At 58.4% G+C, this 122,905-nt stretch overlaps 5 protein-coding genes and 6 long non-coding RNA genes across 24 annotated transcripts in view; 3 read left to right on the forward strand and 8 right to left on the reverse strand.

The window, feature by feature from the left end:
- LOC308640425 overlaps positions 1–15,836 on the reverse strand; it is a 27,229-nt gene extending 11,393 nt beyond the window's left edge. For 2 of the 4 annotated variants that reach the window (XR_014020264.1, XR_014020266.1), the window contains exons 1-4: positions 15,707–15,836; positions 12,061–12,183; positions 2,102–2,203; positions 1,514–1,637 (exon numbers count right to left, since the gene is read on the reverse strand). This is a non-coding gene — a long non-coding RNA (uncharacterized lncRNA). Of the gene's footprint in view, positions 1–651; positions 785–1,513; positions 1,638–2,101; positions 2,204–3,539; positions 3,657–5,733; positions 5,821–6,014; positions 6,195–12,060; positions 12,184–15,706 lie in introns of those variants that run through there. The other 2 variants (XR_014020265.1, XR_014020267.1) reach the window with 2 other exon arrangements.
- Positions 15,837–33,059: 17,223 nt separating this feature from the next.
- On the reverse strand, positions 33,060–35,518 carry LOC308640424. The gene is made up of 3 exons (XR_014020263.1): positions 33,841–35,518; positions 33,605–33,672; positions 33,060–33,364 (listed from the first exon to the last, which is right to left on the reverse strand). It is a non-coding gene; the product is annotated as an uncharacterized lncRNA (long non-coding RNA).
- A 19,324-nt stretch (positions 35,519–54,842) lies between these two features.
- LOC308640420 (regucalcin-like) lies at positions 54,843–62,277 on the forward strand. The gene is made up of 5 exons (XM_081312347.1): positions 54,843–57,467; positions 59,263–59,445; positions 59,941–60,156; positions 60,628–60,759; positions 61,580–62,277. The coding sequence occupies exons 1-5, from the start codon at positions 57,158–57,160 to the stop codon at positions 61,795–61,797; spliced, it is 1,059 nt and encodes a 352-aa protein (XP_081168473.1). The 5' UTR covers positions 54,843–57,157; the 3' UTR covers positions 61,798–62,277.
- On the reverse strand, positions 57,437–58,289 carry LOC308640421. The gene is made up of 3 exons (XR_014020259.1): positions 57,861–58,289; positions 57,630–57,794; positions 57,437–57,559 (listed from the first exon to the last, which is right to left on the reverse strand). It is a non-coding gene; the product is annotated as an uncharacterized lncRNA (long non-coding RNA).
- Positions 58,510–61,700, reverse strand: LOC308640423. Of its 2 annotated transcripts, none has more exons than XR_014020261.1 (3): positions 61,563–61,700; positions 61,326–61,415; positions 58,510–59,285 (listed from the first exon to the last, which is right to left on the reverse strand). It is a non-coding gene; the product is annotated as an uncharacterized lncRNA (long non-coding RNA). The 2 variants fall into 2 exon arrangements; XR_014020262.1 differs by having other exon boundaries at positions 58,511–59,285; positions 61,333–61,415.
- Positions 62,278–62,289: 12 nt separating the features above from the next.
- Positions 62,290–63,259, reverse strand: LOC308640422. Its single transcript, XR_014020260.1, has 3 exons — positions 62,879–63,259; positions 62,583–62,713; positions 62,290–62,417 (listed from the first exon to the last, which is right to left on the reverse strand). It is a non-coding gene; the product is annotated as an uncharacterized lncRNA (long non-coding RNA).
- Positions 63,260–74,437: 11,178 nt separating this feature from the next.
- LOC308640419 (uncharacterized protein) lies at positions 74,438–85,196 on the reverse strand (the record flags this gene model as incomplete). Of its 5 annotated transcripts, none has more annotated exons than XM_081312344.1 (4): positions 85,008–85,196; positions 80,785–81,798; positions 78,296–78,460; positions 74,438–75,702 (listed from the first exon to the last, which is right to left on the reverse strand). In XM_081312344.1, the coding sequence occupies exon 4, from the start codon at positions 75,644–75,646 to the stop codon at positions 74,438–74,440; it is 1,209 nt and encodes a 402-aa protein (XP_081168470.1). In that variant the 5' UTR covers positions 75,647–75,702; positions 78,296–78,460; positions 80,785–81,798; positions 85,008–85,196. The 5 variants fall into 5 exon arrangements, with proteins under 5 accessions (XP_081168470.1, XP_081168468.1, XP_081168471.1 ...); XM_081312342.1 differs by having other exon boundaries at positions 84,819–85,196; XM_081312345.1 differs by lacking the exon at positions 80,785–81,798.
- Positions 85,197–85,897: 701 nt separating this feature from the next.
- Positions 85,898–98,021, forward strand: PLCXD1 (phosphatidylinositol specific phospholipase C X domain containing 1). 5 transcript variants are annotated; one of them, XM_081312340.1, is made up of 9 exons: positions 85,898–85,964; positions 86,658–86,724; positions 89,214–89,319; positions 91,048–91,193; positions 93,245–93,381; positions 94,977–95,105; positions 96,015–96,170; positions 96,885–97,068; positions 97,186–98,021. In XM_081312340.1, the coding sequence occupies exons 4-9, from the start codon at positions 91,067–91,069 to the stop codon at positions 97,422–97,424; spliced, it is 972 nt and encodes a 323-aa protein (XP_081168466.1). In that variant the 5' UTR covers positions 85,898–85,964; positions 86,658–86,724; positions 89,214–89,319; positions 91,048–91,066; the 3' UTR covers positions 97,425–98,021. The 5 variants fall into 5 exon arrangements, 4 of the variants coding, with proteins under 4 accessions (XP_081168466.1, XP_081168465.1, XP_081168464.1 ...); XM_081312339.1 differs by lacking the exon at positions 85,898–85,964 and having other exon boundaries at positions 86,540–86,724; positions 89,214–89,350; positions 91,047–91,193; XM_081312338.1 differs by lacking the exon at positions 85,898–85,964 and having other exon boundaries at positions 86,540–86,724.
- Positions 98,022–100,975: 2,954 nt separating this feature from the next.
- On the forward strand, positions 100,976–102,140 carry LOC308640428. The gene is made up of 2 exons (XR_014020268.1): positions 100,976–101,099; positions 101,331–102,140. It is a non-coding gene; the product is annotated as an uncharacterized lncRNA (long non-coding RNA).
- A 2,457-nt stretch (positions 102,141–104,597) lies between these two features.
- GTPBP6 (GTP binding protein 6 (putative)) lies at positions 104,598–115,376 on the reverse strand. 2 transcript variants are annotated; one of them, XM_081312348.1, is made up of 10 exons: positions 115,002–115,376; positions 111,443–111,580; positions 110,738–110,808; positions 110,468–110,598; positions 110,037–110,107; positions 108,526–108,684; positions 106,772–106,980; positions 105,641–105,789; positions 105,213–105,365; positions 104,598–104,909 (listed from the first exon to the last, which is right to left on the reverse strand). In XM_081312348.1, the coding sequence occupies exons 1-10, from the start codon at positions 115,351–115,353 to the stop codon at positions 104,786–104,788; spliced, it is 1,557 nt and encodes a 518-aa protein (XP_081168474.1). In that variant the 5' UTR covers positions 115,354–115,376; the 3' UTR covers positions 104,598–104,785. The 2 variants fall into 2 exon arrangements, with proteins under 2 accessions (XP_081168474.1, XP_081168475.1); XM_081312349.1 differs by lacking the exon at positions 105,213–105,365.
- Positions 115,377–118,508: 3,132 nt separating this feature from the next.
- LOC308640429 (serine/threonine-protein phosphatase 2A regulatory subunit B'' subunit beta-like) lies at positions 118,509–121,124 on the reverse strand (the record flags this gene model as incomplete). Its single annotated transcript, XM_081312350.1, has 3 exons — positions 118,509–119,034; positions 120,694–120,800; positions 120,891–121,124. Coding segments are annotated over 3 exons (492 nt in total), but the record flags the coding sequence as incomplete, so codon positions are not given.
- Between the last annotated feature and the right edge of the window lie 1,781 nt (positions 121,125–122,905).

Below are 122,905 nucleotides of genomic sequence, written 5' to 3' on the forward strand. Positions count from 1 at the left end.
AATAACATATGTAAATTTATTATATTTTATGCTGTCACTAGGTTCTAGGTATTCCTTCTTAAAACGTGATCACTACAGGGGAAAAAAAATGACATTTTAGAGATTTTATTTCAACTCATGGTTTAACTTTCCCGGAAGAGTGACTTTATTAAAAAAAAAAAGTTCTAATGGCAAACTGACTCACTGTGACTGAATCACTTATCCCAAAGAGTCCTTGTGTCTATTTTATTTCTATGCATACCTTTTAGCAGCAATATAATCAAATATTTGTCACTGGGACAAATAGTCAAAGAACGTCCATCTCCTCCAAAACCTCTGCAGGAAGTGGTGAGCCAAGAGAAGAAGAGGTGTCAACTCAGTCCAGGAGTGATATTAGATGCTGCTGTGTTGTGGGAAAACACTCTACCTTTTAGAAATCACAAGGAGCTATGGATGTCCAAACTCTTGCATGAGTCTAAATCTAGTTGAAATTCTAAGTAATTTTATTGTCAATAGCTCATCATGAAGCTCATGACAACTAAAGGATCAATGGGGCAGGGGATGTAGCTCAGTGATAGAAAGATTTCCTAGCATGCAGGAAGCCCTAGGACCAACCCCCAAAACCACAAAAGGAAAAAAAAAAAGAATTTGTGTCTTATTTGTATAATCAAATAGAAAATGAATAATCACTCCTCTTAGGGGCTGGGGATGTGGCTCAAGCGGTAGCACGCTCGCCTGGCATGCGTGCGGCCCGGGTTCGATCCTCAGCACCACATACAAACAAAGATGTTGTGTCCGCAGAAAACTAAAAAATAAATATTAAAAAAAATAATAATCATCCCTCTTAAGGAAACACGTTGGATCTAAAACACTTGAGACTCTCAGAATCAAAATACTCTCCTTATAGTGTATTGCATACCTAGACCATCATGAACAGTGGTGTCACGTCATAAATCATGTTCACATTAAGCATACCATCAAAATGACAAAAAAAATTATTGACTGTTGATAAGAACAATGAACATAATCTAGCTTAGGAAATTATTAACATAACATTACGATAACATTATGATAAAATGTAATCATGGCATTTCTCACATTAAATAACTCTAAATAAAGCTTATTTTCAGTAAATGTATCTGAATTACAAAAAAGCAGCTACTGACTTGTCTCTTACATTTTGAAATGATTTGCATCTCAGGAAATTTCATCTATGGTAGTTTTAAATATCATGAAATATCAATAGTTGACATTAAAAATATCGTCATCCCTCTTTTAAAACTTTTTTGAAATTTTCTTAGAATAATTTCATATGAATTCGGAAGAGGCACTGTGGTATATGTATGTATGTAGAAATACATGACCTTTTTTAAAAATCTTTATTTTTAGTTGTAGTTGGACACAATACCTTTGTTTTATTTACTTATTTTTATGCGGTGCTGAGGATTGAACCCAGGTCCTCGCATGTGCTAGGTGAGTGCTCTACTACTGAGCCACAACCCCAGCCCCAATATATGATCTTTTGAAACCATACCTCTCATGCTTGAGTCCTGTCAAAGACATCTTCTGTGTGTGTGGTGCTGGGAGGGACTCCATGGCCTCTCACATGCCAGGCAAGTGCTCCGCCACTGAGCTGCACACCCAGTCTCCAAAGATACCTTAATAAGTGGAAATTAATTAAAATCATTTGATTATGAGCATTTCCAAACAATACAATTCTCTCAAACCTATTCTCTCAATCAAAAACAAAGTAAGCTAAAAGTAATTTTTTAAATATTCCTTATAAAAAATAGAAGTCCACAGAATTAAAAATTCTATAAAGGGCTAGATTTGTGGTGCAAAGGCAGAGTGTTTGCCTGGCATGTGTCAGGCCCTGGGTTCAATCCTCAGCATCACATATAAATAAACAAAATAAATAAATAAAATAAAAAGATTCACTGACAACTAAAAAAAATTATAAAAATTCTGTAGACAACTGAAAGAATATTAATCAAAAATTGAATTGGAAAAACCTACTGCACAGAACTGGAGACCTGAAGGCCATGGGGAATTACATAGCAAAATAACTCTAAAATAAGAAAAATTAATGAATCAATTAGCATACAAAACCTTGGACTGCTACTTAGAGTCCTCCCACTGGATGGGATCCTGGGATCATCAGGGCTCAAGGCTGGCTGTCATCTGCCCTTTAACAAATTCTGATTTTGTTTCAAATGTTCATGATCTATAGAGAAAATAAAAAGAGAGAAAGGTGACTTTTCTAAAGTTATTTTATGGTATATCGAATTCTGATATAGTCAAGATAATTCATCCAATGCAGGATGTCAGTGTTTATACAACGGTCGTTATTTGTGCACCATTACAAATATACTGCCAATTAGCACAGCAGCCAGGGAGCTACTCATCCTAGACTAGCAGGGGCAGAGTCTGGAGGAGTGGGATGGAAGGTCAGGAGGAGGAGGGGGCCTGGAAGATGGGTGGGGTCTGGAGAAGAGGCAGGGTCTTAAAGAGGAGGAGGATTGGGCTGGAGTTATGGCTCCGTGGTAGAGTGCTTGCCTAGCATGTGTGAGGCACTGGGTTCAAACCTTAGCACCACATAAAAATAAATAAACAAAATAAAGGCATTCTGTCCATGTGCAAAACAAAAATTTTTTAAAAAAGAGAGAGAGGAAGGTGAGGTCTGCAGGAGGACTAGGACAGGAAGAAGGGAAAGGTCTGGAGGAGAGTCAGCGTCTGAAGGAGGGGGAGAATGAGTCACAAGGGGGCAGGGCTTGGCAGATGGGTGGGACCTGAGGGAGTGACAGGCCCTAGAACATGAGTAAGACATAGAGGAGAGGCAGGGTAGGAAGGAGGGGGAAGGTGGTTCAGGAAGACAGGCAGGGCCAAAGAATATGGGTGGGGTCTGGAGAAGAGGCAGGGTCTGGAGGGGGAAGCCTTAGCAAGAGGGTCCTGGAGGGGTGGCTTCTTGCTAATTAAACTCTCCACCAAAACAAAAATGTGTGGCAGTGGTAGCTCAGTGGTAGAGTGCTTGCCTAGCATGTGTGAGGCACTGGGTTTGATCCTCAGCACCACATAAAAATAAATAAACTAAATGTATTGTGCCCTTCTATAAGTAAAAAAAATTTTAAAACAAAACTAAGCAAAGATTAAAGAATAAAAATGTGGTTCATTATTAAAAATACAGGGGATGTATTTTTAATAAATTCTGGCTTTGTTAGAAGTAATATATTTAAACCTAAGCGGCTCAGTAGGCTGAGGTAGAAGGATCTTGAGTTCAAAACCAGCCTCAACAAAAGCAAGGCATGAAGCAACTCAGTGAAACCCTGTCTCTATAATACAAAATAGCGCTGCCCCACACCAGGCATCTCCCTCAGGCTGCTCTGAAGAGAAGGGAACCCCGGGCATCCCCAGAGACATGACCCAAGAGAGTCCCCACACTGGTGTCTCCTCCAGACGCTCTGAGGAGAAGGGAACCCCGGGCCTACTTAGAGACATGACCTGTGAGGGTCACCCAACCCTGGCATCTCCCTCAGGAAACCCTGGAAACCCTAGAAACATACCACATGAGGGTCCCCAAGACAGGCGTCCCCCTCAGGCTGATCTGAAGACAAAGGAACCCCAGGCATTCCTAGAGCCATGACTCACGAAGTCTGTAGGCCAAAAGTCCGCTGAGGCTGCTCTAAGGAGAAGGGAGCTCCGGGAGTCCCTGGAGGCATGACCCACAAGGGTCCCCAACCTGGGTCTCTCTCACAATCTGCTCTGAGAAGGGAGCTCTGCCCCTCTCTGTGGAGTGACCCAACACTCCAGTGAGCTGCGGTTGGTCCTAAGGGGGAAGCCAGCTTCTCACTCTCAGGGAGACAGCATTAAAAATGGCGGCGAGGCCCTGCCCCTTCTTGACCATGCCCCTTTGGCCACGTGCACGTGCATCAGCTGCTCCCGGCTCAGAGGCGGGGCCTCTCCCAGCTCCCTGGTGAATGTCAGCACCTTCTTCCACCCTCAGCAGTTACTGAATAAAATCTGTCCCCACTGCTGTAACTAGGTCTTGCTGTGGCACCATGAGGAGTGGAATCTCAGGAGAGGAGAAATGGAGTCCAGGAGACCCCCTCCCTGCACTCCACTAGGCCAAGGACTGCAGCAGCCTGAAGCAGGTGGGCAGAGGCACAGAGGGAGGCTTCCACAGGGAGTCTAGACCCTCACTCAGGCACCCAAGGGCAGAGACCACCACAAAGGCTTCTGGGACATGTAGTCTTTGAGACAGAATGACTTATCCAGGGTCATTTTAGAATCAGGAATTTTAAGAAAATCTGTTAATTCCCAGCCCAGGATGACCACTGAAGGAGGCTAGAAGAACCTGAACTCAGACCAAATTTCCAGTAGCCTCTGAGAGCATTCTAGGTCATTCAGTCTGTCCTGCCTGTCCAGCTCTCACCATAGATGCCTCTGGGAGCTTCAGGCTACACAGATTCAGGGTTCTCAGGGATTCTAGACAAGTGTAGTCTGGTGCTCTGCTCACACAGTCTTTGCCCTTCAGGACCATGGAAGTTGCATGTCATGTGCTGGCCCAGGCATCCTGGAGGACCCTGGCAGTGGACTCTGGTGTTCTACCCATGCAGCCCTCACCCCAGAAGCCTAGGGGCTGCAAGATGCACATTTACCCTCATACCCCCAGGATTCTGAGTAGTGCAGTCTTGAATTCTACAATACAGCCAAGCTGCAGAGGTCTCTGTGAGCTGCAGCTACTCAGGAACCCCTAGTGATTCTGAACAGTGTAGTATGGGATTCTGACCATTCAGCCCTCACTCCAGAAGCCTATGGAGGCTTCAAGTAGCACTTTAACCCTCATACACCCACCCAGGATTCTGGGCAGTGTAATCTAGTCTTCTACAATGCAGCCCCCACCCCCAGCAGGTCTCTAGAAATTGCAGGCTACACAGTCACTCAGGCATCCCTAGGGATTCTGGACAGAGTAGTCTGGTGTTCTGCCCATGCAGCCATCACTACAGTGGATTCTGGGAGCTGCAAGACCCCAAGGATCATGAGTATTATAGCCTGGTGCTATGTTCAACTGTACAGTGACTACTTAAAACTCAGAACCCTCAGGAATTCTGAGTATTGTAGTCAGTTCTACTCAGTCAGCCCTGACCGCAGAGGTCTCTGAGAGCTGTGGGCCATTGATTATTCTGGGTAGTGCAGTCCATCCTACCTAAGTGGACTTCACCATCAAAAGTCTGGGATCTGTGTAGCACAAGCCTGCCTAGACACCCCTGAGGAGTCTGTGTAGGGCAATACAAAGCTTGCCCCTGCGGTACTCAAAAGGTAGGTGTCTGGGAGCTGCAGGCCCCCAGGGATTTTGGGTAGTTTAGTCTTGCCTTCTGCCTCCATAGCCCTCACTGTGGAAGCCTCTGAGAGTTCCAGGCCACATGGACACGGGCACCTCCAAGAATTCTAGGTAGTATGGTTTAGCTCCCTACCCTGAAGCCCTCACTACTGCAGATCCTGGGAACTGTGATCCCCCCTGAAGATTCTGGATAAGGTAGTCCAGTGTTTTGCCTACATGCCCCTACTGCAAGGGCCATGAGAACTGAAGGCCACATGCTTGCCTTGGTACTGAAGACCTCACTGTGGAAGCCTCCTGGAATTGCAGGCAGCACATTTACCAGTGTGTCCCCAGGAATTGTAGGTAGTGTAGTCTGACCTGCATAATGCACAGCTCTCACTTGGGAGGCCTCTGCGGATTGCAGGCTGCATACTCACCTGGGAAACACACCTCACCAAGGATTCTGGATACTGCAGATAAGTTCTCAGTCCAACAGTCCTCACAACAGAGGATCCTGAGAGCTGCTGACACCGAGATTTGTGGGTAATATAGTCCTGGTTTTCCTACTCACTGCAGAAAATTCTGAAGCTCAAATTTCCCCTTACGATTGTGAGAAATGCAGTTCAATAGTTTGCCCACTCACCACAAAGAAATACTGTTGTAAAATAAGTTCTGCTAAAATATTACCTGAAAAAGTAAAGAACATGGCAGAACTTACTTTTCAGCACACCAGGCAGTGCACAGGAAGCTTCTTCCTCATGTTTTCCTCACATGGACCTCAGTCATCCTGAATCCACAGTGGAGCCTCCATGGGTAGGTGCCAAGGAGAAGGAAGCTCTGGTCCTCACCATAGATATATCCACCAGGCATCCCCAGGCCATGGTATCTTTTTAGGTGTGTCCCCAGGTTAAAAAAAAAAAAACAAACACTGGTCTACACCTTAGATAGAGCCCCTAGGAGTCACTAGATGTGGCATCTCTCAGGTGGGTCCCCAGGAGAAGGAAGTTTGATGAGAGCACAGAACACAGCCCCCAAAAGCAATTGATCAGAGAAAGTGGCCCCCTGCTGGCCACTGTGGGCAGTGCAGGATGCTGGGTGTTCACTGTTCAGAGCTGCACCCCCTTGTGCTAGGCACAGTGAAGCTCTAAAATTCATACTTCTGACTATTCCAGGTCATGATTTTGGAAATCAGAAAGAAAAAGAGCCTACCATCCTATGTCTCGATCAGAATGAATGGAGATAGCAAGCAGCAAAGTACATGTCCCATAGGCAAAATTTCATTGATTTCAGCAATCATGTAGAGGAAACAGTGAAATTTATAAACTGGAATAAGAAAAATTTTAAAACATTAATATTTCAAATAGAGACCCCCAAATTTGAAGTACTTTCATGTAAGTCTTAAAGTACAATCATTCTTTCAGAAAATCTTGAAATGTTTAGAAAGAAATCAAATGAAATAAAAATAAATGCAGATATACTTTGTTCAGGTCTCAATATAATTAAGATGAAATTATCTCAAACCTGACCTGAAGATTCAGTGCATTCCAGAAATTCCCAACAAACTGTTTTTAAACATAGATTAGACAGCACTGACTGCAAAAGGATACACTTCAAGAAGCCACACATATGGATGTCAGAACCTACCAAAATACTCTCTTGACTTGCATTTAAAATGGGAAACTGTAAAACTCTAGAAGATGTGCATGACTACATGTTTCATGAGGTTCTAAATACAGCACACCCCAAAAAATCCATGAAAGCTGGGGATGTGGCTCAGTGGTTAAGCACCCCTGGGTTCAATCCCTGGGACCAAACAAACAAACAATAACAACAACAAATCCTTGAAAGAAAAACCTGATAATGCGGACTGTATTAAACTGCTCTGTAAAAAAAAAAAATCATATTAAGGAAATAAAAAGACAAGTCAAAGACTGGGGGAAACATTGGAAAGTATATGTCTAAAATAAACTTGTGTAAAAAATATAGTAAGACACTCAACAATAACACAACATAATGGGTAAAGATCTGAACACACAATGCACAAGAAAGATACAAGATGGCAAAGAACCATAGAAATGACTCTTAGTATCACCTGTCATGAGGAAAGCACAAACTAAGACCCCAAGGTGCACTGCACAACTACTAAGCTGCTAAGGTCTTTACTAAGTGCAGTATCAATCATGAGGATGATGAGCAGCCACAGGAACTCTTATGCATTACTGGTACAGCACACAACAGCTCATCACTATCAAAAAAAACTGGCCATTTTCCACAAAGTTAGACATGGTGTCACCATATGGTCCTAAAAATATAGAAAACTGCCTCAAAAATGTATATCTAGAAACCAGCAGGCAATTACATATAGTAGTTCTGTTCACAATGCCCCAATACCTTAAGCAATCAGGATGTGCTTCAATGGGTGAACAAATAGCATAACTAGCATAACTGCTATGAATCCATGCCATGGAGGCCCTGGTGTCTCTGAGCTCCCCCAGGTCTCTACTCTAGTCTGGACCCTGAACTGCCTTTACCTTTGCACACCTCAGAGGGAAAAGTGAATTCTGAATAGAAACACCTGTAAATGCAGCTGATAAACTCAGGCTCAGTATGCAGTTGCTCCTATGGAAAGAGATTAAAAAGTTCTGGATGTGGGTGGTAAACTCAGAAAAATGCAAGCACAACAACCCAGGCTTGCATCTTTGTTGATAGGAGCTTCCTGGGGAACAACAGACAAACATGGAGGCAACTCCAGGATCCCCCACAGAACCACATCTAAGGGAGAACCTGGAGGTGGCTGCCATTAGGACCCCTGTGACCCACCTCTGATTAGCTTAGAGGACATTATACTACAGCTTCATACCACCATCCCAATTTTAATTTCCTCTCTTTCCTCAGGTTGCAAATGCATCCTGAGCTTGGATTCTATTGATTGATTAGCTTGTTTAGTGTTGCAGAGAGCTGTGCTACTACCTAGTCCTGATGCACAACCTCATAAATTCACTGTTCTGGTTATTCAACATACGTTTGCATATTTTAGCTAAAATAGAGCCCATCATCCCATGTTTTGGTCCATCAGAATCTTTATCTTTATACCCTAATCTTTATCTTTATATCCTACAGTTACCACCCAGTTAATCCCTATCAGTGGATAATTAGGTTAATGCTTTCATTAGGTTGGTGCACTGATGCAGGGTAATGCTCTCAGGATCCAGTCATTACACATCTAAATTTTCTCTCATTGACTCACATATGAGATTTTTTAAAGGACAACTCATATCTAAACCACAATAGCTATGGATACCATAAGAACATGAAAGGACACAGGGCAGCTATTATATTAGCCTTAGGTGCTACACTATGGATATCATATTAGTATTAAAGATCATAGGGATATACTATTTTGTTTTAGATGTTATAGTATATATATTATATATGGATTAGAGACCATAGGGCAGCTATTATATTAGTTTTTGATGTCATGTTGTGAATATTATTTTAGTATTAGAGGCCATGATGTGGACATTATATTAACATGGAAGCTGTTGTATTAGTGTTCAAGTCCACTCTACAAATACTATATTTGTATCAGAGGCCACATGTGGACACAATAGCATCAAAGGCTACTATGGATAATACATTAGCATTAGAGGCTGCACATGGACAACATGTTAGCATTATCACTCCACCATAACAGTATTATGACACTGCCATATCCAGGAAGGTGGCACATACCCTCTGGTGGTCATTAGGACCCAGCACAGAATGCTTCAATTAAGTGGTGTATGGGCACCCCCTGACATTCCTGAGAAATGGATGAAATTCAGTACTGTATCTAGATTACTCAAGGCCATGATTTTGGAAATTCAAACTAAAATGAAATCCAGTATTCTTGTTTTTTAAGAAATGATGATTGAACAAGTTATTCAAACCATATTGAGTGAAATGAATGTAGACAAAAACAGAAGCTCCTACAAAAATTAACTCATAATAGTCCATAACTAAAATGTGGTAAAACTAAAAGAAATTGGAAAAAAAAAATAAGAAAATCTATGTGATCTTAGATTTAGTGATGGTAGTGTATATTTGTTTCTGGTATGAGGGGTTGAATGCAGGGCCTCACACATGCTATACAAACTTTCTAATACTGAGCTACTTCTCCAGTCCTTGATGATGAGTTTTAACTCACAATACCAAATACCAACTGACTGAAAAAAAATACCAATAACATGGACTTTATAAAGTTTAATTTTTATGAAGTGCACTGTTGCAGGCCAACAATCCCAATTACTCAAAAGGCTGGGGCAGGAAGATTGCAAACTTGAGCCCAGCCTAGGAAATTTTTTAAAGGATGGGATATAGCTCAGTGGTAGAGCACTTGCCTAGTTTATGTGAGGCCTGGGGTTCAATCCCCAGCACTACACACACACACACACACACACACACACACACACACACACAATTTTTTTCCTACTCTGTAAAACATGGCAAATAGTTATACAAAATTATGTTCAGCATCCCATATCATCAGGGAATCATAAATTAAAATGATATGAGGTAGTATGGCACAGCTATTAGAACTGCTGAGCTCTAAGAAACAGCAGTGCACCAACAGCTGCAGGATGTGAGATACCAGCAGTCTCAGGCATTACTAGGAGAACATGTGGCATGGCCACTTTGTAAGATGATGTGCCAGTTCTTCCCAAAGCAAAAAAGTCCAATCTATGACCCAACAGTGTCCCTCTAAATTACCTTCATTTAGAGAAATTCTTTGAAAAAGTATGTCAAAACAAAACTAGCATGTAATTATGCATAGCAGCTCTATGATGCTGATCAGATCATAAATAAGAACATCTTCCCATAGCTGAATACATAACCAACACAGAATATAAAGGAATGAACTACCACCCTACACAGAGACATAGGTAAATCCTACCTGGTACACTGATAAGTAAAATAAGCCAGATTGAAGAGGCTACATGCTGTATGGTTTACCTTTTATGAAATTCTAGAAAAGACCAAATTACAGAGGAAAAGTTGTGCAGGATGAGGCCCAGGAGCCTCACAGCACAGGAGTCTCCATCTACAAGGAGTTGGGGTACACCACCCTTCCTGTGGTTTTTCTCATGACCATCCTCCATCCTGAAGCTGCCTAGAGCCCACCAAAAGTCCTTATTAAAGCACAAGGCCCTCATAGGCCCCCAGGAGGTTCTACAGGATTTAGGAGCTCTGTGCAAATAACCAAGGTAAAAGAATCAATATGAGAACAAAAGATGCTCCTAACACCTCTGTCACTCAGAAAATATAAAGATTTTAGGAGTGCTGCACCAGGAACTGGGTGCAGAGGCTGAATGTGTATTTCTTTTCTTTTTTTTTTCTTTTTTTTTTTTTTTTAGTTTTCGGCGGACACAACATCTTTGTTTGTATGTGGTGGTGAGGATCAAACCCAGGCTGCACGCATGCCAGGAGAGCAGGCTACCGCTTGAGCCACATCCCCAGCCCTGAATGTGTATTTCTTATTATGTCAAAGCCCATAATCTGGAGCAATAATAAATTCATTGCTCATAATGAAACAATGAATTAATTATATGGCAGAAACTGGGAGCTAGATGGGGTGAGAAATTATGATAAACGAGGGGTGAAGGCAGAGGGATCTAAGTCATAACGGGTCAGAATCCACTGACTGCAGATCAGTATAAATTCACATTTTGCTTAAAACATTCACAGATGGTTCCACATAAACATAGTTATAACTAGGGGATATGAAAAGATTAGAATACACATAAACTTCTTTGCATTGTCAGTTGTGTGGATCAAGATGCAAGATGAAATATGTTTTATACACTTTTTTAAAGACCTTTATTTTATTTTTTTATTTTTATGTGGTGCTGAGGATCAAACCAGGTGCCTCACACATGCCAGATGAGTGCACTACCACTGAGCCACAGCCCCTGCCAGATGAAAGATTTTAATATCACTCTCTAAGTAAAGGAGCCGGGACTCTTTGAAGAAATGGCTGATACTAAGAGTAAGACAGTAAATATATAAGTCAGGGTAATTTAAATATAAAAAAGAAAAAACTTTGGGACAAAACCAGAAAATATGTTAAAGGACAACAGGAGATAATGGAAAGATCTCCAATGGAAAGAATTCCCAATGGTTAAAGTAGGGATGAATTGAGCAGCAAAGTATTATTTAAAAGGGGGGGAGGAGAACAAAAAACAGCTTAAGGAAACTATCCAGATGACTGATATATATAAATGACTGAATACACAAACAAATGAGGTTGGGTAGAAACCTCTTGTGCAGAAGAATTCCATATAATTGAGAGAGACACAGTCATCAAGGAGGTAGAGCTAACTCTCTGATCCCTAAGCGTGGGCTCTGCATTACAACTTCCTCCAGAAGAACAGACAATGTGGACATGCAAAAAAAGTAACTTCACTGTAAGAAACCTGAAAGTCCCTTCCTCAAGCAGGTGAGCACAATCAATACTACCATTTCACCTTGAAGGCATGAGATGATAGAGCTGCTTTTCATCTCAGTGACCAGCTTCCCCCAGTCCAATAGCCCCAGGCTAAATATGAGAAACACAAGGAAACCTGAAAGGCACTGCCTCAGCCAGGTGAGCACAGTCAATACTAATATGACAATAAGGACAAGAGATGACAGAGCAGCTCTCCATCTCTGTGACCTGCCTCCCCCAGACCCACAGCCCCAGTTTAAATATGAAAAAAAGGAAAATTCAAAAAAAATATAAAAAATACCTGACAAGTCATCCTCAATGCTCTCAAGGTCATCAGAACAAGGAAGTTCATAGAAACTGTCACCCCAAGAGAAGTCTATGGAGACATGATGACTGGATGTCATGTTGGCTCCTAGATGGGATCCTAGAACAGGAAGACACAGAACTGAGAATCCAAAGGATATGTGACTTCAGTTAATGGTAACATTCCAGTATTTTTTCTTCATGACAAATGGTCTAAGATGTTAACACTTTAGAGACAGCTCACCTAACTCATAACAAGGTAAGAAACCAGGTTGAGGCTACCTGGGAAATCTCTGCACTTTCTTTTCAATTTCTGTATAAGGATAAAACTAAGCCTGGCATGGTGGCACATGCCTGTAATCTCAGCATCTTGGGAGGCTGAGGCAGGAGGATTTCGAGTTCAAAGCCAGCCTCAGCAACTTAGTGAGGCCTTAAGTAACTCTGTGAGACCCTGCCTCTAAATAAAATATAAAAAAGGGCTGGGGATGTGGCTCAATGATTAAGCACCCCTGGATTCAATCCCCAGTACCCCCACAACAACAACAACAACAAAAGAAAACATTAAACTACTCTAAAGTAAAACCTTAGGACATGGCTATATTTTCTCAAACACTTACTTGTTTAATTATTCATACAGTTAATTACTGGTAACTGACACTCTTAGCTAGTTATGTATTTTATTATGAACATTCATAACACAAAAATCAAATAGTTCGGGGCTGGGGATGTGGCTCAAACGGTAGCGCGCTCGCCTGGCATGCGTGCGGCCCGGGTTCGATCCTCAGCACCACATACAAAGATGTTGTGTCCGCTGAGAACTAAAAAATAAATATTAAAAAAATTCTCTCTCTCTCAAAAAAAAAATCAAATAGTTCAAACTAATATAAAATTCAAAGTATGTGTTTCTTTTACATATTTCATGTTGAAGTAATAACATAAGTAAACTCCTTATATTTTTATGCTGTCACTTGGTTCTAGGTTTGCCTTCTTAAAACTTGATCACTAGAGGAGAAAAAAATGACATTTTAGAGATTCTATTTCAACTCCTGGTTTAACTTTCCTGAAAGAGTGACTTTATATTTTAAAAAGTCCTAATGCAAATTGACTCACTGTGACTGAATCATTTATCCCAAAGAATCCTTGTCTCTATTTTATTTCTATGCATACCTTTTTAGCAATATAATCAAATATTTGTGACTGGGACAAATAGTCAAAGAAATAGTCACCTCCTCCAAGAACTCTGCAGGAAGTGGTGAGCCAAGAGAAGCAGAGGTGTCAGCTTGGTCCAGAAATTCTATTAGATGCTGCTGTGTTGTGAGAAAACACTCTACCTTTTAGAAATCACAAGGAGCTATGGATGCCACACTCTTGTATGAGTCTAAATCTAGTTGAACTTCTAAGTAATTTTATTGTCACTAGCTCATCATGAAGCTAATGACAACTAAAGGATCTATGGGGCTGGGGATGTAGAAAGATTTCCTAGCATGCAGGAAGCCCTAGGACCAACCCCCAGAACCACAAAAAAAAAAAAAAAAAAAAAAAAGAATTTGTGTCTTCTTTTTATAATCAAATAGAAAATGAATAATCAGTCCTCTTAAGGAAACATGTTGGACCTAAAACACTTGAGACTCTCAGAATCAAAATACTCTCCTTACAGTGAATTGCATAGCTAGATCACCATAAACAGTGGTATCACATCATAAACCATATTCACATTAAGCATACCATCAAAAAACAACAAAAAGGCTTTATTGACTGTTGATAAGAAAAATGAACATAATCTAGCTTAGGAAATTATTAATACATTGGAAACATATGATACTGATATCAAAATACTCCAGGACAAGCCAGGCACTTTGACTCATGCCTGTCATCTTGGCTATTTGGGAGGGTAAAGCAGAAGGATCACAAATTTGAGGCTGACATTAGCAATTCAGCTAGACCCTGTCTCAAAATGAAATTGTAACAAAGACTGGGGACATATGTACTTCAGGGCTTGCATAGCACAAGCAAGGACCTGGGTTTAATCCCCAGTGCCAAAAAAAAAAAAAAATTCTCCAGGTGAGACATCTGACAACTATGGCAGGTAAAGAACAAGGCAGAAGCCATTATGTCAGCCTCCTCAAAATGATGAAAGTAAACCTGCACTTTGTTCAGCTCACAATACTAACATGTCTGATTTCTGCTTCTAATAATTCAAATGCAACCATTTAAATATGATCAAAAGTGCATGTACTTTTCTATTGAATCCAACAAATATGAGAGAGATACTAAACTGCATTCTGAAAGCCACCTTATAAGCACATAGGGGCACCAACATTAGGATAAAATGTAATCATGGCATTTCCTACATGAATAACCCTAAATACTAATAAATACATAATTTCAAAAGAAAGACAAATTTCTGAAATCAAAAGCAAATTGATACATTTTAAATGATACTTTGAACAGAGGCAAAACACTTAAAGAGTTCTCCCACAAGAATTCCTGACAACATAAAGTATCATGCTCATTAGAAGGCCCATCCCTTTGTATGCAAGGAATAAGAGAACTTTCTGATGAATATAGAACTTTAATAGGACATATGAAAATGCTTTCTAAATTTGAAAAGAAGAAGATGTTTTTTAAAAGCTTATTTTGAGTAAATGTATCTGAATTACAAAAAAGCAGCTACTGACTTGTCTCTTACATTTTGTAATGATTTGCATCTCAGGAGATTTCATCTATAGTGGTTTTAAATATCATGAAATATCAATGGTTAACATTAAAAATATCATCATCCCTCTTCTCTTTTAAAACTGATTTGAAATTTTCTTAGAATAATTTCATATGAATTGGGAAGAGGCACTTTGGTATATGTGTATATGTATAAATACATGATCTTTTTTAAAATTTTTTCTTTACTTTTAGTTGTAGTTCAACACAATACCTTTGTTTTATTTACTTATTTTTATGTGGTGCCAAGGATCAAACCCATGGCCTCGCACATGCTAGTCAAGTGCCCTACTGCTGAGTCACAACCCCAGCCCCCCCAATACATGATCTTTTGAAACTATACCTCTCATGCTTGAGTCCTGTCAAAGACATCTTCTGAGTGTGTGGTGCTGGGATGGACTCCATGGCCTCTCACATGCCAGGCAAGTGCTCTGCCACTGAGCTGCACACCCAGTCTCAAACATGTCTTAATAAATGGAAATTAATTAAAATCATTTGATTATGAGCATTTCCAAACAAGACAATTCTCTCAAACAAAACAATTGTCTCAATCAAAAACAAAGTAAACTAAATTTTTAAAATATTCCTTATTGGTGTAATCAAATAGAAAATGAATAAAAAAATAGAAGTTCACAGAATTAAAAATCCTATACAGGACTAGAGTTGCGGCACAAAGGCAGAGCATTTGCCTGGAATGTGTTAGCCCTGGGTTCAATCCTCAGCACCACATATAAATAAACAAAATAAATAAATAAAATAAAAAGATCCACTAACAACTAAAAAAATATTTTAAAAATTCTGTAGAAAATTGAAAGAATATTAATTAAAAATTGAATAGGAAAAACCTATTACACAGAACTGAAGGCCATGGGGAATTACATAGCAAAATAACTCTAAAATAAGAAAAATTAATGAATCAATTAGCATACAAAAGCTTGGACTGATACTTAGAGTTCTCCCACTGGATGGGATCCTGGGATCATCAGGGCTCAAGGCTGGCTGTCATCTGCCCTTTAACAAATTCTGATTTTATTTCAAATGTTCATGATCTATAGAGAATAAAAGAGAGACAAAGGTGAGTTTTCTAAATTTATTTTATGGTATGTCAAATTTTGATAATAGTCAAGATAATTCATCCAATGCAGGATGTCAGTGTTTATACAACAGATGTTATTTGTGCACCATTATGAATATATTGCCAATTAGCACAGCAGCCAGGGAGCTGCTCATCCTAGACTAACAGGGGCAGAGTCTGGAGGAGGGGGATGGAAGGTCAGGAGTGGGGGCTGGAAGATAAGTGGGGTCTGGAGAAGAGGCAGGGTCTTAAAGAGGAGGGTTGGGCTGGGGTTATGGCTCAGTGGTAGAGCACTTGCCTAGCATGTGTGAGGCACTGGGTTCAAACCTAAGCACCACATACAAATAAATAAACAAAATAAAGGCATTGTGTCCATGTGCAACAAAAAAAAAAATTTAAAAGAGGAGGGGTGAGGTCTGGAGGAGGGGCAGGACAGGAAGAAGGGAAAGATCTGGAGGAGAGACAGGGTCTGAAGGAGGGGGAGAATGAGTCACAAGGGGGCAGGGCTTCACAGAGGGGTGGGACCTGAGGAAGGGACAGGCCCTGGAACAAGAGTAGGACCTAGAGGAGAGGCAGGGTAGGAAGGAGGGGGAAGGGTGGATCAGGAGGACAAGCAGGGCCATAGAATATAGGTGGGGTCTAGAGGAGAGGCAGGGTCTGGAGGGGAAGGCCTTAGCAAGAGGGTCCTGGAGGGGTGGCTTCTTGGAGAGTTTAATTAAACTCTCCACCAAAAGAAAAACGTGTGGCTGTGGTAGCTCAGTGGTAGAGCGCTTGCCTAGGTGTGTGAGGCACTGGTTTTGATCCTCACCACCACATAAAAAGAAATAAATAAAATAAATATATTGTGCCCTTCTACAACTAAAAAAAATTGAAAAAAAAAACTAAGCAGAGATTAAAGAAAAAGAAAAATGTGGTTCATGAGTTAGATTCCACAAAAAACCTGAGATGTATTTTTAATAAATTCTGGCTTGGTTAGAAGTAATATATTTAAGCTTAAGCAGCTCAAAAGCCTGAGGCAGAAGGATCTCGACTTCAAAACCAGCCTCAGCAAAAGCAAGGCATGAAGCACCTCAGTAAAACCCTGTCTCTATAATACAAAATAGGGCTGGAGATATGGCTCAGTGGTCACATGCAACAACAACAACAACAAAAAAAAAGATAAGTACTAAGTTCAATCCTCAGTACTCAAAAATAAAAATTAAATTTTTTAAAAAAATAACATAGTGGGTTGTTAACATATGTACTTTTCAATATTTTTTTCTACTATTTTAACACTGCAAGAAAAAGCAAATCATTTAAACACTAAGGAAAACAAGGAAGTGGACTGGGGTCCCCTTCCCTTAAGCTGTACATTCCTCCTTCCTCCCTGCCAGGTTCCCTAGAAACCACCCTGGGTCACTATGTTAAGATGATGAGGGTCACAGCCTAAGGAAGGGTCACTGCTGCACAGGGAGCCAGGATGAAATTGTGAAGGACAGAGTGGGGCTGACAGCCAAGGCTGCCCTCAGCTCTCAGGTCCAGGACAGGGTTTGCTCCTCATGCTTCCCACCATCTCCTCACCGGCTGCCAGAGCTGCCAGAAGCTTCTGAGCCATCTCTCTGAGGCTGCTCTGAGGAAAAGGGAATCACATGACCCATGAGGGTCCCCATGCTATACATCTCCTCAGGCTGCTCTGAGCAGAAAACGCCAGGCTTCTCTAAAAATATAACCCATGAGGGTCCCCAAGCCAGGCATCTCCCCCAGGCTACTCAGAGGAGAAGGGAACCCCAGGCATCCAAAGAGACATAAACCAGAGGGTCCACACAACAGGCATCTCCCTCAGGCCACTCTGAGAAGAAAACCCAGGGCCTACATAGAGTTGCGACCCACAAGGCTCCCCACATTTGGCATCTCCCTCAGGCCAATGTGAGGAGAAGGAAGCCCCAGGCATCCCTAAGACATGACTCACAAAAGTCCCTAAGCCAAGAGTCCGCGCTGAGGCTGCTCTGAGGAGAAGGGAGCTCCGTGAGCCCCTGGTGGCATGACCCACGAGAGTCCCCAACCTGGGTCTCTCTCAATTTGCTCTGAGAAGGGAGCTCTGTCCGTCCATGTGGAGTGACCCAACACTCCCAGGAATGGGGCTCTCCCGGGTTGGTCCTGAGGGGGAAGCAGTCTCCTCACTTTCAAAAAGGCGGCATTAAAGATGGCGGCGAGGCCCCTCCCCTGATTGACTACGCCTCCTTTGGCCAAGCACAGCAACCCTGGCAACCGCCCCAGGCAGCTCTGAGGAGACGAGAACCAAGGGCTACTTAGAGACTTGACCCACGAGGCTCCCCAGGCCTGGCATATCCCTCAGGCTGCAGTAAGGATGAGGTTGTCCCGCAGTGTCCCTAGAATGTGACCCACGAGGGTCCCCAAAACAGGCGTCTCCTTCAAGCTGCTCTGAGGAGAATGGAACCCCAGGCATCCCTAGAGACACGACTCACAAAAGTACCTAAGCCAAGAGTCCACTGAGGCTGCTCTGAAGAGAAGGGAGTTCCGTGAGTCCCTGGAGGCATGACCCATGAGAGTCCCCAACCTGGGGATTCAATCTGCTCTGAGAACGGAGCTCTGGCCCTCCCTGTGGAGTGAGCCAACACTCCAAGGACTGGGGCTCTCCTGGATTGGTCCTGAGGGGGAAGCCAGCCCCTCACTCTCAAGGAGGCGGCCTTAAAGATGGCGCTGAGGCCCCGCCCCAGGTTGGCCACGCCCCCTTCCGCTGCACACAGCAACCCTGGCGTCTGCCCCAGGCCGCTCTGAGGAGAAGGGAACCCCCAGCCTAATTAGAGACATGACCCACGAGGCTCCCCAGGCCTGGCATCTCCCTCAGGCTGCTGTAAGGATGAGGGAGCCCCCCAGTGTCCCTAGAATGTGACCCAAAATGGTCCCCACACCAGGCACCTACCTCAGGCTGCTCTGAGGAAAACAGAACCCTGGGCGTCCCTAGAGACATGACCCAAGAGGGTGCCCGTACCAGGCGTCTCGTCAGGCCACTGAGTTAAAGGGAGCCCCAGGCACCCCTAGAGACATGGCCCACGAGGGTCCCCACACCAAGTGTCTCTCTCAGGCTGCTGAGGAGAAGGGAACCCCAGGCATCCCTAGAGACACGACTCACGAAAGTCCCTAAGCCAAGAATCAACACTGAGGCTGCTCTGAGGAGAAGGGAGCTCCGTGAGCCCCTGGAGGCATGACCCACGAGAGTCCGCAACCTGGGTGTCTCTCTCAATCTGCTCTGAGAAGGGAGCTCTGCCACTCCCTGTGGAGTGACCCAACACTCTGAGGACTGGTGCTCTCCCAGGTTGGTCCTGAGGGGGAAGTCAGCTCCTCACTCTCAAGGAGGCAGCATTAAAGATGGCGGCAAGGCCCTGCCCCTTATTGACCACACCCCTTTGGCCATGCGCTGTGCAGGAGCTCCTCCCAGCTCAGAGGCGGGGCCTCTCCTGGCTCCCTGGTGAATGTCAGCACCTTCTTCCACCCTCAGCAGTTAATGAATAAAACATGTTCCCACTGCTCTAACAAGGTCTGGCTGTGGCACCTGAGGAGTGGAATCTCAGAAGAGGAGAAATGGAGTCCAGGAGACCCCCTCCCTGCACTCCACCAGGCCAAGTGCTGCAGCAGCCTGAGACAGGCAGGCAGAGGCACAAAGGGAGGCAGCTACAGGGAGTCTAGACCCTCAGCCCAAGGGCAGAGGCCAGAAACAGACCACCTCAGAGGCTTCTGGGACGTGTAGTCTTTGAGACAGAGTGACTTAGGCAGGGACTGCTCCAATTCAGAATCAGGGGTTTTAAGAAAATCTCTTAATTCCCAGCCCAGGATGACCACTGTAGGAGGGTAGAAGAACCTGAGCTCAGACCAAATTCCCAGTAGCCTATGAGAGCATTCTAGATCATTCAGTCTGTCTTGCCTGCCCAGCTCTCACCATGGATGCCTCTGGGAGCTTCAAGCTACACAGATTCAGGGTTCTCAGGGTTTCTGTACAGTGTAGTCTGGTGCTCTGCTCACACAGTCTTTGCCCTTCGGGACCATGGAAGCTGTGTGCCATGTGCTGGCCCAGACACCCTGGAGAACCCTGGCAGTGGACTCTGGTGTTCTACCCGTGCAGCCCTCACCCCAGAAGCCTAGGGGTTGCAAGTAGCACATTCACCCTCATACCATCAGGATTCTGAGTAGTGCAGTCTTGTATTCCACATTGCAGGCCAGCTGCAGAGGCCAGCTGCAGAGGCCAGCTGCAGGCTACTCAGGCACCCCTAGTGATTCTGAACAGTGTAGCCTGGCATTCTGCCCATTCAGCCCTCACTTCAGAGGTCTATGGGGGCTTCAAGTAGCACATTCAACCTCATACCCCCACCCAGGATTCTGGGTAGTGTAATCCAGTCTTCTACAATGCAGCCCCCATTGCAGAGGTCTCTAGAAATTGCAGGCTACACAGTCACTCAGGCATCCCTAGGGATTCTTGACAGTGTAGTCTGGTGTTCTCTTTCCTCTCTCACTCTCTCTTTAAAAAAAAAAAATAAGCAATAAGGAACACAAGTAATGGAGTCTCTCCTGGGCTTAGGACCCTCATTCATCATTCCTCCTTCATCCCATCCAGGTTCTCCAGGAAAAACCTGGGGTAACTGTAGGAAGATGATGAGGGGCTGGGGCTGAGGCTCCGTGGTAGAGCACTCGCCGAGCACGTGCAAGGCACTGGGTTCCATCCTCAGCACCACATAAAAATAAATAAATTAAATAAAGGCATTAGGTCCAACTACATCTAAATTTTATTTCAAATTATGGCAATATATACATATGTAAATTATTTTTAAACAGATGATGAGGGTCACAACCTAAGGCCTGCTGCAGAGCCAGCCTGAATGAAATAGTGAAGGAGCAGGGCGCTCAGCCAGGCTATCCCAGCTCTCAGTCCCAAGGTGGGGCTCTCTCCTCACCAATACCACATTTCCCACACCTGCTGCGGGTCATTCCAGAAGCTTCTAGTGGCAACCTCCCTGTGGCAACTCAGAACAAGAGAGCTCCAGGCATCCCTAGAGACATGACGCACAGTGTCCCCAAGCCAGGTGGCTCCCTGAGGTAGCTCTGAGGAGAAGGAACTCCAGGCCTCCTCAGAGTCATAACCCACAGTGTCCCCGAGCTGGTGTCACACTTGGGCTCCTCTGAGAAGGGAGCTCTGGGCCTCCCTAGAGACATGACCCACAGTGTCCCCAAGCCAGGCATCACCCTCAGGCAGTTCTGAAAATAAGGGAGCTCCAGTGGTCCCTAGAGACATGACAATAGACCCAGCCTGATTCCCTCTTTAAATTGGGAACCATCTTGCCACAAAGCCAGGAAAAGCTAATTTTGGCTTCTCTGTAAATTACTGCAAATTCTGAACCTGCTTGGAATGCCTGCCCGTGCCTAGGACTCCCCCCTGCCTGGCTCTCTGACCAGACAGCAGCCCTCTCTGAAACTGTAGTGATGCCTCATCAATCTTGGCCTTCCTTGGCCAGACAACGCCCCTCTCTGAGGCTCTAATGACCTTCATAAATTCTGATGTCAGGCCAGCAAAATGTGAACTAGCCTTTGTGCTCTGCTGTCCCAGTGTTGTTATCTGCAACCCCCTTTGTGTAACTTTCTGGGCTATGGAGCTGTGCTGCGAGGGAGCTGGGGCTGTCTTTTCCCGCAGTTTTGGGTGGGAGAGGCAGCCCGGATGGTGGAAATAATCAGCTTGCATTAATTTGATTTTAATTGGAGTCACTGGTCTTTTCTTGTGTCCTGGTCTAACAGTGACCCACTGTGACCCCAAGCCATGTGGCTCCCTGAGGTAGCTCTGAGGAGAAGGGAGCTATGGGCGACCCTAGGACCAACAGTGCCCCCAAACCAGGCGCCCACCTGAGGCAGCTCTGAGGAGAAGGGAGCTCCAGGCATTCCTAGGGACATGACCCATAGTGTCCCCAAACCAGGCGCCCACCTGAGGTAGCTGTGAGGAAAAGGGGGCTCGGCCCCTCCCTGAGGGGCGACCCACAGTTTCCAGGAGCCAGGCTCTGCCGTGTGGGCCCTGAGGAGAAAGCTCACCTCTCAACCTGAAGGAGGACTGGCATCAAAGATGGCGACGAGGCCCCACCCCTGATGACCACGCCCCCCGATGGCCAAGTGCCCGGATAGCCACGTGCCCAATGGCCATGCCCCTAATGGCCACGCTTGATGGCCAGCCCTGCAGGACCCTGCTCATGCTCAGAGGTGGTGCCTACCCCTAGTTCCTGGTAAATCTCAGTCCTTTCTCCACTCTCAGCTGTTGCTGGATAAAACCTGTCGCCACTGCTGTCACAAGGTCTGGCACAGTTGGCTGTGTCATGGTGGAGTGGAATCTCAGGAGAGGAGAAAAGGGAGTCCAGAAGCCCACCTCCCCGTTCACCAGAAAGCAGGGAGCTGAAACTCCAAACCCCAGCTCTTGTGCTACAGCGAAAGAAAATTTAAAGTCAGACACCAAAAGTCATGCAGGAGAGGTTTCTGAGAAGTGACAGTGAGGTGAAAATAAACTAAAAGAAAAGTGAGGCTTAAGCAAAAGCACTCTCAAGAGGGAGAGTGGGCCATCTCCAGGCAGAGAATAAAAGGACACAAGGCTGTCCCCAAACTTCATTACTGTTGATGTTTGCCAGGAGAACTGGGGACCACCTCTGTACTCTGCCCATCAGGTGGTCAACTCCTCCTTCACGTTGGGCAGTGGAGTTGTTGACCTTAGCTGGTCCTCTCCAGAACTGTCACGGTGGCCATCCTATTTAGGGGGCTTCATCCACAAGTCAATCCCATGTTGATGTGGGCACTGGGGTCAACTGCTGGTCAGAAGTTACCTTAGTGTGACTGTGCTACTACAGGGATCTTCTGTAGTGGCACCCCCTCCTCCACAGAAAATCTTAACTAAGTTTCCCCAGAAATCTTCACCATAATTGATTTGAGGACTATCAGCAAAAGAGACTCTGTCTACAAGAGAGATCAATGTTGGTAAACTTCCTATTTTCCTGTTTCTCTATTTTACTTGGCCACTGGCCTGGAAGAAATCATCACTCCAGGTGCTGAATGCCCCATTACTAGTTTACCACAAACATTTATCCAGTTTAGTAGTTTGTAGAAGTGTGGGGAGCCACTCTGAATGACCCACACCTTCCAGTCCTGAAGCAAGAGGCTCTGAATGATCATTTCAATTATTTCATGGTGACTTGGGCATTGTCCCAGCTCAGAAAGTCAAAGGCATGTCTTCAGATGTAGGTGTCACCCCTGAGGTTGAGCTACACTCACCTGTTCCTCTGTAATCCTCCCCCTTTGCCCTGTTTGGGATAGAATGGTCCATGGAAACTCCCTTTGTGTGTCCCCTGCTCTTGCTCTACCTTTGGGTGTGGCCTTCCTAGATGTCAGTCAACCTGCTGACACATACATCAGGCAGCTAGACTCAACCCCCTGAAACCTGAACCCTTGCCTCATTTGAATGGCTTTGTCTCAATAAAAGTGTTCAACACAAGTGTGTGTGTGTGTGTGTGTGTGTGTGTGTGTGTGTGTTCTCTCTCTCTCTCTCTCTCTCTCTCTCTCTCTCTCTCTCTCTCTCTCCAGACCCTTAAGGGTAGAGGAGCCATCACTATAGGACCCAAAGAAAAAGGTATTTTTCTGTCTCTTGTGTGATTATTTAACACAGCCCAGTTCACCTGGAGTGACCCTGAGTGTTTTAGTCATGAAAAAGGTGACAATTTGTGGCCGATATGGAACTCTAGGATGAAGTTTAGAAATTTAGTGGGCTTGAAATTTCTCTCCAGAAGTTAAGCACGCTTAGAATTTCAGAGTATTGTGGGCTGAATTGTAGAAAGTAAGTAAAGTAGAAGAAAAATCTGTGACATTCAACTTTTTAATATTTGGGTGTAGTTTGTGTTTAGAAAGAAAAAAATTATTTTTATAATTCTAGAGACTCTAAATGTAAAGAATTATTCAGATGATTAATGGGATATGTTGTTAAGTCTTCTCCGATGGGGAAAGTGCTTTTGTGGACTTTTTTGGATTGTTTTTGTAAATTTTTATATTTTGAAATATTAGGTAAAGATGGGGGGATTATATATGAGAAGTCTGTGCTTGGAGAGTGAGAAAAAGGGAAGGAAGATTTTATGATAAGACTTGATACAAGGATTCTTTACCTGTAGAGGAGTGAATGTTATTTTTGTGAATACTCAGAAGGTTTATACTGAACCTCTTTGCTACATTCTTGTCCTACTGAATCAGAATGGCTGGAACTCAGCCACTGTGGACAAAAGACTTTAGCTGCTGTTCCCTGTGGTGTCTGTAACTAGACTCACAGCCAGCACTGCTTTTAACCCTTAAGCAACCTGGCCTGGGTGCCAAATGAAGACTGCCCTAAAATCTGAGAGAAACACTGGTGTCTGCAGTTAAACCTCACTTTTTTTTAGAGAGAGAGAGAATTTTTTAATATTTATTTTTTAGATTTTGGTGGACACAATATCTTTATTTCATTTTTATGTGGTGCTGAGGATGGAACCCAGCGCCCTGAGCTTGCCAGGAGAGCTCACATCCCCAGCTTGAGCCACATCCCCAGCCCCTAAAACTCACCTTTAAAGTCCTCTGTACTACAAGGAAAAGTACAAAACATAGGAAAATACAAGCTGCTACCCATCCCTAGGATCCTGCCTAGGTGGGAGATAGAGACAAATCTAACAGAATCCCACCAGCTAGGGGAGCTCAGGGAACCTTTGCCTGACTGTGGGCAGCAGGCTCCATGCTGTTTCCATCACCATGGTAACTGCTGGAAGCCTAGCAGAGCTTTTTTGAATTAAATAACCTGACTTTTCTCTGTGGTTATGTTACTAAATAAAGCTATTGATGGGAGGTTTCCAACTATGCTTTTTTATATTTTGCTTTTAATTTTGAAGGTTATGGGGGTGCACTTGCTTGTCGCAGAAACAAAAGCCCGCAATGTTCCTGTGATGAGCATAAAACCCTTACTCTCATTTCTGACTAAGTAATTGTAAAAAATAAAATATACATAAGGGTCTTATTTCAGCTACATCATGTGACATCACACATTTATTTATGCACTCCTAGTTAAAAATAAATTGAAATGGATCCAAATATCTTAAGAACCACGTGGTTACATAAAGTTAACACAATTATAAGTTATGCCCTTATTATTAATATATTTTTTCTAGGTATTTTGATAATCTATAGTTATTAATTCATAAATAATTAGCATATATGTCTAACTGTTTAGTTAATATATATTTATCTAATTGCTTTTCTTCAACAGAAACACATAATTTACATACTTCTTATACATGCATTTATCTGATGTTCTGCCTTACCTTCTCTGCTTCTGTTTATAGATATTTTAGATACAGACATTTTAGATGAATATATTTTACTATAAATTTGCTTTCAAGAGAGACTACAACCTTCAAGTAATCTCTAGTTCTCAAAGTTATCTTACAAATTTTCTTTAAATTTTTTATTTTAGTTGTCGTTGGACACAATACTTCCATTTTTAAATGGTTTTAGGTAGTGCTGAGGATTGAACCCAGCGCACTGCACGTGCTAGGCGAGTGCTCTACCACTGAGCCACAACCCCAGCTCCTGTATAAACTTTTATAAGATGATAAACAAATATAATTCTATCTTCAGAAATATTCAAGGGCTTTAACTATTTTTTCAATAATATTTCTTCTTATCAAAGTACAAAAATTTGTTTAGATTCTAAGGTTTTCAAAAATTACTCCAAAGTATAAGCAGGAAAAAATCTAAAAGGAAAAGATGCTTCAACCGAGAGGAAGCACACATTGGAGGTCCTAAGAAGAATCCAAAAAAATCATCTTTGGGTGAAACAAGGTCTTTACATTCTAGGTTTTTTTTTTTAATTTTTTTTTAATATTTATTTTTTTAGTTCTCGGCGGACACAACATCTTTGTTTGTATGTGGTGCTGAGGATTGAACCTGGGCCGCACGCATGCCAGGCGAGTGTGCTACCGCTTGAGCCACATCCCCAGCCCTACATTCTAGGTTTTAATGATAAAAGTATTTTCCTAAACCAGAAAATCTTTATATCATTATCTAGACAGATGATATAAAAAGTTAAAACAATTAAAAAGAGATTTATATGTACTGTACTGACTATCAAAATTTTAACTGATTAATATTTCAGGCTATTTCCCTAATTTTACTATGCTAATGTGATCTAAGGTTTGTCCATATTTTGACATGATAAAACCTATTAAAATGTTTTTATTTCCTTTAAGGAAGGTATTTATTGCCTAATGATTCGTACTGTTTAATGATATAAAATAAAATAAAAAAAGACAAATCCTGTAACAAGGCCTCTGGCCCTCAGCTGGAGCCTCACTGAGATGGCTACATCTCTGAGAGAAGTTACTAATCAGGCTCCATGGTAAGAGCTGGCAGGGGGAGGAAGGGAGGGGAGAAGCAGCTCCCCCCTTCTCAGTCACTGTCCTTGAAAGGTTAACTTGCCCAGAACAATAAAAGAAAAAGCTGCTTTGGTGTGAACTTCTGCAGACTGGGAGCTTCTGAGCCCCTCCCCTTACATGCTGGGTATAGAGTTCTGAAACTACTGAACTCAAAGTTCAGAGGGATTGATTGATTACATCAAAAGCTGTGCCCTCTGAACCTGGCTATAGCCAAATAAAATCTGCTTCCTGTTTGGTGTCTTGCTTGGTCTGTGCCCTGTAGCACTTCCTTTCCAGACAAATGGAGCCACCTTTAGCCATAATTTGTAGCTTCCCACCAACCTCAGTGGACAGAGTTAGTCCCATTACTCCTTTTTCTTGACATGTCTTCCCATTAGCTCCTCTGCTTCAGTTTATTTCTACAAATTAACTACCACCTTTGCTTTCTCATCTACTTTGGGAGTAGTTTAAAGAACTCTTGGGACCTTGCCTGCATTTCACTGCTCATTGCTAGCTACTACCTAACACCTGCACCCCAGCCCTGCACTCCACCAGGCCAAGGGCTGCTGCAGCCAGGGGCCAGGTGGGCAGGGGTGCAGACATGTGCAGCTGCAGGAGCTGGGAAATTCACTCATGAGCCCAACAGAAGCCCAGAAACAGCCCACTGCAGAGGCCTCTGGGAAGTGTGGTGTTTGAGACAGAGTGACTTAGCCAGAGGCTGCCCCATTTTTAGATCATGGTTTTTTAGTAAAGAAGTTAAGGCTGGATGCAGTAGCACACACCTGAAATCCCAGGGGCTCTGGGAGTGAGGCAGGAGGATCACAAGTTCAAGGTTAGTCTCAGCAATTTAGTTAGACCCTAAGCAACTTGGCAAGACCTTGCCTCAAAATAGAAACTGAACAGGGCTGGGTTGTGGCTCAGTTGTTAAGCACCTCTGAGTTCAACACCTGGTGGAAAAAAAAAAAAAGTTTAATCTCAGCCCATGGTGACCACTGTCAAGGGGAGGAGAACTTACTTCAGATCAAACCCTCTGGTGATTCTGGGAACACAGGCTTCAGCCCCCTGCCTTGGGGCATTCTAACTAATTCTAAATAATTCATTCTAGATGATTCAGCTCTAGTCATGGATGCCCCTGGGAGCTGCAGGCTACACTTTCTTTCAGAATTCCCAGGGAACCTTCACTGTGAAATCTGGTGTTCTGCCCCCACACTGTAACCACAGAGGATCTGAGAGCTGTGTGACACATGCTGTCCAGGCACCTGGAGGGCCCTGGCAGTGTCACCTAGTGTTCTGCCCACACACCCTAGCCACAGAGCTGTGTGCCACATGCTGTCCAGGTACCTGTGTCACCTGGTGTTCTGCCCACACAGACCTTGCCATAGAAGACCTGAGAGCTGTGTGACACGTGATGTTCAGGCACCTGGAGGGCCCTGGCAGGGTCACCTGGTGTTCTGCCCACACAGACCTTGCCACAGAGGACCATGGGGCTGTGTGCCACATGCTGGTCCAGGTGCCCTGGAGGACCCTGGCAGTGTCACCTGGTGTTCTGCCCACACACCCTAGCCACAGAGGACCTGAGAGCTGTGTGCCACATGCTGGAACCTGGAGGACCCTGGCAGTGTAGTCAGGTGTTTTGGCCATGCAGGCCTCACCACAGAAGCCTACAGAGGCTGCAAGTACCACATTCTCCAGGATTCTGGCCAGTGCAGTCCAGTATTCTACAATGTGGCCCTCATTGCAGAAGTTTCTGTGAGGTGCTACATGGGGGCCCCTAGGGATTCTGGGAGTGGCCATCTGTGTTTCTCCTGTGTCCTTGGATTTCTCCCCAAAATACACTCAAGCCACACAAAACACACTGAAGTGTCATAATGATGAGCAGCCAAAGCCTCAGTGAGGAAAACTGTTGTAAAAGAAGTTCTGCTGAAATATTACCTGGGAAAGCAAAGAACATGGCAGAACTTCCTTCTCAGCACACTAGGCAGTGCACAGGAAGCTTCTTCCTCATGTTTTCCTCACCTGGACCTCGGTCATCCTGAATCCACAGTGGAGTCTCCATGGGTAGGTGCCAAGGAGAAGGAAGCCCTGGTCCTCACCATAGATATATCCACCAGGCATCCCCAGGCCATGGTGTCTCTCCACATGGGTCCCCAGGGTAAGGAAGCCCTGGTCCCCATCTTAGACAGAGCCTCCAGGCATCCCCAGGCCATGATGTCTCCCCAAGAGGGTCCCCAGGATAAGGAAGTTCTTGTCCTCTCCACAGACAGAGCCTCCAGGCATCCCCAGGCCATGATGTCTCCCCAAGAGGGTCCCCAGGATAAGGAAGTTCTTGTCCTCTCCACAGACAGAGTCCCCAGGCATCCCCAGGTCATGATGTGTCCCCAAGAGGGTCTCCAGGGTAAGGAAGTTCTTGTCCTCACAACAGACAGAGTCCCCAGGCATCCCCAGGTCATGATGTCTCCCCAAGAGGGTCCCCAGGGTAAGGAAGTTCTTGTCCTCTCCACAGACAGAGTCCCCAGGCATCCCCAGGTCATGATGTGTCCCCAAGAGGGTCTCCAGGGTAAGGAAGTTCTTGTCCTCACAACAGACAGAGTCCCCAGGCATCCCCAGGTCATGATGTCTCCCCAAGAGGGTCCCCAGGGTAAGGAAGTTCTTGTCGTCTCCATAGGCAGAGTCCCCAGGCATCCCCAGGTCATGATGTCTCCCCAAGAGGGTCCCCAGGGTAATGAACTTCTGCTCCCCACCTTAGGGCCCCCAGGCATCCCCAGATGTGGCATTTCCCACGTGGGTCCCCAGGAGAAGGAAACTTGCAGAGGACACAGAACACCACCCCCCAAAAGCAGGTGGTCAGAGACAGTTGTTATGCGCGCCCCCTGCTGGCCACCATGGGCAGCGCAGGGCGCCGGAGGTTCAGCCTTCAGAGCTGCCTCTGCACACCCTAATGCCAGTCAACAGTGAAGATCTGAAATTCATAGTTCTGATGATTTCTGGTCATAATTTCATAAATAAAAAAGAAAGAGGGATGGGGAAGTGTCAATGGCAAAGCTCTGGCCTAGCACATGTGAGGCACGGGGTTTGATCCTCAGCACTGCATTATATAAATAAGATAAATAAATAAAGACATGCTGTCCATCTACAACTATAAAAAAAATTAAAAATAGAGCCCATCCTATGTCTTGGTCACAATGGATGGAGATAGAAAGCTGCAAAGTACATGGCCCGTAGGCAAAATTCCACTGATTTCCTATACAGTAGCAATCATGTAGAGGAAAGAGTGGAATGTGTAAACTGGAATAACAGAATTTTAAATGTGTTAACATGTAAAATAGCAACCCCCAAAATTGAAGTACCTGCTTTCAGAAAATCTTGAAACAGTAGAAAGAAATCAAATGCAATATAAATAAATGCAGAGATATTCCTTGTTCAGGTCTCAATGTCATTAAGATGAACCTCCTCTGCAGATTCAGTGATTCCAAGTGAAATTCCCAACAAGCTGTTTCTGAACCTAGGATCCAGACGCACCTCAAAAAGGCACACATCTGGAGCCCAGAATCTGTCAAAATACTCCATAGACTTGCGTTTACAATGGGAAACTGCAAAACTCTAGAAGACATGCATAACCATACGTTTCATGGTGAGGCTTTAAATAAAGCCCCCAAAACAAATCCATGAAAGACAAAACTGATAATGTGAATTGCATTAAATCACTCTGCAAAAGCCCATATTAAGGAAATGAAAAGACAAGTAAAAGACTGGGTGAAACATCTGGAAAGCATGTGTCTAAAATAAACTTGTGTCCAGAACATAGTAAGACACTCAGCAATAAGATAATCCATTGGGTAAAATCTAAAGAGACAACTCATAAGAAAGTATGATGTTGCAGTAATTCACTTGCAGGTCAGCATGGGAAAAGAAAGAAGAAGCAGAGCAAGTGAAGCAGCAGCAGAAAAAAAGTCCTTTATTGTGTACAAGCAATCTTTTTATAGTATTGTGAACAAAGAAGGCAGCCTTCCAACATCAATAAATCAGGTCTTTCAGCTAATTAAACATAGCATACAGAAGTTTTACTTTCTAATCAGAAGTGACCCGCTTCTCATGGCTAATCTATTCTTGGCCCAGAGTATGCTGAGCTCTGCTCTTTGTTAAGAACAGATAATAAAATTTTTCTCAGCACCCTCCTAGCCCCCTTGGCAGAACATCCCATTTGCAGGCAAGTCCTCCCAAGGACAGCAGACACCTCGTTTTCAAGCATGTCCCGCTGTTACCTGTCTATACCTTGACAGAATATCCCGTTTGCAGGCAGACTCCACCAAGGACAGTAATAGTAACGCAGTCACATCTGATTCTCTACATCTCCCTCCTTTTGTTTTTGTAAAAGAGCCATAGCAGAAGCGAAAAGAGAGGTTTCATGTTTCAGTTGCCTTCGCTTTTTCCAGCATTGGATGACTATATACAAAACAAAACACAAAACAAAAATTATTACAGTGTTACCTAAAGAAGTTGACAACAAGGTAGAGAAATGACTTAAAGGATTTAAATTAGCAATACTTGAAGACAATTTTTGTAAAATGTCAGATCCTGTTAGTTCAGGTAATGTCTTACTAAAGGTATCCATAATAGTTTTTTCCAAATTCATAATTTCTAAAGTTAAATTTTGATGTCCATGTAACTGTCTTTTAACAGTTTCCCAGAAATCACTGGTATTATATGGCACAGGAGTCACACAAATATGAGAAGAATTCCAGTCACACTTCAGAACACTTCTGGTAGCCAAGATAGTCACTTGATCGCCAAGCCAGGAAACAGTATGTTGTAAATTGATCACATCTGTAGCCAATTGAGAGTTTAAGTCCTTTTGTTGTTGCCATATTAAATGAGCATCTTGATGCCATGTTCTCATGAAATTCGCAGTTTGAATGTCTTCATGCAAAGCAACACTAGCTATCGCAGCAGTGGCAGTTACAGAAGCAACTGCAAGGAATGAAGCTATAACTATTCCTATTAATTGTAGAGAGCGATGTAACAAAACTTGAACAGCATTGTACAAATGAGTAACAGACAATGAATCAGACCAAGGATGAGTCAAATTAACAGGCACCCACAATTCTGTGCGAGCTTTAACAATAACTAAAGAATAATTATTAATTTCTATTAATTTCCAATTAGTTCTATTTACACATTGAGTATACATGATATTGTTCCCCAAGTTACATTCCATTCCCAGTTTCCAATCATAATAAGGGAATTTAACACATGCAGAAGCAAAATAAGTCAGATTATTATGTAGATGTACTTCAAAAGGAGAGGAATGGGATACATCTAACGTGAAATTTCCAGTCCATACAGTGAGTTTCCCAGATACTGCCCATAATTTCTATATATCCCCTTGAATATTGGAAAACCTTATATGCTGTAACATTGGAGGGACCAAAGCATAATGTTGCATTTTATTTTATTTTTTTTAAGAGAGAGTGAGAGAGGAGAGAGAGAGAGAGAGAATTTTTAATATTTATTTTTTAGTTCTGGGGGACACAACATCTTTGTTGGTATGTGGTGCTGAGTATCGAACCCGGGCCACACGCATGCCAGGCGAGCGCACTACCGCTTGAGCCACATCCCCAGCCCCTAATGTTGCATTTTAATTGTCTCATTACCCCAAGCATTTATTGTCCCATAATGTCGATGCCATCTTAAAGTACGATTTGACCAACTTTTTGAATCTTCCTCATTGCCCAGATCTGATTTAGGAAAGTCATCTATAGTATCACAAATATCTTCTTTGGGCTCCGTTTTGTTAACCTTATTATTAGATTCTGATGTATTAACTTGTCTTTCACAAAGAGAGCCCTTTTAATTATTGCTTTCTAATAATTGTAATGCTACACAATGTCCAAATCTTCAAAGAAATAACATTCCCAGCCTGATGCTGCTTACGGAGCTCTTTTTGAACCAATTTCTATTCCCCTAAATTCAACTGGACCTTAGTTTGATACTGGAACCAGTGACAATGACATTCTATAATTTTAAATAACTCCTTGAGTCTCTTATGAGATGTTTTCACTCCTATGGAATATAATAATCCCTGTAGTAACTCCACATATTGTTCCTTTAAGGACTGGGAGTTTCCCATGTTAGTTCTGAAAGTCCCCCTAAAGTCTCTTTCAACCTGGGGCAATACCTTTCGATATTTTTTTTTAATATTTTTTTTTTAAGTGAGAGAGAGAGGGGAGAGAGAGAGAGAGAGAGAGAGAGAGAGAGAGAGAGAGAGAATTTTAATGTTTATTTTTAGATTTTGGCGGACACAACATCTTTGTTGGTATGTGGTGCTGAGGATCGAACCCAGGCCGCACGCATGCCAGGTGAGCGCTCTACTGCTTGAGCCACATCGCCAGCCCCCTTTCGATATTTTGTTAGTTCTGAAAGTCCCCCTAAAGTTTCTTTCAACCTGGGACAATACCTTTCGATATTTTGTTAATCCCGAAAGTCCCCCTTTCGTTTTCTTAACCCAGGATGCTTACCCTTTCGGTGCTGGATCCTGCTGACTATGCCAAATGTTGCAGTAATTCACTTGCAGGTCAGCATGGGAAAAGAAAGAAGAAGCAGAGCAAGCGAAGCAGCAGCAGAAAAAAAAATCCTTTATTGTGTACAAGTAATCTTTTTATAGTATTGTGAACAAAGAAGGCAGCCTTCCAACATCAATAAATCAGGTCTTTCAGCTAATTAAACACAGCATACGGAAGTTTTACTTTCTAATCAGAAGTGGCCCGCTTCTCATGGTTAATCTATTCTCGGCCCAGAGTATGCTGAGCTCTGCTCTTTGTTAAGAACAGATAATAAATTTTTTCTCAGCACCCTCCTAGCCCCCTTGGCAGAACATCCCATTTGCAGGCAAGTCCTCCCAAGGACAGCAGACACCTCGTTTTCAAGCATGTCCCGCTGTTACCTATCTATACCTTGACAGAATATCCCGTTTGCAGGCAGACTCCACCAAGGACAGTAATAGGAACACAGTTACATCTGATTCTCTACAGTATGAGATGGCAAAGAAGCATAGAAAGGATTCTTAGCATCACCTGTCATGAAGAAAGCACAGACAGACTCTTGAGATGTACTGCACACCTACTAAGCTGCTAAGGTCTTTCCTCAAGTGCAGTAGCCACCTTGAAGATGGTGAGCAGCCACAGGCACTCTCGGGCATTGCTGGTGGAGCACTCAACAGCTCACTACTATCAAAAAGCTGGCCATTTTCCCCAAAGTTAGACATGGTGTCACCTCATGATCCAAGAACACAGATGACTGCCTCGAAAACACACCTAGGTAACAGCATGGAGTTATGTACAGCAGTCCTGTTCACAGTGGTCAGATACCTCAGATGACGTCCCTGCCCATAGTGGGGGAGGGGGTGTTCAGAGAATGTCCCTGCCCAGAGGGTGGAGGGAGCTGGGAGTTTCAGAGGACATCCCTGCCCACAGGGCGGAAGGGGTTGGGGGACTTCAGAGGACATCCCTGCCCAGAGGGTGGAGGGGGTTGGGGGCCTCAGAGGACATACCTGAACCCACACATCACACTCTGCAGAGAGGAGACCACACCAATGCTCCAGTGGCACCACAGCCACCAGGCGGGGAAAGGGGATGGCTCCTGAAGGGCTCGGGGGAGCTCACTAGCTCTGTGTCTTACACTGATCCCTTGACAGTGTGTTTGGTTGTTGGCCTTCTGTTTTGTCTGCCAATAAATCAAAAGCCCAAGGCATGGACCCTTTCCCCCCTTGTCACTGAAGGCAGAACAGTGAGGACCCAGGAAACTCACATATCAGCTCAGGTCCCCACAGGAATCAACCCCTGGAGAAGCCCAAGCCTGGAACATCCATTCCTGGATCCAGAGAGAACTCTAGGGTTTGAGGCAGAGTTGGGTCAGGAAGGGGATGCCCTGGTCTCCTGGGAAGTCATGCTCCCTCTGTCTGTGGCCAGGCTCCTCCTTGGCGTCTCCTGGCTCCTCTCCTGGTTTCCTCCAATCTACAGCCTCAGAGGTGCAAGCCAGACAGAGATGGGGGTGTGTGCACATATGGAAAGGCACGCAGAGGTGCATGGGATGGCTAGGGACTCTGCGTGTTTCCTGCGGGGGCTGAGGACAGGCACTCCCCATAGCAGCCAAAGGCAGAGCAGTCACTGCCTCTGCCCTCTAGAGGTGTGGGGGGGTGCTTCCTGGTCGGGGATGCATGAGCCCAGACCTCCTGAGGCAGGTAGGAAGATGGTGTTCCCCCAAGTCCACACACCCTGCTGGAAGCAAATCCCCTGAGCTCAGGGACTCAGCATAGTTTGTGCCTCATGTGCAACACCCCCACCTCCACCTTGTCCCTCAAAACAACTGCCTGAGGAAAGCTCAAGGCTTCCAAGCAAACTTACTATGTCCTGGCCAACACCTGACGACAGGCCCCAACCTCCCTTTCTCCAGTCATTTAATAGAAAGGACTTGCAATTGACAACATGCATCTCTTGCAACTCAGAGGGGCTCAGAGCCTGAGAGCCATTACCTTGAAATACAATCATCCAGCAGGACAGGTTCTCTCTCCAGTCTCTGGGGGAGGACAGAATTCTTAGACCACTGCCACCAACACAGCTGGCCTAACTGCATTCACAACGACTGACTCTACTTCTTACTTCACAGAGTCCCAAGCTGAACTCTTCCCTTTCCCCTTTACTATGCCCAAATTACCTCTGCGCAGACCATAATGTAACTCGGCTCTTTCCTCTACCTTCAGTAGCTACCTAGTGAGATCTGACCCACTGCTACATCTGATGTCCAGTTGTGCCCATCGGTGACATCACAGACGTGGTCATCATCTGATGTCCAGTTGTACCCATCGGTGACATCACTGCAGTGGACGTTCAGGAGAAAGTATCAAGGAGACCACCTTCCTAAGTGCCATCCTCTGCACTCGGCCCCTCCAAGCACAGCTGCAGCCCGTGGAGCTGGCAGAGGAATGAACACGCCGGTCCCAGTCAGCCCTTGGTGGCCACTTGCAGCTGGCCAACACTCCACACAACACACCCGACTCTCCACCTCTGTGCCCAACTGTGGGAGGCCGGAAACCCAAGCGGCCGGCCGCAGAGGCCTCAGGGGAAGCGGGCCCCAGGCATTCTGGGTATTGCAGTCCAGCATCCTGCCCAGGAAGCCCTCACCATGATGGCCCCTGGGCACTGTAGTCCAGCGTTCTCCCAAGGCACCCTCACCATGATGGTCCCCGAGCATTCTGGGTATTGCAGTCCAGCATCCTGCCCACGCAACCCTCACCATGGTGGCCCCTGGGCACTGTAGTCCAGCGTTCTCCCAAGGCACCCTCACCATGATGGTCCCCGAGCATTCTGGGTATTGCAGTCCAGCATCCTGCCCACGCAACCCATACCGTGATGCCCCCAATCCTGGAAGCCAGGGCCCCGAGCATTCTGGGTAGTGTAATCCAGAGGTCTGCCCACGCAACCCTCACCATGATGGCCCCTGGAGCATTCTGGGTATTGCAGTCCAGCATCCTGCCCACGCAACCCTCACCATGATGGCCCCTGGGCACTGTAGTCCAGCGTTCTCCCAAGGCACCCTCACCATGATGGTCCCCGAGCATTCTGGGTATTGCAGTCCAGCATCCTGCCCACGCAACCCATACCGTGATGCCCCCAATCATGGAAGCCGAGGGCCGCTAGTTCTGGGTAGTGAGGTCCAGAGGTCTGCCCATGCAACCCTCATCGTGATGCCCCCCACAAGCCAAAGGCGAGCATTCTGGGTAGTGTAGTCCAGAGGTCTGCCCACGCAACCCTCACCATGATGGCCCCCGAGCATTCTGGGCATTGCAGTCCAGCATCCTGCCCACGCAACCCTCACTGTGATGCACCCACTCCTGGAAGCCGAGGGCCCCGAGCATTCTGGGTAGTGTAGTCCAGAGGTCTGCCCACGCAACCCTCGCGGTAATGCCCCCCCCCTCCTGGAAGCCGAGGGTCATTAGCATTCTGGCTACTGTAGTCTAGAGGTCGGTCCATGCAACCCCCATCGTGAGGCCCCTCCCTGGAAGCCGCAGCCCGATCATTCTGGGTAGTGTAGTCCAGCATCCTGCCCACACAACCCTCACCGTGATGGCCCCACGTCCTGGAAGCCGAGGACCCTGAGCATTCTGGGTAGTGTAGTCCAGAGGTCGGTTCGTGCAACCATTAGGGTGTTGGCCCTCCCCGGAAGCCGAGGGCCATTCGGATTCTGGGTAGTGTAGTCCAGAGGTCTGTCCACGCAGCTCTCACCAAGATGGGCCCCCTCCCCCGCCAAGCAGCAGGCCCCCAGGGATTCTGGGTAGTGTGCTTTGGCGCTCTGTGGAGTCACTACAGATACCCTGGGCAGCTGCAGGCCGTGAGGATTCTGGATACTGTAGTCAAGTGTTCTCCTATTCAGCCGCACTACAGAGGATCTGTCGACCCCTCAGCTGATCCATAACAATCCTCCCGGTCCCTCCTGGCGTACACTAAGGGGAGGTGCACCCCACTAATGGGACACCAGGAGGGACCTACTTGGAGTTCCGTAAAAATTGGTCACACAGGTGGGCCCTCAGGTGCTGGGCAGGGGGCAGGAGTCATGCTGTCTCAAGGGGCTTGTGATGAGGGGGGATGACCCCTGGCCTCGCCATCCTAGCCCAAGGTCATTATGCATTCCAGGATGGCTGCTACGAGGCAGGACAGAAGCTGCAGGCCAAGAATGTCGACATCCCGGTGACACCTGTGTTCCCTGGAGATAAGGGGGACAGGCCTGGACCCTCAGGGCTCCTGCCCCCTCGTCTGCCTGGGAGCTAAGCTCTGAGGGGACCAACAACCCAGGCATATAGAGGGGAACCTGGGGTCTGGGAGACCAAGGCCACTGGCCTGAGCTCAGAGGGACTGGGGAGGGGAGAGCGGGGGTCCCCAGTGGAGGCAATGGAGGGACAGTGGTCCCTGTGGTTTAGGTACTTGTCAGCTCATTGCTCTGCCTCAGCAATCCCACCCAGCCTGCACCCAGCCTGCCTCCTGGGCAGTGGGCGGTATTTTCTCATCACAGCTGGTTGGACACAGGGCTGGCTCCTGTGTGCACAGGCCCTCAGGGTCGCCACCACTGCTCCTCTCATGTCCCCTGGGAGAGTGGGTGGTGGGACATGGGATCAGATATTGAGGTGAGCAGATGCCACCTGGGGACGGGGAAGGGTGAGGAAGCTGGTCAATAACGGGGTGATGGGACATTATCGGGGAACGGGTGGTCAGATATAGGGTGGGGGACATCACCGAGTGTGTACGGAGAGACAAGGCGAAGAGTCCAGGGAGATGGAAGTGCCGAGACTTGAGGAAGAGAGCCCAGTGTGTACGGAGACACCCGAGAGACAAGACGAAGAGCCGAGGGCGGCTGAAGGGCGGAGACTTCACGAAGACAGCCGAGTGGCCTCGGAAGGGCCGAGTGTGTACGGAGACACCCGAGAGACAAGGCGAAGAGCCGAGGGCGGCTGAAGGGCGGAGACTTCACGAAGAGAGCCGAGTGGCCTCGGAAGGGCCGAGAGTGTACGGAGACACCCGAGAGACAAGGCGAAGAGCCGAGGGCGGCTGAAGGGCGGAGACTTCACGAAGAGAGCCGAGTGGCCTCGGAAGGGCCGAGTGTGTACGGAGACACCCGAGAGACAACGCGAAGAGCCGAGGGCGGCTGAAGGGCGGAGACTTCACGAAGACAGCCGAGTGGAAGAGAGCCCAGTGTGTACGGAGAAACCCGAGTGTGTACGGAAAGGGCCGAGGGTCGAGGACAGAGTGGAAAAGGGGGACCCAAAGAGCCCATGTTGGCAGGGAGTAGTGGAGGGCCAAAGAACCGGTTCAGGGGCGGCGCAGAGTGTCCAGGTCCTGAGTGGACCGCGGGGGCCACGCAGAGGGCACCGGGAGGGCCAGAGGCGGTGGACGGGCCGGGGGCAGTCGGCAGGCGGGGAGGGGAGCGGGGAGTGGGGGCGGCGCAGTAGGGCGTGGTGGAGGCCCGGGGCGTGGTGGAGGCCCGGGCCTGGGTCCAGCCTTCAGCGGGGACCTCTGAGGGTCGGCCCAGGTCAGGTGTAGCCCAGAACAGCCAGAGGAATACCACTTTCACTTCTGTGGTCAGAGTGGGAAGAGGACACGTGGGAACCTGTGTCCCTCAGGAAGCCTCCCTGCAGAGGTACCCAGCCCGACACCCCTCAGAGATCTGATGGAGTCCAGGGCACAGAGCCTGAAGAGTCCTGGCAGGGGCGGGGTCGTGAATGTGCCCAGGACACTGCGTCCTCCCCCAGTCGGCACTCGGGACAGTGTCCTCCTCCAGTCTACACTGCGGACACAGTGTCCTCCTCCAGTCTACACTCGGGACACCGTGTCCTCCTCCTGTCTACACTCGGGACACAACATCCTCCTCCAGTCTACACTGCGGACACAGTGTCCTCCTCCCGTCTACACTGCGGACACAGTGTCCTTCTCCAGTCTACACTGCGGACACCATGTCCTCCTCTAGTCTACACTGCGGACACGGTGTCCTCCTCCTGTTTACACTCGGGACACAGTGTCCTCCTCCAGTCTACACTCCGGACACGGTGTCCTCCTCCTGTTTACACTCGGGACACAGTGTCCTCCTCCCGTCTACACTGCGGACACAGTGTCCTTCTCCAGTCTACACTGCGGACACCATGTCCTCCTCTAGTCTACACTGCGGACACGGTGTCCTCCTCCTGTTTACACTCGGGACACAGTGTCCTTCTCCAGTCTACACTGCGGACACCATGTCCTCCTCCTGTCTACACTGCGGACACAGTGTCCTCCTCCAGTCTACACTGTGGACACAGTGTCCTCCTCCTGTCTACACTCGGGACACCGTGTCCTCCTCCTGTCTACACTCGGGACACAACATCCTCCTCCAGTCTACACTGCGGACACAGTGTCCTCCTCCAGTCTACACTCGGGACACCGTGTCCTCCTCCTGTCTACACTCGGGACACAACATCCTCCTCCAGTCTACACTGCGGACACAGTGTCCTCCTCCCGTCTACACTGGGGACACAGTGTCCTCCTCCAGCCTACACTGCGGACACCATGTCCTCCTCCCGTCTACACTGCGGACACAGTGTCCTTCTCCAGTCTACACTGCGGACACCATGTCCTCCTCTAGTCTACACTGCGGACACGGTGTCCTCCTCCTGTTTACACTCGGGACACGGTGTCCTCCTCCAGTCTACACTCCGGACACGGTGTCCTCCTCCTGTTTACACTCGGGACACGGTGTCCTTCTCCAGTCTACACTGCGGACACGGTGTCCTCCTCCTGTCTACACTCGGGACACAGTGTCCTTCTCCAGTCTACACTGTGGACACGGTGTCCTCCTCCAGTCTACACTGCGGACACAGTGTCCTCCTCCAGTCTACACTGCGGACACAGTGTCCTCCTCCTGTCTACACTGCGGACACAGTGTCCTCCTCCAGTCTACACTGCGGACACAGTGTCCTCCTCCTGTCTACACTCGGGACACAGTGTCCTCCTCCTGTCTACACTCGGGACACAGTGTCCTCCTCCTGTCTACACTCGGGACACAGTGTCCTCCTCCAGTCTACACTGCGGACACCGTGTCCTCCTCCAGTCTACACTGCGGACACGGTGTCCTCCTCCTGTCTACACTCGGGACACGGTGTCCTTCTCCAGTCTACACTGCGGACACGGTGTCCTCCTCCAGTCTACACTGCGGACACGGTGTCCTCCTCCAGTCTACACTGAGGACACGGTGTCCTCCTCCTGTCTACACTCGGGACACGGTGTCCTTCTCCAGTCTACACTGCGGACACGGTGTCCTCCTCCAGTCTACACTGCGGACACGGTGTCCTCCTCCAGTCTACACTGAGGACACCGTGTCCTCCTCCTGTCTACACTGCGGACACAGTGTCCTCCTCCAGTCTACACTGCGGACACAGTGTCCTCCTCCAGTCTACACTCGGGACACCGTGTCCTCCTCCTGTCTACACTCGGGACACAACATCCTCCTCCAGTCTACACTGCGGACACAGTGTCCTCCTCCCGTCTACACTGGGGACACAGTGTCCTCCTCCCGTCTACACTGGGGACACAGTGTCCTCCTCCCGTCTACACTGGGGACACAGTGTCCTTCTTTAACCTACACTGGGGACACAGTGTCCTTCTCTAACCTACACTGGGGACACAGTGTCCTTCTCTAACCTACACTGGGGACACAGTGTCCTTCTCTAACCTACACTGGGGACACAGTGTTCTCCTTCAGCCTTCACTCGGGACGCAGTGTCCTCCTGCAGTATACACACTGGACACCGTATCCTCCTCGCTGACCTTGGCTTCCCATGAGAGTGACCATGAGGAGCGCGTGTGTGCACACCCCAGACAGTAGACGAGGCACTTCCCTTGGAGGGCACCTGTCTTCAAGGCTGCCCAGTGGAGGAGGCTCCTGGCCTCCAGCCCTGTCTGTGGACTCTCCATTCAGAACTTAGACTTGCCCTAGCAACAAAGGTACCTGGCCCACAAACCCAGCTAAGACCGAATTCCCGTTTTCCCAGCCCACGCGGGAAGGACTCAGCCCTACTCAGCTCCTCAAGCCCTGGGAAGGGCCCTGTCGGCTCCCCAGGGCGCCTGCCCCCTGTGCAGGTGTAAGAGGTGAAGGATCTGGGGATGAGCTCCTCCTGGACACGGGGCCTCATGCCATGGCCGTGTCCTCCCAAGAGAGAAAGAGGGGACACAGACACAGAGGAGGAGCCACATGGAGATGCAGGAAGAGACTGGAGTGAGGGGCCAGCAGCCAAGGCCACCTGGAGCCCCAGGAGCTGGAGAGGCAGGAGGAGCCCCCTGGAGCCTGTGGAGGGGGCTGGACACCATGGTAAGAGGCGGGTCCTGTCCACATCTTGACCCCAGAACCTGTGAGTGGGACCTGGTGTGGACACAGGGTCTCTGCAGAGGTCGTTAGTGAAGGGTACTGAGATGGGCTCCTCCTGGGTCAGGGGGCCCTCATGCCATGGCCGTGTCCTTAAAACAGAAGAGGGGACAGCCTCAGAGGAGGAGCCACGTGGAAGATGCATTTCCACTTAAGGCCCCAGGTTGGTGGTCACTGGCTCCAGCAGGCCCTCTGCTGTGTGGGTCTCATGAAGCAGATGGACCCTGCCGCAGCGGTCACCAGGAGCTGTGTGACACAGTCTGGACAAAAGACCGTGGAAGAGCTGGTGTCTTTGGGGTCCTGCCCGTTGCCACACGTGGGCATCCCACCTCGGGTGCTGCACAAGCCCCGCTGAGCAGAGGGCCATGGGGACCCTCCCCTCACTGCTGAGGGGGCCTCACTGCTTCCGAATCTCAGTTTTGATGTGAAGTCAGGGCTGATGTCCGGGGTCACTACCCACTAGAACAAAAGGCCCTGAACACCCAGTGCCCACCCTGGGGGCTGCCCGCTACCTGATGATCTTGTGCTGCTTAGCCCCAGGCCCCTTGGCCAGACTGACTCAGGTGGCTCAGAGTTCAGCTCTGCAGCAGGTGGGGACCCTCAGTAGTGTAGCAGGACTGAGCAGGGACAGGGAGGGAGGGGTACCCGGGGTGTGAGCAGGGAGAGGGAGGGAGGGGTACAGGGGGTGTGAGCAGGGAGAGGGAGAGAGGGGTACAGGGGAGTGTGAGCAGGGAGGGGGAGGGAGGGGAACAGGGGAGTGTGAGCAGGGAGAGGGAGAGAGGGGTACAGGGGAGTGTGAGCAGGGAGAGGGAGGGAGGGGTACAGGGGGTGTGAGCAGGGAGAGGGAGGGAGGGGAACAGGGGAGTGTGAGCAGGGAGAGGGAGAGAGGGGTACAGGGGAGTGTGAGCAGGGAGGGGGAGGGAGGGGTACAGGGGGGTGTGAGCAGGGACAGGGAGGGAGGGGTACAGGGGGTGTGAGCAGGGAGAGGGAGGGAGGGGTACAGGGGAGTGTGAGCAGGGAGGGGGAGGGAGGGGTACAGGGGGGTGTGAGCAGGGAGAGGGAGGGAGGGGTACAGGGGGGTGTGAGCAGGGAGAGGGAGGGAGGGGAACAGGGGCCTGTGAGCAGGGAGAGGGAGGGAGGGGTACAGGGGCTGTGAGCAGGGAGAGAGAGGGAGGGGTACAGGGGGGTGTGAGCAGGGAGAGGGAGGGAGGGGTACAGGGGGGTGTGAGCAGGGAGAGGGAGGGAGGGGTACAGGGGGTGTGAGCAGGGAGAGAGAGGGAGGGATACAGGGGGGTGTGAGCAGGGAGAGGGAGGGAGGGGTACAGGGGGGTGTGAGCAGGGAGAGAGAGGGAGGGGTACAGGGGGGTGTGAGCAGGGAGAGGGAGGGAGGGGTACAGGGGCCTGTGAGCAGGGAGAGGGAGGGAGGGGTACAGGGGGGTGTGAGCAGGGAGAGGGAGGGAGGGGTACAGGGGGGTGTGAGCAGGGAGAGGGAGGGAGGGGTACAGGGGCTGTGAGCAGGGAGAGGGAGAGAGGGGTACAGGGGAGTGTGAGCAGGGAGGGGGAGGGAGGGGTACAGGGGGGTGTGAGCAGGGAGAGGGAGGGAGGGGTACAGGGGGGTGTGAGCAGGGAGAGGGAGGGAGGGGTACAGGGGCCTGTGAGCAGGGAGAGGGAGGGAGGGGTACAGGGGCTGTGAGCAGGGAGAGAGAGGGAGGGGTACAGGGGGGTGTGAGCAGGGAGAGGGAGGGAGGGGTACAGGGGGGTGTGAGCAGGGAGAGGGAGGGAGGGGTACAGGGGGTGTGAGCAGGGAGAGGGAGGGAGGGATACAGGGGCCTGTGAGCAGGGAGAGGGAGGGAGGGGTACAGGGGGGTGTGAGCAGGGAGAGGGAGGGAGGGGTACAGGGGGGTGTGAGCAGGGAGAGGGAGGGAGGGGTACAGGGGGGTGTGAACAGGGAGAGGGAGGGAGGGGTACAGGTGGGTGTGAGCAGGGAGAGGGAGGGAGGGGTACAGGGGGGTGTGAGCAGGGAGAGGGAGGGAGGGGTACAGGGGTGAACAGGGAGAGGGAGGGAGGGGTACAGGGGCTGTGAGCAGGGAGAGGGAGGGAGGGGAACAGGGGCCTGTGAGCAGGGAGAGGGAGGGAGGGGTACAGGGGGGTGTGAGCAGGGAGAGGGAGGGAGGGGTACAGGGGCTGTGAGCAGGGAGAGGGAGGGAGGGATACAGGGGTGAACAGGGAGAGGGAGGGAGGGGTACAGGGGGCTGTGAGCAGGGAGAGGGAGGGAGGGGTACAGGGGTGAACAGGGAGAGGGAGGGAGGGGTACAGGGGGTGTGAGCAGGGAGAGGGAGGGAGGGGTACAGGGGGCTGTGAGCAGGGAGAGGGAGGGAGGGATACAGGGGGGTGTGAGCAGGGAGAGGGAGGAAGGGGAACAGGGGCCTGTGAGCAGGGAGAGGGAGGGAGGGATACAGGGGTGAACAGGGAGAGGGAGGGAGGGGTACAGGGGGCTGTGAGCAGGGAGAGGGAGGGAGGGGTACAGGGGTGAACAGGGAGAGGGAGGGAGGGGTACAGGGGGCTGTGAGCAGGGAGAGGGAGGGAGGGGTACAGGGGTGAACAGGGAGAGGGAGGGAGGGGTACAGGGGGTGTGAGAAGGGAGAGGGAGGGAGGGGTACAGGGGGCTGTGAGCAGGGAGAGGGAGGGAGGGGTACAGGGGCTGTGAGCAGGGAGAGGGAGGGAGGGGTACAGGGGGGTATGACCAGGGAGAGGGAGGGAGGGGTACAGGGGGGTGTGAGCAGGGAGAGGGAGGGGTACAGGGGGTGTGAGCAGGGAGAGGGAGGGGTACAGGGGCTGTGAGCAGGGAGAGGGAGGGAGGGGTACAGGGGCCTGTGAGCTGGGGGAGGGAGGGAGGGATACAGGGGTGAACAGGGAGAGGGAGGGAGGGGTACAGGGGGTGTGAGCAGGGAGAGGGAGGGAGGGGAACAGGGGCCTGTGAGCAGGGAGAGGGAGAGAGGGGAACAGGGGGGTGTGAGCAGGGAGAGGGAGGGAGGGGTACAGGGGGTGTGAGCAGGGAGAGGGAGGGAGGGGAACTGGGGCCTGTGAGCAGGGAGAGGGAGGGAGGGGAACTGGGGCCTGTGAGCAGGGAGAGGGAGGGAGGGGAACAGGGGGGTGTGAGCAGGGAGAGGGAGGGAGGGGAACAGGGGGTGTGAGCAGGGAGAGGGAGGGAGGGGAACAGGGGGGTGTGAGCAGGGAGAGGGAGGGAGGGGTACAGGGGGTGTGAGCAGGGAGAGGGAGGGAGGGGAACAGGGGGGTGTGAGCAGGGAGAGGGAGGGAGGGGAACAGGGGGTGTGAGCAGGGAGAGGGAGGGAGGGGTACAGGGGGGTGTGAGCAGGGAGAGGGAGGGAGGGGAACAGGGGCCTGTGAGCAGGGAGAGGGAGGGAGGGGTACAGGGGCTGTGAGCAGGGAGAGGGAGGGAGGGGAACAGGGGCCTGTGAGCAGGGAGAGGGAGGGAGGGGTACAGGGGCTGTGAGCAGGGAGAGGGAGGGAGGGGTACAGGGGGGTGTGAGCAGGGAGAGGGAGGGAGGGGTACAGGGGGTGTGAGCAGGGAGAGGGAGGGAGGGGAACAGGGGGGTGTGAGCAGGGAGAGGGAGGGAGGGGTACAGGGGGTGTGAGCAGGGAGAGGGAGGGAGGGGAACAGGGGCCTGTGAGCAGGGAGAGGGAGGGAGGGGTACAGGGGCTGTGAGCAGGGAGAGAGAGGGAGGGGTACAGGGGCCTGTGAGCAGGGAGAGGGAGGGAGGGGTACAGGGGGGTGTGAGCAGGGAGAGGGAGGGAGGGGTACAGGGGGGTGTGAGCAGGGAGAGGGAGGGAGGGGTACAGGGGCTGTGAGCAGGGAGAGAGAGGGAGGGGTACAGGGGCTGTGAGCAGGGAGAGGGAGGGAGGGGAACAGGGGCCTGTGAGCAGGGAGAGGGAGGGAGGGGTACAGGGGCTGTGAGCAGGGAGAGAGAGGGAGGGGAACAGGGGCCTGTGAGCAGGGAGAGGGAGGGAGGGGTACAGGGGCTGTGAGCAGGGAGAGAGAGGGAGGGGTACAGGGGCTGTGAGCAGGGAGAGGGGGGGAGGGGTACAGGGGCTGTGAGCAGGGAGAGGGAGGGAGGGGAACAGGGGCCTGTGAGCAGGGAGAGGGAGGGAGGGGTACAGGGGCTGTGAGCAGGGAGAGAGAGGGAGGGGTACAGGGGCTGTGAGCAGGGAGAGGGAGGGAGGGGTACAGGGGCTGTGAGCAGGGAGAGGGAGGGAGGGGAACAGGGGCCTGTGAGCAGGGAGAGGGAGGGAGGGGTACAGGGGCTGTGAGCAGGGAGAGAGAGGGAGGGGTACAGGGGCTGTGAGCAGGGAGAGGGAGGGAGGGGAACAGGGGCTGTGAGCAGGGAGAGGGAGGGAGGGGAACAGGGGCCTGTGAGCAGGGAGAGGGAGGGAGGGGTACAGGGGCTGTGAGCAGGGAGAGAGAGGGAGGGGTACAGGGGCTGTGAGCAGGGAGAGGGAGGGAGGGGTACAGGGGCTGTGAGCAGGGAGAGGGAGGGAGGGGTACAGGGGCCTGTGAGCAGGGAGAGGGAGGGAGGGGTACAGGGGCTGTGAGCAGGGAGAGAGAGGGAGGGGTACAGGGGCTGTGAGCAGGGAGAGGGAGGGAGGGGTACAGGGGCTGTGAGCAGGGAGAGGGAGGGAGGGGAACAGGGGCCTGTGAGCAGGGAGAGGGAGGGAGGGGTACAGGGGCTGTGAGCAGGGAGAGAGAGGGAGGGGTACAGGGGCTGTGAGCAGGGAGAGGGAGGGAGGGGTACAGGGGCTGTGAGCAGGGAGAGGGAGGGAGGGGTACAGGGGGGTGTGAGCAGGGAGAAGGAGGGAGGGGTACAGGGGCTGTGAGCAGGGAGAGAGAGGGAGGGGTACAGGGGCTGTGAGCAGGGAGAGGGAGGGAGGGGTACAGGGGCCTGTGAGCAGGGAGAGGGAGGGAGGGGTACAGGGGGGTGTGAGCAGGGAGAGGGAGGGAGGGGAACAGGGGCCTGTGAGCAGGGAGAGGGAGGGAGGGGTACAGGGGCTGTGAGCAGGGAGAGAGAGGGAGGGGTACAGGGGCTGTGAGCAGGGAGAGGGAGGGAGGGGTACAGGGGCTGTGAGCAGGGAGAGGGAGGGAGGGGTACAGGGGCTGTGAGCAGGGAGAGGGAGGGAGGGGAACAGGGGCCTGTGAGCAGGGAGAGGGAGGGAGGGGTACAGGGGCTGTGAGCAGGGAGAGAGAGGGAGGGGTACAGGGGCTGTGAGCAGGGAGAGGGAGGGAGGGGTACAGGGGCTGTGAGCAGGGAGAGGGAGGGAGGGGAACAGGGGCCTGTGAGCAGGGAGAGGGAGGGAGGGGTACAGGGGCTGTGAGCAGGGAGAGAGAGGGAGGGGTACAGGGGCTGTGAGCAGGGAGAGGGAGGGAGGGGTACAGGGGCTGTGAGCAGGGAGAGGGAGGGAGGGGTACAGGGGGGTGTGAGCAGGGAGAAGGAGGGAGGGGTACAGGGGCTGTGAGCAGGGAGAGAGAGGGAGGGGTACAGGGGCTGTGAGCAGGGAGAGGGAGGGAGGGGTACAGGGGCCTGTGAGCAGGGAGAGGGAGGGAGGGGTACAGGGGGGTGTGAGCAGGGAGAGAGAGGGAGGTGTACAGGGGGGTGTGAGCAGGGAGAGGGAGGGAGGGGTACAGGGGGTGTGAGCAGGGAGAGGGGGGAGGGGTACAGGGGGGTGTGAGCAGGGAGAGGGAGGGGTACAGGGGGTGTGAGCAGGGACAGGGAGGGAGGGGTACAGGGGGCTGTGAGCAGGGAGAGGGAGGGAGGGGTACAGGGGGGTGTGAGCAGGGAGAGGGAGGGAGGGGTACAGGGGGGTGTGAGCAGGGAGAGGGAGGGAGGGGAACAGGGGAGTGTGAGCAGGGAGAGAGAGGGAGGGGTACAGGGGGGTGTGAGCAGGGACAGGGAGGGAGGGGTACAGGGGCTGTGAGCAGGGAGAGGGAGGGAGGGGTACAGGGGGGTGTGAGCAGGGAGAGGGAGGGAGGGGTACAGGGGGGTGTGAGCAGGGAGAGGGAGGGAGGGGAACAGGGGCCTGTGAGCAGGGAGAGGGAGGGAGGGGAACAGGGGCCTGTGAGCAGGGAGAGGGAGGGAGGGGAACAGGGGCTGTGAGCAGGGAGAGGGAGGGAGGGGAACAGGGGCTGTGAGCAGGGAGAGGGAGGGAGGGGTACAGGGGGGTGTGAGCAGGGAGAGGGAGGGAGGGGTACAGGGGGGTGTGAGCAGGGAGAGGGAGGGAGGGGAACAGGGGCCTGTGAGCAGGGAGAGGGAGGGAGGGGAACAGGGGCCTGTGAGCAGGGAGAGGGAGGGAGGGGTACAGGGGCCTGTGAGCAGGGAGAGGGAGGGAGGGGTACAGGGGGGTGTGATCAGGGAGAGGGAGGGAGGGGTACAGGGCCTGTGAGCAGGGAGAGGGAGGGAGGGGTACAGGGGGGTGTGAGCAGGGAGAGGGAGGGAGGGGTACAGGGGCCTGTGAGCTGGGGGAGGGAGGGAGGGGTACAGGGGCTGTGAGCAGGGAGAGGGAGGGAGGGGTACAGGGGGGTGTGAGCAGGGAGAGGGAGAGAGGGGTACAGGGGAGTGTGAGCAGGGAGAGGGAGAGAGGGGTACAGGGGAGTGTGAGCAGGGAGAGGGAGGGAGGGGAACAGGGGCCTGTGAGCAGGGAGAGGGAGGGAGGGGAACAGGGTCCTGTGAGCAGGGAGAGGGAGGGAGGGGTACAGGGGGGTGTGATCAGGGAGAGGGAGGGAGGGGTACAGGGGGGTGTGAGCAGGGAGAGGGAGGGAGGGGAACAGGGGCTGTGAGCAGGGAGAGGGAGGGAGGGGAACAGGGGCCTGTGAGCAGGGAGAGGGAGGGAGGGAGGGGAACAGGGGCTTGTGAGCAGGGAGAGGGAGGGAGGGGTACAGGGGCTGTGAGCAGGGAGAGGGAGGGAGGGGAACAGGGGGTGTGAGCAGGGAAAGGGAGGAAGGGGTACAGGGGGGTGTGAGCAGGGAGAGGGAGGGAGGGGAACAGGGGGGTGTGAGCAGTGAGAGGGAGGGAGGGAGGGGAACAGGGGCTTGTGAGCAGGGAGAGGGAGGGAGGGGTACAGGGGCTGTGAGCAGGGAGAGGGAGGGAGGGGAACAGGGGGGTGTGAGCAGGGAGAGGGAGGGAGGGGAACAGGGGGGTGTGAGCAGGGAGAGGGAGGGAGGGGTACAGGGGGGTGTGAGCAGGGAGAGGGAGGGAGGGGAACAGGGGGGTGTGAGCAGGGAGAGGGAGGGAGGGGTACAGGGGTGAACAGGGAGAGGGAGGGAGGGGTACAGGGGCTGTGAGCAGGGAGAGGGAGGGAGGGGTACAGGGGTGAACAGGGTGAGGGAGGGAGGGTTACAGGGGCTGTGAGCAGGGAGAGGGAGGGAGGGGTACAGGGGGGTATGACCAGGGAGAGGGAGGGAGGGGTACAGGGGGGTGTGAGCAGGGAGAGGGAGGGGTACAGGGGGGTTTGAGCAGGGAGAGGGAGGGGTACAGGGGGTGTGAGCAGGGAGAGGGAGGGGTACAGGGGCTGTGAGCAGGGAGAGGGAGGGAGGGGTACAGGGACCTGTGAGCTGGGGGAGGGAGGGAGGGATACAGGGGTGAACAGGGAGAGGGAGAGAGGGGTACAGGGGGTGTGAGCAGGGAGAGGGAGAGAGGGGTACAGGGGAGTGTGAGCAGGGAGAGGGAGGGAGGGGTACAGGGGAGTGTGAGCAGGGAGAGGGAGCGAGGGGAACAGGGGCCTGTGAGCAGGGAGAGGGAGGGAGGGGAACAGGGGGTGTGAGCAGGGAGAGGGAGGGGTACAGGGGCTGTGAGCAGGGAGAGGGAGGGAGGGGTATAGGGACCTGTGAGCTGGGGGAGGGAGGGAGGGATACAGGGGTGAACAGGGAGAGGGAGAGAGGGGTACAGGGGGTGTGAGCAGGGAGAGGGAGAGAGGGGTACAGGGGAGTGTGAGCAGGGAGAGGGAGGGAGGGGTACAGGGGAATGTGAGCAGGGAGAGGGAGCGAGGGGAACAGGGGCCTGTGAGCAGGGAGAGGGAGGGAGGGGTACAGGGACCTGTGAGCTGGGGGAGGGAGGGAGGGATACAGGGGTGAACAGGGAGAGGGAGAGAGGGGTACAGGGGGGTGTGAGCAGGGAGAGGGAGAGAGGGGTACAGGGGAGTGTGAGCAGGGAGAGGGAGCGAGGGGAACAGGGGCCTGTGAGCAGGGAGAGGGAGGGAGGGGAACAGGGGCCTGTGAGCAGGGAGAGGGAGGGAGGGGTACAGGGGGGTGTTAGCAGGGAGAGGGAGGGAGGGGAACAGGGGCCTGTGAGCAGGGAGAGGGAGGGAGGGGAACAGGGGGGTGTGAGCAGGGAGAGGGAGGGAGGGGTACACGGGGTGTGAGCAGGGAGAGGGAGGGAGGGGAACAGGGGGGTGTGAGCAGGGAGAGGGAGGGAGGGGAACAGGGGCCTGTGAGCAGGGAGAGGGAGGGAGGGGAACAGGGGCCTGTGAGCAGGGAGAGGGAGGGAGGGGTACAGGGGGGTGTGAGCAGGGAGAGGGAGGGAGGGGTACAGGGGGCGTGAGCAGGGAGGGGGTGGGAGGGGTACAGGGGCATGTGAGCAGGGATGCGTGGGTGGGTTCCCCATTCCCTCTCCAAGCAGATGACCTTCCACTGGGCACCCCCACCCCACAGCTGCTATGGTCAGGCCAGGTTTTCAGGATATAGGGTTCCCATTCTCTCCATATGGGACCCCCCTTTCCCCCAGAAGCTCTCCTGGGACTGTGGGGGTCATGCCTTTGGGGCAGGGTCTCCCAGAGTCTCTCTTCTGGTTCGGGAGGTCCTTGCTGCCCACGGCATGAGTTCTGTGGCCCGCTACTATCAGTGTCCACTCCACTGCCGGCCCTGGGAATGCCAAAGGCCCTCTGCCACCTGACGAGGTAGGGATGCGGAGAGGGAGATGACCTGGAGGGTCTTGGGGCCCAAGGACTCAGCAGGGTGCTGAGAAGAGGGGCAGATGGAGAAGGGACAGAGGGGACAGGGAGACAAACTGGAGTGATGAGGACCGAAGGCTAGGGACTGGGGTCCTGGCGGGGGGAGATGCAGGAAGGAGCTTCCCAGGACCCTGCAGAGGACCCCAACCCCAGAGATGTGGACCAGAGGCAGGATGTGCTTTGAGCCCCGAGGGTGTAGGGCTGACGGCGGCCAGCAGGGGGCGCAGGCAGTCTTCTGAGCATCAGCGCCGCTGTCTGCCTTGAGGAAGGGACTGGGTCCATCCCATGCTGACACACAGGGCAGGTGAGCAGGGCTGTCCCGGTCCTGCCGGCGCTGGACACACAGGGCAGGTGAGCAGGGCTGTCCCGGTCCTGCCGGCGCTGGACACACAGGGCAGGTGAGCAGTGCAGGGTGTAGGGCTGACGGCGGCCAGCAGGGGGCGCAGGGAGTCTTCTGAGCATCAGCGCCGCTGTCTGCCTGGAGGAAGGGACTGGGTCCATCCCATGGTGACACACAGGGCAGGTGGGCGGGGCTGTCCTGGTCCTGCCGGCGCTGGACACACAGGGCAGGTGAGCAGTGCAGGGTGTAGGGCTGACGGCGGCCAGCAGGAGGCGCAGGCAGTCTTCTGAGCATCATCGCTGCTGTCTGCCTTGAGGAAGGGACTGGGTCCATCCCATGATCACACACAGGGCAGGTGGGCGGGGCTGTCCCGGTCCTGCCGGCGCTGGACACACAGGGGCAGGTGAGCAGGGCTGTCCTGGTCCTGCCCGAGCTGGACACACAGGGCAGGTGAGCAGTGCAGGGTGTAGGGCTGACAGCAGCCAGCAGGGGGCGCAGGCAGTCTTCTGAGCATCATCGCTGCTGTCTGCCTTGAGGAAGGGACTGGGTCCATCCCATGCTGACACACAGGGCAGGTGAGCAGGGCTGTCCCGGTCCTGCCGGCGCTGGACACACAGGGCAGGTGAGCAGGGCTGTCCCGGTCCTGCCGGCGCTGGACACACAGGGCAGGTGGGCGGGGCTGTCCTGGTCCTGCCGGCGCTGGACACACAGGGCAGGTGAGCAGTGCAGGGTGTAGGGCTGACAGCAGCCAGCAGGGGGCGCAGGGAGTCTTCTGAGCATCAGCGCCGCTGTCTGCCTGGAGGAAGGGACTGGGTCCATCCCACGGTGACACACAGGGCAGGTGGGCGGGGCTGTCCTGGTCCTGCCGGTGCTGTACACACAGGGGCAGGTGGGCGGGGCTTTCCTGGTCCTTCCTGCGCTGGACACATAGGTCAGGTGAGCAGGGCTGTCCTGGTCCTGCCGGCGCTGGACACACAGGGCAGGTGAGCCGGGCAGTCTGATAAAAAGGTGCTCATGGAAGGTGACCTTGACACAGACTCAGGGCTGTGACGGGGGCAGCGGCAGGACCCAGAGTCACTCAGGAGAGGCTCAGGTGGAGGCTGAGGCCGCAGCCTGGGGAAGAGGTCAGCCTGTCACTCCTGGGACAGGAAAGTGCTCCTGCGGGACCCTGAGGCCAACCACATGCTCATGAGGGACATGGAGTGCTGGGCGCAGGAGGAGGGAGGTTCTGGCCCTGGGCTGCGGGATTTGGTGATGGAGGAGCGCTGAGCCTCTGTCTCAGGGAGACGTCTGTCCCCAGGCAGACCCACAGCCTGAGCCCCACCTTGCCCCTGTGCCTCTCCCAGGAAGCAGCCTAAGGCGAGGTGACCCGTGTGTCTGCCAGACCCAGGGTGCTTTCCTGTCACATAGCCCCTGGGCGACAACCCCCATCAGGAAGGAGTTGGGACAGGGGGTGCTCAGCTGACCCCCAAAGAGGCCACTCCTAGACAGGAGACATGATGGAGCAGTGCCACCACTCACAGACCCAAAGAGAGGAGGGCAGGGTCTCATGCTCAAGGACAGAGGAAGCCAGCTGGCCCACCAGGGGGCAGGGGGCATGACCCCGGGGCCTAGGCCTGTGTCGGGGTCCAGCGAGTCACTCCTGAAAGGAAAGTGACCACAACACTCGGAGCAACCAAAAGATCTTTATTGCAGCAGTGCAACAAAGAGAAAGGAAAGAAGGGGAGAGAGAGAGAGAAGGGAAGAGGAGAGATGAAGAGGGAGAGAGCAAGAGCAAGAGAGAGATAGAGAGCACATGCAAGAGAGACAAAGAGAGCAAGAGAGAGAGAGGGAGAGAGAGAGAGCAACAGAGAGGGGGGCCCAGCAGGAGGGAGTTTTTATAGCCCAAATCTAATGGGGCCTGTGGGTCTGCAAGCTGCCTTGTTGGCCCAAGGGGAGGTTAAGTGTTCAGCCTTGAGCGGTTGAATGTTCAGACTTGAGGCAAACAGATGATAAAGGACCAGATGGAGGGGGGTTTGAGTGCGCGGACCATCCTGCAGCCAACATCTGTTCAGCCTGCCCTGCAGACAACACAGTTCAGCCTGCCCTGCACCCAACAACTCCCGCAGGTCTCCCAGAGGGAGTACCGCCTGGTGGGCTCACCACAAGCACACAGGCCATTGCGGCTCCCAAGGTGCCTCAGGGCCACCACGGCTTCTCTGGATAGCCAAGTGGGTCGTGGGGCCAGCAGGCCGGGTCCAGCAAACTATCTCCAGGAAGGAAGGAGTGTCACCAGGAGGGTGAGAACTGAGAACTGGACACTGTCCATGTGACTGAGCCCTGCTCTGGTGGGGGAGCCCACCCCATGCCAGCAGGGTGGCAGCAGGACATCAGAGGAGTCACTGCAGGGGACACAGGCTCACACTGACTTGGCACAAGGCTCCTGCTCTGAGGGAGCAGACGGGAGAGGGTGGTGCCAGGGAGACCTGATTGAAGAGGCTCCCAAACCCAGGGGTCCAAAGAGCTGAGCAGAGGGGAGGGGGAGGAGCCCCTGGGCCCAGGGAACTGCAGAGCTGAGCAGGGGGAGGGAGAAAGGAGCCCCTGGGCCCAGGGAGCTGCAGAGCTGAGCAGAGGGGAGGGGGAGGAGCCCCTGGGCCCAGGGAGCTGCAGAGCTGAACAGAGGGGAGGGGGAGGAGCCCCAGGGCCCAGGGAGCTACAGAGCTGAGCAGGGGGGAGGGAGCCCCAGGGCCCAGGGAGCTGCAGAGCTGAGCAGAGGGAGGGAGGGAGGAGCCTGGTGGACAGGACATCTGGAAGGCAGGGATGAGGGGCCAACTTTGGATGCAATTTCATGGCCCTATTAGTGTCCTGCGCTTGGCACTAAAGTGTCACAGGGGCTGAAACCATTTCCCCAGTCCGGTGGGATCTTCTCCCCCAGCCTTGGAGGGCAGAAGGCTGAGACCAGGGGTCACAGGGCTTAGCTCCCTCCACAGGCTCCAGGGTAGGCTCCAGGCATGACTTGTCCAGCTACAGAGGGAACTTTACAGATGGTGGGAGTGCCAAGGTGGCCCTTCAGCACTTGGCCAGTGCAGGGGAACACTGGGGCTGATGTAGGAAATGACCACAAACCAGCAGTTGAAAACCACAGGAAACTGTCCTCTGCCAGCCCTGGAGGGCAGAGGCCAAGACCAGGGGCCCCAGGCTGAGATCCCTGCACAGACTCCAGGTGGCCCTGGGCGGGTGGCCCCTCACTGCAGTCTCTGCCTCCATCTCCACAGGGCTCCTCCTCTGTGTCTGTGTCCCCTCCTCTGTCTGTAGTGAGGACACTGCCATGGCATGAGGGCCACCTGACCCAGGATGGTATCATCTTGAGATCATTACCTAATTACATCTGCAGAGACCCTACATGCAAAAGAAGCCCTATCCCATGGTCCCAGGTGCACTTGGGGTGCTATTCAGCCCACTGGGGTTGGACATGGGGAGGCATCCCAGGTGGGGAGGAGGAAGGCAGGTGATTGACAGGGAGGAGGAAGGCAGGGGAGCAGGGGCGTGTGGGCAAGCCCATGTGGGATGCCTGATAGACTTCCAAGCAGGGTGCTGGGCACGGAGTCCCGTCTGGGAGCCCGTGTGTGCTCATCTACAAACGGGGGAGTCATGGGCAGGTCAGAGGGTGTAAGTCATGAGACAGATGAGATCATCCGCCCCAGGCGCAGAAGGAAGCTGCCCCAGGACTCCAGGCAGGGCCTGGGAACGGGCCAGCGTTTGGCAGGTGGAGGACGAGCACTCTGGAGGTAGGACGGCTGGACCACCAGGAAGCGGGGAAGGGTGGTTGCCTGGTGTCCTGTTTTGGGGTCACGGGGGCATGACAACTGGTTTGGTGCCAGGGCCCCTGGAATGTGGGAACAAAGGGCGTGTGGGGCTCTGTGCCCTCACAGTGTGTCTCAGGGAGAGCTAGGTCCTGTTGCATGGAGGCCACCACCCTGCCTGCCCAGCCAAGGGACTGCCTGCCACCTTTGGTTTCTGTCTCCAGCCCACTGTACCTTCCCACCAAGCCAAGGCAGCATTGTATCCTGATGCTCAAGATGTCGTGAGGTCTGACGCTGTCCAGCCGCTGTCTTTCCTTGGCTTGAGCATAGAGAGGAGAGCCATTGGGATGGATCAGGGGCCACCTCAGCCATCTTGACCTCAGGGTCCCACAAGGCTCCCTAAATATGTCCCCTTAGCTTTGAAGAGTTGCACGTCACTGGTGGTCCTGGGAGGTGTCTGCTCCTACAAGAGCCCCACAGAGCAGGTGTGTGTCCTGCCCACTGTGCCCAGAGAGTGAGTGGACACACCCATGCTGGGGTCAGCTCCAGGGGCCAATGCAGGCTGCCCAGCAGGGGGGCCTGATCTGTCTTCAAACCCTGAGGGCCAATCAGAAGGACCAGAGGGCCCCTCCCAATCTGGTGAGAGCCAGGCTACACTCTGACCTCCCCTTGAGCAGGAGCCTTTGGGATGAGGGGGCGCCCCCTGGCTGCAGCCAATGCTCCCAAGAGCCCCAGCACCTTTCACGGAGTGGAGGAGCTCCAGGTCCAAGCTCTCCATCCATTTTCCTTTAGACCCCCTCCACCCAGGCGGTGGCCTCTCCTGGGCTGTGGGAGCAGGAACCAGCCCCCAGCTCCCACCTTGGTGGTCTCCCAGACAGGCGCCTGCAGTCCAGGGCCCTAAGGAGCTCTGGGACCAGGGTTGGGGTGAGGATGCTGCCGAGCGCTGGCTTGGAACCCAGGAAGAGGAGGTTCCCAAGGGAGTCCTTCACCCACAAGGCGGGTTCTAGCCCATGGGGAGGGGACCATGGAGCCTGGGGTCCTTGGGTTCTGGGGCTGGAGCCTGGGGTGTGGAGGAGTTGGGCTCACTTAGCGGCATGGAGACGTGGGTGCGGGGACTCCACCTCCAACCAGCCAGCACCTCTCCTCTCCTTTCGGGGACAGGGGGTGGAGGGGGGACAACTTGCCTGTGCCAAGCCTTCCTCTACAGCGGGAGGAACCCTTGGCGTGGGCCTGCAAGAGAGCAGCACCTCCCGCGAAAATCCTCTCCTGGCGGAGTGCCCCGGCAATCCTGCTGGCAGAAAGTGGTGGTGACAGGAGAGACGCAGGGTCCCTGGCCCCACTGCAGTCATTCGAGTGGCACGTGGGCAGAGGCCGCTGGAGGAGCCTAGGGGAGGCTGGGGGAGTGACGCCCAGACCATCTCAGAGGGCGGAGGAAGACACGGGGAGGGGGCGCTGGTGCCTGTGAAGTTTGGGTGCCACGGCCAGGTGTGCGAGGCCGGGTCGGGACAGCAGGTGAAGCTCGGAGGTCACAGTGGGTTCTTCACAGGACGCCTGTGAGTAGAGCCCAGCGCCCCGCGTGCGTGTCCAGGGCTCCCGGTGCCTCCCCTGCGTCCCTTTGCGCCTGCCCAGCGCCCCGTGCGCCTGCCCAGGGCTCCCGGTGCCTCCCCTGCACCCCCTCTGCGCCTGCCCAGGGCTCCCCGTGCCTCCTCAGCGCCCCCTCTGCGCCTGCCCAGCGCCCCGTGTGCCTGCCCAGGGCTCCCCGTGCCTCCCCTGAGCCCCCTCTGTGCTCCCTGTGAGCCTGCCTGGGTGAGCCCCGTGGACCCCCAGTTGCCAGCGGGCGGGCTTCTGCAGTAGGAGAGGAGCACAGTGTCCCGCTGCCCAGGGCAGCGCCTGTGCGAGGGGAGAACCCAGGAGGGCTGGGGAGCCACACGGTGGGCCCTAAGGGGAAGTCTCAGGGATGCCTGGCGGGGCGCTGGCCGCGACCTGGGGGGGGGGGTCTCTACGGAAGCGAGGTCCCTGGGGCTGCTGCTTCTCCCACTCTAATGCAGGGCTCACGGGCGACTCCTGCAACTGCTGCCTCGGCTCTGCAGGACAGAGCAGGTGACATGCCACCGCCTCGGGCTCTGTTGATTTGGCGAAGCGCAGAGGGAGGGACGGGGGGGGGGGGGGAGGGCGGAAGGGAGTTGCCGCCCCCACCTGGTGGAGCCTTCAGCTGGCTGAGGCCAGAGTGCGGTGGAGTCCCAAGGAGCTGAGCGAGCAGGACAGGACCAGGGCTGAGGAGCACGTGAGCCGCCCCAGTGTGGGAGCCCTGGGCTCCTGGGCCTCCTGGTGCCATCCAGGAAGGGCCCTGTGAACTGAGTCCCACCGAGCGCAGGGGTCTCACAGCAACCCAATTAACAGGAGCATTAGAAGTGAGCCCTTCTGGAGGAGAGGTCTCCTGGGCGGACAGGGCAGGGTGTGTGCTCCGGAGCCAGCCACCTGCAGATCGCACCCCACCCCAGCCTCTGAGCCGGGCCCACCTGGACAGTGGCTCAGCTTAGCAGCCCCTGCTTCCCAGGCTGTAGCTGGGGGGCCTGGAAGGTGGGGGAGGTGGGCACACTGTGCCACCAGAGGGAAAGGGGGACTCCTGGAACCTTGCCAGGGGGTGCCTCTTCAAGTGACGGGGCACCTGCACCGTTCTGTCGACCTCTCGGGTCATGCAGAGTGCCAGGCGGCACAGAGGAGCCAGCAGGGGTGCGGGCTTGGCTGGGTCCCTCTCTGCATCCCCATGTCTGCCTGGGTGAGGCTTCATGAGCAGAAGAGGGCTGTCCTTGAGACCACAGGATGTGTCACACACCCGGGAGCGCCCAGCCCACACAGTCCAGCAGGCCTCACCCGATGGCCAGGAGAATGGGACAGGGAACAGGGCACTCACAGCCCTGTCCTCCTCCCAGGCCATGGCGTCCCCCAGGATCGAGGCTGTCATCCGGGAGAGGCACAGGATGGGGGAGTGTCCCGTGTGGGAAGAGGAGACCGGGCAGCTGGTGTATGTGGACATCACCGCCAGGACTGTGTGCCGGTGGAACCCAGTGTCTGGGGAGGTGCAGACCGTGGGCCTGAGTAAGTGGACCTGGGGGCTGCAGAGGGTGGGACAAAGGAAGTGGGCCTGGGGGCTGCAGAGGGTGAGCCTGAGGTAGCTGGGGCTTGCACACCTGTGTGGCTGATGACACCGGTGGGCTCACACACCTGGGAGGTACCTGTGTGTCTGTGGGGCTTGCACACCTGTGTGGCTGGCGGGCCCACACACCTGGGAGGTACCTGTGTGTCTGTGGATCTTGCACACCTGTGTGGCTGACAACCCCGACGGGATCACACACCTGGGAGATACCTGTGTGTCTCTGGGGCTTGCACACCTGTGTGGCTGATGACCCCTGCGGGTTCACACACCTGTGTGGCTGACCCTGTGAGCCCACACACCTGGGAGGTACCTGTGTGTCTGTGGATCTTGCACACCTGTGTGGCTGACCCTGTGAGCCCACATACCTGGGAGGTACCTGTGTGTCTGTGGATCTTGCACACCTGTGTGGCTGACAACCCCGATGGGATCACACACCTGGGAGGTACCTGTGTGTCTGTGGATCTTACACACCTGTGTGGACTCTGACCCCTGTGGATTCACACACCTGGGAGGTACCTGTGTGTCTGTGGATCTTGCACACCTGTGTGGACTCTGACCCCTGTGGGCCCACACACCTGGGAGGTACCTGTGAGTCTGTGGATCTTGCACACCTGTGTGGATGACGACCCCTGTGGATTCACACACCTGGGAGGTACCTGTGTGTCTGTGGGGCTTGCACACCTGTGTAGATTGCTGACCCCTGTGGATTCACACACCTGGGAGGTACCTGTGTGTCTGTGGGGCTTGCACACCTGTGTGGACTCTGACCCCTGTGGATTCACACACCTGGGAGGTACCTGTGTGTTTGTGGGGCTTGCACACCTGTGTGGACTCTGACCCCTGTGGATTCACACACCTGGGAGGTACCTGTGTGTCTGTGGGGCTTGCACACCTGTGTGGACTCTGACCCCTGTGGATTCACACACCTGGGAGGTACCTGTGTGTCTGTGGGGCTTGCACACCTGTGTGGACTCTGACCCCTGTGGATTCACACACCTGGGAGGTACCTGTGTGTTTGTGGGGCTTGCACACCTGTGTGGACTCTGACCCCTGTGGATTCACACACCTGGGAGGTACCTGTGTGTCTGTGGGGCTTGCACACCTGTGTGGACTCTGACCCCTGTGGATTCACACACCTGGGAGGTACCTGTGTGTCTGTGGGGCTTGCACACCTGTGTAGATTGCTGACCCCTGTGGATTTACACATCTGGGAGGTACCTGTGTGTCTGTGGGGCTTGCACACCTGTGTGGATGACGACCCCCTGAGGAGCAGAAGCAGCACTCTGGGAGTGTCCCCCACTCACCCTCACCCTCCCCAAGGGCAGGTGCCACTGTCCCCCTTGCAGATCAGGGCTGGCCCCAAGTCTGTGTCTGGCCTCAGGCACCCTCCTGTGGAGGCCTGCCCCAGGCCCAGCGGTCCTACCCGAGGACTCAGGGGCACCTGCGGCTCTCACACTGGCACTGACGTGAGGAGAGACCAGCGCTCTCCGCTCCTGCAGTCCTGGTGGCCCTGCAGGCAAGCTCGGCAGCCTCCAGTCCCATCTGGAGGCCCTATGGTGGCCGTCGTGGGGAGGGGGTTGCAGAGAGGTGGTCCACGCAGGCCCAGCAGGACTGGTCCGGTGCTGAGACGTGCTCTGTGCCCTGACGGTGCCTCCTGGCGGGAGACCCATGGGTGGGGTGGCACCGTCTCCTGGAGAAGCAGCAGCCAGGCCACTCTGCTGTCCTCTGTCCTCCCAGGAGATCCTGTTGGCTGTGTGGCTCTGCGCAGAGAGGGCAGCTACGTGGTGGCCTCTGGCACCTGCCTTGGCCTCCTGGACTGGGCGACGGGGCAGGTGGAGTGGGCGGCCTGGCTGGACCGGGACAAGCCCCACAACAGGTTCAACGACGGGAAGGTGGACCCCGCCGGGAGGTTTGTGGCAGGTGAGCTGCTGAAAGGACTGGCCCAGGCCACCTGGAGAACCTCCCGTCATGGTGGGTGCTGGCTGGGTGGGGACCTCCGGAGCTCTCCCCAGGCTGCTGGCAAGCAGCCCCCGGGGGGCCATGCAGGTGCTGGGCAGCCCACAGGTTCCCTCCTGCTCCAAAGCCCATGGCTTCTAGGTCATTCTTCCTGGGTCCCTGCCCAGAGAGGACCCTGGGAGGGTCGAAGCCGCCAGGGTGGAGCAGCGGCCAGGGCCGCTGGCCAGAGGCTATTCACGTGCAGCTGAGGGCCCTGCACCTCTGCCTGAGCAGGCCTCTTCCCAATGGAGCATCTCTGGGGTCCCCCCTTCGCCCAGCACAGAGGCTCACTCACAGATGCTGCCTGAGGGCCATCCTGCCTGCTGTCCCCGACTGAGGGTGACCACAGCTCTCAGCACAGAGGGTCTGTGTGGTGTGGACAGGGCAGGGTGCTGCCCACTGACCTTCCACTCTCTCCAGGCACCATGCCAGAGGCTTCCGCCCCAGGAGTGTGGGAGCCGGGGCAGGGCTCCCTGTACACACTCTACGCTGACCGCTCCGTGGTCAGACAGCTGGACCAGCTGGGCATCCCTAATGGGCTGGACTGGTCCCTGGACCATCGCACTCTCTACCACGTGGACAGCCTGGACTACTCTGTGCGGGCCTATGACTACGACGTGCAGACAGGAGGCCTGGGTAGGGGCCGCCTTGCTAGCCCCCCACGCCCTCCCCAGGGGAAGGTCTCCGTGGCCAGGCCCCCACACCTTCCCTGGGCAGGGCCACCGTGACCAGCCCCCCACACCCTCTCTCGGGTAGGAGCCTCCGTGATCAGCCCCCACACCCTCTCTGGGTGGGGGCCTCCGTGGCCAGCCCCCTATGCCCTCCCTGGGCGGGGCCTCCGTGGCCAGCCCCGCCCAAGCCCTCCCTGGGCGGGGCCTCCGTGGCCAGCCCCCACGTCCTCCCAGGATAGGGGCCTCTGTGGCCAGCCCCCCCATACCCTCCCTGGGCGAGAGCCTCCGTGGCCCCCCCCCACACCCTCGCAAGTCCCCTCCTGGGGTCCCAGATGCGCCACGGGGTCTGTAATTCCCTCCCGTTGTTGAGGCCACGCTATGTGACCTCCTGGTCTGGGCAGTGAGGGGCCACGCGCCTCTGTCTGTCCTGCCGCAGCAAACCCACGGATGGTGTGCCAGCTGGAGCCAGATCAAGGCATGCCAGATGGGCTGTGCGTGGACACTGCGGGGACACTCTGGGTGGCCTGCATTGACGGAGGCAGGGTGATCCGCATGGACCCCGAGACAGGTGTGTGCAGAGGGCAGTCGGTCAAGGAGGGGCCATGGGGTGCTCTGGGCCACGGTGTTCAGGGTCCGGGAGTGGGAGGGCAGCAGCACCTGCTTGTCCAGCTACAGGGGACCTGTGCAGATGGCGGGAGTGCCAGGGTGGCCCCTCAGCACTTGGCCAGTGCAGGGAACACAGGGGCTGATGTAGAAAATGACCACAAACCAGCGGTTGAAAACCACAGGACCTTGTCCTCTCCCACCCTGGAGGGCGGAGGCTGGACCAGGGTTCCAGGCTGAACTCCCTGCACAGACTCCATGGGGCTCCTCCTGCCTCTCCAGCTCCTGGGCTCCAGGTGGCCCTGGGCGGGTGGCCGCTCACTGCAGTCTCTGCCTCCGTCTCCACGGGGCTCCTCCTCTGGGTCTGTGTCCCCTCCTCTGTCTCTGGGGAGGACACGGCCATGGCACGAGGGCCCCCTGACCCAGGAGGAGCCCACCCCAGGGCCCTTCACTCACGACCTCTGCAGAGACCCTGTTCCCACACCAGGTCCCACTCACAGGTTCTGGGGTGCAAATGTGGACAGGACCCACCTCTTACCATGGTGTCCAGCTCCCTCCAGGGCTCCAGGGAGGCTCCTCCTGCCTCTCCAGCTCCTGGGCTCCAGGTGGCCCTGCTGACCCCTGCAGTCCATGAGGCAGGGCAGAGTTGGGGATCAAGTGCTGCAGGTGCCAGGGAGAACCCGCAGGCCCAGGGCCCCACTGGGGAGTGGGCACAGTCAGGCCACCTGGGGTCCTGCAGCAGGCGGGTGGCTGGGCTTAGGGACGTACCTGAGCTTTACTCACAGGGACGCGGCTGTGCACCCTGGAGATGCCAGTGTCCAGGGTGACGTCCTGCTGCTTCGGGGGGGCTGACTACTCCGACCTGTACGTGACCTCTGCAGCGGACAGCCTGAGTCCAGAGCAGCTGTTGCGGGAGCCGCAGGCAGGACACGTCTTCAAGGTCAGTGGGGTCTCCCTGCCAGGGTCAGCTTGGCTCCCGGCCACAGCTGCTCGCCAGGTGTAACACATCTTGACCTCGGGGACTGGAGCAGGCTTGGCAGCATCCATGGGGACCTCTGTCCACCTGGAACACAGCCCTCCCGAGGCCCCACGTGCCCTGCTGTGCACAGAGACGTTTACGGGAGGTTTAGGAAGCTGGCGTGGCTGGCACTGCCGGGAGACTCAGCCGCGCCCAGGGACTCACCTCCACCCTCTCCTCCCGCAGGTCACGGGCCTGGGGGTGAGGGGCCTCGCGTCCCGCCCCTTCGCTGGCTGAGGGACCCCACCGTCCAGCGCAGCTCAAGCCAGGCCTCCGTCCCTGGGGTCGGGCCAGGCTCGGCTCTGGCGGGGCGCTCCCTGCCTGACCACTGTTCACAGCTGACAATAAATGTGGCCACCTCAACGTCATCTCTGCAGCTGCTGTCCCCCAGGGACCGCCCCACGCTCTGTCCAGGGTCACCCAGCTTCAGCTTGTAATGCCCCCGTGTGTTCTCCAAGGTCCCCACGGGTCACCTGCAGTCCCCAGAACATGTGGCTGACACTGGTGTCTCTGAGGTTGGCCTCTCTGCCTCCACCTGGTGCTGGGTCACTGAGAGCAGGATCCTGAGCATGGGCTGTGGCTGTGCTGGACGTGCACAAGTCCATCTGCCAAGGATCGAGCCAGATATCAGGTGCTTTCACAGCACTGGGCACCCAGCGCCTTTACTTCCAAATAGCCCATTTACCCCTGAAAGGCACCCGCACTCCAGCAGTACCCAGTCCCCTGCCCAGCCCTGGCACCTGCCCACTCCAAAGTCCCCCACAAGTCACCTGCACTCCCCAGAACATGTGGCCACACTGGTATCTCTGAGGCTGGCCTCTCTGCCTCCACTTGGTGCTGGGTCACTGAGAGCAGGATCCTGAGCATGGGCTGTGGCTGTGCTGGACGTGCACAAGTCCATCTGCCAAGGATCGAGCCAGATATCAGGTGCCTTCACAGCACTGGGCGCCCAGCGCCTTTACTTCCAAATAGCCCATTTACCCCTGAAAGGCACCCGCACTCCAGCAGTACCCAGTCCCCTGCCCAGCCCTGGCACCTGCCCACTCCAAAGTCCCCCACAAGTCACCTGCACTCCCCAGAACATGTGGCCGACACTGGTGTCTCTGAGGTTGGCCTCTCTGCCTCCACTCTCTGGATGGCCTGCTGTGGATAGGTCCTGCCCACGGAGCCCACACTATGTGACCCTCTGTGTCGGCTTTTCTCACTGAGCCCCAGGTCTCAAGGTCCGTCCCACTTGCAGCACGTGTCAGAGCTGCAGTCCTTTTCAGGGCTGAGTAATATTCCATCATGTGGATGGATTCGTCCTGTCCCCCCATTCCTCCTCAGTGGACCACTGGGTCACTTCTGCTTCCTGACCCTTGTGCATGGTGCTGCTGTGAATGTTCACACACAAGTTTTCATTTCTGGGTCTTCAGGGACGTACCTAGGTTGGAGGTGCTGGTGGAATGGGAACTCGCTGCGTAACCCCGAGAGGCCCCTGCGCACTGTCCCTGCACAGGGGCTCCACGCTGCCCTCCCACATGCACATGCTAAGAGTGATGTAGAATGTTGAGTCCCCGACTCCAGAGGGCTCAGCACAGAGCTCCTGGAGGTTCCCACACAGGTGGCCTGCAGGTGCACACGGCTCTGCTTGCCAGGTGCCGGGAGTCTCTGTCCTGGGGTCCCGTGGTCATGGTGGCAGAGTGCAGCTTGTCCTGTGGGCAGGGAAGGGCAGTGCTGTGACCAGGAAGGGCCATCCTGGGGCTCGAGCCTCCATCCTGGGAGTGAGGCCTGTGTGGAGTTGGTCCTGGCCGAGTGGTCAGTCTTGGAGAGGGGCAGCTGGCCTGGGAAGAGGGAGAGACCTGGTCTCAGGTGCAGCCCCTGATACAGGGTGCTGAGGGGCCAGGTGGGGACCTTAGGGAGGCCAAGCATGGGCCCAGGAAGTGAGCGTCCTCCTGCTGACCACCACTGTCTGCTCAGGGGCTGGGAGTCCAGGAGGCAACTGTGTGGGAGACCAACTTTGCACGTGACTGAGTCATACTCCCCGGCTGGGTGCTGAGGTGCTCAGTCACAGAAATGTGGCAGAGCTTTCCCCACCCTTCTTGGGTTCGAGGGTTGGTGTCTCGGGCATGGGTGTGTCTTGCTACAGCCCCGTGGGTGGATCTACGCTCATCTGTTCCTTTGTGATATAACTCCTTGCCCTGTTTAGGGTAGAATCTTCCATGGAAGTGCCTTGTGTGTGTCCCCTTCCCTTACTGTGCCCTGGGGTGTGGCCTACCCAGGTGTCAGTCAACCTGCTGACAGTGGACATCATGAAGATAGACTCAGCCCCCTGAAACCTGACCCCTGGCCTCATTTAAATAACTTCTCCTCAATAAAGGGGTCAGCGCGTGCTCTCGCTCTCTCTTCCTGCAGACCCTTAAGATCAGAGAAGCCGTCACAGCGACCCCAAAGGAAAAGGTGTTTGTCTCTTGTTTGGTCATTTTGCACAGCCCACTCAGCCCAGTTTGCCTGCAGTGACCCCTGAGCCTTTTAGTTGCAAGAAGAGAAACCCGGCACAACTGGGCTTGCCTGGTCTACGTTGGAAAGCACTGGTGTCCACTGTCTGTGCGGAGCCGGTGTGTGCCGCACAGGGCGCTGGAGAGGAGATCTGCACACACAGCACAGAGTACAGCTATGTGACACCCATGCACATCAGTCAACGTGTGTGCACACTCAGAGTCATGTGCACATGGTGCAAATGCGATGCACATGCAGAAACGCGTGTGCAGACCCACGTGCACACACATGCAGACGCGCTACTCCCACACCCCTGGCAGTATCACCCCTCTGGCCTGCACCTGACGGGGCTTATGTGGCTGTCTGGACAGCCGTAAGGTCTGAAGGCCGGTGGGTCCATCCGGCTCCTGACAACAGCCTGAGGCTCAGGACTTATCCATCTTGCTCCTGACTGCAGCCAGTGTGGGCCCTGGTTCTGGCCTGGTCCCCTCCTTCTCCCAGAATGGCTGCTGCAGCTCCAGGCATCACCTAAGAGAGGACAAGACGGGGGGATGTTCAAGCTGTTTCCCCAGTGAATCTGTTTCTCAGGGGCACCCTTCCCATGAGATCCCTGGAAAAATCTCCTCAAAACTCCCTGGTCTGAAGAGCACAGTAACAGACTCTGGACGGCCCATCTACTGAACTCAGCTCTGGCCTGGTTTCTCTACCCCGCGAAGTGAGGACGTTAGAACAGCCCTGTGAGCTGTAGTCTCACGCCCACATGCGCGCTCACAGGTCAGCGTGTTCCCAGGGTTGTCCATCATGGTCACGCACAGTCAGTTGTGGGGCAGTTCTTCCTCTGCGCACCCTGAGCGGTCAGTCCCCAGCACCGGCCGCCAGAAGTCCACTCTCCTGTCCGTGCCTCTGCCAGTTGGGGACCTCTCATGTGCCTGGAGCCACAGCTGTGGCCGGTGCGAGCGCTGCTCTGCTGGACAAGTGCTCCGGGTCCCCAGCACTGAGGTGTATCCGAGCTCGGTTCTGCACGCGGTCGGACGTCCTCGGGGATGGCCGCACGTGCGCAGGCGCTGGAGGCCTCCGTCCGAACCTTTCGGTGGCCGTGACCGGCGCCTCCTGTTTCGACACCCGCTGGCGATTCCCTCAGGTGGGACGTGACTTGGACCAACAGGCCGGCCCCCTCCAAAGTGGCCGCGCCTTTCGCCTTCCCACCAGCACACGAGGGCTCCCATTTCTCCCTCGTCGCCATCTGTCCTCTGATGACAGCCACCTTGGTGGGCGACAAGTGGCCTTTCACGCCCCCCCACCTGTCTATCACGTGTCTTGGGGACACTCTCTGCACTTTCTAAAATGAGATGCAGAGCTAAGCTGAGTGCACTGGGCCTGCAATTTAAATCCCATGAAATCCATGTCTCTGTGCAGTCCTCACTACAATACAAAGGAGAAATAAAAGCAGAGTCTGCGGTGACACTGCACCGCGTGGCTCAACCTGTCGACACTTGACCTGGATAGCGCCAGGCGTGATGGAGTCATCAGACGTTTCCTAACTCATTCTTCACCTCAGATCTAAGGCGAGATTGTAGGCAGCACTCAGCCCAACTCGGCCTTTATGCCGAACGGTTCAAAACAGGGCAGGTCATGAGGATCACCTGGGGACAGCAGCGAGGCGCGTTGACTGCGGTTCAAAACTCTCAGCCACTTTCCAAAATGGTCAAAAAATCAAAAACCCGGGAAGGTGCCAAGGGAAAGTGCGGACGACCCAGCCTGGAGTCGCGCGCGCGGCAGCTGCTCCCGCAGGGGCTCCGAGGGGCGGGTCCTTTCTGCGCCGGGACAGAGGGCAGCCCGCGCGCAGGGTCCTGCACCAGGTGAGCAGCGGCCGCGCCCAGGCCCAGGAGGCGCCCGCATGGCGCAGACCGCAGGCACCGAGCCAGCAGGCCCTGCCTGGGATCCCTGGGCCCTGCGTCAGTTAGGCTCCGCGGCCCGCAGACCCGAGGGTTCCCCGAGGGTACGAGAGGGGCAGGTGGGTGCGAGGAAGCCTCTGGGTGGGGACCACAGCTCTCCGGGCTGCGCCCTCTGCCCTCCAAGGACGCTGCCTCGGAGAGGCCCCCAGCAGGGGTGGTCAGAGAGAACGCAGAGGCCCTGTCCATCAAGACCGGCTCCAAAGACCTCAGCTGTGGTCACCCACCGGGGACAGGAGCCGGGGAACGTAGGAGGGGCAGGGGTCCCCAGGACCGGCAGCCTGACTGTGCGGGCCTCCGCGACCCCGCCTGCGGCCTGCGCTGCGTCTGACCTAAGCGCGCAGACTTGAAGCTCCGGGGACACCCAAGGTCACCAGGCTGCCCCAGCCCGGCACCTCTCTCTCTGTCCCCCGCAGCACGATCTGCAGGCTTTCCTCGACAGAGCGGTGTCTGTGAGGTTTTCCGCGGAATGTCTGTCTGTCTGTTTCTCTGGCTCCTGCGTGTCTGTGTGTGTGTGTGTGTGTGTGTGTGTGTGTGTCTGTGTGTGTGTGTGTGTGTGTGTCTGTGTGTGTGTGTGTGTCTGTGTGTGTGTGTGTGTGTGTGTGTGTGGAGAGAGGATGAATTCCTGTTTTATCGCACAGGTGTCCAGTTTTCATGGGCCAAGTGCACACCTGTGCCTTCCTATTCTCGGAGCCCCGGTCTGAATTTTTATCGACTCCCATCTGTTTGCCATGAGCCAGACCCTTTCAATCAGCTGTTTTGCTGCTTTAACTAAAAGGACCCGAGCAGAGCAACGGGAGGGGAGGAAATGCTTATTGGGGGGCTCAGGGTTTCAGAGGCCAGTCCACAGAAGGGCAGCTCCGACCTGGCGTTGGAGGTGAGGCTGAACATGGTGGCACACGGGTGTGGCCCAGGCAGCAGCTCACAGGATGATCAAGAAGCAGAGGCTCCGCTTCCTGGATAGAAAGAAGACACCCCCAGCCACCCCCAGTGAGCCCCTTCCTCCTGCCACCCTCTGCCTCCATTACCCCCGCCTGACCCCCCAGGGGTCCACACACTGATGAGGTCAGCACTACGGCCCAGTCACTTACCCTGCAGCCCGTGTTAGCCAGGGTGTCACCCACGGTGGTTTACCAAGGCCTTCTCTCTCCCCATCCCCAAACCAAAACCAGGCCAGCAGGAAAACCCCCACACCCTGCCTCCCAGTGGGCAGCCTGGGGCCTGCGGTGGGGAAGGAGGTGCTGACCAGGGGCAGTGGGGACGTGCTGGGGACCAGGGGACACTCGCTGTCCTGAGGGAGGTGACGACTTCACAGCTGGCACACATGTCCAGCCCAGCACGTGAGCACTGCAGGCGTGTGCCTGTGGACTGCACCCTGCGGAAGCTGCTAGAAACCACCTGGGGCACAGCTGAGAGTGCAGCCTGGGGAGATGCCTGTGACCAGGTCTTGCTGCGGGTTGCCCGGGTGGGACGGCACCTGCCCGCCCGGTCCTCTCTCACCTCTGCGAGCTTGCTCGGCACCACAGTCCCCCCAGCGCAACAGGAGCCGCCCGGGCCAGGGTCAGCCTGCCCTGGGCCTTGCAGGGAGCACTGGGTGCCAACAAGCCGTGGCCAACTATGAGAGTTGAGGTGGGCCGTGCTGGAACTGGAGCGCAGCCACCAGCCTGCCTGCCTGCCTCAGCAGGGGAGGGACGGGCGGGGCCCAGGCCCTGGCCGCGAGCACAGCAGGTTAGACGGGAAAGTCCAAGGACAGCATAGAGGGGGCACATGGGTGGCTGAGGGCCACCGAGCAGGCACAGCCCTTGGCCCCTTCCCAGAGCCCAGGAGAGGACCAATTATCCTAAGTGGGCAGTAAATCCTGGGGAGAGCACCATTGTTTGCTGTCCACAGACTGAAAGAGGAGCTCATCACCTGTCAGAGGGATGACAGACGTCCATGTGGCACGGGGCCTGGGGCAGGGAGGTGCTGAGAGACGGAAGGGACGTTCACAGCAAGACTCTCCTCCCGCTGGCTCACGCCCACGGGCACCCTGTGTGGAAGCAGGACCCGCCATCTGCTCCGAAGTCTCCTCTCCCTCACAACGTCAAGGTCCTTCCTGGATTCAAGATGGATGGAGGGGGGCGGGGAGAGGGAGGAGGGGGGAGAGGGAGGAGGGGGAGAGGGAGGAGGGGGGAGAGGGAGGAGGGAGAGGGAGGAGGGAGAGGGAGGAGGGAGAGGGAGGAGAGAGAGAGGGAGGAGGGGGGAGAGGGAGGAGGGGGGAGAGGGAGGAGGGGGGAGAGGGAGGAGGGGGAGAGGGAGGAGGGGGGAGGGAGGAGGGGGGAGAGGGAGGAGGGGGGAGAGGGAGGAGGGGGGAGAGGGAGGAGGGAGAGGGAGGAGGAGGGAGAGGGAGGAGGGGGAGGGAGGAGGGAGAGGGAGGAGGGGGAGAGGGAGGAGGGGGAGAGGGAGGAGGGGGAGAGGGAGGAGGGGGAGAGGGAGGAGGGGGAGGGAGGAGGGGGAGGGAGGAGGGGGGAGAGGGAGGAGGGAGAGGGAGGAGGGAGAGGGAGGAGGGAGAGGGAGGAGGGAGAGGGAGGAGGGGGAGGGAGGAGGGGGAGAGGGAGGAGGGGGAGAGGGAGGAGGGGGGAGAGGGAGGAGGGAGAGGGAGGAGGGAGAGGGAGGAGAGAGAGAGGGAGGAGGGGGAGGGAGGAGGGGGAGAGGGAGGAGGGGGAGAGGGAGGAGGGAGAGGGAGGAGGGAGAGGGAGGAGAGAGAGAGGGAGGAGGGGGAGGGAGGAGGGGGAGGGAGGAGGGGGAGAGGGAGGAGGGGGAGAGGGAGGAGGGGGAGAGGGAGGAGGGGGAGAGGGAGGAGGGGGAGAGGGAGGAGGGGGAGAGGGAGGAGGGCAGGAGCTCTCCTTCCTACAAGGCCCTTCAAATCCGTCTGTTTGCTGCTCAGTGACTTGACAGGACTCACAACGGTGGTGACGATTCAGGGGGAGTCCCCTTGCAGTTTATGGCCACAGAAAATAGAGCAAGACTTGAGACAGCGGTGGACACGTGGCTAGTGAGGCGGGTGACGGGAAGGGGTTGGGGCACTCGCCGCGTGGCCCTGGAGTGGTGTTGTCTGAGGGCTGTGGACAGACCCAGTTCCAGACGGACAAGAGGGAGAGCTGCGGAGCCGGGCAGCACTCGGCGCTGACGTGGCCCTGGACGCACTATCCCCGAGCTGGGCGTCGGTGCTTGTCGGCTGGTGACCCCGTGACACAGCACCCAGCCAGCCACCAAAGCGGGGAAGCACTGACTGTCATTCAGAGGCCTCTGCGGGCTCCAGGGCAGAAAGCTCAGGGTGGGGGGACGGAGGGAGCTGCTCCGCTCAGGGCAGCCAGGAGGGAGGGGACGAGAGGGGACAGGCAGGATCAAGACCGTCCCAGGGGGCACACGGCAGGACCAACTTCCCCCCACGGCTGCCAGCTCCCCCACCAGGCCATCCAGCTACCGCAGTCCTAAAGGTCCAGTCCCTTGCCAGCCCAACTCTGCATCACTGCGTGGGAGAGCCAGCCTTCAGCAAGCGGGACTTCAGGGACCTGCAGAGCCCTCCACAGCAGCTTGGAGGGACACAGAGGAGGGAGGCCCTCGCACTTCCCCTGCCCTTCCACCTGAGGCAGGCCACCCCAGGAAGGGCCACCCCAGGAAGGGCCCCTGACCTCCCCTGGAGCAGGTCACCCCTGGGAAGGACCCTCTGACCTCCCCTGGAGCAGGTCACCCCGGGAAGGACCCTCTCACCTCCCTTTCTCCGTCCAGCTGAAGCGTGGCACTGCCCAGGGCTGTGCTTCTCGGCCTCTGTTTCTGCGTCATGTAAAACTTGTAACCCTAGTGCAGGCTCCTCTCTGGCTAATCTAAACAGAGCCTTGTTCGCCAACAGATAAGGGGGAGCAGGTGAAGAAGGGTGGCTGTCCCCTCAGGAGAAGGGATGTGAGGCCTCCCTGGGTGCACAGCCAGCTGCAGGAGCCCTGGGGCCCAGGCAGATGCAGGTCAGGTCAGGGGTGAGGAGGGCGCCCAGGTGAAATAGTCCACAAGAGAAAGATGGGGACCCTCCCTAGCCGTGCAGAGAAGGCAGCTCCGGGCGCCGGTGGCTGAAGAGGTTCTAAGTCTTAAACTCATAGGAAATAGGCATCTGCTTCTTTGAGACCTTGAGTAATTATGAAAGAAAGACGTGAATGTCACCCTGCTAAAATTAAGAAATTTTCATCATAAACAGTACATAGTAAATCCACTGATCACAGCCATAGCACACCATAGCTCCGTGTTAGCTCGTGTGCACTCTGCACCCTCAGCTGCAGCTCCGTGTCAGCTCCTGTGCACTCTGCACCCACTGCTGCAGCTCCGTGTCAGCTCGTGTGCACTCTGCACCCACAGCTGCAGCTCTGTGTCAGCTCCTGTGCACTCTGCACCCACAGCTGCAGCTCCGTGCCAGCTCCTGTGCACTCTGCACCCACAGCTGCAGCTCCGTGTCAGCTCCTGTGCACTCACTCTGCACCCACAGCTGCAGCTCCGTGTTACTCGTGTGCACTCTGCACCCACAGCTGCAGCTCCGTGCCAGCTCCTGTGCACTCTGCACCCACAGCTGCAGCTCCGTGTCAGCTCCTGTGCACTCACTCTGCACCCACAGCTGCAGCTCCGTGTTACTCGTGTGCACTCTGCACCCACAGCTGCAGCTCCGTGTCAGCCCCTGTGCACTCTGCACCCACAGCTGCAGCTCCATGTCAGCCCCTGTGCACTCTGCACCCACAGCTGCAGACACTGCACCAGGGGAGACTGGGCCCAGGACACGGGGACCTGGAGACACTGTACCAGGGGAGACTGGGCCCAGGAGGGGACACGGGGACCTGGGGACACTGCACCAGGGGAGACTGCGCCCAGGGGGACATAGGGCCTGGTGACGTCACACCAGGAGTACACTGACCCTGGAAAGCAGGCGTCACGTGCTCCCTCCAGTGTCCCCTTCTCGTGGAGGCCACTGCCCGTCCTTGGCTTCTCCCTGAATTTCGTCACCAGGAGGCAGAACCAGGAAACCCGCACCCTGGTGGTGACAGGAATGTAGAGGACGGCTGGTTAGCCTGCAGTGACACCAGGTCACAGGTCCTTTTTTCTGTCAGCACCTGGTCACTCGTGGTTGCATGGTGAGGGTGTCCTCTCCAGGACCTGGCTCTGGGCTGGCGAAGTCCCGCTCACCCCAGGGATCCGTGTGAGCTGTTGGGAGAAACGCCCAGCTGGGTTCTCACGCACGTTCCTGGGGTGGTGCCGTGTGTCTCGCACACAGTGGGTGGCGGCCGGGCAGGCTAACACCTCTGTCCCTCCACCTGTCATTGTGGTGTCTCCGTGGTGACCACCATGGAAAGTCGCAAAAACTACAAAATGATCAAACACTTTTTAAAAATCTTGCAGTGGGTTTTAGGAATGCCCCCCAAAATCCATATCTGATCTCTCCGTCCTGGGGATGAGGGTCTCTGCATATTAATTCAGTTAAATGTACTGGAATAAGCTGATCCCGGGTCAGCGTGGCCCTCATGAATGGCCGTGTGCACATGGGTGTGTGTGTAGAGCCTCTGAGCGCATCAGTGGACTTGTGTGCCTGTGTGTGTGCATGAGTGTGTCCTGAGTGTGTGCCAGCCCCTGGGTGCTTGAGTGTGTGTGTGTGCGCGCCCCTGGTGCAGTGAGCCAGGCCAGGTGACTCAGCCCGGGCAGGGCCAGGCAGCTGCGAGGTCGGGGTGGCCCCGCGGGGTGCCGTCAGGAGGCCATCAATCACGGGGCAGCACCGCCTCTTGGCTCCCGGGCTCCCGCCCACCGGATCTCAGGCCCGTGATTAAATCTCCAGAGAGAGAAAGTGGCTCCTGGCAGCCCAGGTCCCTGGGGCCCTGGAGACTTGCTGTGCCCACTGTTCCTTTGCCAGGAGCGGGGGAGGCCCACTGCCGCGGGCAGGATCGGGCTGGGCAGGGCCGGCTCAGCCGCCCCCGCAAGAGCACGCCCAGGGGGTGCCGCTAGGGCCCGCGCCCCGCCCCTGGAAGAACGCCCCCCGAACCCGCAGAACACCCCCCACCCCCAAAGAAAGCCCCCAGAACCCGCAGAACACCCCCACCCCCAAAGAAAGCCCCCAGAACCCGCAGAACACCCCCCGCCCCTGGAAGAACGCCCCCCCGAACCCGCAGAACACCCCCACCCCCAAAGAAAGCCCCCCGGAACCCGCAGAACACCCCCCACCCCCAAAGAAAGCCCCCAGAACCCGCAGAACACCCCCACCCCCAAAGAAAGCCCCCAGAACCCGCAGAACACCCCCACCCCCAAAGAAAGCCCCCAGAACCCGCAGAACACCCCCCACCCCCAAAGAAAGCCCCCAGAACCCGCAGAACACCCCCACCCCCAAAGAAAGCCCCCAGAACCCGCAGAACACCCCCCACCCCCAAAGAAAGCCCCCAGAACCCGCAGAACACCCCCCACCACAAAGAAAGCCCCCAGAACCCGCAGAACACCCCCCACCACAAAGAAAGCCCCCAGAACCCGCAGAACACCCCCCACCACAAAGAAAGCCCCCAGAACCCGCAGAACACCCCCCACCCCCAAAGAAAGCCCCCAGAACCCGCAGAACACCCCCACCCCCAAAGAAAGCCCCCAGAACCCGCAGAACACCCCCACCCCCAAAGAAAGCCCCCAGAACCCGCAGAACACCCCCCACCACAAAGAAAGCCCCCAGAACCCGCAGAACACCCCCCACCCCGAAGGCAGGCCGGGACAGCAGGACGCCCCCGGGAGGACCCGCAGGACCCGCAGGACGGCAGCCAGATGCTGCTCCTCCGGCCCCACGGGCTCAGGGTCCTCACAGGCTGTGGCCACCCCCGGGGCAGGAAGCTGGGACCCGCAGCCCTGGGCTCCAATGGGGCTCTCCAGAGGGTGCCGTGGGGAAAGGGAGAGCTGTGCACTCTCCTGAAAGGGGGTCGTGGGCGCTGGGAAGGAGACCCTCACCTCCCGACTCCCTGCACCCCGCACAGGGAGCAGGACCTCAGGGGGCAGGAGGGGACCGTGAGGAAAGGGGTGTGGGTGGGGCATGTGGGGGGCCAGGGGGCTCAGGGGTGTGGGGGCTGTGCCTCACTGTCCTGTCCACGCCTGTTCCCTGAGGGGACAGAGGGGGCCAGCGAGAACAGCTCTGGAGGCTGGGAAGAGCCTGGGGTCTGAGCTGGACCTCAGGGTGAGCAGATTCCAGGACCCCCCACCCTGCACAAGTGGGTGTCTGTGGGTGCATCTGGTTGCTCCCCACAGTACTGAGCACACAGTGTGATAGTACTGAGCACTGTGACAGTGCTGAGCACCCACTGTGTGACATTGCAGAACACCCACTGTGTGACACTGCAGAACACCCACCGAGTGATACTACTGAGCACCCACTGTGTGACACTACTGAGCACCCACTGTGTGACATTGCAGAACACCCACTGTGTGACACTACTGAGCACCCACTGTGTGACACTACTGAGCTCCCACTGTGTGACACTGCTGAGCTCCCACTGTGTGACACTGCAGAACACCCACTGTGTGACACTGCAGAACACCCACTGTGTGACACTGCAGAACACCCACCGAGTGACACTGCAGAACACCCACTGTGTGACGGTGATGAGCACCCACTGTGTGACCGTGCTGAGCACCTACTGTGTGCCTGCCACTCACCAGGCCCCTCTGTGCCCCCTTTTCGGGTCCTCTCCAAGCCGGGGGGAGGGAGGAGAGGTGGCTGCTCCCCGGGGCTGAGACCCGAGCCTCCTTCCCTGGGTGTGAGGCCAGGGCCAGGGCTGGGGTTAGGGTGGGTCAGGGTCAGGGTCAGGGTCAGGGTCAGGGTTAGTGTTTATTGTTCAGTTTGGGGTCAGAGTCAGGGTCTGCGTCAAGGTCGATGTCAAGGTCAGGGTTGGGGTCAGGTTCAGGTGGCCTTGTAGCAGAGCCCACTTGCTGGGACAGAGGACCCTGTCCTTTGAGGAGGTCTGTGCGCAGGGCCACACCTCTGTCCTGAGGTGAGGGTGGCCCCAGGCTGAGCAGCGCAGGTAAAGGACAGTTTTCACCCACTCAGGTCCTGGGGACGTGACCTTCCAAGGGCATGCGCGTGCTGTTAGAGGGTCTTCTGACCCCAGGTGAGGAGGTGGCAGAGGATGTGACAGTCCCTGGAGAGCCCTGGACCAAGGAGATCACAGGTCCAGCCACTGCCCTGGGGTCGGAGGATGACCAGAGGGCGGCCCAGCCAGCAAAGAAGGCAGGCTCCTAGGCTGCGGCCGTGTCACAGACTGACCAGACACAGTGCTGCCCGCAGCTGTAGTCCACGGGGTGGGGGGACAGTGTGGTGCCCCAGCTGTAGTCCACAGGGTGGGGGGACAGTGTGGTGCCCCAGCTGCAGTCCACGGGGTGGGGGGACAGTGTGGTGCCCCAGCTGCAGTCCACGGGGTGGGGGGACAGTGTGGTGCCCCAGCTGCAGTCCACGGGGTGGGGGGACAGTGTGGTGCCCCAGCTGCAGTCCACGGGGTGGGGGGACAGTGTGGTGCCCCAGCTGCAGTCCACGGGGTGGGGGGACAGTGTGGTGCCCCAGCTGCACTGCATGGGGTGGGAGGTGACGGCACGGCCCCCATGGTTCGAGCCCAGGTGGGCTGTGACAGTAGATTCCTGTGTGCAGACCCCGGGAGATGCTGGGCATGGGAGCCAGGCACGTCTTCCCCCCGGCTCTCCACAGGCGGCTGATGCCTGCTCTCTGGGATGTGGGCAGGTCTGGGGACAGCAGAGAGCTCTGCCCAGGTCTTGTCGAGGTCCACATCGTCCTCTCCCACCCTGCAGGTCTCCAGAGGGGGCCCATACGCGCACAGCACAGGACAGAGCCCGGGAGGCTGGGCTGCAGCCTCCACATCCGGAGGACCCGCAGAGCGGTGGCAGGGCTGGGGAGGGGCAGGACTGACGGCCAGCGTGGGGGTCTCCCGAGGTGGGAGGCCGTGTGACCAGGCCGTCCTGCAGGAACCAGACTGAAGACACGGTGGGTACACAAGCCCATGACGCAGATCACGCCTGTGCATGTGAACGCAGGTGCGTGTGCACTCTGTGCAGTGTCCTTCTGTGTCGAGACGGTGCTCACACTGCGCTAACGGGCCGCGGGCCTGAGCCTGCTCCTGCCTTAGCTCCTGGCCGGCAGGGAGCCGGGGCTGCGGCGGGCCACCCAGGACGCCGTCGGCACATCCACCCTGCAGGACCTTCTGTAGAGCAGCCTCCCGTGTCCACCAGAAGTTGCAAGGATGAGAAACCACATGGGACGAGTGTCCAGGATGCAGTGGCCACAGCCCGATTGCCTGGGGTGGGCTGAGGAGGGGCCACTGAGGAGGGGGGTCACTGGTCAGCCAGGGCAAGAGCCTCTGCATGGACCGTGGCCAGTGCCTGACAAGCTCTGGGCCCCAGGAGTGGCAGCAACAGTCTTCTGTTAGGAGAGAGGGACAAGAGGACCTGGGTAGGGCTCCAGGGGGCAGCAGCTGTGTGTGGACCTGAGGTGGACGCTGGCAATGATTAAAATCTGTGTGTGGTGTGCTGTGCACAGGGGGTGGCGTGTGCATACGTGGGGCATTCTGTACGTAGTGTGCACGTATGCCGTGTGTGCGACACAGGTGTGCTGCTGCATGTGACAGTCTGTGTGTGTGGTATGTTGTGTGTTTGTGGCGCTGGGTGTGCGTGGTGTGTGTTATATGAGCTCGGCATGTGCGATGTGTACATACTGTGTTAGGCGTGCACGGCACATGCTGGGTGTGCGTGGTGTGTGTTATATGAGCACGGCACGTGCGATGTGTACATACTGTGTTAGGCGTGCACGGCACATGCTGGGTGTGCGTGGTGTGTGTTATATGAGCTCGGCATGTGCGATGTGTACGTACTGTGTTAGGCGTGCACGGCACATGCTGGGTGTGCGTGGTGTGTGTTATATGAGCTCGGCACGTGCGATGTGTACATACTGTGTTAGGCGTGCACGGCACATGCTGGGTGTGCGTGGTGTGTGTTATATGAGCACGGCACGTGCGATGTGTACATACTGTGTTAGGCGTGCACGGCACATGCTGGGTGTGCGTGGTGTGTGTTATATGAGCACGGCACGTGCGATGTGTACATACTGTGTTAGGCGTGCATGGCACATGCTGGGTGTGCGTGGTGTGTGTTATATGAGCTCGGCATGTGCGATGTGTACGTACTGTGTTAGGCGTGCACGGCACATGCTGGGTGTGCGTGGTGTGTGTTATATGAGCTCGGCATGTGCGATGTGTACATACTGTGTTAGGCGTGCACGGCACATGCTGGGTGTGCGTGGTGTGTGTTATATGAGCACGGCACGTGCGATGTGTACATACTGTGTTAGGCGTGCACGGCACATGCTGGGTGTGCGTGGTGTGTGTTATATGAGCACGGCACGTGCGATGTGTACATACTGTGTTAGGCGTGCATGGCACATGCTGGGTGTGCGTGGCCTGTGCTGGGTGTGCACCGCGAGTGCTGTGCCTGCGTGGTGTGTTACATGTGCGTGGCGTGTGCTGTGTGTTCGTGGCGTGTTACATGTGCACGGCGTGTGCACTGGTGTGAGGAGCGTGGTGCAGTGCAGCACGTGTATGAGGGTGTGCGTGGGCGCGCTGCAGCGCGGTGCCCCGGAGCGTCTCGGCTCCCCCTAGCGGAGGGAGGTGCGAGGTGCGCTCGTCAGGGAGGTCTCTGGGCGGAGGACGGCCAGGCGGGCGGGCGGGCGGCGGGAGGAGCCCGCAGATCTGGGCCGCGGCCTGCAGGGCGGGGCCAGCGCCAGCTCATTCCCCTAATCTCTGGGCTTTTATCTGGTTTGAAGTTTTCCTGGAGCCCAGGGTAAGCGGTCGCCGCGGGAGCCAAGAGGTCGGCTCCCCTGACCAGGCCTGTGCAGGCGGATCCTCGTCCCGCGTGGGAGGACCGGGCGGAGACTGCAGAGGAGGAATTCCAGGGTGCTGGCAGCAGGGCCTGGGGAGCCCCGGGGTGAGGAGGTGAGGACCCCAGGACTCAAGAAGACCCGGAAAAGCAGAAAGGAGCAGCACCCCAACAATGTAGGGCACAGCACAGACTCCCTGAGACTCAGCACGGAGCACCACTGCAGAGAGTACAACAAACACCTCCCTGAGACTCAGCACCCAGCACCACTGCAGACAGCACAGCATAGACTCCCTGAGACTCAGCACCCAGCACCACTGCACAGAGTACAACAAACACAGCCTGAGACTCAGCACCCAGCACCACTGCAGACAGCACAGCACAGACTCCCTGAGACTCAGCACCCAGCACCACTGCAGAGAGTACAACAAACACAGCCTGAGACTCAGCACCCAGCACCACTGTAGACAGCACAACAAACACCTTCCTGAGACTCAGCATCCAGCACCACTGCAGACAGCACAGCACAGACCTCCCTGAGACTCAGCACCCAGCACCATTGCAGAGAGTACAACAAACACAGCCTGAGACTCAGCACCCAGCACCACTGTAGACAGCACAACAAACACCTTCCTGAGACTCAGCACCCAGTATTTCTGCAGACAGCACAGCACAGACCTCCCTGAGATGCAGCACCCAGCACCACTGCAGACAGCACAACAAACACCTTCCTGAGACTCAACACCCAGCACCACTGCAGAGAGTACAACAAACACAGCCTGAGACTCAGCACCCAGTATTTCTGCAGACAGCACAGCACAGACCTCCCTGAGACGCAGCACCCAGCACCACTGAAGACAGCACAACAAACACCTTCCTGAGACTCAGCATCCAGCACCACTGCAGACAGCACAGACCTCCATGGGACATAGCACCACTTGGAGGATGCTCCCTAGACCCGCAGATGGAGGAGGATTAGCAGCTCAGAGGTTGTTAGTAACCATCTGGAGCCAATTTGATGACCTGCCTAAGACCCCACGAGGAATCATCAAGTCCCCTAGTCCCCGGGGAAGTCTGAAACAGCCAACACCAGGCTCTGGATCAGCCCCCTGAGAGCCGGTCTGTCTGGTGGTTTCTGATTCAACCTGCACGTTCAGGCTCCTGCTGCTTCAGCACGGCTTCAGAGAAGGAGAGTCTGTCCAGACTTGTCTTGGAGATGCACCCAGATCCGCAAAGTCAGGTGACACGGGGACCTCTGCTAAACTGGGTGGCACATGCACATCTGCTAAGTCAGGGTGACACAGGGAAATCTGCAAAGAGAGGGTGACACGGGTACATCTGCTAAGACAGGTGACACAGGGAAATCTGCTAAACTGGGCGGCCTGCGCCTAAATCTGCTAAAGCAGGTGACACCGCGCACGCAGAGCCGCTAAAGCCAGGTGACCTCCGGCTGGTTTTCCAGCCCAGGGCCCTTTTGGCAAGGGAGCCTTGTGGGTGGTATCTGCCTGGCCCTGCGACAGGCCCCTCTTGCCCCTGCAGTCCATCTGGTGGACCCCCTGAGCAGCTGGTGGTACGGCTCTCCCGGCACCACAGCGAAGCACCACAGTGAAGCCCCGCAGCCCGGGGGCCTCAACAGCAGAGATGTAGCTCCTCGTCCCAGAGGGTAGAGGTCCAAGGTCCAGGCGTGGGCAGCCTGGCTCCTCCCGAGGCCTCTCTCCTGGGCTAGCAGATGCCATTTTCTCCCTGTGTCCTCCCGGGGCTGACCCTCTGTGTGCGTCTGTGTCCTCTTCTTACCAGGACCCCAGTCCTGCTGGGTCAGGGCCACCCTGGGGACCTCACTGCACCTCCATCACCTCTCCACACACAGCACATCCCAAGGTCCTGGGGCCAGGGCTGCAGCAGAGGAGGGGGGGGACAATTCAGCCCATATGAACCCCAAACCAGGAACGGATCCTGATTTGGAAACAGGGTCTCTGCAGAGGTAGTGAGTGGAAGATCCTCAGATGGGCTCCTCCTGGGTCAGGGGGCCCTCATGCCATGGCTGTGTCCTCACAAGAGACAGAGGAGGGGACACAGACCCAGAAGAGGAGCCACATGGAGAGACTGGAGTGAGGGGCCACCCGCCCAGGGCCACCTGGAGCCCCAGGAGCTGGAGAGGCAGGAGGAGCCTCCCTGGAGCCCTGGAGGGAGCTGGACACCACGGTAAGAGGTGGAGGGAGCTCAGCCTGGGACGCGGGTCCAGCCTCTGCCCTCCGGGGCTGGGGTGCTGGACTCTGAGGCCTGGCAGACCCTCATCCCAGGTCTGGTTCATGGTCATGGAGGCCCTGCACCAGCCATCCTCTGACCCAGGTCTGCCCCTGGAAACCCCTGGTCCGGCTGCCCAGCACTGTTGGGCAGTTTCTCCTGCCCATCTGGTCAGCAGCACTGTCACCAGCCCACCAGGGACAGTTGGCCCCTTGTTCACCCTGCAAAGCCAAAGGGTCCCCACGCACCAGCCTGTGGCCACAGGGATGGTGTATCTCGCAGGGGGACGCCACCCCACGGGGACAATGCCACCCTCACAGGGATGATGCCACCTTCCCAGGGATGGTGCCACCCCCATGGGGACAATGCCACCGTCACAGGTGTGGTGCCACCCCCTCAGGGACATGCCTCAGGTGCTCAGAATGTCCGCCACCTCAGCACTCCGCGCTGGACCTGGGAAGGACAGACACACCCCCTCCATGGGCTGTGGGACCTCTGCTCACAGTGGGACAGCAGACACTGGGGGGTCCCCCATGGCCGACCACAGTGGCAGGGAGGCACAGGGACGGGCTCGGGAGACCACAGGAGTCCCAGCCTCGCTCCGCTGCAGCTGGGGCCCCTCAGGGGAAGTCAGGGTGTCTAGGTGGCCAGCGCCCCCACACCCTCATGGACGAGGGTGCCAGCCGGGGTCCCCAGCTCTGGGTTCCACAGGTGCGCCCCGAGGCCGGGAGCCATGGAGGCACCGCAGCCCCGCGGAAGCGCTGGGCCGGCTCTACCTAGTCTCAGCGTCCCCAGCGCCAGCGCTCCCTCTGGGGGACCCCGGCTGGGGAGGCCGGTCTCCGGGTTCGCTGCTGCAGCAGACCAGGGCGTCCACCCGGCGGGCTGCGGGCTCACAGAGTGTGGGGGTCGCAGGGGCGGGGGCCCTGGCGGTCTCCAGGCCCGGACACGGCCCTGGGGTCTCGGGGCCCTCTTCCAGGCCAGCCTGGCCCCCCGCGCGCCGCCTCTGTCTGGGGACCCGCCTGCCCGCTCCTCGGCTCCCGCTCGCCACCTGCAGGCGGAGCTCGGCTGCTGCGCTGACCCTGCGCCCAGGCCCGCGTCCCGTGGCTCCCTCCCGGCCTGGCTCCCTCTCAGTCGCCGACCCCTGGCTAGGGGACCCTGGCCACGATGGCGGCTGAGCCCCTGGAGCCCCGTGTCCTTTGCCGTCCGGGGTCTTCCGGGGTGGGCGTCGCTTCCCGGTCGGGACCCGCCGGCAGCGTCGCGGTCGCCCAAGTCGGGCCTTCTCTGAGGGCGTGGCCCTGTCCCCAGGAGCTGCGGGACAGCACCAGCCCGGGCTGAGGGCTGGAGGAGGTCGGGCGCAGGACCGTCGGGGCGCGGCAGGCGCTGCCCTCACCGAGAGGGGCGGGGCTCGCTCGGCGTCCCCTCGGCGTCCCCGCGGCGCGCTGGGTACAGAATTCACGGAGTGCTGCGATGGTCACTCCGTTTGCCTCTGGGCTAAGAGTCACTTGCGGGAGGCCGGTGCTGGACGCTCAGTTCTGCGGGTCCCCCTGCATGTCCCCACTCCCAGGCGCAAGGACACGGTCTTCCACCGACTTGTCCAGGCAGCAATTCCAGGACGATTCTGCTGTGCTGTCCTGGGTGCCGGGCCCCTTAGGGCTGCTCTGGGTGGTGGACCGTCCCCACCCTCGGGGCAGCACCGGACATGAGGCCCTCTTCCCAGAGCTTGGCAGACAGCCCTGGGCAGTTCCACCGAAGGGAGGTCCCCACGGGCAGCAGCTCAGCCGAGGAATGGTGCAGCCGCCCACTTGTGGCCGTGAGCCATCAGTGTGACCCATCTGAAGACCGTCAGGGCCATGTCCCTCATGGCACCTCCTGTGTCCTCGGGATGCCCTCTTCCAGCTCTGCTGGAATATGTGACAGATCGTCCAGGTCACCCCACGTGCTGTGGAACACGCGTGTGTGCTTCAGTGACACGGAACACACGTGTGTGCCTGCGAAGCTCTCAAGGAACTGTGGGCAAGAGGCACAGAAACAGAAGCCCCGAGTTCCTGCCGTGGTCCAGCACAGTTCCCTAACCATGTGGCCCCTCCTGTGTCCGGGTGGACATCACAGCCCCCAAGGGCCAGGGGTCTTGTAGACCACTGGCGGCTCCCTGCCCTACACCACAGCCACCTCCCTGGGCTTGGGGAACCCTGGCAGCACAGCCAAGCCCCAAAGGTGACCTCTGACATGGACGGGTCACTGGATCTGTGTCCACCCAGAAGACAGGAGACCTCTTCTAAAGATCCTTCACTTCATTTCACCAGCAAAGACCTTTCTCCAGAGAAGGTCTTGTTGACAGTGTCTGAGGATTCGAATGTGGCTGCGTCCTCTGTCGGTCCAACAGTGCGTCCCACAGTCATGTCACCTGGAATGTCCGACAGGACCTCAATTGGGAACAGGGTCTCTGCAGAGGTCATGAGTGGAGGGCCCTGAGATGGGCTCCTCCTGGGTCAGGGGGCCCGCATGCCATGGCCGTGTCCTCCCCAGAGATAGAGGAGGGGACACAGACCAGAGGAGGAGCCCCGTGGAGATGGAGGCAGAGACTGCAGTGAGGGGCCACCCGCCCAGGGCCACCTGGAGCCCAGGAGCTGGAGAGGCAGGAGGAGCCCCCTGGAGCCTGTGCAGGGATCTCAGCCGGGGACCCTGGTCCAGCCTCTGCCCTCCAGGGCTGGGGACCTGGACTCCTGTTGTTGAAGTCCCTGAGAGTGGCCATCCAGCCCAGAACACTCCCACAGGGCCACTGCGACCACCCACCCTGCCCATGTTGGAAGGGACGGGAAGGTCTCCCCTGCCAGCCTCCAGGCAGGACCTGCTGGCCCCGGCTCTTCGGAAGCACTGGGTGGAGCATTTTTGTGCTGGTGGCCCCCCGTCGTCCCTGATGCGCAGGGAGGACCCCACCCCACATCCGGGGTCCACCCAGCCCATGGGAGGCACCGTGGGGGGGCCGCAGTCCTGATGCCCGGTCCTGTGCTGGTGCCTGGGGCCCACAGGGCAGCAAAGCCTCCCTGGCCTCTCCTCAGAGCGGGGTGGGGACAAACTTGGGGGTGGGGGACTCTGGACATCACTGTGTGGAGAGCTCCTCCGTGGAGAGGGCTAGGGGCCACCTGCAGAGCCCCTGCCTCAGCCCTCCTGGGACCTGCAGCCGCCCTGCCGTGCCTAGGGCCACTGTGCCTGGCCCTCCCTGGGACCCACGGCTGCCCTGACCCTCCCTGGGGCCCACAGCCGACTGACCCTCCCTGGGACCCACGGCTGCCCCTGGCCCTCCCCACGGCAGCCCCCGCTGACGGCCTCCTGGGAGGGGTCCTCATGCACCAGGGCTCTGGTGGCCTGGACAGTGGCCCCTCGTGCCCTTGGCCAGCGTCTGCAGCAGCTCACGTGCCCTTGGCTTCACGACCTCCCGGTCTCCCTAGTGGAGCCAGCCGCCGTCTCAGGTGGGGGACGCTGGGCCAGCCTCTTGGGCCCACGTGACTCCAGGTCCCTGTGTCTCGCCCGGCTCTGGGCACTAGCTGCTGTTTACGCTGTCCCCGGGGACAAGGGCCTGTCCTTGACGAGCACTGGCTGAGCTCCTGCAGCAGCCCTGGCCCCGGGCCTGACCCTCCAGTGAGCACACACTCCCGCCCTCCAGGCCCGTCCAGTGGACGCACAGGCTGGCTCCGGTGGACGCTTGTTAGTGCCCTCCAGGCCCGTCCAGGGCGTTCTCAGACGCAGGCTGGCTGTCGTGGACACCCCGCACTGCCGTCCAGGGGTGCTCAGGGGCAGGCTGGCTGCAGTGGTCACCTGTTCCTGCCGTCCAGGGGGTGCTTGGACACAGGCTGGCTGCAGCACCTGGGAGCAGGTCCTGAGGGTGGAGCTGAGGGCCCCCCTTTTCCCTGGGGAGGACATGTCCCCCACCTGGCCCGTCTGCGGGTCCTCCAGGGCCATGAGAGGTGGCCTGCAGGACAGACGGGCCTGGGCTCGGGTGTCCCAGGAGAGGCCCCACACTGACCCCTGCCGGGCGTCACTCCTGGCTCCCGCGTCCCCCATTCTCCCTAGAGCCAGGCCGTGGGGGGGTTAGGGTTAGGGTTCAGCCCCCCAACCTGACCCTGACCGCGCCCTCCTCTGGCTGCAGTGACACGAGTGTGGAGCCCCCCAGGCCCCCATCCACGAGGCCCAGAGGCCCTGGCCGCTCCACCTCCTGAGTGGCCACCAGAGGACAGCTGCACACTGACCTCAGGGGAAGGGCCCAGCCAGACGCAGCCCCCTGGGGCCACCTGCAGGATCTCCGCCTCCGAGGTGTGTGAGGAGCATAGAGGGGTCGTGCCTGGACCTGGACCTGGGTGGGTCTCCAAGGCGCTTCATTACGCACCTGCAGATGCCCCCCACCAAAGCACCCGCCATCTGCAGCCTGCTGTCCCCAGGCCTGCGCCGGACACTGAGCAAGAGCTGCCGGTCACGTCCCGCCCCCCACAGCCTCCCCGTCTCCTCTGCACCAGGAGCGCCCGGGGAGGGACCCTGGACGTGCGGTGTGGAGGGCCGGCTCAGGGTGTGGGGCACGCTGGACGGAGGAGGCGGCTGGCAGGTGGAGTCTGCCTTCTCCCAGTCCTCCTACTGGGCTGAGACGCTTGGGAGGCATCCAGGGTCACCGTGTGGCAGTGCCCGAGGTTCCTCAGGTGCACGGTCACCCTCCTGTCACCGAGCTGCCCCGGGGCCCCAGGAAGCAGCTGTGGAACCTCACTCGGACACTTCTGGGGGTGCCGGCCGGGACTGCGTGCAGAGGAGGCAGGCACTAGCGGACAGTCCTGAGGTGGGCTCAACCCTGCTGGGACGTCCAGGCAAGAGAAAGCTGGACCCTTCACCAGGACCACAGCAGGAGCCAAGCAGCACCAGGAGCCAAGCAGCACCAGGAGCCAAGCACTGCCCACGGCCGGCCCAGGGCAGGGCTGAGGGCCAGCTCACGGGGTCCTCCAGGAGAGGAGTGCTCTCCACTGCGCAAGTCCACCGGGCACTCCCCCCTCCGTCCCTTCCTCTCGCCCGCACACCTGGCTGCTGAGTCAGGCCATTTCCCAACCCCGAGCTGGCAGCACAGGACGGCGCCCACGGGGCCTGGGCACACCTGAGGGACACCGCCCGCCAGTCAGCACCCAGCCACGCGGAGCCCGGGCAACGGACGGCCCCCCATGGTGACCACGGTCACACGTCACACGGGCAGGAGGCTCCAGCTGTGGATGATCATGCCTGGGTGACCACGTCACAATTCACTCCCAGGGCAGGGACAAGGAATGATCCAGGCCTTGGTGACAATGTCACCTGTCACACCAGGGCAGGATAATCCAGGCCTGGGTGACCACATTCCATGTCATTCCCAGGGCAGGGACAACGGATGACCAGGCCTTGGTGATCACTGACCGCCAACATTCCCAGGGCAGGTGGTGGCCGATTCTTGGTGACCATTGACCTCTGTCACTCCCAGGGTAGGTGGTGGCCAGTTCCTGGGGACCACTGGTTCCTGTCACACAGTGTCCATGTGGGACCAGTAAGAGCCCCACAGAGCAAAGGTGTCCTCGGGGGGCTGTGGAAGTGTCCCCTGGTCCTCACCTGGGTCTGTGGCAGTTGTCCACTCAAGCTTTGAGAATGGCCCTGGCTGCCCTGGGGACGGGCTCTTCCCCTCCTCTCCCTGATGTCCCCTCCCTCATCTCAGGGTCACCTTCCTGCCTCCTCCTAGGCAGAGGTATCTGTCCTCAGCCCACAGCCCCCACAGGACTGGAGTCATCCAGCCTTTGGGGATGGCCCCAGAGGACCTCGGTAGTGGCCATCTCCCAGTCAGCAGTGGCTGACAGCTCAGCAGAGACCAGGGACCGCGGCCTCGAGTCCCCTCTTTCCACGCCCTTTGCTGCCACGGGCCGGACCCACCTCTGGGACCCAAGTGCCCGGGCTTCTTTGCCAGCCCAGCCCTCAACCCCCTTGTCCCCTTTTCTCCAAAGCACTTCCTGGTCGTGGGACTGGCTTCGGGGACAAGGACCCGGCGACAAGGACAGGCGACAAGCACCGGGGCCACTCAGGAGGAGAGGCCCTCACTTCAGGGAAGGTCAACACTGAGGGAGGGACCGGCAGTTTGCCCAGGCGGGGCTCAGAGATCAAGAGCCACCGGCGCGGGGATGTCGCAACCCCAGGCAGCTCGGTGACCCGGTGAGCACAGCCACGGGGGCGGGCAGTGCCGTCCCCGGGGGTCTCTGCGGTCCTCCCTGGGGACCTCTGGGGCCCCGCGGGTCCTGCCGGGTGAGGCCCCTGCCGGCCCCTGGGGGCGGGGCTCAGAGATCAAGAGCCACCGGCGCGGGGATGTCGCAACCCCAGGCAGCTCGGTGACCCGGTGAGCACAGCCACGGGGGCGGGCGGGCAGTGCCGTCCCCGGGGGTCTCTGCGGTCCTCCCTGGGGACCTCTGGGGCCCCGCCGGTCCTGCCTGGTGAGGCCCCTGCCGGCCCCTGGGGGCGGGGCTCAGAGATCAAGAGCCACCGGCGCGGGGATGTCGCAACCCCAGGCAGCTCGGTGACCCGGTGAGCACAGCCACGGGGGCGGGCAGTGCCGTCCCGGGGGTCTCTGCGGTCCTCCCTGGGGACCTCTGGGGCCCCGCCGGTCCTGCCTGGTGAGGCCCCTGCCGGCCCCTGGGGGCGGGGCTGGGGGCGGGGCCTGCGGTGGCCGCCGGCGGCTGGGACCGGTCTGCTCCGAGGCCACGCCCCTGTCCCCGGGGAGGCGGCCGGCCTCCAGGGCAGCCAGCCCGAGTCTCTTAGGAAGTGCGCGAGTCTCGACCCGAGCCGCCGGAACCGGGAGGTAGGTGACTGTCGCCTCCCTCCAGGCGGGGCCAGGCGGGTGCCGGGCAGCGAGGGCCCAGTCCCGCCGAAGGGGGCTCAGGGTTCCCCCGCGCGGGACCCGGGCTGCAGGGGGCCGGGTAGCGGGGGCCTGTGCTCCCAGGTGGACCCCCGAGGCCCCTCGGCTGCTGTCCTGGGCACCCTCCCCAGAGGCCCAGGCTGCGGGAGGCGGAGGCGCTGGGTGAGTGCGGGGGCCAGGTGAGGGGCGGAATGTCCGCGGGCGTCCCCTCCATTCCCGCACTCACCTCGAGGCTTTGTGTCCACGACCGTCACGCAGGGCACACGCCCTGGGACCAGGAGCTGCCCTGGACTCTTCCCGGCCCTTCACCAGGCCACCTGCTGGGGTGGACCGGTCACACACGTCCCCTCCTTCCTTCCCAGGTGGCCCCTTGGCTGTGAAGAAGGCAGAGATCAGAGGAGCAGGTGCTGGCCTCGCGGGACCCCCCAGGTGTGTGGCCAGGGACACAGGGGGGCAGAACCCTCCGGCCTCCCGGTCTGTACCCCAGGCTTGTTCAGTGACCGGGAGGAGCCAGCTTAGGGATGCAGCAGGTGACCCTGAGTCAGGTGACGCCTAGGTTCTGGGCGGGTGGGAGTCCCCAGTGTCAGGACCTGCTGTGGCGGGTCACTGTCACCTGGTGTGAAGTTCTGGGGACAGGACAGTCCCCATTACTGCCAGGTGAGAAGGGTCTGGGGACAAGACAGTCCCCGTTGTCACCTGGTGTGAAGGTCTGGGGACAAGACAGTCCCCACTGTCACCTGGTGTGAAGGTCTGGGGACAGGACAGTCCCCATTGTCACCTAGTGTAATGGTCTGGGGATAAGACAGTCCCCGTTGTCACCTAGTGTGATGGTCTGGGGACAAGACAGTCCCCATTGTCACCTGGTGTGAAGGTCTGGGGACAAGACAGTCCCCATTGTCACCTAGTGTGATGGTCTGGGGACAAGACAGTCCCCACTGCTGCCTGGTGTGAAGGTCTGGGGACAGGACAGTCCCCATTACTGCCAGGTGAGAAGGGTCTGGGGACAAGACAGTCCCCACTGTCACCTGGTGTGAAGGTCTGGGGACAGGACAGTCCCCGTTGTCATCTGGTGTGAAGTTCTGGGGACAGGACAGTCCCCGTTGTCACCTGGTGCGAAGGTCTGGGGATAAGACAGTCCCCATTGTCACCTAGTGTGATGGTCTGGGGATAAGACAGTCCCCATTGTCACCTAGTGTGATGGTCTGGGGATAAGACAGTCCCCATTGTCACCTGGTGTGATGGTCTGGGGACAAGACAGTCCCCATTGTCACCTAGTGTGATGGTCTGGGGACAGGACAGTCCCCATTGTCACCTAGTGTGATGGTCTGGGGATAAGACAGTCCCCATTGTCACCTAGTGTGATGGTCTGGGGATAAGACAGTCCCCATTGTCACCTGGTGTGATGGTCTGGGGACAAGACAGTCCCCATTGTCACCTAGTGTGATGGTCTGGGGACAAGACAGTCCCCACTGTCACCTGGTGTGAAGGTCTGGGGATAAGACAGTCCCCATTGTCACCTAGTGTAATGGTCTGGGGATAAGACAGTCCCCATTGTCACCTAGTATGATGGTCTGGGGATAAGACAGTCCCCATTGTCACCTGGTGCGAAGGTCTGGGGATAAGACAGTCCCCATTGTCACCTAGTGTGATGATCTGGGGACGACAGTCCCCATTGTCACCTAGTGTGATGGTCTGGGGACAAGACAGTCCCCATTGTCACCTGGTGTGAAGGTCTGGGGATAAGACAGTCCCCATTGTCACCTAGTGTAATGGTCTGGGGATAAGACAGTCCCCATTGTCACCTAGTGTAATGGTCTGGGGATAAGACAGTCCCCATTGTCACCTAGTGTGATGGTCTGGGGATAAGACAGTCCCCATTGTCACCTGGTACGAAGGTCTGGGGATAAGACAGTCCCCATTGTCACCTAGTGTGATGGTCTGGGGACAAGACAGTCCCCATTGTCACCTAGTGTGATGGTCTGGGGACAAGACAGTCCCCATTGTCACCTGGTGTGAAGGTCTGGGGATAAGACAGTCCCCATTGTCACCTAGTGTAATGGTCTGGGGATAAGACAGTCCCCATTGTCACCTAGTGTGATGGTCTGGGGATAAGACAGTCCCCATTGTCACCTGATGTAAAGGGGCTGTGGACAGGACAGTCCCCATTGTCGCCTGGTGTGGTGGTCTGGGGACAGGACAGTCCCCATTGTCATTTGGTGTGAGGGTCTGGGGACAGGACAGTCCCCTGTGTTGCCTGGTCTGATGGTCTGGGGACAAGCCAGTCCCCAGTGTTAGAACCTGCTGTGATGGAGGGCCCTGGGGTGTGGGGACATTTTTCAGTGGCAGGATAAGTTTCAGGTATCTGGGGATTTGGGGACTGTGGACACCTTTGCATCCACCCACCTGTCCACCCACCACCCATCCACTCTGACTGTCCATCCACCCACTCACACCGATCTACTCATCTGTCCATCCTTCTACCATCCCTTTACTCATCCATCTATGCACCTCCCCACCCACCCACCCCTGCCTCCCCACCCACCCCCTCCACTATCCACCCACCCATCCACCCATCTATCTATGCATCTACCCTCTACCCACCTACTCACCCACCCATCCACCCACCCACTATCTATCCACCCCCTTCCACCCACTCCCTACCCATCCACCCATCCACTATCTATCCACTCCCTTCTACTGTCTATCCATCCACCCACCCATTCACCCATCCATCTACCCACCCATCCACCCCTGCCTCCCCACCCACCCCTCCACTATCCACCCACCCATCCACCCATCTATCTATGCATCTACCCTCTACCCACCTACTCATCCACCCATCCATCCACTATCTATCCACCCCCTTCCACCCACCCATCCACCTACCCTCGCCCCATCCACTCATTCTTATGTCACAGGTTGTAGGACTGAGATCAAAGTCTGGAGGACCCCCACAGCCCTTAACACCACCTTGGTTACAGTCTCCCTGACGATTCTGGTGGCCTGAGTTCCACCAAGGGGCAGGTGACAGCCTGTGGGCAGGCAGGGGTGTGCTGGGAGGTGGTCAGGAACCAGCTGTATAGAAGGAAAGGCCCATGTGTCCATGTGTCCTCCACCATGGGTGGGTGAGCTGGTGGGGGACACACATGTAGGTGGTCTACAGTGGGTGAGCTGGTGGGGGAGGTGCATAGGTGGTCTACAGTGGGTGAGCTGGTGGGGGAGGTGCACATAGGTGGTCTACGGTGAGTGAGCTGGTGGGGGAGGTGCACATAGGTGGTCTACAGTGAGTGAGCTGGTGGGGGAGGTGCACATAGGTGGTCTACAGTGAGTGAGCTGGTGGGGGAGGTGCACATAGGTGGTCTACAGTGGGTGAGCTGGTGGGGGAGGTGCACATAGGTGGTCTACACTGAGTGAGCTGGTGGGGGAGGTGCACATAGGTGGTCTACAGTGGGTGAGCTGGTGGGGGAGGTGCACATAGGTGGTCTACAGTGGGTGAGCTGGTGGGGGAGGTGCACATAGGTGGTCTACAGTGGGTGAGCTGGTGGGGGAGGTGCATAGGTGGTCTACAGTGGGTGAGCTGGTGGGGGAGGTGCACATAGGTGGTCTACGGTGAGTGAGCTGGTGGGGGAGGTGCACATAGGTGGTCTACGGTGAGTGAGCTGGTGGGGGAGGTGCACATAGGTGGTCTACAGTGAGTGAGCTGGTGGAGGAGGTGCACATAGGTGGTCTACAGTGAGTGAGCTGGTGGGGGAGGTGCACATAGGTGGTCTACAGTGGGTGAGCTGGTGGGGGAGGTGCACATAGGTGGTCTACACTGAGTGAGCTGGTGGGGGAGGTGCACATAGGTGGTCTACAGTGGGTGAGCTGGTGGGGGAGGTGCACATAGGTGGTCTACAGTGGGTGAGCTGGTGGGGGAGGTGCACATAGGTGGTCTACAGTGGGTGAGCTGGTGGGGGAGGTGCATAGGTGGTCTACAGTGGGTGAGCTGTTTGGGGGGGGTGAGATGCGTGTGTATGTGGTCTACCACAGGGAGCTGGTGGGAGGAAATGCGCATGCGTGGTCTACCGCATGGGGGGCAGATGTGCACCGCGCCCTTTACTGGGGTCCGCTGTAAGAAAATGCTGTGCGATAAAGGAACCACACGCCCCAGTCTTTAGAGTAAGGTGCCCCAGAACTAAGCGGGTGGATCTGGGTCTGGATGTCCGCAGACCCATGTGAGGGATTTGTAGCACACGATCAACCAAAACCAGCGACAGGGCTGGGGGTGTAGACCAGTTGGGGAGCCATTGCCTGGCTCTTGGACTCCATAGTGCCTGAGAGCAGGGGACAGGGCAGGCGCCACCAGGCACCAGGGCTCAGGAGTGCAGGGTAGCTTGCATACGCCGTCATCTCCCTGTGTCTTCACCGGGTCTCTCTCCGTGTGCATCTATGTTCTCATCTCGTTCTCTTATGAAGACACCAGTCCTCTGGGTCAGGGCCACCCTGGGGAGCTCACAGCACCTCCATCACCTTTGCAAAGACTAGTCTCCACACACAGCACATGCCAAGGTCCTGGGCCAGGGCCGCAGCAGAGGAATCTTAGGGAGACTGGGCTTAGCCCATGACCGTGACCCTCCCTCCCTCTCCCCACAGCCCACCACCCCATCCCTCTCCTCCCAGGGAAAGTCTGTTGATTGCATTTTCCCCGGAGCCAGGACCCCTGTGTAACTAGCAGTTTAACAACAACAACAAAAAAACCTTTTCCTTTCTCAGGTTGCACGGTTGGCTTCCAATGGGTGGGCGGGTGAGCGCTTCTGGAAGCTTCCGGAGCCTGCCCTGCGCAAATGCAAATGCGGACTGGATGTCGGCGCTGTGTCCCCGGCTCTGGGATGTGCCCCTGCACCACCTGTCCATCCCAGGTGAGGCCGGTCAGGTGGGCGTCCCCATGGTGGGTGGGTCCTGGTGGGGAACCTGCCGGGCCTGGGTGCACCTGTGCGCGCGCGCGCGCACACACACACACACACACACACACACACACACAGCTCGGAGGGTGGCATGGGAGGGTGGGCGGTGGTTCAGGCGACGCCGGTTAGACATGACTAAGGCAGCGTGGTTGCTGATGGTTGTGAACGTGCCATCCGCGTCACTCAGCAGAAAACGAAGTGTAAGATGGTTTCCAACAGCAGATCTGCAGGGGACAGGCGCCAAGGATGGGGAAACGGGCGCCCTCTGCCGGCGGGGAGGCCGCACGGCTAACGCGGGGGTTGACAGCGGATGCCTCTGTCCAAGTGCGCGCATCTAAGCACGAGACCCTTTGCACAGCTAGGAGAAAACCTAGGTCGGCGCTCGACGGAGACCAGCAGGGCTCCTCGGGGGTCTGCAAAAGCCAGGAAATAAAGCCAAGAATCGATAGACGGATGACGCCCTGTTAAAAGCCTCTGCACAGCAAAGGCAGGGGTGTGAAGAGAGTCCTGCTGGCTTCTCGCACAGGTGGAAGCCAGGGGAGGAAACAAAAAGCAAAACCCAAGGACATTGTGAGGGCAGAAGGCGCCGCAGGCACGCCTGACATCCCAGCGACTCGGAGGCTGAGGCAGGAGGATGCCGTCAGAGGCCAGCCTCAGCAACTCAGCAAGACCCTGTCTCGAGCTAGAAACTAGACAGGGCTGGGGTGCGGCTCAGTGGTAGACGGCCCTGGGTTCGGTCCCAGCGCCACACACACACAGCATCAGAAGGGCAGGCAGCAGCGGAGGAGGGCCGGGGGAGGAGGGAGGCCCTGCGGGTGGGAGTCACTGGATTGTGTTAAGGCACCTGCCACCGTGCCACAGCGGAACCCCGTTCTGCACGAGTAACGTGCGCCACAGCTTAAAAAAGAGCTCCCAACGGAAAACCCCGTGCTCAATAGAGGATCCGCATCTGGATCAACCGAGGAGGCTCAGGTGGCAGGCTCGAGAGACGGTCCGTCCTAGGGATGGCCAGAGAAAGGGCGGCTGTCACGCTGGCAGAGCCGTCCCGTTGTTTGTGTAAGAGATTCGTGAAGACATAACGCCACACGATAATGTGCGTCAATGACGCACAGGAACGCTCCTCCCATGACGCACAGGGACAGTCCTCCCATGACGAACAGGGATGTTCCTGCCATGACGCACAGGGACGGTCCTCCCAGCACACAGGGATGGTCCTCCCATGACGCACAGGAACTCTCCTCCCAAGACACACAGGGACAGTCCTCCCATGACGCACAGGGATGGTCCTCCCATGACTCACAGGAACTGTTCTCCCATGACGCACAGGAACTCTCCTCCCAAGACACACAGGGACAGTCCTCCCATGACGCACAGGAACAGTCCTCCCAGCACACAGGGACAGTCCTCCCAAAATGCACAGGAACTCTCCTCCCATGACGCACAGGGATGGTCCTCCCATGACGCACAGGAACTCTTTTCCTATGACGCACAGGAACTCTCGTCCCATGACACACAGGGACATTCCTCCCATGACGCACAGGGACAGTCCTCCCGTAACGCACAAGGATGGTCCTCCCATGACGCACAGGAACTCTTCCTATGATGCACAGGGATAGTCCTCCCATGACACACAGGAACTCTTTTCCCATGACGCACAGGGACGGTCCTCCCATGACGCACAGGAACTCTTTTCCCATGACGCACAGGGACGGTCCTCCCATGACGCACAGGAACTCTCCTCCCGTGACACGGACAGTCCTCTCATCTGCACACTCGTGTTTCTGCAGTCAACACGTACTCACGTCCTGGGGCTGATGTAACAAGTCACCACAAACCAGGGCTTAGGATCATGGGCGTCGTGACCCCCAGCCCTGGAGGGCAGGGGCTGAGACGGGGTCTCCACGCAGGGCCCCTGCCCAGGCTGCAGGTGGGCGTGTCTGGAGCGCTATCCACCCGCTGGCTGTGAGTGCAGCTGGGGGACTGGTGGCCGTCCCTGTTTCCTCCAGGGAGCCACGACACCATGACCTACTGTCTGAACAAGAAGTCCCCCGTAAGCCACAGCGAGTCCCGCTTGCTGCAGCTGCTGAGCAAGGTGCTGCCATGTGTCACGCGCCCTGTGGTGCTGAGGTGGTCTGTCACCCAGGTAAGGGCCACTTGGGGCCGGGAGGTGGACGGCAGGGCCATCACTCAGCACAAGGCAGCAGGTGCCCCTGGTGGGCGCTCTTGCCTCATGCGGGAGATGGGGGGAGAGCAAGACCTCGGCCATCCTGAGGCCGCCCCAGGTGGTGGAGAGGCAGGGCCTTGTCACCGAGCAGCAGCACACCCGAGGAGGCTGGTCGCTGGCTGCGAGGGGCCACAGGCAGGGGGTGCCTGGGGCTGGCCAAGGGGACAGGTCATTCCTCCTGCAGCCGAGACAGCCAAGAGCACCCTTCCCGAGGCCCCTGTCCCCACTCCAGAGGGCTCCCTGCTCCTCCCTGGGGCTTGTTCAGCTGCGGTTCAACTCCCAGAGGCAGAAGGGACCCACGCTGCAGGGTCCTAAGGGAGGGGCTCAGGAGGAGGGGGGTCTCTTCCCTGCTGAGGAATGGCGGGGGTCTCTTCCCTGCTCCAGGGCAGGTGTGTGGGGGGTCTCTTCCACTCTGCAGGAGGAGGGGGGTCTCTTCCCTGCTCCAGGGCAGGTGTGTGGGGGGTCTCTTCCACTCTGCAGGAGGAGGGGGGTCTCTTCCCTGTCTCCTCTGGCCCCGTCAGAGAGAAGGGCATCTCTGCTTTCACCCCAGGTGCCCCCTCCTGCACCCAGCCCTCTGCCCAGGCGGGCAGGTGCGCTAAGACACCCCAGGGCATTTGATTTGATGCTGTGCAGAAGGGGCCTCCTGGAGGCTCAGCTGGCCTCAGCCACCCCTGGAGAGGCCTGGGAAAGGGGCACCCCTCCGTTCTGGGGAGGAAGGAAGGTTGGCAGGAAGCGGGGCCCACCCTGGGGAGGAGTGGACCACTCTTCCTCCTCTACCTCCTGTCCGAAGACTGTTGGTGACAAAAGATTTGAGTGTCAGGGATTTCCCAGGGACACAAGACTGGCCCCAACGTCCAGCTCTGTCCTGTTTCTGTGTCTTAGTGACCACTGGGGCAGCAGGAGCTGTGGGGATCTGCCGGGTGGGGGATGAGCACCTGTCAGGGGTCAGAACCTGCAGGGGGCATCTCCTCATCCTGCCAGGGGTCTGCAGACAGTGACTCTGCAGGGGGGCGTCCCCCCACACCTGTCCTCTGGTGGTCATCCTCTCCTGCCCGAGGGCTGTCTACTCCCACTGCATGGCCCTCCCACTCTGTCTGGCGTCCTGCTGAGCATCCCGCATCCTGACTGGGGATGCCAAGGGCTGGGTGGATCCAGGGCTGTGGGGCATGCGCCCCTAGTGGGGCCCCTTCCCAGAGACTGCTGGGACAAGGGTGACCGTGACTGCCGGATGTCCCAGAGACCAGCGTCAGGGCTGGGGTGGGCTGAAGCCCAGGACGGCAGCGGGCTCTGGCTGTGCAGCTGAGGCTGCTCACTCCGAGCAGGTCTCCCCAGGGTGGGGCCCAGGCAGCTCTGGCCCCGCGTGGGGCTGGTGGTTCAGCAGACACCCAGCAGGTTCCCCAAACAGAGCCGCACAGTGCGCAACTTCAGCGCCTCCTGAGCCCCAGGGAAGGGCGATTCACCCAGGAGGGAGCGGCCGCTGGCCCGGGCAGAGATGACGGGGCGTCCCTCGGCAGGCGCTGGACGTCACGCAGCAGCTGGACGCTGGGGTGCGGTACCTGGACCTGCGCATTGCGCACATGCTGGAGGGCTCAGAGAAGAACCTGCACTTCGTACACATGGTGTACACGACGGCGCTGGTGGAGGTACACGGGGGCCTGGGTGCGGCAGGAGGTCGGCTGCCAGGGGCAGGGCAGCCACGTGCAGGCCCAGGGGCGGAGCAGGAGGACACCTACACTGTCCAAGGGGCGGGGCAGCCACGTGCAGGTCCAGTCTGGTGGTCAGACCTCGGAGGTAGCCTGCACAGCGCCCCTGGGCTTGGCGGTCTTCCGCTCCGTGGCTCCAGGCTTCCCAGACTCCCCACGTTTGCAAAGTGGGCGGAACCGGCCCCCAGACCCCGTTAGGCTTTCTGAATCCATTGTCTTCCCGGATGCTCAGGCTTTGGGCAAGCTGCCGTCCTCCTGCACCCGGGCTCCCAGTCTAGAAGGACCTACTCTGGGTCACTCTGCACCAGTTGGCCTGGCTCACGCCCAGGAGCCTTGGGACCCCACACCTTTGACTCACAGACACACGCAGAAATGCAGACACCCAGCATACATGCGCACATAGACATGCACAAACACACGTGCACGAAGACACACAGACACGCACATGTACGTGCCATGCAGATGGACACGTATGCGTTTGTGTATGCGTGAACACAGGGCAGCACACTGATCCAGATTCACATGTGCTGACACGCACACATAGATGTGCATGCACACAACACGCACATACAGGCATGTGCACAGACATGGATACAGACACCTGTGAACAGAGATGCTCCGTGTGCACTCACACCCGTGAACAGACGTGTCCGTGTACACAGGACCCTGCATGCCCTCCTGTGCCTGGGCCACCCTCCCTCCTGCTGGCTGCCCCCCACCCCCCTCCCCGGAGGCGGTGTGTCCTCTGGGCAGCCCAGCCTCCCGTCTGCAGCAGAGGAGGCCCACCTCCCAGGAGGCCCCTGGCCCGGCTGCCCTCTGGGCCCGACTGAGCCCTGGCCCCTCACCCAGGACACCCTCACGGAGATCTCCGAGTGGCTGGAGCAGCACCCCCGGGAGGTGGTCATCCTGGCCTGCAGGAACTTCGAGGGGATGACGGAGGACCTGCATGAGTACCTGGTGGCCTGCATCAAGAACATCTTTGGGGACATGCTGTGCCCCCGAGGGGTGAGCAGGGTGCCTGTGCCCCAGGGCTCTCCTGGGCACTGTGTCCAGGGCTTGGTGTGTGTGTCTGGTCTGGCGGGGACAAGCCGGTCATCAGGGCCTTGTGGCTTCCCTGTGAGGGGGGCCGGGCAGCCTGGCAGGGATGGCCTCTGGGGCGAGCGTGCAGCCACGCGATGGTCTGTCACCCACGGGCACTGGCATGGGTCTTGGTGTCGTCACCTGGCACCCAGCGGGGGCTCAGGACATGAGACGCAGCCCTGGAGGCCAGAGGCCAGCCCCGGTGCCGACTGGGGTCCAGAGAGGATGTGGCCACCCTCCAGCTGCTGGGGGTGTCCTGCTGTGGCCCTGGCATCCCATGTGTCTGTGCCCAACACCCCCTTAGACAGCACGGGGCACCCGTCCCGGGATTAGGGCCTGGCCCCTCCAGAGTGACCCATGCAGCTGATGAGACCCGCAAAGCGGTTCCCAGTAGGTCCCGGGTGGGGGCTTGGAGTGTGGGCTGGGGACACAGGTCACCCTCAGCACAGCCAGGGGTCAGCTGGAGCAGGTCGTGCATCCAGGCCAGTCCCTGCAGGGGCCCTCCTGGGTCTCAGAGCCCTGGGTCACTGCAGGTGCCCTCCTGGGACACTCAGCCACGGCGCCACCTCAGAGGCACAGTGCCGGCGGCGCCACCCCAGCCCCAGGTCCCCGTCACCCCAGTGACCCTGTCCCTTGCAGGAGCTGCCCACGCTGCGGCAGCTGTGGGCGCGGGGCCAGCAGGTCCTGCTGTCCTACGAGGACGAGGCCTCGGTGCGGCGGCACCCGGAGCTGTGGCCGGGAATCCCCTACTGGTGGGGCAACAAGGTGAAGGCGGAGGCCCTGATCCGCTACCTGGAGGACATGGAGAGCCGCGGCCGCCCGGGTAGGAGGCCGGCCCTTCCCCGCGACTCCCTCTGCCTGGGCCGCGGCGATCCGTGCCCACGGAGGGGGCGGCCAAGGAGGCGGCCTGGCCGGCGTCCCTCACGCTCGTGTCCCGCAGGGGGCCTGTTCGTGGCCGGCACCAACCTCACCGAGGACCTGGAGTACGTGCTGGCGCACCCGGCCGGGTCCCTGAGGCAGGTGACGCTGTCCAGCCTGTCCGCGCTCAGCGCCTGGGTCCGCGCCCAGTGCCCGGGGCCCGGCGCCCGCTGCACCAACATCATCGCCGGCGACTTCGTGGGCGCCGACAGCTTCGTCGGCGACGTCATCGGGCTCAACCAGAAGCTGCTGTGGGGCTGACGGTCCCCTGCGGTCAGCCGGCGGCCGCCGGGGGGCAGCCCTGACCCAGGCTGGGCCGGCGCTGCTCCAGATCCCGCGAGAAGACCTCGATCCCAGGGAGGTGCCTGTGGTCAGGGATGACCACGGGGTGGGTCCAGCGGTGTGCCCTGGTCACCCAGGCCTACTCAACCCCACCGGCAGCGTGGCCTGTGCAGGGTGTGGGCGCTGCCTTCCCTGCCCTGTGAGCGGAGGCTAGGAGAGGGGTCAGCGCCTCCTCACCCTGTGCTTTAGAAAGTCCCCGCCTCCAAGAGTGGACACCCCCTGGACGGATGGGGTGGGGACCTGTGCAGAGACCCTCTTGCCGTGGTCAACACATGGCCTGGCTGTCACCTCACTCTGACATCGCCCTTTCCCCGGGCAGCAGGCTCCTGCGGACCCTGGTCCATCTTGCTTTGGCCAGCTGAGGGGTGGCCAGTGGGCGGTCCTGTGTCTGCTGGCCCCACAGTGTGACAGGCAGTCCTGCGTCTGCTGGCCCCACAGTGTGACAGGCGGTCCTGCGTCTGCTGGCCCCACAGTGTCACAGGCGGTCCTGCGTCTGCTGGCCCCACAGTGTCACAGGCGGTCCTGTCTGCTGGCCCCACAGTGTGACAGGCGGTCCTGCGTCTGCTGGCCCCACAGTGTGACAGGCGGTCCTGTCTGCTGGCCCCACAGTGTGACAGGCGGTCCTGTCTGCTGGCCCCACAGTGTGACAGGCGGTCCTGTCTGCTGGCCCCACAGTGTGACAGGCGGTCCTGTCTGCTGGCCCCACAGTGTGACAGGCGGTCCTGCGTCTGCTGGCCCCACAGTGTGACAGGCGGTCCTGTCTGCTGGCCCCACAGTGTCACAGGTGGTCCTGTCTGCTGGCCCCACAGTGTGACAGGCGGTCTTGTCTGCTGGCCCCACAGTGTCACAGGCGGTCCTGCGTCTGCTGGCCCCACAGTGTGACAGGCGGTCCTGTCTGCTGGCCCCACAGTGTGACAGGCGGTCCTGTCTGCTGGCCCCACAGTGTCACAGGCGGTCCTGTCTGCTGGCCCCACAGTGTGACAGGCGGTCCTGTCTGCTGGCCCCACAGTGTCACAGGCGGTCCTGTCTGCTGGCCCCACAGTGTCACAGGCGGTCCTGTCTGCTGGCCCCACAGTGTGACAGGCGGTCCTGTCTGCTGGCCCCACAGTGTGACAGGCGGTCCTGCGTCTGCTGGCCCCACAGTGTCACAGGCGGTCCTGTCTGCTGGCCCCACAGTGTGACAGGCGGTCTTGTCTGCTGGCCCCACAGTGTCACAGGCGGTCCTGCGTCTGCTGGCCCCACAGTGTGACAGGCGGTCCTGTCTGCTGGCCCCACAGTGTGACAGGCGGTCCTGTCTGCTGGCCCCACAGTGTGACAGGCGGTCCTGTCTGCTGGCCCCACAGTGTGACAGGCGGTCCTGCGTCTGCTGGCCCCACAGTGTCACAGGCGGTCCTGTCTGCTGGCCCCACAGTGTGACAGGCGGTCCTGTCTGCTGGCCCCACAGTGTGACAGGCGGTCCTGCGTCTGCTGGCCCCACAGTGTCACAGGCGGTCCTGTCTGCTGGCCCCACAGTGTGACAGGCGGTCCTGCGTCTGCTGGCCCCACAGTGTGACAGGCGGTCCTGTCTGCTGGCCCCACAGTGTCACAGGCGGTCCTGCGTCTGCTGGCCCCACAGTGTGACAGGCGGTCCTGCGTCTGCTGGCCCCACAGTGTCACAGGCGGTCCTGTCTGCTGGCCCCACAGTGTGACAGGCGGTCCTGTCTGCTGGCCCCACAGTGTCACAGGCGGTCCTGTCTGCTGGCCCCACAGTGTGACAGGCGGTCCTGTCTGCTGGCCCCACAGTGTCACAGGCGGTCCTGTCTGCTGGCCCCACAGTGTCACAGGCGGTCCTGTCTGCTGGCCCCACAGTGTGACAGGCGGTCCTGTCTGCTGGCCCCACAGTGTGACAGGCGGTCCTGTCTGCTGGCCCCACAGTGTGACAGGCGGTCTTGTCTGCTGGCCCCACAGTGTCACAGGCGGTCCTGCGTCTGCTGGCCCCACAGTGTGACAGGCGGTCCTGTCTGCTGGCCCCACAGTGTGACAGGCGGTCCTGTCTGCTGGCCCCACAGTGTCACAGGCGGTCCTGTCTGCTGGCCCCACAGTGTGACAGGCGGTCCTGTCTGCTGGCCCCACAGTGTCACAGGCGGTCCTGTCTGCTGGCCCCACAGTGTCACAGGCGGTCCTGTCTGCTGGCCCCACAGTGTGACAGGCGGTCCTGTCTGCTGGCCCCACAGTGTGACAGGCGGTCCTGCGTCTGCTGGCCCCACAGTGTCACAGGCGGTCCTGTCTGCTGGCCCCACAGTGTGACAGGCGGTCTTGTCTGCTGGCCCCACAGTGTCACAGGCGGTCCTGCGTCTGCTGGCCCCACAGTGTGACAGGCGGTCCTGTCTGCTGGCCCCACAGTGTGACAGGCGGTCCTGTCTGCTGGCCCCACAGTGTGACAGGCGGTCCTGTCTGCTGGCCCCACAGTGTGACAGGCGGTCCTGTCTGCTGGCCCCACAGTGTGACAGGCGGTCCTGCGTCTGCTGGCCCCACAGTGTCACAGGCGGTCCTGTCTGCTGGCCCCACAGTGTGACAGGCGGTCCTGCGTCTGCTGGCCCCACAGTGTGACAGGCGGTCCTGTCTGCTGGCCCCACAGTGTGACAGGCGGTCCTGTCTGCTGGCCCCACAGTGTGACAGGCGGTCCTGTCTGCTGGCCACCACAGTGTGACAGGCGGTCCTGCGTCTGCTGGCCCCACAGTGTGACAGGCGGTCCTGCGTCTGCTGGCCCCACAGTGTGACAGGCGGTCCTGTCTGCTGGCCCCACAGTGTGACAGGCGGTCCTGTCTGCTGGCCCCACAGTGTGACAGGCGGTCCTGTCTGCTGGCCCCACAGTGTGACAGGCGGTCCTGTCTGCTGGCCCCACAGTGTCACAGGCGGTCCTGTCTGCTGGCCCCACAGTGTCACAGGCGGTCCTGTCTGCTGGCCCCACAGTGTGACAGGCGGTCCTGTCTGCTGGCCCCACAGTGTGACAGGCGGTCCTGCGTCTGCTGGCCCCACAGTGTCACAGGCGGTCCTGCGTCTGCTGGCCCCACAGTGTCACAGGCGGTCCTGTCTGCTGGCCCCACAGTGTCACAGGCGGTCCTGTCTGCTGGCCCCACAGTGTCACAGGCGGTCCTGTCTGCTGGCCCCACAGTGTCACAGGCGGTCCTGTCTGCTGGCCCCACAGTGTGACAGGCGGTCCTGTCTGCTGGCCCCACAGTGTGACAGGCGGTCCTGTCTGCTGGCCCCACAGTGTGACAGGCGGTCCTGTGTCTGCTGGCCCCACAGTGTCACAGGCGGTCCTGTGTCTGCTGGCCCCACAGTGTCACAGGCGGTCCTGCCTGCTGGCCCCACAGTGTGACAGGCGGTCCTGCCTGCTGGCCCCACAGTGTGACAGGCGGTCCTGCGTCTGCTGGCCCCACAGTGTGACAGGCGGTCCTGTCTGCTGGCCCCACAGTGTGACAGGCGGTCCTGCGTCTGCTGGCCCCACAGTGTGACAGGCGGTCCTGCGTCTGCTGGCCCCACAGTGTCACAGGCGGTCCTGTCTGCTGGCCCCACAGTGTCACAGGCGGTCCTGTCTGCTGGCCCCACAGTGTCACAGGCGGTCCTGTCTGCTGGCCCCACAGTGTGACAGGCGGTCCTGTCTGCTGGCCCCACAGTGTCACAGGCGGTCCTGTCTGCTGGCCCCACAGTGTCACAGGCGGTCCTGTCTGCTGGCCCCACAGTGTGACAGGCGGTCCTGTCTGCTGGCCCCACAGTGTGACAGGCGGTCCTGTCTGCTGGCCCCACAGTGTCACAGGCGGTCCTGTCTGCTGGCCACCACAGTGTCACAGGTGGTCTGCTCTGTGTTCTACTCTCTGCATCCTGGAGCTCGGGCACCTGGCCTTGCAGCCCTGGGGGAGGGGGGTGGGCAGCGTCCCCAGAGGTCAGAGGCTCCTGAGACCCCCCCCCCCCCGCAGGCTGGCTTCTCCAGGGCCAGCGTTTCCTAGACCCTCCTGGTGGGCGCCCGCTGCCGGAGGCCCTGGGCATTGACGGAGCCCACCCCGGGCTGTTTCCCAGCCTCCTGCCCCCTGGGCAGGCCCGGGCAAGGCTGGGGGGCTCCCTGGGCACTGCCCTGCAGGCGCCCGTGACTGGGTCAACCCGGACCTCCCGCAGCTGTGTGGCTGGGGTGCCACCTCCGGGTCCCAGGTCCCTTTAAACCCCACAGGTGGCTGAGAGGCCTGGTCCTGCAGCCTGCACGCAGCCCTGCAGAGCCCGTGTTCCCTGGCCATCTGGATGCCCACGACGTGTCACGGCACCCGCCGCGGGCCGTCCTGCTGTCACAGAAGGGCGCAGACCCGGGTGTTCAGGACCGTCTGGAAACGGCGCCCTGGTCCGCGAAGCCTGTCACACCTGGGACCCACAGGGTGGTTTCCGAGGAAGCTGCTGGGGCTTTGTGGTCACCTGTCAGGCGGAGATGCGGCACAGCAGGACCAGCTCTGGGCACATCCCAGCACTGCCTGGCCCCTCCCCGCCACCGAGCACCCTGGGGACAGCCCTTGGATGCTCAGGTCACAAGGGCGTCACTTCCTGTCTTAGGAGCCACCATTCAGGGTTAGTCCACCCTTGAGGACAATTAAAAGGAACCAAGCCAAACGTGTGACTGTGGTGCCAGACTCGGGGACAGAGGGAGCCTGGGATGAGAGGCTGGTGCTGGGGTGGGGGGTCCTGCCCCTGTGCCCTGTGAAGCTCAGGCCCTGTCCCTGGGACTCCGAGACCTCCAGCCTCGGCCCTGGGCTCAGGGAGGCCGCCTCCTGTCCCCTGGGCCATAGGGACCCCCCTCCAGCCTCCCTCTGGGCTCAGGGAGGCCCCTCCTCTCCCTGGGCCATAGAGACTCCAGCCTCCCTCTGGGCCCAAGAGACTCCCCCCCCCCAGCCTCCCTCTGGGCTCCGGGAGGCCCCTCCTCTCACCTGGAACAGAGACCCCCAGCTTCTTCCCATCCTCAGGGTCTGGGCTAAGGAGGCTAGAGTGAGGAGTCTGGTAAGACCCTGGGCAGCTGGAGGTCAGCTGGGGGACAGGAACCTGGGCAGGTATCAGGAGACCAGATGGCCAGGGTGGGAGGTTCTTGATGGCCTGAGCAGGACCCACAGCTGGACCCAGCTGCCCAGCAAAGGTGGGATTACAGGCCCTGCTGCGAGCGGGCCCTTCCCAGGGTCACCTGAACCCTCCCCCAGACTCCTCCCCTATCTAGACTCCTCCCACCTCCCACGGGCTCCTCCCACTCCCAGACTCCTCTCACATCCTCCTCTCAAGCTGCCTCCTTGCACTCCCATAGGCTCCTCCCATCTCCCACAGCCCCTCCCACCTCCCACAGGCTCCTCTCAGGCTGCCTCCTCCCACCTCCCACAGGCTCCTCCCACCCCCAGACTCTTCTCACAGCCTCCTCTCAGGCTGCCTCCTTCCACTCCCATAGGCTCCTCCCACCTCCCACAGACTCCTCCCCTCAGGCTGCCTTCCACTCCCATAGGCTCCTCCCACCTCAGGCTGCCTCCTTCCACTCCCATAGGCTCCTCCCACCTCTCACAGCCTCCTCCCACCTCAGGCTTCCTTCCACTCCCATAGGCTCCTCCCACCTGTCACAGACTCCCCTCAGGCTGCCTTCCACTCCCATAGGCTCCTCCCACCTCTCACAGCCTCCTCCCACCTCAGGCTGCCTCCTTCCACTCCCATAGGCTCCTCCCAACTGTCACAGACTCCCCTCAGGCTGCCTTCCACTCCCATAGGCTCCTCCCACCTCACAGCCTCCTCCTACCTCAGGCTGCCTTCTTCCACTCCCATAGGCTCCTCCCACCTCTCACAGCCTCCTCCCGCCTCAGGCTTCCTTCCACTCCCATAGGCTCCTCCCACCTCCCACAGACTCCCCTCAGGCTGCCTTCCACTCCCATAGGCTCCTCCCACCTCAGGCTGCCTCCTTCCACTCCCATAGGCTCCTCCCACCTCTCACAGCCTCCTCCTGCCTCAGGCTTCCTTCCACTCCCATAGGCTCCTCCCACCTCTCACAGACTCCCCTCAGGCTGCCTTCCACTCCCATAGGCTCCTCCCACCTCTCACAGCCTCCTCCCACCTCAGGCTGCCTCCTTCCACTCCCATAGGCTCCTCCCACCTCTCACAGCCTCCTCCCACCTCAGGCTGCCTCCTTCCACTCCCATAGGCTCCTCCCACCTGTCACAGACTCCCCTCAGGCTGCCTTCCACTCCCATAGGCTCCTCCCACCTCACAGCCTCCTCCTACCTCAGGCTGCCTTCTTCCACTCCCATAGGCTCCTCCCACCTCTCACAGCCTCCTCCCGCCTCAGGCTTCCTTCCACTCCCATAGGCTCCTCCCACCTCCCACAGACTCCCCTCAGGCTGCCTTCCACTCCCATAGGCTCCTCCCACCTCAGGCTGCCTCCTTCCACTCCCATAGGCTCCTCCCACCTCTCACAGCCTCCTCCTGCCTCAGGCTGCCTCCTTCCACTCCCATAGGCTCCTCCCACCTGTCACAGACTCCCCTCAGGCTGCCTTCCACTCCCATAGGCTCCTCCCACCTCACAGCCTCCTCCTACCTCAGGCTGCCTTCTTCCACTCCCATAGGCTCCTCCCACCTCTCACAGCCTCCTCCCGCCTCAGGCTTCCTTCCACTCCCATAGGCTCCTCCCACCTCCCACAGACTCCCCTCAGGCTGCCTTCCACTCCCATAGGCTCCTCCCACCTCAGGCTGCCTCCTTCCACTCCCATAGGCTCCTCCCACCTCTCACAGCCTCCTCCTGCCTCAGGCTTCCTTCCACTCCCATAGGCTCCTCCCACCTCTCACAGACTCCCCTCAGGCTGCCTTCCACTCCCATAGGCTCCTCCCACCTCTCACAGCCTCCTCCCACCTCAGGCTGCCTCCTTCCACTCCCATAGGCTCCTCCCACCTCCCACAGACTCCTCCCACCTTCTCAGACTCCTCCCCCTCCAGCATGAGGGCCTTCAATCACAAGGCCGCTGTGAGTCCGAACACGCGGCTGGACACGGAAGCGGCCCTGCTCCCTATTGGCCACTGTCCCCAGCAAGCACCCCAGCAAGCAGCGACGCTGTTGACACACCTGACATGGATTTTAATAGCAGCAGGGACACCACAGGCTGACCAGCTGCGGGAGGGGTGCAGGCTGGGCCGACCGCCAGCCCTGCTCAGCCGTGGACGGGGTGGGGGTGCAGCTGGCGAGGCCGCGGCCACTTGTTTCCAGTTCGGAAGCCACACAGTGCCCAGCGCGGGCAGGTTCATCCTGGGAAGAGCTTCCGGAACCTGCCATAGGCCGAGTTGCTGATGATGACCTTCACGTGGGCTGCCCCGGCCTCAGGCAGCACGTCCACCTGCTGCACCGTGGCCTCCTTGTAAAGCCAGCTGGGGGCAGAGAGGCCCGTGAGGGCGTGGCCGTCTCTGAAGTCCAGCCCACCTTTCCCCACTGCCCACAGCGCTCCCCAGCCCCGGAAGGTGGTGGTGGGAGCGGCTCCTTCCGCCCCCAGGAGAGGGCTGCCGCAGGCCCGGGCACATTGGAGGTGGACAGGACGTGCAGCCCTGCAACCTGAGTGAGCACAGCTTGAGCACCTGGTGTATGCATCAGCATGGACTTCCACGCCCACTACCCACCCTTCTGTGCCCGGAGGCGGCTAAAAGTGGGGCAGGACCCGGGTCTGGGTCCCTCACCTGAGCTGCGGCCCGGCCAGCTGGATGCGCAGGGTGAGCACCTGCCTCCCGGTGGCCCTCAGCACGGCCTCCTCCAGCCCCACCCTGAGCTCCTCCAGCCCCTGTCCCAGGAGGGCGGACACGGCCACTGCGCTCGGGTCTGGGGGTCGGTACCTGAGAGAGGCCAGCAACCTGTCAGCCCTGGGGCAGCTGCAGAGGTGAGGTCCCACCCAAGGGGCCCACCTGGGTGCTCCTCGTGGGACCAAGTCACTTCAACAGGAAAGGCCACCGCCACCAATGTCACGGGAGGCCGCATGCCAATGGCCCTTAGCAGCGCTGGGAGATGGACACGCCTGTCCCTCGTGGGAAAGCCACAGATCACCATAGTTCACATCCCCTGGGGATGTCCAGGGAAGGAGAAGCCTGCGGGTGCAGCGCGGCCCACTCACCCCGGAACCAGGTCCACCTTGTTGTGCACTTCGACCACGGAGTCCAGCAGAGGGGCGGGCAGGCCCAGGCCCTGCAGGGCAGACAGGACGCTGACTTTCTGCAGCTCCGTCTCGGGGTGGCTGACGTCTCTCACGTGCACAATGACATCCTGGTGGACAGGGAGGCCACGGGTCAGGGGACTGCCATCCCCACCTGACTGTGGACAGGCCACAGGGTCAGGGGGCTGCCGTCCCCACCTCCTGTGGACAGGCACATTGTCAGGGGGCTGCCGTCCCCACCTCCTGTGGAGAGGCCACAGGGTTGGGGGCTGCCGTCCCCAGCTGCCTGTGGACAGGCCACAGGGTCAGGGGGTAAAGGTGAGGCCCTAAGCAGCTCAAGGAGACCCAGTCTCTAATAAAACACAAAACAGGCTGGGGACGGGGCTCCGGGATCGTGCTCACCTGCCTGTGGGCGGCCCAGGAGGGACTCGAGGGCACCACACCTAGGAAGGTGGCAGTGGCCCCCTGAACCCCAGAACAGGGCTGCTGGAGGCCAGGACATGTCCGAGGTGGACACAGGCTTCCTAGTTCCTGTGCCTGGGTCCTGCCACCGCCCGCCAGCACCCCCTCTCCTTGGAGGGAGAGCAGCCGCTCAGTGGCTGGCCTGGCCTCCCGGGCCCCAGAACGAGGAGCTGCCCGTGGAGACTGGCCGGCACCCTGCCCTGGCCCCCACGCCACAGCCTGGGCCTCCTGAGGTCACTGTGACTTCTGTAACTTCTCCGGGAGGAGAGAAGCATGGCCCGCGGGTGGGGACAGGTCCACCCAGCCGGGGCTGGACGGCGAGGCTGTCTGCATGGGAAGTTCCTGCCTGTGCCCCCAGTCACACTGCCCGTCCTGCAGATGCTCGGCCGCTCACCTCCGCGCCCGGCCCCCCCCAGGAGCTGGAGAGGCAGGAGGAGCCTCCCTGGAGCCTGTGACCCCTGGTCCAGCCTCCGCCCTCCAGGGCTGGGGCAGCTGGACTCCTGTGGTTTCTGTCCCCTGAGGAGGCCCAGGGAGTCCTGCTGGAGCTGGAGGATCATGTCCTACCAAGGGGCCTGGCCCCCAGGGGCCTGTCTATGGGGTGGTCTTGTCCACAGGGCCACCCCAACTCACCGAGTGGGCCACATCCTCCAGGGTGGCAGAGAAGGACTCGATCAGGCCATGGGGCAGCTGGGAGAGGAAGCCGATGGTGTCCATGTAGAGGACGGTCATGCGCGAGGGCAGGGATCCTGCATGGGCCGTGATGTCCAGTGTGGCAAACAGCTGGTCCCGAGGCTGCGCGGCCTCGTCACCGGTCAGGGCCCTGATCAGTGTGGTTTTCCCTGGGGGAGGCACAGGACACACACAGGAGGTCCCAGGGAGCCCCGCCTGGCCTGGCCACAGGCCCTGTCCACCCCTGAGACCCGGCCCTGGCAGAGGCAGCAAGATCCAGTTTACCCAGGCCCTGGTGCCAGCTCCTCAGGGACCCTGGTGGCCAGAGAGGGAAGGTACAAGACTAGCCCTGGGTCACGTGCAGCCAGGAGGGGTGGTGGTGCAGGTGGAGGTGAGTGTAGATGGTGGGGTGGGTGGTGTGGACGAGCCTGGGGTGGGGTGGATGGACCTGGTTCTGTGCACATGGTGTAGGGTGGTGTAGACGGACCTGGTTCTTGTACCTGGTATGGGGTGGTGTAGACAGACCTGGTTCTTGTACCTGGTATGGGGTGGTGTAGACGGACCTGGTTCTTGTACCTGGTGTGGGGTGGATGGACCTGGTTCTGTGCACATGGTGTGGGGTGGTGTAGACGGACCTGGTTCTTGTACCTAGTATGGGGTGGTGTAGACAGACCTGGTTCGTGTACCTGGTGCGGGGTGGTGTACACGGGCCTGGTTCTGTGCACGTGGCGTTGGATGGTGTAGACAGACCTGGTTCTTGCACCTGGTGTAGGGTGGTGTGGATGGACCTGGTTCTTGTACCTGGTGTGGGGTGGTGTAGACAAACCTGATTCTTGCACCTGGTATGGGGTGGTGTAGACAGACTTGGTTCGTGCACCTGGTGTAGGGTGGTGTGGATGGACCTGGTTCTGTGCACATGGTATGGGGTGGTGTACACGGGCCTGGTTCTGTGCACGTGGCGTTGGATGGTGTAGACAGACCTGGTTCGTGCACCTGGTGTAGGGTGGTGTGGATGGACCTGGTTCTGTGCACATGGTATGGGGTGGTGTACACGGGCCTGGTTCTGTGCACGTGGCGTTGGATGGTGTAGACAGACCTGGTTCGTGCACCTGGTGTAGGGTGGTGTGGATGGACCTGGTTCTGTGCACATGGTATGGGGTGGTGTACACGGGCCTGGTTCTGTGCACGTGGCGTTGGATGGTGTAGACAGACCTGGTTCGTGCACCTGGTGTAGGGTGGTGTGGATGGACCTGGTTCTGTGCACATGGTATGGGGTGGTGTACACGGGCCTGGTTCGTGCACCTGGTGTGCGGTGGTGTACACGGGCCTGGCGCTGTGCAGTGGTGTCTTGAGGATGGTGTAGGAACTGGGTCTGAAGGTGGCTTTGTGATGGCCCCTGGTGACCAGCCTCCCCACTGGGCTGGTCCCTGGACCTGCCTCGAGGGCACCTGGGCCATACTGGCTGCCTCGTCTCAGGCAGGACCCCAGGCCCCGGGGGTGCGGACCTGGACTCCTCCCGTGTGCACAGCGCGCACACGACGGGCTGGCCGCGGGCGTTTCTCCTGGGCAGCGACCAGGGGAACCAGACCCTGCGTCCTGCTCGGGTCTCCGCAGAGCTGCCCGCAGCTGTCTCTGGCCTTCGCTGCGGGGCCGGCAGCGGAACCCGGGCCTGGGCCCTGCCCTGCCGAGGCCGCACTCTGCGGGCGGCGCCTCACCGCAGTTCGTGTACCCGACCACGGCGACCACCGGGAACTCCCGTTTGGCGCGCTGCCTCCGCAGGAGCTGCCTCTTCCTGCGCAGCCTCTCCAGGGCCCTCCGGAGCTTCACCTCCTTCTCCCTCAGGAGGCGCTGCCGCAGCTGCAGGAAGGACTCTCCTGCAAAATCGGAGGGTGCGCGCGTCAGGCGCAGGCGCAAGAGCAGGCGCCAGGGTCGCGAAGGAGCCTAGTGCGCCTGCGCCTTCTCAGAGGGGCCCCCGCCCACCCACTTCTGCAAAGCCCTGCGCTTCTCCAAAGCTTTTCTGCACAGGACCGGCCAGCTCCCTTTACCCGGGGGGAACCAGCTGAGGGGCGCCTCGGAGGACAGCCTGGGATGACATGCAATAGGGTCAACGTGGCCCGCATGTCCCTACCCTGCCCCCCAATCCTGGGTCATTGTTACGTTAGCCCAGAGACGACTATGACCTGGACTAGGCTGTACGTGTCCCCAGCATTCAGGTGCTGGAGACCCAACTGCCAAACGCAGTAGCTACTTGTGTTCGGAGGTGGGGTCTCTGGGAGATGAATGGGCCACGCGGACAACGGACTAATCCATTCGTGGATTAGCAGAGGAGTCTGTGCACGATTCATGGAGTAGTGGATTAATCCACAGAAGGACTCGCGGACTGTGTGCTCACGCATTAGTCCCCACTGCGTTAGTGCGCTAATCTATTTGTGGTCGGGGGTTAGTCTATTTTTGGATCACTCCATTAGTGGATTAGTGGGATCGTCGTTTGTGGATTAGTGCATTTATAGATCAGTGAACTAGCCAGTCGGTGGGTTAGTGGGTTAACCCATTTGTGGGGTTAGGGTTAGTGGGGGAGTGGATGAGTCCCTTCATAGATTAGTGGGGTGAATGCATGTGTCCGTTTGTGAATTGGGGTGTTCGTGGGTTAACGCGTTATCAAGGGAATGGCTTTGTTTAATTAAAAGCAGGCTGTCCCTTGCATACTGGCCACGTGATATACTCCGCCACGTCACAATGCAGCACCAGGTCCCCAACAGACATTGGTTGGCACCTCGTTCTTGGACTTCCAGCCGTCAGGACAGTAAGCCGGACAGACTATTCTTTTTGTTGTTGTTGTTGTTGGCTGGGGGTACCCGGGATCGAACTCAGGAGCAGTCGACCACTGAGCCCCACCCCCAGCCCTATTTTGGATTTTATTTAGAGACAGGGTCTCATGAGTGGCTTAGGGCCTCGCCATTGCGGAGGCTGGCTTTGAGTTCGCGATCCTCCTGCCGCATCCTCCCGAGCCCCTGGGAATACAGGTGTGTGCCACCGCGCCTGGCGACAGACTCTGTTCTTATCAATTGTCCCATTTGTGGTGCTCTGAGACAGCAACAGAAATGAAGATAACTTTTGCTCGGATGTGAGACCAGGCCCGCTGCGAGCCTCCCCGGGGTCTCCCAGGGCTGCCTCCCCTTTCCGAGGGAGGCTGCGCTGACATGCCCCGCCCCAGGCCACGACTTACCGGACCCCATGATGTACCGAGAGCCCCCGCCGCCTCGGTGGGAGACAGCCGGGTCGTTCTTCAGGTTCGACCTGGTGTGGAAACAGGACGCACTTACGTGCTGCGGACACTGGGTCCCTCCCGAAAAGCCAGAGAGCGGCAGGGGCTTTAACCGCAGAGAGGGAAGCGCTGAGCAGGGGGCCTCTCCGTGGGTGGTGGGTCCCCCACTGCCACGGGGTGGCGCTCCACACCTGGGGGCTCCTAGGGGGAGGACATGGAGAGCCTGCAGGCACAGCGCCCCCCGGAGCTGAGCTGTATGTGCTTCTCTTCTCTTGATGCCCGTGTGACAAACCAGCTAAATCTAGAGGGGCACCCCCCCATGTGTGACAAACCAGCTAAATCCAGAGCCCACCCCCCCACCCCCGCAGTCAGGCCGGGATGTGCCGCGGTACCTGAGCAGGGGGATCTCGGCCAGCGCCACCTGCAGCCGGGCCTCCTTGGTGCGCGCGTGGCAGCGGAAGATGTGCAGAACGACGGTGAAGCGGTCGAACACCAGCACGCCCCAGGCGGTCTCCAGCTCTTTCTGGAAAGGAGAAATGGGCAGGGAGAGGGTTCGGAGGGACCCGCCACTGCGGCTGGCCTCTGAAGGGATCCGCGAGACACCCTGGCCATGTGCTGCAGAGCGAAGCTTTCAACGCCCGTGTGGGGACACTCCGATGTACCTTGGTGGGCGGGGACAGCCTCTCCACGTTCAGGAACACGCACGTGATTTCTGGAGACCCTCTAATTCTTTCTAAGGGCAAGAGAAGGTCCTGTCAGAAGCGCTGCTCCGGGGTCGTGGCTCAGACCCACCTGGCAGCGTGTCAGTGGGACGCACAGTGGCTGGACGGTTCCGCGAATTCCCAAGTGCATTGCAGGAGAAGTCGCAGCGGACCATCTGGAGGTGCACAGGCGACACCCACGCACCACCCACGCACGCACAGCAGCATCTCAGAGGTGTCTGGGGCTCTGGTTCAATAGGACCACCCGCCCAGCCTCAGCGGGCTTTTCGGGTTCAGGAGGAGTGGGGAGCTCTGGAACTGAGCGGGACAGAGGTACACAAGGGCCCCGACTGTGGTGCCATGGAGCAGGCGTAGGAGGGAGGGTGCGCTGGGGCTGCCAGGGCACGTGGAGCTGCCACGGGTGCGGTTACCCCATCTGCTGGCACGACCTGCCCCCGGGGACCCCCACGTGACTCATCCAACCCGTGACCCCTCTGAGCCCCAAGCACAGGCCTGGGGGGACATCCTGCAACCTCCTCCTCCGCTGTCCCCTCCTGCCTGAGACCTGCCCGGCTGCTTCCCGGGCCCCAGGGAGCCAGCCCTTGCAGGACTCTGCCTGCATGCTCTTGGCAGAGACAGAGGAGGGACACACCCAAAGGGACTCACCTGTCAGGTGCTCAAAGTTCCCTTTGCCAAAGATGAGCCTCCTCTCAGGCGTTTTGGTGGATACCACCATGGTCTCCACCACAGACCAGCCAGCCAGCGTGTGGACCAGAGCCCGGGCTTCTGCCACCTGCCACTCAGCTGTAGGAGCAGATGAGCCACCCTCAGGATAGGGAGCAGGCCCGCCCACACCCACCCAGGACATGTCCACCTGCCCTCCACCCCTGAGAAGTCGGTCCGAGAAGACGCCCAGCGCCCGGGTGTACTCCCGAGCAGCAGGGCTCCTTCCTGGGAGACCCCAGGTGCAGCACCAGTGGGGGGACACAGGAAGGAAACCGCAGCCCCCACAGGTCACCAGGACCAGCCACTCTCTCCCTGTGGGGTTCACTCAGGAAGATGCAGCTGGGACCTGGGACGTGCAGCATGGCCTCCGTGGCATGTCCCTGAGGCAGCCCGACAGCCCAGTTGGGTGCAGAGACCCTGGGTGGGCCCTGAACTCTCAGACTGTGAGCCCCGTGGGCGAGAAACAGCTTCTTTCCCAGCTGGCCCAGGGCCAGCGCTGGCCTGGTGGGTGACACTCATGGAGGCCACTGGCTGCCCCTGCTGGCCTGCCAGACAGTGTCCCCCAGGGGCTCAGGACATGTGCAGGATGATGTGACAGATGATCTGAAGGGTCTTGGAAAGGCAGTATCCACCCGGGAGGCAGGGAGAGTGGACGGAGCTCCTGCAGCGTCCTGAGAGGGGGCTGGGTGGGTCATCAGGCCCAGGCAGTGAGTGGGGGTCCAGGAGGACCCGGGGCTGCCCCGGGAGCTGAGGAAGCCTGGGAGAAGGCACTGGGCTGAACACAGGCGCTTCCTGGTGCTTCTCTCATTTCCTGGTGAGCAAGACGGCGGGAGGAGGGCGGACAGAGGCAGGGACACCTGTGACACTGAGCTCCAGGGACAGGGGTGCTCTGAGAGCAGCTCCCAGTGCATCCTGGGGCTTGGGAAGGGCACCCAGAGGGTCTGCAGTCAGGGTGCCCCACAGTCCTCCTGCCTTCCTGGGTGCCTCTAGGTGGAATCCTGTCCCCCAAAGCCATGCCCACTGCAACCTCAGAATGGGACCTCCTTGGCCAACAGGGTCTTTGCAGGTTGTGATTGGTGAAGGACCCTGAGACGAGCCCCGCCTGGGTCAGGGTTATTGAATGGAGAACCCTGGGCTATCTGGCCACCAGGACACTCAGAATAGGGTCCGCTATGCAATTAGATGTAATTAGTGGATACTCAGCATGAAACCATGAACCCTAGTCAGGCCTCTTTATAAAGGAAAGGAAGATTTGGAGCCAGAGATTCACAGCAAAGAGCCACGTGGAGACGGAGGCAGAGCCTGCAGTGAGGGGCCACCAGCCCAGGGCCACCTGGCCTCCCTGGAGCCTGTGCAGGGAGCTCAGCCTGGGACCCTGGTCCAGCCTCCACCCCCCAGGGCTGGGGAGCTGGGTTCCTGCCACGCAGTGTCAAGCAGCTTAGGACACTCGTAACCTAAGCTGCCCGGACAGTTGGGCCCCTCCCAGCTCCTTGTTCACAGGCTGATTCCTCTCAGGTAACAACAGCCAAGCTCTCTGGGGACCACCCCTGGGCCCCAGGCCCAGGAGTGCCCCCCCCTTATAGAAGATTCTCTCAGATGAGCCCTCAGCCACAGCAGGGGGTCCCCTCAGGACACGCTGTGCCCTACGCAGGGGTTAGGGTTAGATCCGCCAGTCCTCACCACTCACGGCACTGGAGTACACGAGGACACCAAGGAGAGGGACACTCAGTGACGAGGGTGGCGAGTGGCAGCTAAGCAGAGGCCATAAGTGGGTCCCCCAGCCTCTGCACCCAGAGGGGCCGGGTCTCCAGTCTTCCCAGCTCACTCTCTTGGTGGCTCAGATCAGACACGTGGGGTCAGCCCTGGCCCCCACCTTATGGGGACCTTCTGTCCATCCCAAACTCTGGTGGCACCTCTTCCTGCCGCCATCCCCGCTGGGACCCCAGCCCGGCCCCATCAGAAGCACTGCAGGGAGCCCGCCCCACCCAGCTGTGCAGCGTCTCCACACAGCCACCTGCCAGGAGGTCTGGCCAAAGGCTGAGGCACCTGTGTGCCACCCAGGTGTGCGCCCACAGGACCCAGCTCGCGGTCACAGCAGCGCTGTTCTGGGCCAGCGTCCAGGGTGGATGAAAAGCAGAACGCGAGGTGCTGACGTGAGCTGTAGCTGGGATGGGCCTTGGCACGGGCACACCGCGGGGAGCTGGACACTGCGGTCCAGCTGCTGCAGGAGTCCATCTACAGGACATGTCCAGAACAGAGAAACCCAGACAGAGAAGGGGACTGGAGGCTGCCAGGGGCTGGGGTGGGGGAGTGACTCATGGGCATGGGGTCTCCTTTTGGGGTGATAAGAATGTTTGGGACCCTACAGAGGTGGTGGCTGTCGGGAACTGCACTCTTCAAAATAGTTAATACATGAATTATATCTAAAATCCCCCCAAACAACTTCAAGGTCCCACTGTTTGGTGCCCACCACCTTCTGGAAACCCAGTGCCCAGAGAGAGAAAATTCCAATTGCTACAAGACTCCAGGACCGTGTGGCTAGCTCTGTCCCCAGCTACAGTGGCCAGCCCCGTGTGGGGAGATCCCAGGACGTGCTCCTGAGACCCTTCCTGGGGCCCAGCTCCTTGCAGACTCCCCAGGTCTGTGTGCTCCCTCTGGCAATACCCAGCAACAAAAGGCACTGCCGGCCACTGGCCTTTCCAGTCGCACACCTTCGTGCCTCAGGGGTGTGGGGACCAGGTGTGACATCACCTGTCTCTCACCTTCCCCTGACCCCAAACCTGCTAGCAGTGTCCACTGTCGGGCTGCAAGAGAAGCCAGAGCTCCAGCACCACCGCCGGACCCTCAGAGTCCCCGCCCCCAAAGACTGTGCCCCTCCAGCTCCATCCTCGGTTCCTCCTCTGGAGGCCCCGCCCCCGGCCCTCCGCCCTAGGAGCGCTTCCCCGGTCCCCGCCCCCCGCCCCTCTGAGACCCCGCCTCCCCGGCACCTCCACCCTATGAGCGCTCCCCTAGATCCCCGCCCCTCTGAGATCCCGCCTCCCCGGCACCTCCACCCTATGAGCGCTCCCCTGGATCCCCGCCCCTCTGAGACCCCGCCTCCCCGGCACCTCCACCCTATGAGCGCCTGCACTGTGTTCCCGCCCCTCACAGGCCCCGTGCGGAGCACTTCCCTTAGGTCACTTGCCCTTCTGAGGCCCCGCCTCCCCGGCATCTCCATCCTATGATCTCTTCCCCTGCGTATCCGCCCCTTTAAGGCCCCGCCTCTCCAGCACTTCCACCCTATGAGCGCTTCCCCTGGATCCCCGCCCCCCGGAGGCCCCGCCTCTCCGGCACTTCCACCCTATGAGGGCTTCCGCTGTGTTCCCGCCCCTCGCAGGTTCCGCCTTCCCGGAACCTCGATCCTATCAGCGCTTCCTCTGGGTCCCTGCCCCTCGCAGACTCCGCCCCCAGCGCCTCAGCCATCTGAACGCTGTCTCTGTTCTCGCCGGGTCCCGGTCACCTCTGGTCAGCTGCGGCTTCCCGGCTCCCCACTTGACCTCAGGGTGAACCAAGCACACGCGCTGGGTCCCGGCCGGCAGCAGAGGGTCGCTCCTCAGCAACTCCTCCTCCTCCTCCTCCTCTCCCTCATCTTCGGGCTCTTCCTCGTCCTCTCCCGCGTGTGTGGTCCGACCATTCGCTTTCCTCCGCTCAGCGCTCCCCGGCCCCTCCCGGCCCCCCGGGCCATCACGGCCGGTGGCGGCGAGCGCGCGCACGGGGCCGGGCGGCGGCGGTGCGGCCCTGGAAACCAGGCGGCCGCGGCCTACGCGGGAGAGCCGGAGCCCCGGGCGGACGGCGGCCCGCAGGGCCCACATACCGCGTCCGCGCCGTACGCGGAGGGGCGGGGCCAGGGCCGAGCCGTGCGTCGGGTCGCTCTCTGACGGGCTGCCGGTTGGCCGCGCTGCGTCACGTGCCCGTGAGGGGCGGGCCGGGAGGCCGAGCCCGGGCCAGTTAAAGAGCCGAGCTCGCTTCCGGCCCAGCGCGGCCTGCGTGGTCTGCTCCCCCGCCTCTCTGGACCGCGCCCCCTCCGCGGGTGCCGAGGTCCGCGATGGGGACTCGAGTCCCTCCGCGGAGATCACGAGGTCCACTGGGGGCTCCTGTCCCTCCCAGGGGTCCCGAGGTCGGCTGGAGGCTCCAGACCCGCCCGGGGGTCCCAGCGTCGTCTTGAGGGCCTCAAGTCCGGCCGGGGGTGGGGGTGGGGGCAGAGTCCAGCCCTAAAGGCCCGGGATTTGAGTTGGGAGATCCGTCCAGCGAGAGGGGATGCCTGGCCACGGAGTTGGAATTTAGAAAACACCGAAGTCCACCTGGTCCCAAAGGAGCCGCCCTCCCCACCAGGCCGTGGGATCCAGCTGTCCAGAGCCCAGGTGTTGGAATGCACTGTTGGTGGCCCCCTTTCCTCCTCTCTCCCTCCCTCCTCTCGTCCCAGCAGTTTCCGCTGAAAGGCGCTTTAAGCCTCTGCAGGAAGCACCGCGGCTCTGGCGTCGGGAGTTGTCACCCGGGGGCGTGGGAGCTGGTACCAGGATGGGGCTGGTGGGTCCCTGAGACTGGCTGGCCCGAGAGTGGGCGGTGCCTGTGGTATGCTCCGCGGTGCCCACTGGTCGTCCCCATTGACTCCCTGAAAAGAGCGGGCGTCAGTCCACACTGGCCCCTAATTCTGAGCTGTCACAGTCCTTCAGACCCAAGTCCCCTCCTAAGGAAATACCCGGGGTTGGGCTTCCTGGGTTACTCGATGTTAACTGTCACAGCAGAGAATGAGCAGCAGGTGGAGAGCCGAACGGGGGAGAGATGTGGTCTCTCCATGGGAAACCCACCCAGGAATGGTGTGGGACGTCGCCGGGAACCTGGGGTGCCTTGGGGCTCCCGGCCGAGTCCCTCGCACACACGCTTGAGTTGACGATGTTGCGCGGTCGGTGTCCTCTAGTTGCTGGTTCCTGGTGCCCTGCGACCCGTGGCGAGGGCTTCAAGGAACCAGAGCATTAGCCAGAGCTGCTGGCCGCCCGAGAGCTGGGTCTGAGCGGAGGGCGGAGCAGGCGGGGGACCTGAGCGCCACCTGGCGGGAGGTCTTGGTCGTCACTTCATTCCAAGCCGTGATCCCCACAGTTTCAGGTCTTGAAGCCACTGTCGTTAGTTTCTAGAGCGCTGGCGTCCAGAAAGTGATCCTGAGCCACTGGACGCCGGCACTAGGTGCCTTAAGCACTCCATCCTGCTGGACGCGAAGGCACATGCGTGTGATCCCAGCACGAGGTGGGGGCGCCCCATCTCCCACACTCATGCCCTCTCTTAGCCCCTGCAGTCAAGGGCTCCCCATGGGCTCTGGAGTCCTGTCTGTTGTCTGGTAAATTCCAAGGCAGGACGGCCAGGGGCAATTCCAGGTGGGCAGCAGGGTATGGTGTCAGCTGTTGGCTGATGACCCTCACCAGGCCTGCAGCAATTTCTACAAGACTGAAGGTCCCCGAAAACCTCTAACCCCGGGAGGAGTACCCCATTTAGGGTACAGCACCGTGTCATCCGAGTCGGCTGTTACAATGGACACTGGTGACCTTGGGCTGGACGGACCATGAGTGATGCCCAGGGGTGGGGCTCTGACCTCTGCAGAGTGGTGTGGGTGATGCTGTGTTCTGGGCCACCAGGGCAGCCTGTCCCCCCGAGGCCAGGGGGTGTCTGCACGTGAAGCTGCCCCTCTGCCCACTGCTGGGGAGGGACTCCCGGGTGGCAGAGGCACTGGGCGGCATTGGATCCCTGTATCTCTGAATCCGCTGCAGGCTGCAGTACTGGGCACACAGTCCTAGGGACCAGGAAGTTCCTGCTGCAGCCAGGCTGGCAGACATGGCCCCGGACACTGGGGGCTCCTGGGATGGTGCTGTCCATCACAGAAGCGCACCTGGACACTCCCTGCTGCTGTCCGGGACCAGGAGGCCCCAGGCACCCGGGCTGCTGAGCTCTAGCAGGTGTGGCCCTCTGGGTGCTGTACCAGGAGTCTGGGTCAGTGGCCTGGGGCATGGAGGACCCTGCCCAGCCAGCCATGCAGGCTCTGGCTTCCTGTCCTCTGAGGACACAGCCTTCATGGTGGAGGACAGTGACATGGTACTCGTCTCATCTGGAGTCCAGGTTTGGGCCTTCTGGAGGCCATGGTAGGGAGCCAGGACATCAGAGGGGAACAGTACTGACCAGAAGTGCAGGCGACGTCCGGGGGACCGGAACGCGAGGATGGGGTTCACAGGGACATCAGCAGGTGAGGCTTGTGGGGACATGGGGGTCTCTGCCATCTCCTGCCTAGGCCCTGGTTGCTGGCTCTCCTTGGCGTCCCTGACTCAAGCCCCTATGGGTGGGACAGGCTCCCTCTTGGGGGGGGGGAGGGTGAGACTTGGGCACAGGTAAAGGGCTTCCCAGGTCAAGACCCCTGGGGTTTGGCTCCCAGCTGGACACAGGGACCTCAGGAGCATGGGGTGGAGGCCCTGCATGGGCTGGAGGCCCTGCAGGAGGCACCTGCAGCTGGTCACTGCCCTCCTGCCGGCTCCCCTGTGGACGGCCAGACCCTGCTCCCTTCAACACCTTGGCCTGGTGCTGGGGGCACTGGCTCCTCCAGGATTCCTGTGTCCCCTCGGGGAGTTCCAAGGGAGCCCCCACCCCCTGACATCAATCTGATGTTAGGTCATGTCCATCCTTCTGTGGGCGTGTTCCCAGCCTGCCTCTGGGGGGTCTTCTGGCTGAACCGCCCACTCCACCGGTGAGAACACGAGTGGCCTCCACAGCTGCCCGGGTGCAGAGGCTGTGGCCGCGGTCCTGGAGTGGACTCCTCGGTTGGCAGGCCAGCTGGGCATGGAGGGTCTGGCCACACGTCCTGGGTACCACTGGCCCCGGCGGCAGCGCTGTCCCCAGCAGCAACAGCAGCACTGAGCTTTGCAGCCCTGTGAAGGACCCCGACCAGGCGCCGACCCTGGGCGGCTGAACACACCCAGCAGGGGCTGAAAATCCTTAAACTCTTTATTCAAAAATACAAACGTGACCGCGTACAACATGGTAAGCTGCACTGCACAGCAGATGAAGTCGTCTTTGCACGCCCATGTGTGCGCGTGACCGCACCCGCGGTGCGTGCGGAATGTTCGCGGCGCGCGGGGAAGGGGCGCCGTCCAGGGTGCGCACCCGGGCGTACCGCGGCTGACCCCGGCCTGGAGTTCCTGGACAGCGTCAGTCCCTCGGGCGGTGGGGACGTGCGTGCGCCGTCAATCACCCTTGACGACCTCCGCGGTGAATAAATAAACATCATCACTCCGTACAAACGCACTCGGTGTCCACAACAGGACAGTTACACAAACCCGGCCGCTGGGGGCCGGCCGCGAGGGCCTCACAAGGGCTGCAGGTCGTCGTCGCCACACGCGTACTCGTACAGGTCAACGTCGCCCAGCGGGGTGGGCACCTCGAAGAAGGGCCTCTGGGCCAGCGGGGACCGCAGCGCGCTCAGCTTCTGGTCCACAGGGCTGAGCTCCCCCTCGTACCTGCAAGGAGCGGCGGTGAGGACCGCGGGCGGGCTGCCCTCTCCCCCTCGGGGGCCGCCCTCGCCGGGGCCAGGTTCCCGCCGCTGGAGACCGCGGGTTCCGGGTCAGCACCAGGCTCCCAAGGGGTGCGCACGGAGCCGGGGACATCCAGCCCGCAGCCCGCCCCGGGGCCTCGGCACAGGAGCTCCCCCAGGGTGGGAACTGGTGGCCTCAGGTCGCCCCCAAAGCCTAAGGCGGCTGTTCCCTGCAGGGCGACTGCCAGGGCCCAAGTGGGCTTGTCAGCTGGTCAGTCCCTTGGAGCTGAAGAGAGGACCCGAGGTACCAGACGGTTTCCTGAAAGGGGGGTGACCCGAAGCTGCTGACCGGCACTTCCACAGCCAAGAGGCAGCAGCCCACCGAGCACAGCCACCTGCTCGGGGGCACCGGGCTGCGTCCGGAGGGGAGGGTGGCAGGAGACACACAGGACGTGTCACTGGCCACAGCTGCTCCACAAAGGGAAGGGACAGGGAAGTATTGGGAGCAGGGACCCAAGGGGTCAGTGACCTGGGGGACATGGGGACAGACAGCCTGGGAAGCAGAGGGCCCACAGGACAGGACTGGGCCTGCGGTTTACAGGGCCGGTCTCAGGAGCGCTCCTGAGGGTGGAGGACGCAGGCTGGACACCGGCACTGGGCCTGCCAGGATGATGGATTCGCTGGCTCATGGATGCCCAGCGACCATCGCAGAGACAGGACCCCAGCATCCACCCCAGGAACGCAGGGGGTCTCTGCAGCGGGAGCCAGGGGACACCAGGGAGGCGGCCCCCAAGGGTTGCTGAGCTGATCCCTGAACTAAAGACCCAGCCACCATGAGCGTGTGGGGTCACTGCGTCCTGCCAGTGTCAGGAGTGACCAGGGAGGTACACGCAAAGACACCACGTGGGGACAGACAGACTCATGGGGGGCAGTCCCTGCAGTGCTGGTGCCTCATCCAGGTGCCACTTGGTGGCCCTGGAGCCCAGCCAGGTGGCCCCAGGGACTGGGACTCCACAGATGGCCCTGGACAGCCAGGAGGGCCGGGCCTTGAGTCTCCCACACACTGAGGTGCTGAGCCAGGCCCAGGGACCCTTGTGCCAGGGGACCTCAGGTGGCGCCTCAGGCTGCAGGGGGCACCGGGGGCAGCCCATGTTGCTGGCAGAGTGGCCTGGGCTGGCCCTGCCCAGCGCACCGCCATGCCCCCAACGGGGTGTGCGAGAACCTGGGGCCTCTGGAGCTCCAATGCCCAGGCCCAGCTGGGCCCCAGGACGGGCAGGAGGCCAGTCACCCAGACCCGGGGGGCGAGCAGACCGTGAACTGGGTCCCGGTGGAAACAGCCGGTGCCCTCTGACCTGTCCACCCCGCCCGCGGCAGCCCAGGGAGAGGACCGGCCGGCTACACTGGACTCGGCCTCCCCGTCCAGTCCCCTGCCAACACGCACAGCCGGGATTCACCCAGGCCGGGGGCAGGTGGGTGTTCCACTCCCGGTGCGCACCTGAAGTCAGGAGAGGCGACCAGGGCACCCGACATCAGGGCTCCAGGTGTGCCCCGGCCTCAGGGCCCAGCCCGGAGGTCAGCCCCAGGCGTCCCACCACGCAGGACGGCCGGCCCTGTCCCCTCCCACGCAGCCCGGGGCGGCGCTCACCCGTCATCCCAGGGCTCCCCCGCGGCCTCCTCGGCCACCAGGAGGTCGTACTCCTCAGCGGCGTACTTGTCCCAGTCGGACGGCTCGGGGCCCTCGCCCTCGCCCTCCTGCGGGACAGAGAGAAGGGAGGCAGGGGTCAGAGGCCAGCGGGCAGCAGGCAGCAGGCAGCGGGGTGGGGCGGGGCGGGGCCCACTCACCCGCAGCAGGGAGGCCTGCTCTTTCTGCTCGTGGTCCAAGTACTTCTCGATGTTGAAGAAGGTGTCGAAGAAGACGTGGGCCAGCTGGCACTGCTTGAGGTCGCGCAGCGTGATCTTGCCTGCCGGACAGAGGGACGGACAAATGGACGAGGGACGGACGGAGGGGCCTTTGGAGCACGGGCGGGGGCTGAGAGCCAGGGGGAAGGGGGCGGGGGCTGAGGGGGCTGGGGGGGGCTGGGGGGGGGGAGCCTGAGGGCGCGGGGGACGCTTGTGCCCCAGGGGCAGCCCAAGGACTGGCTCGGGCACCCGGCCAGGTAGGCCCCTGAGGCCCTGGGCCAGCAGCCCTGCTACCCTGAGTGCCCAGGGAACAGAAACTCGGGTGGTGCAGAGAGCCCCTCCTCTCTAGGGTGCAGGGGGTTCTCCTGTCTCTAAGGTGTGGGGAGCCCCCCTCTCTCTCTCTCTCTCTCTAGGGTGCAGGGGGTTCTCCTGTCTCTAAGGTGTGGGGAGCCCCTCTCTCTCTCTCTCTCTCTAGGGTGCAGGGGGTTCTCCTGTCTCTAAGGTGTGGGGAGCCCCTCTCTCTCTCTCTCTCTCTAGGGTGCAGGGGGTTCTCCTGTCTCTAAGGTGTGGGGAGCCCCCTCTCTCTCTCTCTCTCTCTCTAGGGTGCAGGGGGTTCTCCTGTCTCTAAGGTGTGGGAGCCCCCTCTCTCTCACTCTCTCTCTAGGGTGCAGGGGGTTCTCCTGTCTCTAAGGTGTGGGGAGCCCCTCTCTCTCTCTCTCTCTCTAGGGTGCAGGGGGTTCTCCTGTCTCTAAGGTGTGGGGAGCCCCTCTCTCTCTCTCTCTCTCTCTAGGGTGCAGGGGGTTCTCCTGTCTCTAAGGTGTGGGGAGCCCCTCTCTCTCACTCTCTCTCTAGGGTGCAGGGGGTTCTCCTGTCTCTAAGGTGTGGGGAGCCCCTCTCTCTCTCTCTCTCTCTAGGGTGCAGGGGGTTCTCCTGTCTCTAAGGTGTGGGGAGCCCCCTCTCTCTCTCTCTCTCTCTCTAGGGTGCAGGGGGTTCTCCTGTCTCTAAGGTGTGGGGAGCCCCCTCTCTCTCTCTCTCTCTAGGGTGCAGGGGGTTCTCCTGTCTCTAAGGTGTGGGGAGCCCCCTCTCTCTCTCTCTCTCTAGGGTGCAGGGGGTTCTCCTGTCTCTAAGGTGTGGGGAGCCCCCTCTCTCTCTCTCTTCTCTCTAGGGTGCAGGGGGTTCTCCTGTCTCTAAGGTGTGGGGAGCCCCTCTCTCTCTCTCTCTCTCTAGGGTGCAGGGGGTTCTCCTGTCTCTAAGGTGTGGGGAGCCCCCCTCTCTCTCTCTCTCTCTAGGGTGCAGGGGGTTCTCCTGTCTCTAAGGTGTGGGGAGCCCCTCTCTCTCTCTCTCCCCCTCTCTCTCTCTCTCTAGGGTGCAGGGGGTTCTCCTGTCTCTAAGGTGTGGGGAGCCCCCTCTCTCTCTCTCTCTCTCTAGGGTGCAGGGGGTTCTCCTGTCTCTAAGGTGTGGGGAGCCCCTCTCTCTCTCTCTCTCTAGGGTGCAGGGGTTCTCCTGTCTCTAAGGTGTGGGGAGCCCCTCTCTCTCTCTCTCTCTAGGGTGCAGGGGGTTCTCCTGTCTCTAAGGTGTGGGGAGCCCCTCTCTCTCTCTCTCTCTCTCTAGGGTGCAGGGGGTTCTCCTGTCTCTAAGGTGTGGGGAGCCCCCTCTCTCTCTCTCTCTCTCTCTAGGGTGCAGGGGGTTCTCCTGTCTCTAAGGTGTGGGGAGCCCCTCTCTCTTCTCTCTCTCTAGGGTGCAGGGGGTTCTCCTGTCTCTAAGGTGTGGGGAGCCCCTCTCTCTCTCTCTCTCTCTCTAGGGTGCAGGGGGTTCTCCTGTCTCTAAGGTGTGGGGAGCCCTCTCTCTCTCTCTCTCTCTCTAGGGTGCAGGGGGTCTCTCTGTCTCTAAGGTGTGGGGGAGCCCCCTCTCTCTCTCTCTCTCTCTAGGGTGCAGGGGGTCTCCTGTCTCTAAGGTGT

The sequence above is a fragment of the Spermophilus citellus genome, assembly GCF_964194105.1.
Source record: "Spermophilus citellus genome assembly, contig: SCAFFOLD_444, whole genome shotgun sequence".
NCBI classification, from domain to species: Eukaryota; Metazoa; Chordata; class Mammalia; order Rodentia; family Sciuridae; genus Spermophilus; species Spermophilus citellus.

Excerpts from the sequence above, each read along its gene's own strand:
- LOC308640420 (XM_081312347.1), top strand. The coding sequence starts at position 57,158 with ATGAGCAGAAGAGGGCTGTCCTTGAGACCACAGGATGTGTCACACACC. Across the intron at positions 59,446-59,940 it reads CGCCGGGAGGTTTGTGGCAG|GCACCATGCCAGAGGCTTCC; the intron begins GTGAGCTGCTGA and ends CACTCTCTCCAG. Across the intron at positions 60,760-61,579 it reads CCGCATGGACCCCGAGACAG|GGACGCGGCTGTGCACCCTG; the intron begins GTGTGTGCAGAG and ends CTTTACTCACAG.
- PLCXD1 (XM_081312340.1), top strand. The coding sequence starts at position 91,067 with ATGGGTGGGCGGGTGAGCGCTTCTGGAAGCTTCCGGAGCCTGCCCTGC. Across the intron at positions 95,106-96,014 it reads ACACGACGGCGCTGGTGGAG|GACACCCTCACGGAGATCTC; the intron begins GTACACGGGGGC and ends CCCCTCACCCAG. Across the intron at positions 96,171-96,884 it reads ACATGCTGTGCCCCCGAGGG|GAGCTGCCCACGCTGCGGCA; the intron begins GTGAGCAGGGTG and ends TGTCCCTTGCAG.
- GTPBP6 (XM_081312348.1), bottom strand. The coding sequence starts at position 115,353 with ATGTGGGCCCTGCGGGCCGCCGTCCGCCCGGGGCTCCGGCTCTCCCGC. Across the intron at positions 111,581-115,001 it reads GAAGCCGCAGCTGACCAGAG|CTGAGTGGCAGGTGGCAGAA; the intron begins GTGACCGGGACC and ends CTGCTCCTACAG. Across the intron at positions 105,790-106,771 it reads TGGAGGATGTGGCCCACTCG|GATGTCATTGTGCACGTGAG; the intron begins GTGAGTTGGGGT and ends CCTGTCCACCAG.